This window comes from Echiichthys vipera (genome assembly GCF_963691815.1).
Source record: "Echiichthys vipera genome assembly, chromosome: 20".
NCBI classification, from domain to species: Eukaryota; Metazoa; Chordata; class Actinopteri; order Perciformes; family Trachinidae; genus Echiichthys; species Echiichthys vipera.
In genome coordinates this window covers 20,759,555-20,903,733 of record NC_139845.1, presented here as the reverse complement: position 1 = coordinate 20,903,733, position 144,179 = coordinate 20,759,555, and the positions used below count along the sequence as shown (strand labels likewise).

The following is a 144,179-nucleotide window of genomic DNA, read 5'->3' as shown; positions in this document are numbered from 1 at the left end:
CTTCCCTCATTTTAACAAGAGCCTGAGCACCTGCCAGAACCCACAAAACTGAAAAATGAGTTTCAACTTTGGATTAGAAAGTTCTACCATTTATTAATCAACAAGCTTGGGGTCACATGTAAGATTTTTTTTGCACTCATTTGAAATTTAGGCTAATAGTGATGCATTTCACATTACTATACAGTATTTGGTAATTTGGTAATTTGGTAAAGCTATTCCACCCGAGAATTAAAACACATTTTTAAGAATGAGTAATTGGTCACTTTGCTGTTCTTGTAAAAAGTAAAAAGTAAAGTTTGTCCTGATGGTATTGTTTCGAGATGTGTCAGGAGAGGATTTTGTTGCAATTTGGAAAGGAGCTGTTGAGAATTGTTGGCTCTGAACCAATGTGCTGGATGGATAGGCATTGCTTTCCCAAGAACCCTGTTTCTAAAAAAACACATAAACGAAGGTTCTGCTACTGGCTATTTTGGGCTCAAGTCCATCAAATATATCATCAATTTTTAGCTGACAACAGTTAATGCTATTTTAGCAGTCTATTTTTGTTGTAGTTTTACAGCTTTTGTCATGATCATATGTCAACTTTGACAAGCAAGGCTGAATTACCATCTGGGTCCCAGAAATGCCAGTCTTTAAATGTCCCAAATGGTTTGTGTCCATGTTTTTCAGATTATATTAAAGTAATTATTTTATTGGGGATTGACATTCATCAACAGACCATCCAGAGCTTGTTTAATACATCTGCCACATGGAAGTCATGTGAGATAATAGGTAGCAATAGGAAAGATTCCCAGGTTTACGACTTGAGAACATTTATGTCCTCATGTCAGCTGCCAGTCTTAGGCCCAGTCCTAGGGGTAGGGGTCTCCCAATTCCCTCTGGCTTCCAGGGGGAGGGCCCTCATGCATGTGTTAGTTGCTGGGCAAACTCCAAAACTTTTTTGCAGTCTGTACTACATAACATAAACTGGTTCACCCGCACTCCCAAATGTCCACCAGACATTTTATTTTTCTGACAAGTCTTCACTTTACTGTAGACAAGTGCAAAAGGATGCCGCAAGCGATTATAGCTGAGGACGTCATGTTTTGTAGGGGTAGATTTAGGGGATGTAGGGGAAAGGGGAGGGGTACAAGTGAGAGATGGGATTGGGCCTTGTTGTGGCACTGCCTTTCTGGTGAATCTAACTTCTAAATCCCCTTTTCTCACCAAAATTAGCACGTATGCAGACTTCAAAGTTTTAAAAGTGGGAAAACCTGCTATAGACTCTCTTCCCTTGCTAGTAGATGAGTATTGCTTTCAGGGACTTTTTCTTCTTTTTTTGGTGTGTCACATTCAGTAAAGCGGCATTTAAAATATTACTGTGGTTAATTATTCAGTCTCTCTTTCAAACTCAGAGTTGACTATTTCAGAATGATATTTGAGCGTGACTTGAATCTGTGGCTGAGATGCCAAAGAGTCACAGAAGTCAGAAGACAAGCGTCATAGCACCACGCCGAAAATTAGTGGCCCATCCAGGTGACATGTTTCCATCACTGCTGATCAGAGCTCTGATAATTACCTGTGACTACTGCAGAGTTATTTGACCTGAGAACAAATGCCAGTTGTAACCTTTATCCACTTAAGACAAAAGCCAGATGTTGCTGGATGTTAGTTGTTTTTGGATCAGTGGGAAATGGGCTTTACAGTCTCACTCTGGGCTCTTCTGTTTGACTTATTCGGACCAATTTTAAAGTCACCAATCATAAACTAAAAACATAAACATACAAACATTAGTAATGTTTCTTCTAACAGCCTTCCTCCACTGGCTTCCTGCCGGTTTCAGGACTGATTTTAAGAGTCTGTTGCTTGTTTTTAAGGTTAATTGGGCTGGCGCCACCTTATCTAGCAGAACTCTTGCGTTACCATACTCCAGGCAGAGCACTGAGGTCAGCCAATCACAGTGAATCATCAAAAACAGTGGCGTCCAGCCTTTTGCATCAGCTGCCCCTAATCTCTGGAAAAGTTTACCTGTTCATGTAAAAACCTTGAAGTCACTGCTGAGCACCCACCTCTTCTTATTGGCGTTTGATGGAGTTGGACTTCATCTTCGTTGTATGTCATTATGTTTTATTTTTACTGTAATTAAATTGTTTTTGTCTGTTCTTACTGGCTTTTGCGTCATTTGTGTTGTTGTTTTGTGCTGTGGTTGTTTTAAATGCACTATACAAATTAGTATTGGACAATACGGCTGACACAGTCATCCACCACTGAGCCCAACATCGTGACTCATCGTGCCCACTTAATTTGAGTTTCATCTTCAGTTAAGATGCAGTCGGCAGTGCTCAGCAAGCGATGAATATGAATATCAATTCATACCAAATGTGAATTTGAACACATGATCATAGTATGATCAGTTAAACTTATAGCACTTTTATAAAATTAGGCCATGAGATGACCCCCCCCCCCCCCCCCCCCCCATGATAACCCACCCTCCCCGGGCAACGATGTCCCTGCCATCGTCCATTGTGAAATGACGTACACATAGCTTAACCTTTTACATGTTGTTAACGCAGCAATAGACAATGACAAACTTTAATTTGATCAGTTCATGGAAAAAGATGAGGCTGAGATTGTTTTTGTTTTTATTTGCAAAATGACAAAATTAATCTCCAACCAAGGAGTGTGTAATGTTAGAGAAAAACAGAAAAAGAACTGAAACTTTTAAAGACATGTCTTTCAAGTGTCCTCACAGGGCACCTCCTTTACTCCCTGGAGAGACTGCAGAGGTGATTGGACACTGTGCCCTGCAGAAGAAGAACTAGCTATCTAGTACATTATTATTGATTATTAAAAAAGAGGAAAAAATGATTATGCTAACTAGCTAACTATCTTTCTTGACAACTCGAAATGGGAACTATAGAGTTCTACTCTTTCAACTGAGACATTCAAATGTGTCCTAAGTGAGTTAATCACAGTAGACAAAGTACTGGGTTCTCGGTGAATTCATATCAATGCACCCAGAATCCCGTGGCATGTTTACACAGTCAGACCCAGCTCCTTGCAGAGCAGTGTGTTGCTCTCCTGTCTGTGTTGAGCTTCTCCAGATCCTCACACTCGTGTGTTGTTTTGCTCTCTCCGTGTCTCTTTGTTGCAGCCTGTCGTGTGTTTGGCAACTCTAATCTGGCCAAGCTCGGCGCTATAATGTTTGTTTTTTGGGATTCTCTCTTTTTCGTGCCCTCCTCGCAGCAGAAATCTATTTTTTCCACTCGGCTGCAGGAAGTGTGTGTGTCCTTGTTGTAAGTAGATCTATTGCTTTCTCTGCAGGTCAAGGTGACCTCTGCCCCCCACACATACACACACATATACTCTGACCTGCCAACTGCACACATGGACTCTCTCACCTCACACACACGCACACGTTGCCTTTGTTCACTCATCAGGGATCATGACCCCTCATTTGTGTGTGTGTGTGTGGGGGGGGGGGGGGGGGGGCAGTATTCTAGGCACTGGTGCCTCCATTAAGCCTACAGGGGTGCATTACAGGTTGTTGTCCCAAATTTAACCCTCCCACCTTCTGCCCGAACACTTCAGATCTCCTCCCCCCCCTCCCCTCCTATGAATCACAGGGATATGATGAAGGGCAATTACCTCTGATTTAGTCTTAACACGAAGGAGTAACACCTGCCAAACAAAAGGGGTATATAATAGCAGGATAAAGCAGAGGCAAGGCTCAGTGCACTTTTATTTTACTGGTGGTGCTATAATTAACTGAGAGGAGGCTTTTTCTCAGTCAGCGCCATTTGAGCATGTGTTTGTTGTCAAGGTAATTGGGAAAGCCAAAACTTTAGCTCTTGGTTTTTTCTATTTTATTGTTATTTACAGTTTGTCTAGAACTTTGACCCCTTTGTCTTTTTCAGTTAAAGCATCCATTAGGATGGAGGAGCTGATTTTGTTCTGCTTAATGATGCTGCTATAGGCCTAGTCTGCTGGGGGATAATCCTGTTCCTGATCCTCTGAGCTTCTCTCCTCTCTGTCTGTATCATTCATGTCTCATCAATGCATGTTACTAATTCAACTTCTTCCCCGGAGTTGTTTGTGCTTTGTCATCTCTCAGGTCTCTGCTGATCGTGGTGGTGCCTGCTGCCTTGGTCCTGCATGACGCTTCCTGCAGCTATTATCACAATTAGTCATATAAACTATCATTAGTCTGATAAACTATGGAATTAGTAGCCATGAAAACATCACCACTAATAAATCTCATTGTATCACAGCTGTTACCACCACAACTCATCACTGATCATATTTACCACCATAATTATTATCATTGTCATAATCTATCACCTTAGCTGTGCTTGTTTCTACTATTCTGCTGTATTAACTGCCATAACATATGAGTCACATTCACATTACTGTAGCTATTATTATAGTTACTGTACTGTATAGTTATTTTAGTTACTTTTGTGGTTGCTTGCATCTCTGGAAGTGTGTCTGTCTGTCTTTGTGTCTGTCTTTGTCTCTCTCTGTCCATCTCTCTGTCTTTTCTCTCTTTCTCTCTCCTTTTCTTCCTCCCCAAATGGTGCAGACAGATGTCCGTCCTCCACAGAGCTGGGTCTGTCTGACGTTCCTGCCTGTTATAGGGAAGGTTTTCAACGCCACCGTACTCTAAGGCGGAATTGTTGGTTCTATGTAAATCCTAAATAAGTCATAGAGTGTGGTCTTTACCTACTCTATACATTTTTGTTACTAGTTGGCACTGTAAATAAAATTGAAGTGAATTGAGAGTGGTTCCGTTAAGCTAGCTTTCATTGACAGCAGCACAGGTGGTTAACCAGCTGGGGGGCAAGTTGTCAACTGTTACGTGTCCCATCTGTTATTTGAGCACTGCAAGCGTTACTCCTTCCGTTTTCTCATATGCCCTTTGACACCATGGATGTATAAAGAGAACTGGGTACAGCGTTGGAGGCGGGACCCCATTCATTCCTATGAAAGTGGCTCAGTGGAGCCTGAAGCCCAAAAACGTTTGACTTCTCAAATTACCCAGATCTTGCGTATGTGTGGGGGCCAGAGAGCAAGCAAGATATCACCTCCAAACACCTTGGTCTTGGAGAGGAAGGACAATATTTTTTTGATGTATATATATTTAGATCCAATGATTTAAATAAAGGCTATTCAGGTGCTCTTACTGGGAAGTTGATGTACCTCAAGTTTAAACTAATCTCTTTCACAATATAAGGGCGCACTCACACTGTCCTTCCGCACCGCGACCCGGGCTTTAGGGTACTTGTCCCCCCTACCTCTCCCCCCGCGCCCCAGCCCCGTTTTTACTCACACTGCCAGGGCTGGCCAATGCTTCTTGCTGTCCATACGCTATCACGCCGTAACACGTCACACGCATTGATCGCCTGTGTGTGGCTTTGTTTACAAACTTTCCACAGACCTCGGAGTTTTTGTGCGTCTTGTCGACTGTTTTTGAATATTTTCATCCGACCAAATCTGCAGTAAACACTCCACCTCCGCATCACACCAACATGAACCTTTCACCGCCATTGTTGTTGTTGTTAAATGTCCGCGCATGGTCTGTCCTTCTATTTTCTATGTCCGAACAGGCACACATAACGCTACTGCCGTAGGGTTGGTGCTCGTATACGTGCGCACGCTCATGCTCGTACATGTGCAAACGGCTCCGCTAAAGCCCACGGCCCGCTTGAAAGAGGTTAAAGGTACTAGGCTTTAGCTGAAAAACCGGTTTTGGCCCGGTACAGAACGACAGTGTGAGTGCGCACTAAGTCTACAAGAAAAAGTCATCGTTCGGCTGACATGATGGTGACGGCATGGAGGGACTGGGAGGCCGGGGGTTGTTGTGTGGGTCTCTCTGTCACTCTGTATCCAGTAATATAAAAGTCTACAAGAAATATATATATATTCCAGGGCCATCACATGATGCCATTCGGCCCAAAAGGCTTTTTCTTGTAGACTTTTATATTACCAGATACAGAGTGACAGAGAGACCAACACAACAACTCCCGGCCTCCCAGTCCCTCCATGCCGTCACCATCATGTCAGCCGAACGATGCCCTGAAATAAACCTCAACCACAGTGTTTTGGAGTTTAAAATGTTGGTTACGTTCTGTAACCCCAGATTCGATGAATGTAGGTGTTTTTGCCCAAATATATGAAAACACACATCTCTCCCCATCCCTCTCCATATTGCTCTGTTAGCTACCACGACCCACAAATGGTGAGGTGCCATTTATATGACCGCTGTGGCGAGCTAGTCGCCAAAAGCCTCATTTGATTGGATTATTTTTGTAAACGCTGAGTTCAGGATGAGTCAAACATTTGAATCACTTTTACAAACCAAGAAGAGACATTAATGTGAAAATACTGATCTTTTTTTTTACATATGTTTACCGTATATTGCATCAGTAGATAAACAATTAACACAGTGATACAGGATTAAAACTGGGAAAACGTATTTCTAATTTCACTGGGACTCTTTGTCTCATATCTTGTAGGGCCAGTATGACAGTTTTAAGAAAACGTAGGTTGATCTTATTATTATTATATAATATTAATGGGGACTGATCATGAACGCTGCAGTGAGCATGTAACGTCATGCACTGAAACATTCCAGTTTTTCAGTATTTTTAGTACAGTAAGAGTAACAGCCTGTCTGATCATTATAACATAAGACACAATAAATGAACCGGGAAAACATGGATGCCTCTGGATTCTATGTTCCCATCACATAATAGATCTATTAGTCCTCAGGTCATGACAACCACTCAAAACCTGATGAATGCATTCTAGATTGTAGTAAATATGTGAGCCGTGAACAAGTACCAAGAATAAGAGGCAGAGAATAAACCTGTCTGGATGACAGACGATCCTTGGTGATGTGTTTAAGGGAGACCAGCATGTTTGGCTCATGGGCTGGCTGTCTGCCCTCCACCCCAGCCCCCCGGATCACGTTAACTAAGTGTCAGCTGGAGGTCCCAGGCTGCTGTTACAATAGGCTACTGTCAGACACAGCCCGGAGAACACACCTCAGCCAGAAACGGTCAATGCTGCGGTCGCGTTTGATCCTCGAGCCACGCCGACCTCTAACAGTGCTTAACTCTGTCCCAAAGGGTTCTCTAAACACCCACACACATGCAAGCACATGAGCAGATACAGTAGCTCCATAAGCGACTGCTTACACACACGTACGCACAAAAATGCCTGTCTGGATTACTCCATCCCGTGATTACAGCTCCTCAGTCTGCCAGAGCGTGTCGGACGCCAGGCATTGTTCAGTGCTGCATGAGCTCCGTCTGTCAGAGCGCCAAGCCGCACTTACTGGAGGACCTGAGGGAGGACGATGTCGAGGACGAGGCGTGAGAGGGGAGTGCATTAAACCGTGCTCCATGAGAGCGGATGCACGAGCGATTGTTAGAGCCAACCGACTGGGGTTTTGGCGGATTCCTAGTAGACATTCATTCCGCAGAGCCACGTGTAAAAAAAGATCAGAGAAGAAGAACAGACGAGAGGTTTGGATCACAGTTCAGACTGAGGAAGAAATTTAACTCACTGACTGAAGTTGCTTCCAAGTAGCCAGGGGAGGCGAGAGGTTCTTCAGACAAAACTCTTTTAAGTGAATCGAGCTCAGCAAACCCTATATTTGTTAGGCCTGGGCAAAAGGAGAAATCAAATGCAGTCAGGGAACCATTAATGCAGACTTTATTTCTGACACACTGGGTTTCCTCTTTAGACAGAGCGATAAACAAACAGGCTACAAAACTCTAAACTCATCGGCTCGTCGATAACTACACTGATCTGAAATACTATCTATGAAAAGTTAAACAAAAGAATATCGCTCACAATGAGGAGAAAACAAAAGGCTACAAACAAAAACCCATGCTGCACAGAGCTAAAGAAAGACAAATCAAAAACACTCCAAGAGGAGGAAAAACAAGGGCACGATGGAAATAAACTAGCTACTAAAGCTGACCTAAAAACTTTAAGAAACAAAAAATCACTCTTCTTCAGAGGTGAATGAGGAAGCAGAAATTAGCGAGGTAATACTTGGAGACAAGACAAGGCTGTGGTAATGTCTGGAGGTACACGACGAGACAATATACTCTGGCAACAAGACAGGGGGAGAAGAGGACTATACACACATGAGGGAGGGTGACAGAGGAGGACACAGTCAGGGAATGAAGGAACACAGCAGAGCGGTGACACAGGAGGAAGGGCAATTGACCTGAAACCAGAGGAAGATTAATCTTTCAAAATAAAACAAGAATTTCACAAGACAAAAAAGGCAGGACACCTCTCACCACGGTGTGACAATATTAGTTTGACATTTATTGTTTTGGACATTTTAGGTTTAGTAGTTTACAACAGAGAAGAAATAGGGGGGTGGTATATGGCAGGGCTATTCAATTTGCCTGCGAGGGAATATTTCCTGGCCCTTTAATTAGAAGCCTGAGTGAAAAAGGAATTCATGACCGCTGTCCTTTCTAGTATCCATCTTAGCGCAACTGACTCAGTGCATCAAATACCGGCACGCTGGGAGACTTGCTCCACACGCTCCCTGTAGACTCGCAGCCACAACGCTACTAACTTTCCCGCTACGCTCTTCTTCATGGGTTTCTGAATCCTCTTGGCAGCAGCTCGCCAAGCTCGGCTCTGTTGTTCTTCTTGCAATCGTTTCAGTCTGGATAAATCTGTGGTTAAATCACCTCCGCAATGTCTCTTTCTACTCTGAAAAAGAAAGGTTGACACAGAAAACCATCAGTTCACCAGCGAATGGACAGAGAACTTTTAGTTTCTGTCACTGTGAAGCCTGTGTTTACTCGGCAGCCATATCGGTGTGTAAAGAGGATAAGTTGAGAAGGTATTTTATTAAAAAATCAAGCTAACTTCAACACCACTTTCCCACTGAGCTGTAAAAAATACTTGTTACGTTCATTTTTGTCAGTCCAGTTTTTGATGAATACACTAAGGTTTCATATGTGCTTGTAAGGCTGGTAAAGTAACTAGTTACTGATGTAAACAGATAAATGTAGTCCAAAGCCTCAAACTTGTACTTTAGTCCAATAATGGAGTGAAAACCTCTGGTTCACAGGTTTGTTCATTTAACAAGGATTTGTTTTTGACAAGCTTGTTGCACTTTGAGGCCTATGACTAATATTTACATTGATAAAATAGAGACATCATACTATATGCACTCCTATGTCACTGCATTGTTTTACAATATCCAATAATGTGATGCCCATGTTTTTACAGCCCCGCATTTTGGATCATTTTCATCAACCGGCCCCAGTTCCAAATGAATTGAATAGCCCTGCTATATGGGGATAAAAATGCAATACAGAAAAGCTGCTCCAGGCCATTATGCTTCTTTAATGACGCACGTGCACTGTCTTCACGTATGCAGAGGAGGTTGTGGGTAAGTGTGGTTTAGAGAAGCTGACGTTCACCGCAAAAATCTCAACTGACGCAAGGACCCACACAGAGAAAACCCAAAGACAATTTGTGTACTTGTTTATGTCTCCATGGTTAAAAACAAGATTGTTTTTCTGTATTTCACCATCAATTCTTCTTCTTTTTATTCTTTGTGTGTTTGTGTGTACTTTTGGCTCATGCGACATTGCTACATAGAACACACTTTGACCTTCTTAAGTCTGCCAGGTACACCCATGGGCCTATCTTCACAAGCTCATGTGCAAACAGTTTTCAATCCTACAGAACAACAAAACAATCTCCACTCAATGAAACACGTCCACACTCGTTGGGGAGCTTTTGACCATATCACACTGGACGGAACAAGGAAGGTTTTACTAATCCTGCAAGGGGAAATGATTTTTGTTCACTTCTTCTGTTGTATTCACACAAACACACACACACACACACACACACACACACACACACACACACACACAGATCCAAATACACACATGGGCTAAGCTACTGCTGCCCCCAGAGGAGGCTATGACATGCAACAAAGGTTCCCGGCTCAAATCAAGCAAGGATGCAGTTTTGTGGAATGTGGCAAAAGAAGACGCTCCGCCAAAAGTCCTAAAAGTGAAATCAGAGCCAGATATTTTCCTCAGGAGTTGTTGGAGACCAAAACTGAGCTAAAAACTGAGTGAATTCCAATACGTGGATAGAAATAGGCCTCCAAGGTAATGCTAATTTTACTCCTCTGTGTCTGGATGTGTTAGTTAGCACGTGTTTGCTAACACATTCCGCATATCACCGTTATACCTCTTCCTATTCCTATGTGCCCAAACTGCTAAAATAGAAACTTCACAGAAAAACCTGTTTGTAAATTTAGAGTAAAGTTACTTTAAAATCAAATGATTAAAGATTTTTGCAGGCATGTTTCCATTCGTGTAAGAAATCATGTAGCTGAATTGGCCAAAATATGCAAACCGGGGCAGACCATCGATGCAGGAACATTGTTTTTTGATTTGATTATTGTAGTGCTTTGCAAAAATGTTGATCTGCTGAAACAAATGCATGACACATGTATGGGCAAAGATCAAGTTTCGCTCCTAAAGAGGTTCGCATGACCTGAAATGCCTTCAGAGCCTTCATCTCCTCTACGGTGCACAAATCAGAGTGGACCCTGATGCATTTGGAACAAAGCTGTAATGTTATAAAACTGCACTGACCTTCACTGTGGTTATTAAAGGGCTGTAGCAGCCTAAACAGGCGAGTTTTATAACATTACAGCTTTGTCTTAAGATCAGCTCCATGTACTGTGGCCTGCCTCTCTGCTCTGCGTCTACGCTCTCTCCAGGCTGTCTCTGAAAAAGGTAATTGTTGCCCAGGTATTTTTGGCAGGTCCCAATCAGTGCAACGACAGACAAATGGTACCTCTGGCTCACCTGCTTCAGCTGCTCACAAAGGGAGGATTTTGTGCAAGGAGTTAAGCTCCCTGCTTGGTTTACAGCCTCCAATGGGAATCAGAACAGCGAGGGAGACGGTATGGAGTAATACATCTTATCAGATGGAGCTATAGTACTTTCTGCCTGCCAGGTCGTTACACAACTGGCAAAAACAGATGCACAGAAACTCATCACTCATCAAACTCAACACACTGATTCCCACTGGCTCCTAACGAAAAACAGAATTATCATCTTAATGTCAAACTGAAAAATGAATTTTCCTGTTGGGAAATATAAGATGTAATAATGCTGCAGCTATTGTCCATTTTCTTCCATCTCTCAAGAGCAGGGGTCCTCCGAGTTTTCAGGCTAAAGACCTCTGAGCTGAAAGAGTCCAGGCAGAGACCCCCTGTGTTCATTGTAAAAAAAAATGAGTTGCATATTAAAGTGAGCCTACAATAATGTGTAGGGTGACCTAAAGCCTGTACACACCTTTTTATGTCACATATAATAGTAAGCTATTAAAACTATAATAATAGGCATTCGTATTTCTATACATCATGTTTTAATTCATGTGGAGGACATAGTGAATATTTAGGCTTAAGTGTGTCTGTGGATGGATACTTTACCTATAGGTCAGTAAGCCTATTATCAATGGTTTTTTTGTGTTTTTTAATGAATAGGCTGATTTATGTTAATGTAGGCTATATTTTCAGACATTTTGTAAGCATTTTTTTCATACAGAAGTCTGTTCAAACAAGCCCACAAAGAGTAACAATCAATGTTTGGCAGGACTCTTTGTGCTGTTATGTTTGTATTCCCTTTTGAGAATGGACCCTAGCTTTGCTAACATTAGTGCTTCCCATTCTACATTACTTTTTGCTTATGTTATTAACATCGGTGTTGCCACTGCAAGCTCTCGCAAGCTAAATATTGTTATTTGTCGAACAGTATTCAGAGAATGGTGAGCATTAGTTTTTCTTTCATGAGTTCAGCCCATAGACCATGGACGTAGCCTCTCCATCGAGGTCTGTTCTCTCAACTTGATCCTATCGTCCTCGCCTACGTCCTATTTCCTCTTACCAAAAAAGGGCATTGATGTGACTTTGGGGGCAGGGAGATACGTCTGGCTGACGTTTACCTCTGAGGAGAAGTGAGGGTCAGAGACTAGCTGTCACTCAAGAGGCCCCGCCCCTAATTATTCATAAACTTTAACCTCCAATCAAATAGAAAAATAGCCTGGTACAAAACAAATTCAACCCCCTCAGTGTTGTCATGGAGATATGACCTAAACATACAGACTAGAATGTTTTTTTTGTACCAGACCTTAAACAGGTTTAATGATGCTGTGAAAACAGCCTGTTTAACATGGGGGTCAATGAGAAACTGCTCTATTGTGAAACCTGCCCCTAGTGGACACTCAGAGAACTGCAGAGAACTTTTTTTGGTACTTCCTTATTGGATCAACCAGGAAGTTGCCGTGGTGGGGGCTTGGTTCAGACGTCACGCTGCCAGCTCCGTATACAAAGTCTTTGTAATATGCGACTGAGCCCATGTGTGAATAGAGCTGCTCACTGACAGAGAATTGAATCCACAGCATGTGAGTGGGCATACTGATGACGTTTCTATAAGACAAAAATGTCGAACCAGAGAGATGACGAGATTTGGAAAGTTCTGTTGACGCTGACCGTTGAACATCAAGAGACATGGATGTTTCATAAACCACAAATTGACTACAAAACTGCGGTGTAACCTGCATCATATCCTCCTCCCTGCACTCTCTACCCAGGCAGGCAAAGAACATTTGTGGGTTTTATACATTATCAATTCTCTGGAAGGAAGACATTGTTCTTGCAAACGTCAAAGCACCGAAAGAACCTTGGAAATGGTTGTGTTTTCCTTCCCCTAATGTGCAAAATAAACCAAAACCAAAACCATGCCTCAAAAACAGCAGGAGAAACCATACCGTGGTCTTGAACCGTTGCACCCCTAAAATCTTGCTCGAAAATGTTGAACTTAAATATAAAAATGGGGCATGGAAAAACAAAAGACCTCCTCTGACTTCCAAAATAATCTACCCACCCTTTAGCGAAATGGGAAAAAAAAACTTGTCTGACTCCCTCTAAAAACGTCGGTGAAGCCCCTGATCACAAGGTCGTACGAGACGCATCATCTTGTGAACTCATCATCTTGAAAGTCAGTGTGTCAGTTACAGTAATCCATGTGTGTATGCATTTTTGTGTTTGTGTGTGTGTGTGTGTGTGTGTGTGTGTGTGTGTGTGTGTGTGTGTGTGTGTGTGTGTGTGTGTGTGTGTGTGTGTGTGTGTGTGTGTGTGTGTGTGTGTGTGCATATGTTGCTGTGTTAAACAGTGTATCTGCTGCTGATCTAAGCTCCTTTTCACACTCCTCTCTGTTTTTCTTTCCCTCCAACACTCCCTGTATAAACACAATTTGCACAAATAAGCCTGACGCAGCCCAGTTTAATTGGGCTTTCATTTCCTAAGCAGGTTAACCACACACACACACACACACAAACACACACACACACACACACACACACACACTCTCACACATACACACACACACACAGTACTGGTTCGGGGGTTATTTATATGACCTTGTTTCTAATGCATGCAACAGGCAGGTTTAAAGGCCCTGGCAACTCCACATGGTAAAGTGACTTACAGCAGCCATGAAAAGATTGAGTTTCCTGCTCCTCTGAGAGCTCTAATAGACCCGCGGCTCTTGCAGATCTGGCACATCAAACACACACACACACACACACACACACATACACACATAGACACACACACGCAGTCCTTTCGTCTTGTGCGGTTGTTACGTGCCACACCGCAACCACCGCTGAGAACTTTCTCCTCTTTTCACCAACCGTTTCTTTTTCCAGCCTTAGCTTCCAGTTTAAAAATCCAGCAGCACGTAGCCCCCCCCCCCCCCCCCCCAACCCCTCCTTCCAGTCAGCCCCACAGATGTTCCAGCACCCCTGGGTGTCACGTGCACCAGAGACGGGTGTGTCAACTCCAAATAAAATCTCAAGGATGGACTCTTTGTTTTGTGCCTGTGGCCGGTAATGAAAACACTGTCAAACAACTGTAAGACAAAGTGGATATTATGGACTTTATTTAAGGTGTTGTTGATAAATTCAGCCACATTGGTTGAGGGATTGTACACAGAGCTGTTGCCACTGTGGACTTCCAACTTCATGAGTGTATCCTCGGATTGTGTATTTCAGTTTTAGTTCAGTTATAACAGTTTAATTCATTCGACAAACACATTTTTTGTTATGTGTGAAGTTAATGCAGCAGTTTAGGAGTAAATTTAATGTGAATACTGTTGCTATTTTACATGTCCAGCAGACACAGAGCTACATTAGCATTCATTGTGAGTTGTGCTTGTGTCCATGTGATGAATGTAAACCCACTGTTCTTTCTCTTCGGCCTTGTTGTGGTTAACAGGTGGTGTTAAAGATGCACTCCCTATAGATTTGAGATCCCTTGTTTCTAGCGGCCTCTTTGGCAGTAAGATGTAACTGCAGGCGAGCCTTTTCTTTCAGAGCCTCCATCACTTTCACGGTCACTATGTGTGATGACTTTTTTTTCTTTCTCTTTTGTAAACTTTATTGAAACACATTCACCTCTCTACATCCAGTCCGTACTCTTTATGTTACCCTATTAAATCCATACACACACACATGTTCCTATTACACTTCTGTCCTTACTACAAGTCTGACTCACTTGGCAAGTGATTTCATTAGTGGGTCATATGATCGATCACCATTGTTTTAACTCACTCTTTTTTTTTTTAAAGAATATTTGTTAGGCAGTTTTCAAGCCTTTTATTATACTGGGATGGACAGGAAAAGGGGTGAGGGGGGGGAGGCACATGCAGCAAAGGGCCGCAGGTCGGAGTCAAACCTGTGGCCACTGCCTTGAGGACCTTCAACCTCTTTACATGGGGCGACTGCTCTAACCACTTAGCCACCTCTTTGATAGAAAGTAACTCAAGTTAAATGGAAGAAAATCTTACTGAGTACATCATTAAGGTTGTCAAAAGTAAAGAAACTGCGGTGCTTTTTCAGCTGCAATTTCCCAGCTTGGGATCAATTAAGTATTTCTATTCTGTTCTATGTCATTGAACCAACACAGTAAAGCGCTGTAAAACCAAAACAATGAGTTGAAAGAATATAAACTCCTCCACAGAACTGCAGATTTTGTGATAATCCATCACTATGAATGATCCATTGTTAATATAGTCTAATATAAGTCGATAAATATAGCACCTTTAACCAATTTACAAAATATTACATTACAAAAGCAAAAACTAATTTTGGCCCAAACGTTAATATTGCACTTCTTCTTAAGCCCTGAAAACTAAAATCCTGACAGACTCCTAATTCCAATTTTGTCCACCTTCAGCAGCAGTTGTTCATGTCTGTGTGCTTTCTGCAGCAGAGTTTTTAAACACTGATGTGAAGCTCCAGTCGTAATGTTGAGATGCGGACGGGTCTGAAGCTGCTGTGAAAAGCCTCCTTTGTCTCGCAGCCTCAGCCCTTGTCCAGCATCATGTTTCTAATGGCTTCTCCTGGAAGTCAGTGTGTGGCTGACGTAACAAGTGAAATTAAATGTCTAGCCAAAGCAGATGTTGGACAGAGGCTGGCCGAAAGACATATGTGCGCGTGTGCGTGTGTGCGTGTGTGTGTGTGTGCGTGTGGGTGTGTGTGCGTGTGTGTGTGTGTGTGTGCGTGTGTGTGTGTGTGTGTGTGTGTGTAGCCCGGATCCAGCCACCATTAATCTTAAGCAAGCCCACTTCATAAAGTTATGCAACAATACATGGAGACAAAATGGCGGTAACAGTGAAATTCAAGACGAGCAACAGTCAGATTTAGTTTTATGATGATGTCAGAGGACATAAATAACATAAATGATAGGGACCGTTCAACCTATCGGGTCAAACGGTGGTGTTGGTAAATCATCCGAGAGACAGGGCCATACCCCATGCATCATTGCACATAATTCTCCCAAAAAGTGCTCTCTGTAACTAATTAGCTTTGGAAGGCAGGCTTCTGTATGTGTGTGTGTGTGTGTGTGTAAGGCATTAGGTGCTAGACTCTGGATCAAAGGCACTGGCCAGCAGCGGATCTGTCTGCGTTTTGTCATTGTTTCCGTCCAGACGGCAAAATGTGTAAAGCTGCAGGTGAGGCCTGTCAGACCAGGGAGTCTTCCAAAAGCAATGGGATGCTGGGAAATCCAGGAGGCGGGCAGCTGTTTTCCATCTTTAACGTATGGACACGAGATTGAACTGTGGAAACACCCGACCAGACAGAGTGAGAGGTGTGAGGCCAGGAAGGAAAAAGGAGAAGTGACCCAGCAGGCATCTGATGGAAAGTCACACGCAGGAGAAGTTCAATGTCAACAAAGGCAAGGGATATAAAGGAATTCATGGCCTTTGTGGATCTCCAGCTTGCTCCGCATGACAGAGACGACTTATCTGAAAAATGATGTATGAGTGAGGCAATTCGCTTAACGCTGTGATTTGTCAATAATGGGAGAAATGAGTATTGTGAAAAGTGTCGTTTGTAGTCATAAACTCACTGTGATTCTGCCATTCTATCGGCCGCGTCTTATTGTTTTATGGGACGAAACATTACTCTTTTTGTCCGGTCTCGCCACTGTCATCATGATGGAGACTAGCCTGGCATAAACAAACTAATTACATTTTCAATTTCAAAAGGGCCTTATCAACAATGCAAACCAAAATGACTGGACACAATTAGATAGATCAACAGCCATTCAGACCAATGAAGCAATGTAGAGCTGAGTGACACAAGTTGAGGCGGGGCTTTGTCCCTTTGAAGCAGGAAAAAAATGGCGGGCAGGTCACAAACTTTCTCAAAGTACAGCCAAACAGTACACTAAAAAGTCTTTCTGAAATCCTTTTTGGAAAGGCAATACAGTAACAGAACCCTGATTCATGTGATAGTCTGTGCGTTTCCATGCACACCAGCAACCCGAAAATGGCCTTACCCTGGTTAAGGGAATGATCAGATTATTAAGTCCCCCCAGTATACATGAGCGGGGGTTGAATGGGAAAATGACTGAGTGCAGACCTCGGGTGCAGTAGGTGGTGCTCGGCCATCATACAGCTGATCTGAATCAGGCTTTTCTTTCTGGTTTCCCTTTGACAAAAACACAAGCGTGGTGAAATGGCCGACTTGGACAGAATTACCACAGAAACAGATCATCTCGGTAGTGATGTTAGTTTCCATGGTGAAGGCCTCCCTCGGTATAAAGGTAACACTCTATTGTTGTTGTTTTTTTCAAGTTGTTTTCGGCGCCTTTGCTTCCTGGTTTATTCTAGTTCCCGATGTAAAGCCACCGCCGCGGAGTGAGGAGCATGCGCAGACGAGAAACCCGACAGTAATCCGAGAATGCTGCGCGAATAATCAAGGAACTGAAGGAGTTCCCTAGGTCTGTGAACCGGGATATGAGAACTCCTTTTTACCCGGGGTACAGTGTTGACATGGTGTTTGAGAACCCAGAGTATGCCCTTTTAACTGAATTTAAATGCACTGACCGTATTACAGCATTGATCTTTTACTGACCAGCTGAAAATGAGACCGGGGGAAGAACCTCAAGTGTGTCTACAAAAACTGCAGTGGGTGAAAAGTTTGGGCCCATAGTTAAGATTTGAAAACCAGTGTTGCATTCAGCACTGCCAGAACTTTGCAAAACTGTTTTTCAACAGAAATTGTGGTGCTTTGTAATCTCCTATTTGACCAAATGTTGGCAATCTTTTGGTACAATTTGTGAGTGAGTCAGTGTGTTCTCTTTATATAATTCTCAAAAGAATATTGATAATGACGGTTTAGGCCCATTATGTGCTGCAAAATATACTTTGAAAAGCTTAGATTAGACCTAATTCACAGTAGCTGTACAGAAAGTAGAGGGAAACTGCGTGCTGCTGGGTCTTAAATCAATTTGCACTCAAGATCTGCATGTAATTACTGCTTGATTTATGAAGTAGCAGCTCATTACACAGTCAGCGCTGGGTTTGCCCGCCAGGCATAGAGTAACCACAGCCACTATGTTCCAATCCTCCTAAATCTTCATTTAAATCCTGGTTAAGCGTTACATGGCCGACATTTGGTTTCTATTGCAGCACCTGTGGGTTAATCAGATTGTTACCTGATAAAAGAAACCAATGTGTACATATTACATAACAGCCCTAATGATTAACATGTGATGTGGGATGACATGTGCAAAAGTTATTCAAGCTAGGCCTTATCTTTGTTTTTTTTTAAGGAAAACTTTGCTGCACCACAGTCCATTCTTATGTTACCAGCAGGATGGTGGTAGGTGGCCCGTGATTCATGACTGAAATAGGCTCCATGTGAATGTTTGAATGACATAACACACTTGTTACACCTTTTATCTCAAAAAGAAGGTTTTTGTGATTTATTCCCCTTAGCAACTTAAGTAGTGGTACTAGGTAGGAACACAGCCCATGCACTCAGAGCAGGTAAGGTACTGTTGTGGGGGAGGTGACAGAGTAACAAGGAAAGATGTAGGACAGAGTGGGCCAAGTCAACTGACCCTTCTTTTTATAGGCCTTTCAGACCAAACCCCAGCAGTGAGCTTAGCTCACCAGGTGACTTTGCTCATGGAAGCACCAAACCATTGTGGCACGTCACAAGCCATTGGAAATAATTGGTTCCAGAGCACAGCGGTGCCATTACCGCATTTGGTGAAAGGCCCTTAAGTCTGGCAGCAATAACAGAAACAGGTTTACCATTTCAAATTCTTTTTCTAATGTTTTGAAACAATGGATCCTTGTATTTCAGACAGAGATTGACCAAAGCCGCCACCTTATTAACTGCGGGATCACTACTTTTGAAATGACATGGTGCTACCTGTTGCAGGAGCTAGACAGCTAATTATCATTAGACTGAGTTGAATTGAACTGAATTGAATTGTCTTTATTGTCATGTACCAGTACAACAAAATTCACAGTACAATCCCTTAAAGTGCAGAAAATAATTTAACATTAAAAGCATCAAAAAGAAAAGGCTTCACCTTTAAGAGACAAATTTAAAATGACAAGTTGATACACCAACACGAGTTGGTTGCTTGAAATGCTGTCTTGTGTCTTGTTTCAAAACAAGAGCCATGTGAAGCATCATGATACATGATATGCTAAAAGACTGAGGCTAGAGTTATAGCCTACTGTAGACTGTTACATTACTCGAGCTACCACGCAGTGAGGAAACACACACTCACACACTGACTCCTCTGCTAACCTAAAAACAAATGTACTAAGCTAATGATAGGCCTTGGACATGAAAGAAACACTACCTAAGCATTACTACTAAAGGTATTAAAGTTTTTTGTGTTTTTTTTACCTTTCTGGCATGTTGCACAGCACTTTGAAAAAATTGTAAGCGCCCAAGTGAAAGGGCTAGTTTGATTACGCTACCATTAGCACATAGTCTTACAGAACTATAGTAACTGCCACATCAGTTTTTGGCCGTTCCTTGCTATCTCTCACAGACCACTCGATTTGTAGAGAGGACCACACAAGTGATATTCTCACTGGAGCCTCGAGCACACCACGACAGCATTTGTAGAAATCCAAAGCTTAAAAAAGGGCTAGTTGTGCTGATTGAAGTTATATAGTTATTTAGTTTGCTTGCAGTCTGGTGTTGGGAATTTTTATTGACTTAGTTAGTTAGTTAGTTAGTTAGTTAGTTCGTTAGTTAGTTAGTTAGTTTTATTGACCTTACATTAGTAGAAGCTTTTTTTGAAGAAATCAATGCAAAGAGGCTACAGATAATATCATAGACTGTATATAAAGATGGAGTCAAAACATCTGGATCTGTGGCTGAGTACCGTATACTGTAGGTCATAAATCCCGCCCCCTCCATATTAGTGGATGGGACATGGGCCAAACTAAAAAGTAAGTACACATAAAATACATTTTTCCCAAAGATGGTTTCTGGTATTTTAGGTAGTTTGATAACGCGGACGTTTGTTTCAGTGTTCATTTTTTTTAAAGTTTGTTTTTAAATTAGTTATTTGATGCTATAAAAACAGGAGGAAGTGTCTTGATTGACAGATTGGTCAAGAGGGCGTATGGATGGGATTTCAATGATGCAGCTCCAATGCTTGATCACTACAGCGCCGACTCCAAGAGTTACAAGATGGTGGCACCCGTATCCAGGATATTTTGGCTTCACTTTTGTACAGTGGGAGGAAGTGGAGACATGCATTCATCTTCATGTGCAGTCTATGGTAAATGCACACAAAATATTTTCAAATCGGTATCATAGACACTATATGTAATAGTCACTACAGAGGTTGTCGTATGAGTCTTGATTTGATTATACTTTGCTTTAAACTACATTTATTATTTACTGATTATACTCCGTTATGGTTTTCCAGAAATTCTGGTTGCAGGGGGATTTCTTATTCAAAGTCCTAATTAACTTAGTAAGGACTCCCATGCAAACAGAACAAACAGGACAAAAAACAGTCAGTCAATCAGCGGAATGTCAGTCAGTCATTCCGCTGATTGTGTAATCGTATCTAATCTCCTGTAATAATCATTATAAGCAAAAAACAGACAGCAGAACCCTTCAGTTCAGCCACAACACATCTAATGTGGTGGGTGTGTTACATGAGGTCAACCGCATGTGGAAAAATGTTTCTCTGTCGGATGGGAACAGGTTTAAACGTGTCACTTACATGTATGTCACTTAATTAAATGAACACCCAAACTGTGGAACACTCTTTAATGATATATCATCTGTTGTGTTCTGTCTGTTCCACTGGTTTCCCTTAGCCTTATTGCATAAGTGCTCTCTTACATATCTTGACACATCGGTACGACATGTCTACATTGCCACTTATCTCCAAGCATTAGAAGACTTCTGAACAACAAAAGGCAGCGGATGTCAGCTGCGCTAAGTGTGCAGCTTTCTGACAAGCTGTCAAAACCCTGACACATGCCGGCTTTTTAAGAAGCTGACCTTTGACCTTTGGTTGCATTGCCAAAGAGCCTGAGGACAGCGCACCTGCCTGCCACCCCTGACATACTCCTCCATTTAGGGCGCACACAGACACTGACTTCAAAATATCTCCGTCAACTGCGTGTAAATGAATTACCCTGTAACTGACGTGCTTAAAGGACCCTGAAGAATTTTAAGTGTCTTGTAAAATATTCATAAAGGATTCTCCCTCAGAAAGCTGATACCCGCTAATAAACTCGCAGCGATGTTTAATGCTGCCAGCTGGCAAAGCTTCCTCTGAGCTTGTCTCTCTATTGACACCATTATTTCTGCTGAATCTTTTGGCAGTTTTTCAAGCCTTTATTATATTATACATGCAGCAAAAGGCCACAGGTCAGAGTCAAACCTGCGGTCGCTGCTTCAAGGACCTTCAGACCCTTTACATGGGGTGACTGCTCTAACCACTCAGCCACCAGCTGCCCTGTAGTGACATTTTTCATAGAAATGTATGTGATTTAGATGTAGATCTGTTTTCTCAACACCAAAAGCGATGGATGCGATTAAATCGCCTGGAACGCAAGTATCGCGTCGCTTACTCATATTTGTCACATTTGTCACATCGCTTCATCGCTTCAATCACAAGGTGGCAGCCAAGACGGCTAGCTAACTGAAGCTAGCCCCCGGCTCAGCCTACTGTGCTCTTGTGCTAAATGGGAAGTGATGCTACTGCTAACAGGGATCTGAATGCTTCTAAAAACGAACAGAAATGAGCTCTCAGAGGAAGTGTGTGGCTCTTAAAAGAGCCATTGTGTTTAGTGAGATCAGTTAGTGATTTAACCTCCAAAACCTACAGGTGCTGCCCGATCTCCGCTAGATCAGAATGGGATACGCTTCACTCTTCACTGACGGCTTTCTTCTTCTTCTTCTTCTGGATTTCCAGCAGACTATGAAGGCACGTCCCTGCCATCCACAGTTCATAGTTATATCCATTATATTATATCCACAGAAACAGTCTGGTTTCCTCCAAGGACTACAACAATAGCAGCTTTGGTGAGCCCGGTGAGCCCCTGGATGTTTCACGGAGAACTTTGATGAAGTTTACCGCAATCTCAATGCTGATTGGCTGTCACGGCACAGCTTCATGCAATGTCGCTTGAAAAGTTCAAAATGTTCAACTTCAAGCGACAAACGATGAGGCAATGGATGGGATGGATACTTCATCGCTGATTCCTGAATAGCATCGCACTTATCGCTCAGAGCGCGTCGCCCGAAGCGACACATGTCATCGCGTCATTTACATTGATTCTGAATGGTAGCTTGACGCTTTCATCGCCTCCATGCACGCAAGACATGCACACAGTACTGTATCTTCGCTACACTGGCAGTGCTGGTTGGTCGATGCCAACCCTTTGGATCTAGACTGAAATGTCTTACTACGCTGTGACATTTATCCATTCATTTACAGAGTATGAATCCAATCCCCTTTGATGATCAATTCATTTGTCATCTAGCACTATAAAAGGTCAAAATGTGTCCAGTATTTTGAAAAACTAAGATTTAACTGTAAAAATTCTGTTCAGTTCCTAGCAGTAAATTGTGTTAAGTGTGTAAAATGTGAGCATGTTAAAATGAGCATGGTAAATGTTACACCTGCTAAACATCCCTGTGCTAACGTTGTCATTTTAAGCATGTTAGCATGCTGCCGTTAGCATTTAACATTTGAAAGCACCGCTATTTCCGAGTTTAGCCTCATAACACAGGATTCATTCTGAGGTTTGTGAAAAATTTTAATGAATTTCTTGGAAATCTGCAACAGAAAATGGTAATTAATGTGTGTTTGCATTCAGTGTATGTAGATACATTTTATATATTTCTATTATATAGCTATTTGTTGTTAAAGAAATGCAGATATAATTTCAAGCATTTTCAAGGATATCAAGCACCTGTATGAACCCTACAGGAAATGCTGCTCACCCCATTTTAGTTTGAAACTCTGGGGTCTGCGGACATGAAAAACATGTTTTCACTCTTCTCCCAACTGACTTCTGTCTGCAACTGTGATAAGCAGACGGATCATCCTAACCTGCCAGGTATGTTTGAAAGTGCCTACCCTTTTCCAACACATTCCACTGACGGCTTCTCACACGTTTCTTTTTTACAAACCATCTGGTAAGTCAGGTTACCTGCTGTTGTGCAGTTAAATTCTCCATTATAAAATGCTACTACTGCCTTCATGCACAGGTCATAAACCATCTTTGGATCCATTTGCATGTCCATACATTGACAGCATGTGCATGTCCAGTGTACATGAATGGTCTGTGACATGCATTTTGAGGTATGTAGGTGGACGGAGATTAGTTCTAAAACAGCGCTAAAACTCTTGTGAGGATGGAGAACGTTTTCCTTTTAAGATGAAAAGGTAATTATGTGGATGTAGCCTTAGAGGTGGTTGCATGGAGATAAACAGTTGGTGGCGCTAATCCTCCAGTCAAGTGCTGTTAACCACTGCAGGAGAAGAGGCTGCACTGAGATGAGATCTGCAGTCAAACCTAAAATGGTCTGGCTTATTGGATGTACAATGTGGATATAAGGTACATAAATGTATGTCAGGCATTGTCCTCCCCTTCCGCTATCAATGTTATCTATTATACCGGGGCACCGTCGCTGCATCTGGGGTTTAGCGCCACCCAAGAAAATTGTGACGACCCAGAGCATTTTCCAACATAACAGAGAGTTAACTTGTGCAGCTAGACCATAATGCAGCGCTTACACAGCACTGTGGAAGTCTGGCAATGCAAGACTAAACCTCAAGCTAATGAAAACAATGTGGAAAACATGATGGAAATGTGACCTTTCTATTTGTTTCACATATTAACTTGAGGAACATCAAAGTATTCTCATCTGTCCACAAGGATCTAAAGCAAAGTTTTGTGCTTCTCAAAACACTTTATCATACTAATACATGCACTGACACGCACACACACACTGGTCAGCTTCCTTTTTCATACAATAACAAGGACTTGTTCACACCCTCTCTTCATGTGCCAATTCAGACAGACACACACACACACACACTCCAGCTCTTATTACATATGTCTGCCCTTAGAGTGCTCGGCCCCTCATGGCAGACATTCAGCACGTCCACTTGATGGAAAACTGCAGTCCGTTCACATCGTTATTTCATATTTTGGCTGCAGCGATCCCAATATCTTTCACCGCCGTGACAATTGCCTTAGCAGACGGCCAGCACCGTGCTGCATGGCCACAACGCAAGGATTCCAGACATTACCCAATATCCTGAGAAGGTCCGGGGGGATATATAGTGCTCACTTACAGACATGCTAATACACCGTGTGACTGGTGAACAGGTCTGTGGTTTAAAGGCACAGGGGAGTTTGACACATTGAAAGACATGTCAATATTTGTTCTGTAGAGAGAAATCCAAGTCAAGTAATTTCTATTATTGGATATCATTATTTTGACAGTCATTGCATGCCGGGAACCTATTTTGTGTTTAGTTTTCAGTGCCCAAAAGTACCCTTAGCTGACAACAAAAGAGTGAACTAACACTATTGCCTTCTGATGTTCTGATACTTTCACTGTAAAACAGAAGGTGTCCCCACCAGATTCCTTCCTGGATGATAGTTGGTAAAACAGGGCAGTTCTAGTAAGAAGGAAAAAGCCCTTGCTCTTTTCACAAGAGGCAAATGCACAACAAAACATTACATGATAATTCAAGTTTTTCTGGCCATCATGCCCATTTCTGATAACACTGAACTCTCCAAGTTCTTATCCGTGGAACAACAACATAATCATGTTTCCACATCTCAGCAGTTCCTTCTAAGTACAATGTTATCATATCTGATGGAAATTATGGCAGATTCTACATACCAACTATAATGATTGTGTTATGCACAGATGTGGTGACTTGGATGACATGCAACCTGACAGAAAATGAATGACTTGAGGCTCGACATGGACTAAAAAACTAAAAACATGTGATTTGAATCAAGACATGATGACTCGAATGACTAGTCTGTTCATTTTATGTGTTCAGTTAAAGCATAAATATGAGTAGTACGTGAGGGCACACTGGGAGTGACATTGTCATGATTGGATGACTGCCCTGTCAGTCAAGCTCCTTGCAATGCTACCTGATGGGATCAGTTAAGATCATCATCATGATGCCTGTGCCAAGAATCATCGTTGTTTTCTGATTCAACAGTTTCACATGTGTAGGAAAAAGGTGGACTGCTGAATGCAAGGCCTGCTCATCAGAGATTTCTGGCTGCCAGACTACAGCATCAAACTTTGTCCGTCATTTGAAGTCTCATTTGGATCGTTGAGTGTCAGTGAGGGTTGATGTTAGCTAACGTTAGCCTGATACAATCACTTCTCTCACAGCTCTGGAACTAGCTAACGTGAGCTCGATAACAATTGAAAAAAATGACTTGACTTGTGACTCGACTTTCCTTAACTAAGGATTCGACTTGACTTAACATAACCTGTGGCTTGAGATGATTCTCCCAAGAAAAGATGACTTGGGACTTGGACCAACTGACTTCAGTCACATGTCTGGTGTTACTGGTGTTATGTGAAAGGGGTTTCTAGTGGTGACAAACCCACAGAAAATTTTCACCCAACCCTGCAGGGGGTCATCCCTCTGTTCCCCGGGTCTGATGTTCCCCGATCGCATAAGCCCCTGCCAAAATTCGGCATTTTGTTTGGTTCTAGAGGTTATGGTGAGGGTTAGGGTGATGGGCAGGGTTAGTGGGCAGTGTTAGGGTCTACATAAGCCTATTTGCCTGGGAATTCGGCACTGATTGTGGAAAAAATAACAGACCGGAGAATATAGGACCCTTTCTGTGAAAAGCGAGGAAAAGGTCCGCTGTTCCCTGGTCACATACAAAGTGGGAAACATAGGTGCCGTGAAACATAGGTGGCGTGGAACATAGGTGCGCTCCCCTCTTCATGTCCTTTCAGTTAGCAACTAGCTGCTGAACATAGTGAAGCATCAAGCGGCTAAAGACAGATATCTTTCTCTGGAGTTGGTGGAGACCAAAACAGAGCTAAAATGAGAGTGAATAATGGACTTCAATTCATCAGGTGGACACAAACACAACTCCAAATCAATGTCTGATGGACCTGTAATAGGCATTAGGCTTTTTTGAAAGCCTAATTGAATGAAGGTGGGTTCCAGAAAACTCCCCTTAATGTCAGAGCCAGCTGGCTGACCCTCTCATTCCCTCCACCTCACATTGCTAAACCGGGGCCCTTTCACCTTTACCCCCCTCACACACACACGCACATACACAGGGGAGTCATACTAGAAGTAGGTTAGCATTGGGTAGAGGTGGTGGTGGTGGTAGTGTGGACAGTTTCCAGGAATCACACTCATCCCGTTCCCTGCCCTCTTAATCTTCACTGATTTTCCAGTTTTTACAGCAAGCATGGAAAGTGTGACTAAGAGTTTCCTGTGGAAAACTGTATTTTCAACATAGTAATTTAGCTTCTGCAGCCGTGCTACTGTCAGACGAAAACAGTAGGACAGTGCAGATATGGAGGGGAAAGAAAAATGCTGTATCAACTGTGAGATGGCAGATCTTAATTTATCTTTCCTCTGAGTTTTTATAGAGAGGGGCAGGGGGCAGGTCAGGGTCTCTGCAGCTCAAGGTCCTAGGTCAATGTTGTGAGGATGCTGCACAAGGTCTGCACTTGTTTAAAAAAAAAAGCTATCTATGGAGCCATTAGCCTGAGTGAGGCATTAGCTTACAACTCAAAGACAGGACACATGGGTATGTTAAGGTTAGTCTAGGGTTAACACTAGTAATGTCAGCTCCACATACTATGGACTGACAAAGCACAGACTGCAGATGGCCCAGAGAAGAACAGACAGACTATATATTTAAAGTCCAATTGAACCATTGGGGTTTATTAATGATCTATGGTCACTGACACTTTTCTTTTTACAGTAGTCTCCCTGGACATCAACTAAATGAAAGTTTCAATCTTTTGATTCTTGATCTTTTGGGACCCTTTATTGGTGTCTGAATTACACTGTTTGTATCTCTGTTAAAACTGTTGAAGGAAAGAAGCATAATACAAATATGACAGCTGATTAGAACGTTTTTAATGGCAGTGCATGCAGTGGCTTTAAGTAGCCTAATTTTGGAGAACAAGCTCTAATAGGAAGCAATTGACAGCAGAATAATGTACTATATTTGCTAAAATTCTCCCGAATGAACTAATTTAAGCAGCTGCATGTATTACAAGGTCTCTACAAACCAAACATTTAGCTTCTTCTTGCTGTTAGTGACGCAAACAGACTTTTAAGTGAATGGATGTTTCATACAGAAATGCTAGTATATTGAGTCAACATTTTGAGAAATACACTTAGGCTTGTACCTTTGACTTTCCATGAAATAATCAGACATTCTCTCAAATAGTTGCTCATCTTTTTGTACAATTCAACCAAGAGTTTATGTTGTTCCAAGCCTTTAAAGATCTCGAGCTGTCAGTTAACTAACGTTGTCTATGCAGAAAGTCAACAGGATTTCTACTTCTAGAAACCTGGATAAATTCAGTTACACTTCAATGCAACTCTATTGAAACTGGATGAAAAACATTTCAATATTCTGGACGGTAAAAAAGTTATCCGCACTTCTATCTCTTAGGGCGCACTCACACTGTCCTTCCGTACCGTGCCCAAACACGTTTCACGGCCAAAGTCTAGTTCGTTTGACCAGTGTGAGTGCAACCATACCGCGTCTGGGTGCGGTACGCTTGCCGTCCAAGCCCGTTTGGGAGAGGTGGGCTTTTGTAAAGCACGTTTGCACATGTACGAGCACGAGTGTGGGCACGTGCAGGAGCACGAGGCCTACGTCGGTTCTGACTGTAATTTTATGTGCGCCTGTTGGGACATAGAAAAAAAGAAGGACGGACCATGCGCGGACATTTAAAATAATGGCGGCGAAAGGTTCACGTTGGTGTGATGTGGAGGTGGAGTGTTTACTGCAGATTTGGTCGGATGAAAAGATTCAAAAACAGTCGACAAGACGCACAAAACCTCTGAGGTCTATGGAAAGATTTGTAAACAAAGCGACAATGCGTGTGACGTGTTACGGCGCGATCACGTATAGGCAGCAAGAAGCATTCGCCGAGGCCCAGGTAGTGTGAGTACAAACGGCCTGGGCCGCGGGGGGAGAGGGAGGGGGGACAACTACCCTATAGCCCGGGGCACAGTACGGATGGACAGTGTGAGTGCGCCCTTAGATGAAGAGGAGCTGTGAGTTTCATGCCTCAGTGCCTCCAGAAATGTTCATCACAATCCACCGTGTTTCACCTTATCACCACCCCAAGAGCGCACGAGACAGTAAATGAAGCAGTCTCACCCGCCAACCCAAAATAAAGAGGTTTAGACACGTGAGGGATGAAAGCAGGGCAGGACTGCCACGGGTTAAAACTGTTCACCCCAGCACCTCACAGGCGCCAGGCTGACATCTTCAGGATAATCTCATCTTCCTATAAACTGTTATTACAGTTTAACGAGCTGGAGTGATTTAATGCTGCAGATAAACGCTTTGTTGAATCAACTGTGAATCTTTGTTCTATTGCTTTGATTCCTGACCTCAACTAACCTTCAACTGCACTGGATACACTGGTTTTTGGAGCACGTTACAAAACTGAATTAAGGCACGGCAAGGCATCTTTATTTATATAGCGCATTTCATACCAAGGCAACTCAATGTGCTCAAAAAAACAAAGTTAAAAGCAGGAGCAAGGAAGAATATAAATAGTAAAATAATAGAAAATATATCATGTTTAAAGTTATTAAAAAAGAGCTCAGTTATATGCACATGAAAAGAGAAATGTTTTTAACCTGGATATAAAAGTGCTCACAGTTGTCTAGTTTGAACTCTGTGCTCCACTGACCTGAGTCAGTAGATCTCAGAGATAAAAGGCTGATTTGGTGACTGATTTGATATGGCTGTTGAAGGTCAGATCTGAGTCTATCAGCACGCCAAAGTTTCTGACTTGGTCTTTAGTTTCTAAAGACAGTGACTCGGGGTGTTTACTGACAGCAACCCTCTTCTCTTTATTGCCAAAAACAATGATCTCAGTTTTTAACTAAAGGAAATTTTGGTTCATCCAATTTTTGACTTGCTCTAAACAGTGACTTAATGGCTCTATTGGACTGCAGTCATCTGGAGACAGTGCGAGATATACAGTATATGTGTGTCATCTGCATAACTATGATAGATGACATTAGAATTCTGCATAATTTAACCCAAAGGCAGCAAAATTAAGCTGAACAGAAGAGGTCCAAGGACTGACCCCTGAGGAACTCCACATGTCATTGCCACTGGATCGGATTGATAACTACCATTGGTCACAAAATAACTCCACTCCTCCAAGTAGGACCTGAACCATTTTAGGACTGTCCCGCTGAGTCCTGCCCAGGTTTCCAACCTGTTCAGCAGTATACTGTGATCTACAGTGTCAAAGGCAGCACTGAGATCCAACAGAACCAGAACTGACACCTTGCCTGAGTCAGTGTTCAACCTTATGTCATTTAACACTGTGATAAGAGCTGTGTCTGTGCCATGATGAGGTCGGAAGCCTGATTGAAAACTGTCAAAATGTCCACCACTTTCTCAACAATCTTGGTTATAAAGGGAAGATTCGAGACGGGTCTGTAGTTGGTTAAAATGGTGGTATCCAACGTTCTCTTTTTTAAGAGTGGCTTGATGGCAGCTACTTTTAGGGGTTTAGGAAACGTGCCTGATTGAAGTGAGCAAATTATTATTTGCTGCAGATCCGTTTGGACAGAGCTTATAATAGGTTTTAAAAAGTCAGACGGCATTCTGTCAAGACAATATGTTGATGATTAAAAATGCTGAACTGTTTCTTCGACTGATTTTTTGGTCAAGTGTATTAAAATCTGACATTACAGTTGATTGATTCCAAGGTGATTTTAGGGATTGCATCATTGTGTTATTTTGCTGATTTGTGTGGATATTTAGCCTTATAGATTGGATTTTTTCATTGAAAAGCAAGCGAACTCATTGCATTTTGTGAAACTGTTAAAACAAGTGAAAGAAGGCAAAACTAGTGGGACTTGCTACACTTTTTGAGACATCTTTACATGGGACAAAACTAGTCCGACGCCCCACATCGACAAGGCTGTGGCCTAAGCTGATCTGGTACCCTGAATTTTAGCGAGCACTCACACTGTCCATTCGTACCGTGCCCGGGCTTTAGGGTACTTGTCCCCCCCCCCGCAGCCCAGGCCCGTTTGTACTCACACTACCTGGGCCTCGGCGAATGCTTCTTGCTGCCTATACGTCATCACGCCGTAACATGTCACACGCATTGATTGATGTCATCGCGATGCGTCGCTTTGTTTACAAATCTTTCCATAGACCTCAGAGTTTTTGTGCGTCTTGTCGACTGTTTTTGAAAATTTTCATCCGACCAAATCTGCAGTTAACACTCCACCTCCGCATCACACCAACGTGAACCTTTCCCGCCATTGTTTTAAATGTCCACGCATGGTCCGTCCTTCTATTTCTATGTCCGAACAGGCGCACAGTAAATTACGTCAGAACCGCTATAGGCCTTGTGCTCCTAGGCGCGGTATGGTTTCACTCACACTGGTTAAACAAACTAGACTTTAGCCGTGAAACGTGCTTGGGCACGGTACAGATGGACAGTGTGTATCCACAGCCAATAAACATACAGCACTTTGATTCTACTCTCTATATATGTGTGTTGCCAGCGCCCTTTTCTTTGCTGCTGTGTGTTGGGGCAGCAGCACCAGAGCCAGTGACACCAACAAACTTGATAAAATCATCAAGACGGTTGGCTCTGTACTTGGTCTCAGTTTGGAGTCTTTTGAGTCCGTGGTGGAGAGGAGAACATTGAACAAACTGTTATCCACCATAGACAATGATCAGCACCCTCTCCATCACACAGTGGTCAGACAGCGGAGCACCTTCTCACACAGGCTGCTCCAGTTCTGCTGTCCAAGGGACAGGTACAGGAAATCTTTCCTGCCACATGCCATCACACTGTGCAATAACAGTTCAACTGTTTAGAACTATACAATCAGAAGCACCTTGTGCTTTTTCTCATAATATGTTCACTGCACCTTAGATTATTATATGTCTGCATTTGCACTACAATTAGACCACTTATTTATACATTTTATTTTTAAGTATCTTTTATATTGTATTTTTATATTACTGCTGTTATGTGTCTGTGTGTTATGCTGCTGTTAAACTGCAATTTCCCAGCTCGGGATCTATAAAGTATTTCTATTCTGTTCTTTTCCAATCTATATATTTCACCACCCACTGTGATAAAGTAGGTGATTTGCAATTGGAGCCAACAAGTTAGGTAACTCAGCCTGTATTTGCCAAAATAACTCTCTGTTATTATAAATGAACGCCATGATTCACTTTACGCAAAGCTCAATAAACACTGTGTACAGATTTAAAACATTAATTAAACCATTTACTGAAACCGTGTTTCAGCTGTCTTAACATGCAACTAACCAATCAAAAACGAGGACACAAGCTTCAAACAAGGCCTTATGTAAGATAATGAATGTGTTGCGCCACGTTTGAGGCATTTACAACATGAACACTTCTCCTCCCGTCTGGCTTCCCCACTACTGACACACATCTCTGCTGGCATTGAGAGCAGTGTGACAACATACCTGGTCTCTGTTACAGTCCCGGCCCGTCAGAGGTGATAAAGGTGACTACATGCAGCACATACTGTTCTCTACTGTTCTTTTTCAGCCGGGGGAATGACCCTCCATCATCAAAGCAGGTACAAGGCTGCGTTCAAGTGTTGTTGGAGGTTATGCATTTTGGACACATTAAATGGCTGTGCCAAATGGTATAAATAGTTATTCAATTAATTTCAGTATTACTTTAATGCAGTGATTCTCAGAAATGTTTGGAGAGTGATTCAACTACATTAAACATACATACATACATTTGGTATATGGTATATGTACACATATTGAGTCAGCTGTTAACACTGGATGCTACATGTCGTGACTAAGAGCTAGCTAACAGTGAGGTCTAAGCATACAGCTAAAGTAATGGACAGACAGTTCAAATGTTTAGAAGTAATGGGTAAATGGTTTGCATAGTTAGCTAAAAGTATGGTTGAAATACAGCAGTTACCTAAAACTAAAGGAAGAAGGCTGAAATACTTAGCTGGAAGTTATGAATAGAAGCTTATTATTAGCCAAAAGTAGCCTAATGGATACATTCTGAAATAGCTAGGGTAGGCTAATTATTATACAGTTATAATAATAATAATTAAATAACATGAGCTAAACGTTAAACTGTGAGTGAACCTTTTGCCCCAATACACATACATACATTAGAAGGCGTGGTACCCCTGGCATTATATATGTGTGTATCCATGAATTATATAATTAAAAGTAAAAGACAGAGAAAAAGGCTCAAATAGATTTCTTACGACTACGTTGTAGCAAAAACTGACCGTTCACATATGAAAGCATGACTGCAACATCCACCATTCACTATCATAAGTATTTAATAGCATCTAATTGATCAGTTCAAATGAATGCATATTCCATGCATTGGAATGGGGTTCGAAAAATTGTGTGTAGATTTGTGTTTATGGCCTCAAAATAGAAAAGTACAAGCTAATCAGGTGCATCTAAAGGAAGCATAAGATCCTAGTGCATGCTCAAATCTAAACTTTAGCTCTTTTGTCTTTTGGCCGTCCATATCTATTCATGGATCAACAATTAACTTAAGAACATTCACAACATCTGTGGAACACTGCCTTACATTTTAGTGACATTCTTGGGAGTTTTGAGCGTCAGCTATTTGTTTTTCAGGTTAGTTATGCAACTGAAGCCATAAGCTGCAAAATGAATATTTGTTTGTTGATGTAATGCAGTCTGTTCAGATGCTTGTGTTTTCTCGAGGTGTGCTGAATGCTAAAGGGTTGTAAATCTCACCTTCACATATTCAGTCTTCACAGATTTGAACAGACAGTGACGGCCAGCTAATGTTTTGGAAGACTATGTTCCCTGCTGCTGCTTCCTCAAGGTTTGACGCTACATTTGCTCAGAGGGTTGCAAGTCAGGTCCGTTTATCTTTTGAATGACCGTGGGTTCACCGAGTTTTAAGTTGAGTGTGACGAGCAGGTCAGAGGGTTGACGCTAAAGCCTCAAAACTGACTCAAAGCCTCACTTCTTTAAATGTGTGTTGTGCTAGATGTTTTTTGAGAATCAAGGCTCCATTAAGGACACATTAAAGCCCTGGTTACACTAGAGTAGCACAGTGAAGCTTGTCTCTACGTCTTCACTTAATAAGTGATTCCAGTCCGTTTTGGTCCAGTTTGTCTCAGTTACTTTTTAAAATCTAACTTAATACTTTTTAAGTCCTCAAAAAAGACAATACCCTTTCTACAAACACAACAAATGCACGTAATACGTACGAGTTTTAAATCACTTAATTCCTAGAATCATATACAGTATATATATATGAATGCAGAATCTGTAGGGGACGGGACACGGCATTTGTAATGGAAGCAGTCTGGTCTCTGTTTGTTGCCTGAGTTGTATTGACCAATCTCGTTTGAGCAGGCTTTGGTTGCACGTAGGTAAGCAGTCTGTGTGAGAGCAAAAGTAAGGCGTTGGCCAAAATGCAATCTCGAAACCCATCAGCTATCAACTGATGATGATTTATGTCTCATCATCTCATCTCATCTCATCTCATCTCATCTTATCTCATCTCATCTCATCTCATCTCATCTCATCTTCAACTGCTTATCTGGGGTCGGGTCTCAGGGGCAGCAGCTCCAGTGGGGGACCCCAAACTTCCCTTTCCCGGGCCACATTAACCAGCTCTAACTGGTGGATCCTGAGGCGTTCCCAGGCCAGTGTGGAGATCTAATCTCTCCACCTGGTCCTGGGTCTTCCCCGAGGCCTCCTCCCAGCTGGACGTGCCTGGAACACCTCCCTAGGGAGGCGCCCTGGGTTTATCCTTACTAGATGATCCTGAACCACCTCAACTGGCTCCTTTCAACACAAAGGAGCAGCGGCTCTACTCCGAGTTCCTCATGGATAAGGGAGACTCCAGCCCCCCTCCTGAGGAAACACATTTAAGCCGCTTGTACCCGATGATGATGATTTATATATTTATTTATATTTTATTTTTAGATGTATATATATAATTCTTTTTTTATCTGATGCAGATATCTGTTTATGCAGACGTCGTCTCTTAACTTCAACTCCATTCTCTTGTCTAAGTCCCAGTTGCTACCTGGACGAGACAGAAGTCCTGGTCTGTATGTCCTTTATCCATATATCTGCTGGCTACACCCGAACCCCAGAAATGTTGGCCGTGGCCTCCAGAGACGAAATCATTCAGACTTATAGTCAATGGGTTCTGAGATTGTAAATCACTGAATAAATTACAATATTAGGTCAAAGGTGTATAATAAAATAGGATTTAACTCACTCAAGAACAACTGTAATGTTTAGTTTTAGTTGAGAAAACTTTATTAGTAGTACAGCAGATACACAGAGACACATCAACCTACATAAAATAAGCAGCAGCAATAACAACAATAACACAGCGTTGGCCAATAATAATAATAATAATAATAATAATGTAATTCAAATCAGGAATGAAACAAATAAAATTCCTGAGCTTGTTCCTGTGGATCACTTAGGACTTTCCATACCAGCAAACAATGCAGTAAGGTTCCAGGAGATGCTTAGTTGAGTTGATGATGTTGGTTTTAGTGATGTTTTGTAGCGACTTATCTACAAATGGAGTGAGGGAGCTGTACTCACATGTGTTTTACTTGGAGAAGGGGTTTTAACGGGAACACCTGAGGATCCAGAGGGAGCTGAAAGTAAAGAAAGGGTGAGCAGCAAATGTCGGTCAGTTGGGCTAAGCAGTGTTTCAGCACCCTGCCAGCCATGTTGTCAGGCCCTGGGCTGTTCTGTGCATTAACGCTCTCAAGCACTTGCTGCTGCTGCACCTCCTCTTCTCTGATCATAAGTGTGTGTCCCTCTAAAGATGGTCTTCACCCCGCCTCGAAGGGGGTGAAAACTCAATCAGCTCATTGGCTGAACCCGTCCAGGGGTGCTGGGTTATTCACCACTTAAAGGGAGCATTCAGATGCATTAAGACCAGACACGATTAATTCACGATTAAATCACAAGAAACACGAGTAACATGCCGCTTGATTATATTTGGATCATCGCTCCAATCCCGCGTTTGGAGCGTCGGAAACCAAACGAGGCAAATGAACCAGTTAGCTAGCCGCCTCCTTTAGCGAGCCGGAGGCGGCTAGCTAACTGCAGCTCGACTGGCTCAGCCTGCAGTTATACCCTACTCTGCTGTTGTGCTAAATGGAACCAAACAGAAATGAGCTCTCAGAAGAAGTGTGTGGCTCTTAAAAGAGCCGTTGTGTTGTCGTGAGATCAGGCCGTCACGGATTTAACATCTGAAGCTTTTCAGGATGCGGCCCTGCCTCTTCAGCACACAGCAGGTCTCCTCGTAGACCAGACCAGAGATATGCTCTGCTCCGCAATGTCGGCTTTGGTGATCCCCTGGATGTTATCACGGAGAACTTCACTTTGACGCCTACCACAGTCTCAATGCTGGCTGTTTGTACCTTGGGCACACTGGAGACAGGCGACGTGTAACACGATTAACACACTTCCCCTCTCATAATCGCATCTGTACATTGACTTAATAAGTAATTGCATCGCATCCATTGCGTCCGATCTGAACGCAGCTTTAGCCATGTTCTTGAAACTGGCCCAGATGGATAATGCTCCTGGTACCACTTTGTTGCTGTATTTGAATTGCAACGATTCCAAATCAGTGTTTTCCTCCACCGTTTCCACCTAATACAGGTGTTACTTTCGGTAACAGTCTCACCATATCATCTGTCCAAGCAATTAAACTTCTGGTCTTACTTTTCACCATTGTTGTTCTTCCTCCGGAGTATTTTCTGCCTTTTCTACATATACATCAGTAAATTTTCAACCGCAGGGTAATGTAAGGGCGCGCTCACACTATCCTCCCGGACCGAGACCCGGACTTTAGGGTACTTGTCCCCCCTCCCTCTCCCCCCCGCGCCCCAGCCCTGTTTGTACTCACACTGCCAGGGCCTCGGCCAATGCTTCTTGCTGTCCATACGCCTTCAAGCCGTAACACGTCACACGCATTGATCGCGTGTGTGTGGCTTTGTTTACAAATCTTTCCGTAGACCTCGGAGTTTTTGTGCGTCTTGTCGACTGTTTTTGAATATTTTCATCGACCAAATCTGCAGTAAACACAACGTGAACCTTTCACCACCATTGTTGTTGTTGTTAAATGTCCGCGCATGGTCCGTCCTTCTATTTACATGTCCGAACAGGCGGACATAACGCTACTGCCGTAGGGCTCGTGCTCGTGCGCGTACACGTGCGCACGCTCGTGCTCGTACATGTGCAAACGGCTCCGCTAAAGCCCACCTCTTTCAAGCGGGCCGTGGCGGCCCAGCTGGCCCCAGTTGAGCGCGGAGCGGGTGCGCTCACACTACTTAAAGGTACTAGACTTTAGCTGAAAAACCGGTTTTGGCCGCGGCCAAAAGGATAGTGTGATCACGCTCTAAGACAATATGTTTCCTGTTTACACCAGCACACCCATGCCCAGTGTATGCAAATGGCCATGTGATAAGTGTTTTCACATGTGTTTGTATGGACTGAAATGATTTCTGATACAGAACTAAAATGCTTTTGCGGACGGAGATTGTTTTGGTTTTTAAAAACACCGTTATTTTGAAAGTAGTAGTAGTATTAGTGTGGATGCAGCCTCATTTTTCACCTCCTTTAAGTTTTTGCTGTACCCACACAGAAGTCTATACTGTAGAAACAAATATTTCAGTTTATCAGACATGTCCTCAAAAATCCTCCCCAGCATGCACTCACCGCACCCTCTCCCAGACCTGGAAGCACTTTTGTCTTGGTCGATGGGTCTAAAAAAAGACAGTGTTGTGATCTGAGCTGCTCGAGACTTTTTGGTTCAGAGCCCTAGCATTAGTCATAAGTCTTCTATGTTCAGTTTAGTAGCTTCTGCAGAATGAAAACAACATTTTTTTTAAATCTCCACTTTCATTCAGTCACTCACTTTCCAAATAAAATAGTAATAAGACAAAATAATATTCCACAGAACAGCTGAAAGATGGCCAGTCTTTGTCGCAGTCCAGGCTGTCTAGAACTTCTGTGGAAAACAGAGCGAGCCATCCAGCGGGCGTCACAGCAGCTGAAACAAAGACGGAGAGGGAAAGCGTCTGGGAAGAAAAGTCTGCTGACTGAATTCACACTGGAGCGGCTATATTCGAGATTGGACGACTCCAGGACGGGGGAATCCCTTCAGAAAGTACAACCAGATGGCTCAGTCATCGAGCTGCCTTTGAAGTGTCCCTGCATGTGTGTGTGTGTGTGTGTGTGTGTGTGTGTGTGTGTGTGTGTGTGTGTGTGTGTGTGTGTGTGTGTGTGTGTGTGTGTGTGTGTGTGTGTGTGTGTGTGTGTGTGTGTGTGTGCGTGTGTGTTTGTGTGCGTGTGCGTGTGCTAGAGTGTGTGACCCCGGGCGTTGTCATCCAGACACACACGAATATTATTTTCTCAGACCAAAGCAAAGTCTGTTTTACTGTCAGTGTGGGAGCAGACTAGAGGGTGGAGGCCAGAATCAAACTGGCTGGGAACAATTACGATTGCGGAAAAAAACTGCAGCCACTCAAGAAGTCTTTAATTCACCAGTCGAATGAATAACTGACTAGAATAAGAGTGTTAATCATCTGGGTCTGTTTCCCCCCAGCATCTCTGTTGTGTTTTCTTCAAGTTGTAATTCATAAAATGTGTTTTTCCTGGGTTTGTGTCGTCTCTACCGTGGAAGTATGGTGAAGTCACATCTGTGTCCGACCTCAGACTCTGTGTGTTCCTGATAAGCCTGCGAGAGGTCAGACAGTGTGTCATAGTCTCCAGACTTCTAAGGGCGCACTCCCACTGTCCATCCGTTCCGTGCCCTGTGCTTTAGGGTATTTGCCCCCCCCCCCTCCCTCTCCTCCCACAGGCCAGGCCCGTTCGTACTCACACTACCTGGGCCTTGGTGAATGCTTCTTGCTGTCCATACGTCATCACGCCATAACACGTCACACGCATTGATGACGTCATCCCGATGCGTCGCTTTGTTTACAAAACTTTCCATAGACCTCAGAGTTTTTGTGCGTCTTGTCGACTGTTTTTGAATCTTTTCATCGACCAAATCTGCAGTAAACACTCCACCTCCGCATCACACCAACGTGAACCTTTGGCCGACATTGTTTTAAATGTCCGTGCATGGTCCCTCCTTCTTTTTTCTATGTCCGAACAGGGGCACATAAAATGACGTCAGAACCGACGTAGGCCTCGTGCTCTTGCTCTTGCTCGTGCTCGTGCTCGTGCTCGTGCTCGTGCGCGCGTTCATGCTCGTACATATGCAAACATGCCACCTCTCCCAAACGGGCCGTGACCGGCAACGATACTGCGCCTGTACTCACACTGGTCAAACAAACTAGACTTTAGCCGTGAAACGGGCTTCGGCACGGTACGGATGGACAGTGTGAGTGCGCCCTTAGGCTCTTCATAAATACTTGGAGTGAGTCAATCCTGGACAGTTTACCCAAGAGAATAACCCACAGCACATAGCATTACAATGCTAACATGGGCTTGACATGGGCACACTGCAAAAAAAAATCTCCAAATGTTTAAGATAAATCAAAGTGCCTACTGGATGTTTGACGTCACGTTTGCATTCGATCGTTTGTAAAATCTTCATTGAAAGGCCTGAGGCTGCAAATCATTTCTCACGTTCACTGGGCAAGTTTCAGTTCTGCCAGGGCGTGTGACAGAACTACAGCAGCTGCTGTGTCGGATACTTCCGCTCACGGAGATTCATCTCTCTTCAAAGTGTTCCTCCATTTACACAGGGCTTTCCTCTGCAAAGCAGTGGAATGATCTAATCCTACAGGTCACGGGGCAGAGGCCGCTGTCAGACACGACGTGCAAAATGAAACGCCACCCTTAAAAAACGTGTTAAAAGTGCCTGACGATAGGGAGAAAACGCATCAACCGAAACAAAAAAGAAAGACTTTAACGCTGCTTTTTTTAAAACAGAGAGTTGAAATCAAAGTAGAAAGTGTTTATTCAACCGGAGTTTAACTGCAACAGTTGCCATTGGCAACCATTTTGACAGATTGGCAAACCAATCCTTGGTCTTTGGTCAACCGCTTTTTAACATATGCAAAGTTCGACTAACCTGTCAACATATGCATGTGCTAATTGATTTAACCTTTGTAGTGTATTCTGGTCAAATTGACCTGTTTCAAGTTTGAAAGTGCAAGAAGAAAAATGGTAGGGTGGTATGGTAAGGATATTTTTTTAACCTGAAACTCAACAAAATTCAACTTTAAAACTCTAAAAAAGGAAAAAAATATTTAAAATGACTGACCTAAAAGTCAATGGCCTTAGCTTATTTTATGTGATAAACATGTACAAACAAACAAAAATAATAGAGCACACATGCAACTGTACCCCACACATTTACATCCTTCATATGGTCTTCAGGTCAATTTGACCCAAATACACAAAGACACACAGAGACATGCCCTCACACTCTCTCTCTCTCTCTCTCTCTCACACGCACACACACACACACACACACACACACACACACACACACACACACACACACACACACACACACACACACACACACACACACACACACACACACACACACACACACACACACACACACACAGATAATGCTACATTGTCCCCCACTCTTTCCCCTCTGTCATGTGTCCTCCTCCACCACCACAAAAAACAAACCACACTTCCGTTCTTAACTGTGTTCTAATAGAGACTGGTTGCAATTATTACACATAAACTGTGTGTTATCTCTATTGTTTGAAATTGAGATGAGATGAGACCTCAGACATGAGACCTTTAGATTTAGTTTAGTCTTCCTCCACTCAGGAACTCACACATGCAAACTCCCCCCGGGCGTCAACAACTTTTAATTACACTCCTCTTGATACAGAGATCATTTTACAGTAACACACCTTAGAGAATTTCCATCTGCAGAAAATGATTTTGTGCAGTTCGAGGCATGATTCTTGGACTTTGTTTGGGTTGGTGTTGCTCTAACCAGCTGCAGAATCAGTTAGAATCAGTCTCCCATCTGCAGCTCATTGCAGTGGTGGTTTTCAGACTGCAGTGTCTGATGGGGGGAGCGGACCACTGGACCATCACAGCATCCAGCTCTCTGTTTATCCGACTCTCAAACAAAAAGCCTCCCGGTTCCTGTCTGCTTAGCGCCTCAAATCCACAATCTACTCTCCCCATCTTTTCCCTTCTCTGCTCTTTGACTGCCAAGATGTGATCCCCCGTCTGTTTACTGTGTGAAGAGGAAGATCTATTTTTCATGAGGCCGAGAGAGCCGCGTTTCCTGACAGATGCAAGTGAATCAACAGGGCCGGATTAACTATCCCCACGCTGGAGTCTGACCACAGTTACAGGAGCGTGTTTTCCCTTCGCCCTCTGGGCCCCAACACATGCGGACTCACTGATACCACAAGCGTTTGGTCGACAAATGAATTCTTTATCCACGGCGCGCCCTAGTGGTGAATGAGTGCGACTGAGTATATTGTCGGACACACTACTTTCCTGTCTTCATTTAAACGAAAAACTGACAGCCCCTGCAGTCAGAAAAGGCCCCCTAGTTTGATTTATTCTCAAGTTTTAATCTAAAATTCAATAAAATACAATATACAACAAACAAGGAGCTCGGGGGGGGGGCTGATGCTGCTGAATGTCTCACACTTCACACACTTAAATTATCTATTGTTGCTATGGCTCCATACTAGTTTACTTTACTTTACTAGTTTACTGTTGACTTCTTAAACCCTGTTGACAACAGAATTCTTAAAGCTCATTTCTTTCTTAATTACATTTGAATGGCAAGGTTTTTACAGGATTGTAAGATGTCCTCTGTAAAAACCTTCAGAAAAAAGATAGAGATGTAACTATAAAGTCTGGTGCATGGAAGTGCTGCTGAAGTGCAGATTTCTGGTTCAGAGTGAGAAAAAAACAGCCTTTAAAGATATGGATAGTAAAATTCATACATTGTGAATACACTGTGTGGCCCAAATAAGACTAACTGTAGCTTTAAATGTTACTTAAATCCCTGTAATTCTGTTTTTCTTTAACCAAGAAAAAAGCATTACACTACATACTGATGGGTGGCTAAGGGAGGAGGGCTGTAGGGATATAGCTTAGCTTATTATTCTAAAGTAACACGCTGAAGAATTAAGTCTCAGATCTTTACAAATACGCCTGTCCTTTAAATGACTTATGCTTAAATATACAGTATATCAGTGAGCTTGTAGCATGGTCAAACAGCTTCTTTTATGATTTATGGTCCCACTACTCCCCTGCATGAAGACTGTAAAAAACTATTAGATATGGCTACAATGCAACAGCATAAGCATACATGTAAGCAAAAGACACAAACAGACTAAACACACTCATAAAGAAGGCCGGGTCTGTTGTTGGCTCTAAGCTCGTCACCCTGGAGGAGGTGATGAAGCACAGGATGCAAAACTGCTGGTGATCACGGACGATGTCTCTCATCCCCTTCACCAAACCCTGGACGAGCTTCAGAGCAGCTTCAGCAGCAGACTCCTTCAACCTCGCTGCCTTAAAGAACGGAACAGGAAATCATTCCTACCTGCTGCCATCACACTCTACGACGCTGCACAGCAACGCTCAGGAAACACACTCATCATTCAAGTGACTTATGACTGAAATCTACCACTGTCATTACAAATGCACCTTTATCTTCACAGCAACGCTCAGGAAACACACTCACATCATTCAAGTGACTTATTACTGAAATCTACCACTGCCATTAAAAATGCACCTTTATCTCTTCATCTTGCACCTTAAAATCCACACAGTTCCATTCTGCCCAGTATTTAATATTGATCTGGAACTGCTAAGCATCTTATTGTATATAGTGTTTTAAATTAGCCATACTGTACTCTTATTGTATTCTATATTTTGTATTTCTGATTGTATTGTACCGCTGCTACGATGACCTCATTTTCCCTCGGGGTAAATAAAGTTATCTATCTATCTATAAGTATGACATACAGAAGACAGAGGACTACATCATTACCAGTTACTCTCCCGTTCTGAGTGTGTTTACAAGTACAAGTTGTCAGCATACATGTCTGACAGCCAGATTTATGCAAAAAACATGAGAACAATGAGCATGTGGACAGTAGTTTATTCAATAAATCACCATATTCATCATATTCAGTGCAACACTTCTGTACAGCATTAAGAGATAAATAGTTATGACACATTTTTGTGGGATGATTAGTCTGTTTTTCTGTAGCACCTTAAAGAGATAAATCAGTGTTTTGAACATGACAGCAGATTTAATCTAACTTCGTTCACTTTAATATGACAACGATTAAACGGAGAGAACGGCGAGTGCAGTTCAATTTAAGGAACCAAGAGGAAAGTTTCCAAAACAAAGCAGCCAGCCACTCTGTTTTTCAACCTGAAGTTCAACATTCCTGTTTTAGAGCAATGGTCATTTCTCATATTAGATAACTGGACATTCCCTGCGTGCCTGGCCTACTCTCCCCTGCTTTTTCCAGTCCCTGCTGCTGTTGAGGAGCCGTAAGTGCAAACCCCATCTGTGTCAGGGTGGAATACTTTCAGACTTAAAGGGAAGAAGGAGAGAGCTGTTCTTCAGGATTATTTACAGGCAAAGATTCAAATGCAACAGACTGCATTTTTGGAGCATGACAACTATTCAACATATCTTGTAATAAAGGAATATTGGTTTCTAGGAATTTATATGTTGATTGGACAAACTGTAGCTGGCATGTTTATGGAGTGCAGCGGACAAGCTCCATTCTGAGGCCAGCCTCGTGCAGCCCGCGCACGTTTAGGGAGAGAGCGCTAAATGAGGGGAGTGAATTTGGATGTGGGTCTGAAAACATGAAATATTGCTTTTGAATGCTTTGAAAAGGCCCGTCAGACATATAAGCAAACATGCAGGTGCAAACCTCCAAAACACCAAGAAATCCTGAAGGGTGAACTCGGTAAACGGCACGTGGACCATGTAAGACACATAACTGCTAATGCTCACTGCTTTTTCTGTTTGTTATTCATATTTAGGCCTGGAGCTCAAGAACTATACCAGTACTGTTGCATGTTTAACCCCAATTTACATATTGACATGAACTTTATATCACCGCCAAATATATTGAAAGAACATCTTAAAGAATAACTCCAGTGAAATTGGACCCCATGGTCTTCTTCGGCATGAATATACATCAAATAAGCCATCAAGACAAGACAAGTTTTTTGGGTCATCGCCTATTAGCAGAGTAATCCCGGGCAGCCGCTAACAGCCAGACATAGCTAACACTGAGTAGCTTGACAGCTTATTTGATGTACAGTATATTCATACGGAAAAGGACTGTGGGGTCCAATTTCCCCCGGAGTTACACCTCAAGGTTTGTTCGGACAATGTTTCCACTTATTTTTATATCAGGGGATCTTTGTTCCATATCACACACACTAAACCAATATCAAAGAACTAAAGGCAACTGCTGCGTCAGCTCACATCACCTGTGACTCTGTTAAAAAGTTGCACTTGAACACACCGCAAAGACTACAGCCAATGGCTTAGAGCATTGAGGTTCCGAACCTGCTGAAATGAGGAAAATAACCTAACTGACAGGATGCATTTAAGACAGCAGTTAGCACATTAACAACACGACATAGTGTTCAAAGAACAAATGATATTTACCGTATGTGAGCGAACACAACTAAAAACAAATACGACCCATTCCTGCTAAAGAGTATGAAAATGAGCCCTAAAAAAGAAAGTTTTGGACGTTTGTTTACTTTCCTCACATTCCTTTCTCTTCTCGTGAATCGCTCAAACTGAACCGCCAAACATTACGATTTTTCTCACCCATGGGCTCTGCCACCGAGTCAACATGCTGAACTTCAAACAGCCGTAGATAAGGGACTAATGCCAACGGTGCAGGACACACCATAAAAACTCGTCAACAGGTGCTCACTGTTGGCCCCACATTGGCGCTTGCACCACCATTAGACTACGTTCACACTGCAGGTCTCAATGCACAAATCCGATTTATTGCTCAAATCCGATTTCTTGTTTGGCTGTTCACATCACGTCTTTAAATGTGGCCTGTCTACTGATTGCTGTGTGAACAGCTCACGCTCCTGAAGTGACCCCCATGTGCAGTTGATCATTGATGACATCACGCCACAGCGGTGTTTACAGATGCGAACATGGCAACGGCAACTGTTATTATAGGACTTTAATGCTAAAAACAGTGTGTGGCAGCAGCCGGCAAATTGAAGTAGGAAGAGGAGAAAGAAAATTCGTATTTTAATGATGTTCTATGCAACGAAGTGTCCCCCAAATACTAATGAGGTCTAAAACTTCCCTATCCCTCCACTGCCCGCCTACTTCACTGCTGTCCTCCATGTTTGTTATGATTCTGTTCCTGGCTCCCACCTGTGGCACACTATTTTTTCCCAACGACTTAATTTGTCATTCATTTAAAAAAATGACGTCAAAGTCACATGAAATGCGACCCGGCTGTTCAGATTGCAGTCGCATTAAAAAAAATCTGATCCGTATCCGATTCAGTAGCACATTTAAAAGTGGCCTAGCTCTGATTGGAAAATGTCAGATTGAAGGAGACTTGTGCTGTTCACACTGTCAAAACAAATCAGATATGGGTCACACATGAGCGGAAGAATCAGATCCAGGGCACTTGGAACTGCAGTGTGAACGCAGCCTAAGTGTCCTTTATATTTTAAGGCTTACTGTCCAGCAGCAGCATATCTTACATGTAGAAGGCTCCAACCCGTGCATGAACGCATCACCCCGGGTGACAGTATGGACAAATCATTAATGATAATTAGATCCCGACTGGCTATGAGCTCCCTATAAGCTATTATCAGTATGTCGGCCAAAAGTAACAAGAAATTACAGAAACATATCTGAGGTAGTTTATGAAAAGGGTCTCCATTATATTACAGGTTTCTTTTTATAGTTTGCATTTAAACTTCAGTCATATCAGCTCATATATTATTCAATTCTTTTTTAAAACTTAAATATTATAATTGGTATCAGCATTGGTTGGGTTCTAATGCTTATGTAACTTTCAAAAAACCTAAAATACTCAAGAATAACCCTCAAAGACTGCTTCAACACTGCATTCTGCAATACATGTGAGTAGAAGTGGGAAACACACAATCAATCTAGGAAATGTCACTACAAGAATCCTATGATATGCTTTAGAAAACTGTATTAAGACATATTGACATTAACACCAATAATGTCTAGAGCTTCTCAGTTAGCTCATCTGCACGCTGACGATACAGTATTATTTTTCACAGAAAATGATGCCGCTTTAATATGAGCAGAGTGTCCTGAAACACTTAGAATAAAGTTCACTGTTAGAGACGGAACGTGTGTGTGCAAAGATGTCCTATCTCCTATCTGACGTTAGCTTTATTTTGATTTGATTTATGTTTATTGTTACTCTGATCCTTTTCCACCTTTGTATTGAAACTGTTGCAAAATAATTTCCCTCGGGATAAATAAAGCTTCTTGAATCTTGAATCTTGAAACCTAACCCTAAAGTTAAGATCATCAATCAAAAAGATGAAGAAAATGCAACAAACTCTTTGATTTCTGTCACAGCTGAACTAAAACACACATGACACATTCTGAACGAGCGTGTGTACTCAAACCTCATCCTGTGCCATCCCTGGTCTTCAACTTATCTTCCAGTGTTCTGCTGTCAAGGACCAAATTATGTTCGGCTTCTGACTACATAACATGAAGTGTGTTTGACCTGATTCCACCGCCATTCATAAGATATAAAAAAACTTCCAAAATAGGTCATGTCAACTTAGAAGAGAGCCAATAAAGCAATCCAAAGCACTTCATAAACAACTTCCTGCACCTCCTTCTAAAAATACTAAGACCTCAAAAGAGCTCTCTGGGTCCTCTGTATAAGCAGATTTAGTGGAGCGACAGACACAGAGCTATAAATAAGCAGCCAGCATCCCTGTCTCCTTGAAACTTCAGTGTCTGTATGAAACAAAGGCCGTCGCTAGGCACGGGGTGTGAATCCCAGGAATCTGAGATGAGGCGAAGCAGCATCTGGGCAGTGTCGCTCTGAGTGCTGCTGCGACAGCTTGGTATTCCTCTGGATGTTACAGTTTTTAAAAGAAACAGCCTTTTGTTATGCAGGGAATGTTGACCAAACATGCACGCAATATCTCATTTCACACTAACTGCTACTCAGCATTTACGGTACACCGGTGACTTTAGTGACCCGTATGCATTTCCCCGGCAAATCCAACATTCGAGTTGAGCAAGAAATGACGGCTGATGTTTCCCCCGTTGCTGATGTTTCCCCCGTTGCCAACAACTCGGCCATGTGTCTCCATGTGTCTCCTTGAAAACATGTCTAAACTGATCTTTAATATTATTATATTATCCTCTCTTGTAGTGCAGAATAGGTTTCTACTTATTTAAATGCTAAACATTCAAACACTAACACTTTAAGACTTGTTTAGCTGCAATTTATAGTTAAGATTACACACTGGTGTCTCCATTGGGAACAACCAATGCTAATTAAAATAAATGGAAAAGTCTTCTTCACAGTGTGCTCATGTTTAAAAACCCACACTGATAATTAATATCATATAGGAAACCAAACAACACAAGACAACATATAAACACATCCGTTGTGTACATTCAGGTTGTCAAAAGAATCAGTAATTTGATTTTTTTTTGATTGCCACAGGTTGTTTGTTGTTTTTTCAATAAATAATTTGTTTGCATTTTTTTTCTTTTTGTCCTGATAGCCTTACATCACCAGACTAATTCTCAAATGCGTTTTCCACTTGGCCGATATATGGTGCAGACCAAAATGCCTCTGGGTGAAATTAGATAGACCTACAACAAATCACAGCAAAGAAACAAAGTAGCACTGAGCAACACATGCACGTTGGGACGGTGCTTGGTCCGTTTTGAAGCTGGAAAAAAAATGTTGACCGGGTCAATAAGTGTTTCCAATGACACCAAAATTTGTTTCTGAGAACATTTGAGGTGAGAAATAGTAATAAAGAAACTGAATTTTGATTCATTTTTGATCCTCACTGCCTAGTTTCACAGTTTGATCCTATTAGCTATGACACTCTTGTGTCAGTAATGGTCATAAAGCCGCCCCACGTGAGATAAACGCTTGTGATTGGCTTCCCCCCAGATCTGGCCGGCTGGAAATCAAACTAAGAGAAGGGCCAGACGAAAATGACAGAGCACATGAAACATGAGCTTGGCAGATTCTTCTGGTTCCCAGGTATTATGACAACAGTTGTCACAAGCTTAAGGTACATGTACTATTGGCCCTGCTGTTAAAACACCACTTCACATTAGGTTCAGGTAGTGGTCTTTCTTGTGACATGCCCATCAATCATAGCCTCGTGAGCCCATCCTGATCTGAGCTCCATTGTATTTTACTCTCAGATCATTCTGGTAACGTGTGGCGGAAAAGTTTGACGAAGTGTGACGAACGAGAAGCGACTGTTCAGAGTAAACAACACGGCGGCTTCCATTGATGAGATGAGAGCAGCTATGGAGCAAACTGCTCTTTTTTCTCTGGATCCTTCTGTTGAATATGGACCGGGCTCCTGAAATTGGGCCTTTGATCCGTAAATTCCCGTTAGACAAACGAAAAATATCCTTTACCAACATGTTGTTTACTTTCTGAGTTTTGCCTCTATGCCGTAAGCATGTCATACTCTTCATTGATCTGATTGGTTGATTTGGCCCATATGTTGGTGATAGACAGATGGTTTATCCAATCAGCAACCAGTATTTTTGCCCCTTGTTACTTGGCGTTTGATCTCCAAACCAGAGTTCCCAGATGGATCTGCTGAGCAACTGTTAATCAATCCATCTGGCAGAGTCCGGTTACATCAATCAGAATCCAGCACAAAAACTAATGCTGGAACCACTCTACACTGATATATTTGCCTCTCGACACGGTCACTCTGTCAGATTAGGCGATCATATCAGAAATTCTTGCCAAGAAAAACAAGTTGCCAGACTATACGTCAGACCTCAACCAACGCTAGCTCACCGTCTTTCACAAATTTAGGAAAGACGCGCCAAGAACCGATTTCACCGACAACATCATCCTTCTTCTGCTGAAAGAATGCTCTGTGCTCCGATGGGCACAAAACATGTCTAAAATAGGCAAGAGAATTCTTATTGGGCTGCAGCCCTTAGTCTGCTCCTGGCACAAGGTGGGTACATTCGTTCCATACACTGGCAGGTATGGCAGCTCCAGAAATCAATTGCTTAGTCTCCTTACTGCTTTGCGTGATAGTGAGTAATCCTTTAACCTAGTTTAAAATCAAATCCTAAGTGTGAGTGAGAACATCATGAATGAATTTCATTTGGGTGAATACTTCAACAACTCCAACAGCAGAGCAGGATACTTAGACACACTTTGGAACATGTTGAGGTGAAAGTGCAGCTTTGGAGAGAAGCACTGTGCTTGTCACTAAACTGTGTGTCTACTATTATCCTATCTAACGCAGTGGCTCTTTTTCTGTGTTCTTCTCAGAACTGTGCGGCAGCTCTTTGTGTTTTCTTTCAACACTGCTCCAAGTCCTCCTCCGGGTGACACTCACTGGTAGCAGAGGTAGCCGATTATGAGTTTTGGTATGTTCAGTTGACCTATGACCTTCAGAGCTCTGGTGCCCAGCTTCTTCCTCACTGCCAACCTGCTGAGCTGCTCCAGACTCCTGGGGGTGGCTAAAGAGAAGAAAAAAAGCAGTTAGACCAGTGGTTCTCAAACTTTTCATGCAGCGTACCACGTCAGAAAAATCCAAACCCACTAAGACTGATGTTAAAAACCCAGTAGTGTAGGCCTACAATATACAGCTACAGACAGCTGGCGCAGGAGAAAAGAAGATTATTTTTTGTTGAGCGTCTTCAGCGATGACCACGCTGTACGAAGGGGTAGCATTAGAACTGACACTAACAAGAAAATCTCATTAATAGTTCGTACACGAAAAAAATTGTCTCGATGGCTTATTCGAGGACCAAATTTGCCTAAAAAGACCCTGGGGTGATTTTACACCAGAATTTCACTTTAAGTAGGTACTGGCACATGTGCTCGGTTGATTGTCATTGTTCACTTCAGTTTCAGAAGGACCGCTCTAAATATTCTCCTCCTTATCCGCAGTTGTCTTCATCATGGATGTATGCTCATGATACGTTCATGAACGTGACTACGTAGCTGGCTGACATTGAAACAAAGATATTACAGGGAAGGCTAAACCTATTTTAAATTACATTTCAGGGATCTCAAAGTTTAGGTCTTTTATTTTGAAATGTAGTTTTTAGACCAGGGCTGCCCAACCCTGCTCCTGTAGAGCCACTGTCCTGCGTGTTTTAGGTTTCTCTCTGCTCCAACACACCTGAATCTAATAATGTGCTCGTTATCAAGCAGCTGAAGCTCACCACAGGTTTGAAAATCTTTAGACCCAGGTGTGTTAGAGCAGGGAGAAACCTAAAACATGCAGGACAATGGGCAACTAGGAGCAGGATTGGGCAGCCCTGATTTAGACTATATTATATATATTTAAAGTAATTAACCTTTTTTTTTTTTTTATCTTGGAGATTCCTTTGTGCACCACTAGAGGGGGTTTGCATGCCACAGTTTGAGAACCAGTGAGTTAGATGTGAGAGGATTATGGATTTTAGTATTAAGAGGCTGAAACTTGTCATGTATTCAGAGTGAGATGGGTAACCAAATCATCATTATTATATTGATACAAACATGATGTTTAGCTGTCCTCATCAGTTTGTATGTTCATACTCCACTTTCTATATAAAGCTGTCTGTGGAATGAATCTTCACCTTCTCATATGCGTCCAGTTACTTCTGTATCTAACCTACATGACCAACAGTGTGTATATATATATATACATATATATGTACACATACAGTATATATATATATGAGCATGATGGTAAACAACTGGTGTCATCTGTCTGAGACTTCCTGGAAATGAAATGCGATCCTTTCTTACCATCTGCTGGTGCTACGTTGTCAGTACACTGTTGTACAGGATCAAAGGCAACCACACAAAGTGGGAGATCTACATGGTTTAAATCCTTTGATTCTCCAGTAACTTACTCTCATAAGAGTGTAGGCAGGTTGCACAGGGAGAGCCTGGCGTGGTGTAATCAACAGGTTTCCTGTCTTGTTGATCTCTGGCGTAGACGTTGGCCCCGAACTCCACAAGTATCTCGACCATCTCGACCCGCATGTTTTTGGCAGCATGGTGCAGGGGAGTGTCATGTAGCCTGGCAGCATTCACTTTAGCGCCTTAAAGGAAAAGGACGTTAAAGTCAGGGTTTGAAGGATAAGGCTGTTGTTAGGCTGTCTGAGACAAAACAAACTACAGTGTGTGTGTGTGTGTGTGTGTGTGTGTGTGTGTGTGTGTGTGTGTGTGTGTGTGTGTGTGTGTGTGTATGTGTGTGTGTAATAAAGGAACATGTCACCCAGTGCAGTGTGGCTCATTGATGTGTTCATTTTGGGATAACAATAGAGGTTTTGGATATACCCACAATCATTTGTTTTACATACAGTCACTGTTGGTTTGAGTACTCTTTTTCATGGGATTTATTGGCATGACAAAATCAATGTTGAATATTACCATATATATATATATATATATATATATATATATATATATATATATATATATATATATATATATATATATATATATATATAACTATGCCAAGGTCACATTGCCATTATGGATTAAGAGGAGAGTTGTTTTGAAAGTGAATGCCAAAACCTCTGAAGAGTGAAATTTGGCTGCTGAAAAAAGGGCACAAGTTCTGGCGTCAAGTGTGTTCAATTCAATTCGATTCAATTCAATTTTATTTATAGTGCCAAATCATAACAAAAGTTATCTCAGGACACTTTACAGAGTAGGTATAGACCACACTCTATGACTTATTTATGGTTTACATAGACCCGACAATTCCCCTGTAGAGTACGGTGGCAACAAAAACCTTCCCTATAACAGGCTTGTGCAAGACAAACTGTAGGGGGAGGAATCGAACTGAAATCTAAACCCATTAGAACGTCATTCAGGTAGAACATTTTGGCAATAGCTTGACCTATCTCACACCTGCTACGATGCTTATCAGGGGATACTGAAAAAAACATAAACATAGTGGGTACCTGGAAGGTAGGAAATCCATATAAACAAACTGCTTTGTTAAAAGATGGTTAAGAAAGTATGCACAATTTGTACTTAAGGCTAAAATATTTGTTACTTGGCGTTTGATGCCACAGTTTCAGCCGAGCTAGTCTCGCATTGCCAGATTTATCTCCACAGTGCTGTGTCAGCACTGGAGAAAAGTCTGGCAGCACCCATCTCATTCAGGGATAGAGGGGGAAGAAACACTCTGCCTGGCTGTTAATATTTCTTTTAAACCAATCACAATCATCTTGGGCGGCGCCAAGCCCCATATGCAGCGACAGCACTCCTGGAAAACATATAGGGGAAGGGCAGGGGAACGGCGGCTGAAATAGGCGGCTGATGGCAGGCTTTATGTAGTATCCAGTATCCAGTCTATGTTCAGTGAGTCAGACTACAGCTGAGGAAGCAGGGGGGGGCGTTTTTACAAGCCTCAAATTACACCAGGATCGGAATCAAAAGACCCAAAGTCACGTCTAACTAGATTTAAAATACAATCTCCAAAATCTGACAGTAAATACTCAAATAAGAGGCAACTCTAAAGCCATGCAACATCTGTTTGGTACATTTCCCCATCCAGTGTTGCAGACGCTCACCTGCATTGAGCAACTCTTTAACACAGTCTGTGTGTTCGTTAGCACAAGCCACATGTAGCGGGGTCCCATAGTAAAGGTCGTACGCTTCCAAGCAAGCACCCATGGCAATCAGGAGCTTCACACAGTCGGAGTTTCCTGGAGAAGGACAAGAGAATATTGTGTCAAATAAAAGTTTATTCGTAAAAAAAAATAATGACAGGCTCGATTTCATAGGAACTAAAAAGGCACATGAAGTGGCCGAGGCTCTCACCTCCCATGCAGGCCTCGTGGAGGGGCGAGGCTGTGCGGGAGGTGAGGGCAGGGTTGGCTTTGGCGCCATGATCCAGCAAGAGCCGAACACACTCCACACTACCAGCCGAACAGGCCTCACACAGCGGGGTGCTTCCGTCTACGTTCCTCGCATCCACCTGAGATGCATTACGGAACAAAGGATTATGCAAACAGATGCACTTCAACCTCTTCCTACTGAATCTTATTTCCTCTCCTCATCCACTCAATCCATCTAATCATTTGAGCAAACGCCCTTCTGTGTCTTTCATTAGGTTTTTGCTTTTGTCTACATAATCCTTCTGAAAATAACGGTTCAATATTTGAATGAAATGGAAGAATTGTGTGCGATATAGTTTAAGGATTAAGTTTCTCCATATATCAAAGCGTTTTACAAAATCACCCATGATACAGTGTCCGTGTCCCTGGCTCACCTGGGCCCCAGCGTCCAGCAGCAGCTGGACACACTGGACCTGTCCGCGGAGGCAGGCCTCATGCAGCGGTGTGATGGAGTCCACTGCCACGACGTTGACTGAAGCACCGCTTTGAATGAGATCCTGCAGCTGTGAGGTCTCGCCCAGAGACGCCGCCTTGTGCACCTCTGTTCTCTCTGACCAGCAGCCTGCAGGGTTACAATTCAGCACAGTACAGTGAATAAATATACTTTTCCATTGTGCTGTCTGTTCTCTATTTATTGTAGCTGTGCTGTAATTGTCTCACAGTATTAAAGCTGCGATATAAATGCTGAGTAAAGTAGTAGTAGCCTGCAGTGTATTATTATCATTATTTTTGTCTCTACTGTCACGTTAGAAAAACATTTTTCAGTGGTGGAAGAAGAACGTGGAGCTTTTACTTAAAGCCGTTCTTACCTTTCTGGCATGTCGCTGCGCACTAAGTAAAGAGTTTAACGCCAACAACTCCACCTCCCTCGTCCCCCTGCTTGACCTCTGACGGCAACCGAATGAAATCCTTGGAACCATACGAGAATTGAATATTGATGAGTTTCGACACCTGGTGGATTTCTTTAACATTTAAGTGTGCCACACGCTTGTTTTGGGCATTTTAAGATTACAAAAGAAAAGTGTGAAAATGCCAGAAAGGGAAGAACTGCTTTAAGTAATACTTTGTAGTAATGACACACTGTAGAAATACTCTGTACTATAATAATATAACGAATGTAGTAATAAAGTATTAGCATCACAATGTACTTAAAGTGCAAAAAGTAAATTACTCATTATGCAGAATGGCTCATTCCAGAATATTATATGATGATTATTGATAGATTAATGTAAACACCACTTTAATGTTGCAGCTGATGAGGTGGCTGAATTTAAATTTACTTTCCACTTTATACTTCTGTGTAGCTTAATCTATGGCAATATGTTATTTCATCTGTTGGTAATATTTGGTGTTAATAATCTGTAAAAGTACTAGTAACTAAGGTAACTAAAAACATGTAGTGGAGTAGAGGTCTAACGTAGATTTAAATGGAATACTCCAGTAAAGTACCAGCACCTCAAACTTGTACTTAAGTATAATAAGTAAATGTACTTAGTTACTTCCAATCACTGATTATTCCTAGTAGAATAATTCCTTTATTAGTCCAGCGAATGGGGAAATTCTATTTATTTCACTCTATTATTTTTTCATTTTACACACACACAGGCCCGGAATACACACACATGCACAGTCAGGACCTATATACATGCAACCAATGGAGAGATGTTAGAGCGAGGGGGGTGCCAGTGGCCGGTTGGGGGTTTTGTGCCTTGTTCATCAGCACCTCGGCAGTGCCCAGGAGATGAACTGGCACATCTCCAGCCACCAGTCCACACTCCATTATTTGGTCCACACAGGGATGTAGATGTATCCTATAATACTGTAGATTGAAGAAAGACTAGTAATCCATGATTTATATGATATGATATATAATCTCATCAATAAATCAACTGTGTACAAATGAAAACAGTTGGTCTTCACATGAATAATGTCTACTATTCCTTCTGCTGTTACACAAATGTAAAAAAGGCGGAAGAGAAGCTCATAGCTAATATGAGTAACAAATCCATACAGCTGCTGCTGCTAACAGCTAGTTACTGTTCATCATGCTGTGCACCGCCGCCTGCTAGCACGGTAGCGTTCCTCCTGACAGTCGTGCCAAACACACCGACGTCTAACTGGGTCAAGAGCCGATAAAGCGACAGTCTCGCCGGCCACGTTGTCTTTCTTTCATACTCACCGATGTCTCCAAAGAAGTACGGACGAGCATTTTCTATTTCCATCCTCCGTCTCTTCTCTCCGGGCAGAATTAACGTTTTAGAAGAGTCAGAGACACGAGAGGTTTGTAAACAGCCGCGTCCCAGTGATGTTTACGTGCGGCCGCAGTCACGTGACACACCTGGAACTCGACGCTCATCCTGGGACTTGTAGTTTTTAGAAGAAAGCAACAGATGTGCTACGTTTCTATAGTGGTTCAACATGCCGTCGTTCACTTCCCCTCAGTGTCGTTCGTCTGAATAACCGAGGGTAACTTCAGATGGACCCTCAGAGGGCTGAGTGACCGAGGGAACAACGAGGGTCACTCACTCCAGAGGTGGATGTGTATGGAGAACGACAGCCGGGGCCGGCAGTAGCTCATTCTAAAAGTGTAATTCTGGCTGGGAACCGGAGGGTCGCCGGTTCGAGTCTCCGTGTGGACCATGACTTGGAGCATGGACTGGTGACTGGAGAGGTACCAGTTCATCTCCTGGGCACTGCCAAGGTGCTGTTGAGCATGGCACCGAACCCCCAACTGCTCGGGGCACTGAGCCATTTGCAGCCTACTCGCTCTGACATGTCTCCATTTATTTCATGTATATAGGTCCTGTGTGTGTGTGTGTGTGTCCTGTATAATAACAGAGTGAAACATTTTATTTCCCTTGCAGGATAAATAAAAGGATTCTTCTTGAAAAAGATGTGTCCATGATTAAAAGACTTGTGATTCCAACCATTCATATTCGTAAATAAAAAAGTTGTACACAAAATTCTGCTGTCATACAGCTGGGGTACGAGTAGAAAGAGGCGTCACATAGGTCACAGGGGAAAGGAATCGAACCCCGAATGATGCGTCGAAGCCGAGGATGGCTGACGACAGTGCACCCACTGACACCGCCGCTAACTCAGGGGAAGCATCATCACAGCTGAAGTCAATAACACATCCAACATTTATTCATTTTTATTTAGTAACCTAGCCTGTGACCCATGTGACGTCATTTCAACCCTTTTTCTGCTCGTACCCACAAACTGAATTGGTGTTCACAGGGGATACTAGGTAGTGGTGGAAATTAGAGTTGTACTCACAGCTTTTAGATTCATACTCGCATAAAAACAATCCTAACCCCAACAGTTTCTAAGACTCATGTATGACAGCAGAATTATGTGTACAACTTTTTTATTTACGAATACGAATGATTTGAATCACGGACGAGTCTTTTTATCATGGACACATCTTTTTGACAGCTGTCTTACTCCATAGCTATCACAATGTATTGCAGTTGCATTGCAATACATCCATGGGTGGGTGGCAGTACTATGCTGTGATTACTCACCACTAAAGAAGAACAGAGGCATAAATAAAGTAACTTTTTTATCAGCATTAAAACAACTTCACTGTCTGACATGTTTTGGCTCTTATTATAAGTCTGTGTTCTTAGGCTGTTCACCTGTTTAGCAGAGAGTTTCTGAAGAAAATCTCATTGATGCTTCATATTTAACTGAAAAATGACACGTTGCACTAAAGATTTAGTCTACTTATTTTATCTTTACGTGACTTCTGTGGTTTCTTTTCAACGTTATCGGTAAACGCATGGAATAAATGTTATTTTGCAATATATCATAGCTAATAATAATGATGATAATCGTGACGCAGAGCACAAACAGAAGTTTCTGAATCAAAGACGATGCAGCTGTTTACAAAGTGTAGACATACAATCACCTGTAGAAAACACCTTCATCTCCTTAAAATGAGTCTAATGTATTTGTGATTATTAGTAAGAAGCAGTACAGCACTGAACCTGCAACTGGTGGTGGATCCATGACAGTTTGGGCGCCAAATTTCCCTCTGCTCACCAAGTGGCCTCTGTGTGACGTGTGCTGCTACGTAACGCCAAGGGCTGAGGGGACGTGAAGGAGGCCGTGTTCAACAACTAATGGAACACGGCTATATTGGATATTCATCTATGTCAGAATAAATAATGCGGCATAACACACTATATTAAATTACAATACATCATTTAAACACTAATGATGACGTCAATCCTGAGTCACATGACACACGGAAGGAAGGAAATATGGCAGATAATCTAAAAATACATTTCCAACTATAAGCAGGGAGTATCCACAATGTGTCTTTTAGAGATGCTATATCTCACATCAAACAGCAGTCTCTCATACAGCCTCAGAAATCTGTTCCTGCGTCACTCTGCAGTGATGCGGGACGATCGCAGTACTGCAGGTAGCTGTGGATGCGGTGGGATACATCCAGCTGACCTATGACCTCTGAGGCTCTGGTACCAAGCATCCTCCTCACAGCGATCCTACAGAGCTCCTGCAGGCTCAGAGGATTACCTGTCCGCAAGAAGAGGTTTTTCGTGAGCCGGGTTATTACAATTCGAAAGAAAAACTCTCCGAAGCAGCTCGTGAACGTACTTTCATAAAACAGGAGGCAGGCGTGAGAGGGAGACGCGGGTGTCGTGTAGTCCACAGGCTTTCTTCCCAAGTTGTCGCTGGCGTACACGTTGGCTCCGAACTCCATCAACAGCTCGATCATGTCCACCATGTCGACTCTTGCCGCGTGGTGCAGAGCTACCTCGTGGAACTTGACGGAGTTCACACTGGCACCTGCAGGGAGTTAACATGAGCTCAGGCCCGTTTGTTCGGATGTATAAATTCATTACAGCTGAAATTATCTGGAAGTTTTGGTAGACCAAGTTGCTCACTGCTGTTAACTTTTTTCCAAGTCTTACCATAAGGATTCAAACTGAAGAAAATGTGTTGTTTCTACGTAACATGAACTTTTTTTTCACAACAGTCCCTGCTTCCGCTGCATTACCACTCGATAATGATGGAATGTTTTTGTGTGTGTATTATTCATATTGATGGATTCATTTAAATTATGACAGTTTTCGCAATGGAAGATAAATCACCATGGACACTGTGATCAGGTGTAAAGGTACTGAAGCTGAATTTATTCTTCAAGTGAAATTCCGGTGTAAAAACCTCCCATGGTCTTTTTCGGCACTTGCACACATTAAATAAGCCATTGAGACAGTTTTTTTCGTTTAACAACTGTTAACAGAGAAATACGGTAGAGTCTCTAACAGTGGCTAAGAGCCGGACGTGGCTAACACTGATTAGCTCGGGGCATTAAGGTGAAGGCATTAAAACATCTTTTCATCATCTTTTTTAACCACTAATACTGCTCAAAATAACACCAAACCTCTGCAGCAGCACGAGAAGAGTCCCTACATAGAAAACAAAGCACCAACAACGTAGTTAGTGAACCCAGAGTTTATTAAAAGAGTGTTTTAAAGACTTACCTACTGGCCCCTGTACCAGCTCCTCTCATAGTAAAGTCCATTCAAGTGGAATATCAAAGTCAATCCCAAAGGAAGGAGCCCATTAGTGCTTTGTTTTCTGTGTAGGGACTCTTCTCATGCTACTGCAGAGGTTTCCTGTTATTTTCAACAGGATTAGTGGTTAAAACAGACGTTTTAATGCCTTCACCGTGCTGCCCCGAGCTAATCACTGTTAGCCACGTCCGGCTGTTAGCAACTCTACTGGATTTCTCCGTTAATAGTTGATACAAGAAAAAAATGGTCTCGATGGCTTATCTGATGTGTGTAAGTGCCGAAAAAGACCCCGGGATGATTTTACGCCGGAGTTTCACTTTAAACACGCGTTGTGACCTGCAGCCTTCTTGCTGACCTGCATTGAGCAGCTCCTTGACACAGTCCATGTGTCCTTTGGCACATGCGATGTGGAGTGGTGGACCAAAGTGGACATCATACGCCTCCAGCTGGGCACCGCTGGCTATCATCAACCTCACAACTTCAACATTACCTGGGGGGGAACGTAATTTAACTTACAGCGAAGAGGCCCGATGGGGAATGAGGCTGTGACTCGTTGAACGCTGCGTTACGGCTGCTGAGGGTTTACCTTTGATGCAGGCCTCGTGGAGCGGCGAGGCGGTGAGAGCTGTGAGGGAAGGGTTCACTTTGGCTCCGTACTCCAAAAGCATTTGGGCACACTCTAGGCTTCCAGCAGCACAGGCATTACACAGGGGAGTGCTCCCATGAATGGTCCGCACATCCACCTGGAGCACAGAACAATTCCCATTTAGTTTTTCCATAGTTAGTTGTTGCCAAAAGTTTAGTTGCCACCTTACTTGGAACTATTACGTTATTAATAGTGGGTAGAAATAAAAGTATAGTATATAATTATAAAGAAATAGTTTTTAACTTATTCCTCACTCTTTTGAACATGAACTATATCATTTGAGTCCTGCATTTGTTGCTTGGGATTTGCTTGATTTTCTTTTTTATTTGCATTCTGCTCATTCGTTTATTTAGTTTGTAATATTTTTTAACATGTTCAATTAAGATGACTAATAATAGTAAAAAGATAATGCTGATTTTTATTTGGGTAACTTTTGAAGCTGTAGGTTGCTTCACAAACCTCACAAAGGTACATATTCTGAATAAGATTGCATCACCTCATAATAGAGTTTGCGATAATGTCTCACAATTGTTTTTATTTCTTCATATCTACACAAGGTTTGGGCCTCCGTAGACGGGCGCAGGACCACGGGGGTACACCCACCTGGGCTCCAGCCTCCAGCAGTAGCCGGGCACAGTTGGGATGAGCCTGTATGCAGGCTTCATGGAGCGGAGTGATGTTGTCCACCGTCACCGTGTTAACGGATGCTCCACTTTCTATCAGCTGTTTGAGCTGCAGGGCTCTGCCGTGAGACGCCGCTTCATGCAGGGCGGTCCGGTCGGCCCAGAAGCCTTACACACACAGTAACACATGGACAGTACATGTGCAAATATATCAGTCCAATGGAAGCTGTTCAGTTTCTCTATTTTTGACCCCCCAAGCTTTAAAAGCTCTTTATGAAGCTGTTATGTTGAAGATGCTACACTTGGCGTTCTAGACATTAATATAGCTTAACTAATAACAACAAACAAATATTCATTCATTCATTCATCTTCAGCCTCTTGTCCCTATCAGAGTCGTGGGGGTGCTGGAGCCGATCCCAGCTGACATCGGGCGTGAGGCGGGGTCCACCCTGAACAGGACGCCAGTCTATCACAGGACACATAGAGACAAACAGAGACAGACAACCATTCACACTCACATTCATCATCAATGACACCTGAATGTCATTGGACTGTGGGAGGAAGCCGGAGAACCTGGAGAAAACCCACGCAGACACGGGGAGAACACGCAAACTCCACACAGAAGGGCCCCAGCTGTGATTTGAACCAGGAACCCTTTTGCTGTGAGGCGACAGTGCTAACCACGGCACCATCCAGCAAACAAATACTTGCTATATAAAGATATGGAGGAGTGCTAAATGGAGGAATGTCTTCTTTTAATTCCATGAAGATCTCTGCTATTTTGATTTAAGAAATATCTGCTATAAACTTTGACGCTATAATTTCATGTGCTGTATATTTGTCAAATGAAATCTATATGTTTCATTTCACTTAGAAGTTATGTGCCTATTTTCAACAACTTTTCACAGAAAGTATTGGGAGAAATGTGACTTTGCTGCTACTGAAAATTGGGAACGTCTGGAGGAGGCCCCTGTCTGAGAGATCTTCAACTCACACCTCCGGTGGAGCTTTTCTGGCATCCCTGAGGTTGAGGGCATTGAACCGGAGTGGGCAATGTTCAAAGCTTCCATTGCTGAAGCCGCAGCGGGGAGCTGTGGCCTCAAGGTCTTAGGTGCCTCAAGGGGCGGTAACCCTCGAACACCGTGGTGGACACCGGTGGTCAGGGAAGCTGTCCGACTGCATGTTGTATGTGCATGTTTTCCCTTCTATCCAGATGTGTAATGTTGACCCTTTCAGTGCGGGTCCTTGTTCTTTTCGTGGTGTTTCTCATGTTTGATTCTTTGGTTACAGCCACGGTGGCTCTGCAGACGAGACAAACAGCTCTTTACCTTCAGACACAGATCATCTGCCTCCCACCGCTGCTGAAAGCTCCTGTTCTCCATCTTTCTTTTGGACGTTTTAGGGGAGGGGTGGATTAAGTTTGTCTGCAGAGACTGGTAGCATGGATGCTCATGTTTGTTAACAGAAAAGTAGACGTGTATGTGCTATATACTCACGGGCCAGCTCTCACAGAACCATGATATGATCTTGTGGGCCAAATATAATTACACCGTGGGCCTGAGTTTGACAGCCCTGACATATAGTCAGGCTCAGAAACTAAGAAATACATCAGAATGGACCTGTGTTATGTATTTGGTGTAGTTTAAAGTGATGTCAAACAGCAATATTAGGTTACCCTGGCTCAATGATTGAGTGTCTATGGGATCCAATAACATAATCATGATCCCATAGGCATTTAGGAACCAGGTGTTACACAGTGAATAGGGTGGAGAGGTGCCCTTTTCCAAGCTTTGTCTGCCAGGAAGCCCAGTGTCAGACTGTGGTAACCCCTGCTGTGGATTAAACCACCCAAAAGTATAGACAGGAGTTCAAAATGAGCACAGCCATAAACATCTACAGCAGGAAAATGCAAAATACACAAATAATGTCCCAGTGTGGGATCATTAAAGTAATTCTATTCTATTAATGCAGCAGTAATAGTCCTCCAGAAACATCAGATTTCACGGGAAAACACTGCAGTGAACAAGCAGCTGACATTTTGCTACTACAGCAGGTTTGGAGTGCAGGGATTTTACTTGTTTCCAGTCTGGTATTATTATTATACAACACTGTGTACTGCATATTATTATCTAGAAGAAGAAGAAGAATTCTTTTTATTTATCCTGCAAGGGAAATTCTATTTTTTCACTCTGTTATTATTATTCAGGTTGGAGAGATGTCAGAGCGAGGGGGCTGCCAATGGTTCGGTGCCTTACTCAACAGCACCTCGGCAGTGTCCAGGAGATGAACCGGCACCTCTCCAGCCACCAGTCCACGCTCCATTCAAACAGGGACTCGAACCGGCGACCCTCCGGTTCCCAGCCGAGTCACCTATGAGCTACTGCCGCCCAACACTACACTACTCAGCAACACTGACAGAAACCACTGAGACTTCCTCAAAGGTGTGTTTACCTCGGCTCAGTTGGTCCAGACTAACAGAAATGTTGTATAATGTAATAAGTCTTTTCATGTGGCCTACACTGACGTACTGGTGTCATGATATTAATGTTAATATATTGATATGAATGTGTATGACCATAACAAGTGAGTGTCACGTGACTCGGGCTAACCTGATAAGCTAGACGTGTAAAGCAGCGACCGACACTCCTGCGCAGCTAACATTAGCCGTGTGTAAGCTGCGGTGGACGTTGGTAATGGTGCTCACCGATATCGCAAAGGAACGAGCGTCGCGCTGCTGTCATCTCCATGTTTGTTTACCGGTTCAGCACTCAGGGCTGGAAAACAGGCCCGGAGAGGATTGTGGGAGTCGTAGTTTACTGCGCTGCTACTCACAGATACACACTAGGGAACAAAATTAGAGAACAGATTATACTGATTTATTCTGAACTACTGTTCATTTTTACGGTTCATAATTAGCCCTGCCCTAGCATGTTTTTTTAAATAACCAAGGCACTCCAACAAAAGAAGAAGAATTCCTTAAGAAGAATTGCTTTTATTAATTAGGGAAATTCAATTTTTTCACTCTTTCAATCTTCTCTTCTGACACAGTGGTTACTATTCTCTAATTTTGCTGTTTTCTCACTAAATGTTTGATTGAAGTGCCTTGGTTATTTTAAAAAAACATGGTAGGACAGCAGTGGTATAGCCACAGCACCTAGTCTATCGAATTATGAACAGATCAGATTTTCTTTATTTTTCTGTTGGACTTAAAGTAGAAACTATTTTCAAAGGTGAAGCCAAGATTCACGTTTAAGATTTCAAAAGATGCCTTTCAGCTTTAGCCCAGTGCTGGCTGTGCAAATGTTCTTTTGGGAGGTTACAACACTAACAGCTCAGGAAGTAATATGACATTTCTATGTTTCCAACTGTATATCTGCAGACATCACCTTTCAATTGTTTGTCTTTTGTTGGAGTTTGGCAGAAATCTATATTTATTGTATTGTAAGTTCAAAAACCCAGCAACAGCTTGCAACTCTTGAGTAGGAACAAGCCCCCGCCCTCTCCAGTCTGCATTGGTGGGACAGACATCAACATTGTGCACTCTTACAAGCACCTGGGTGTGGTGCTGGACAATAAACTGGAGTGGACCGCAAACACGCAGGTAGTCTACAAGAAGGGCCTGAGCCAGCTTTACTTCCTGAGGAGGCTCAGGTCCTTCAATGTCTGCAACCGGAGGCTTCGATGTTTTATCAGTCTGTTGTCGCGAGCACCATCTTCTTCCTCTGTGGTGTCCTGGGGTGCGGGCATCAAAGTAAAAGACGCGAACACACTGAACACACTGATAAAGAAGGCAGGGTCTGTTGTTGGCTCTGAGCTTGTCACCCTGGAGGAGGTGATGAAGCACAGGATGCAAAACTGCTGGTGATCATGGACAATGTCTCTCATCCCCTTCACCAAACCCTGGACGAGCTTCAGAGCAGCTTCAGCAGCAGACTCCTTCAACCTCGCTGCCTTAAAGAACGGAACAGGAAACCATTCCTACCTGCTGCCATCACACTCTACAACGCTGCACAACAACGCTCAGGAAACACACTCACATCATTCAAGTGACTTATTACTGAAATCTACCACTGTCATTAAAAATGCACCTTTCTCTCTTCATCTTGCACCTTAAAATCCACATAGTATATTGTAATATAGTGTTTTAAATTCGCTATACTGTACTCTTATTGTAGTTTATATTTCTGATTGTATTGTCCCGCTGCTGCGATGACCTCATTTCCCCTCGGGGATAAATAAAGATATCTATCTATCTAACTCACCTAAGAAGCATCATTTTGAATATCATGATGCAAAGGTGATGCTAGGGTTGGTCTATAATAACCTGAAATCATACAAGTGTCAATGAATCAGCAGTTGTTGTTGTCAGCCTAAAGTTCAGGGACGCCTCACCAGCATCAGTAAAAAGCTGCCGTGAGCAGCAGAAATGTACAGGGGTGTCTCACTCGTGTTGCACACGTTCACTCATCAGTCTGAAATCTGAGAAAAAAAGTTGATCAAACACAGGTTTGCTTTTTGACAAAGTTTTTTTTACTTTGCAGTACAGAAATCATTTGAGCCCAAGATGTTTGTTTTTTTGTTTTTTGTTGTTCAAGACAAAATATACCACAGGGCTCTCATCAATTCAATACTGCTGCAGTACACATTTGGTCCTTCTTAAGCAATTACAGTCAACCACACTTCCCATTGATCTGCTGTTAATGCTCGGGTCTCAACACTTTCCATGATACAGAACTTAATATATCTCTGATGCGTTATAGGAACTCAAGCTGTCGAAAACCGGTTTGGGGAGTTAATGCTGGACTACAGACGCGTCTGTGGCTTGGCCTATAGCATGTGACTGGCTGTGATTGGAGAGGAAAAGGGGGCAAAAAGACACTGGGACATCAAGCCCGCCCACACACCCCTGTCCCGCTTTAAAGGCTGAGGGGCCTCCTCACACTGCCATCTGCTGTTGTGCTGCAGACACGCAAAGCCAAGCCACTTCTCTCTCACCCTGACATAAAAAAAAAATACTTGCAAAGACCAATAACTGATGTATAGATATTATTTATCTTCCATATAATGACAGTTATCCCCATCACCCCACCCTCCCTGACAGTTATGCCCACTCTGTAAGATACTATTGATTATGAATCATCATCTGGATTTGGCATCTTTGGACTATGTATCATCTTAAATGATGAAGCAGAAGAATTTAGGGGCATTACTGTGTATTAGGCGTAACCAGTGTTAAGTGCAACATCCATCTGAATGTGATTTGTTGTTTTTTTAAAAAGCATACCTCCCTCCCTGAACCCTATCCAACAATACTATATCATCTCTCTCTACGGATCATGAATTTCTTCAAGGGGCAAACCATAAAACTGGATGATCAGCCAGCCCATGGTTGTGTACATTTTTGTGTAGCTTTTCTATTTTTTGTAAGATTTCAGTCGTCGGCAGCGGTGTCTTTGCTATCGGGAGTGTTGCGGACGCTTCGCCTCTACTCTACGTCCCCGAAGGTGTCCTGCTTCTTGCGCTCCATCTCGGCAAAGTCAAATTCTGAGCCCGTCATCCTCCGGTAGATGTCTTTGATGTCGTCGCAGGTGGTCTCAAAGTGAGTTGTGGCATCGTACGAACGGGAGATGAAAATCTAGAGGAGAAAACAAACAGTGGTAAAAAGAGGCCTTTTGTTTGAAATATTCTCCCGGTGCACATAGAGATGGATGAACAGTCTAGTTCAGCCTGGACGAAGCTGCCAAGCTCATGTTTCGTTTGCTCTGGCCAGGTACGTGTGGTGCCTCTCCATGATCATGATCATGATCATGTAAACAACCACGACGTGTGGCTGGCAGAGGCCGCTCTGCTTGTGAAGGGTTAAACAGAAACTGATTTTGTTTCTAACAGACGGAAGGAAACAGACCACAGAATTGTTTCTTGCGCAGGACATTTTGCTGACACAACTTTCCCTGTTTGCATTCGCTCACACACGCGCGCATGCACCCACACGAAAGTGTTGCAAAGACAGCGTGTTTTTACATGACAGCAACATGCAAGGCAAATTCATCCGTTACAGCGAGTGGCATTCCTTCCGTAACAAACCAGCAGAATGTTTGTAAACAACAGGCGTCCAGACACTTCCGGGTGGCAGAACACAGGCAGCTTCCACTGACCTGACTGGCTACTGTTAACAGTGTTACGCAGTTAAAAAAGGAAAACGTGTTGTGTTAGTGGTTGGGCCGCCTGATATACAGCAAAAGGTGCAGGGTTTTATCAATTTCCTTCAGAAAAAATGAATGTATCCAGCAGGACCTGTGGAGGAGGAGCCTCTTCTAACGGGCCGACTGGGAACCAAACCTCCATCATCGTGTTTGTGGAGACATTTTCTCACAAAGAAAAGATCTGGGTCACCAGTCGGACAGTTTCTGGCTAAATTCTACCAAACGTTCTGTTAAACCTACAAATATAAATGATGGTGTAATGTTTAGAGGTAATTTAATGGTGTTAAACTGAAGTCTAACTTCTTATCTTTGTACACATGTATCGTTTTAACGGCTTAATTTATCTTTGTGTTTACAGGAGTGGTCAAAACGACGCCAACACCAGTGAATTAGCCCTGTGCTCCTCTCGCCCTAGTCGGACACCCCGATCTCCTCGCAGTACACTGGGAGCTGCTGGTCGTCCATATTAACATCAGTGCTGTCAAAACATCCTGTACCATACTTCAGTCCTTCACAATAAAATGACACACTTTAACAGCTCCAAAATATACCGTAAACTCTTCTTTATGCCTATTTTTAATGTAAACCACCACCTGAGCCTCTAAGGCTGAGCATCGCCCAAACGTTCTGACTGCTTTCACTCATCAGCGTCACTTTTGTTTACTAATTTGACGTCTAAATGCCCATGTACAACTATGAACTTTCCCTTGTAGATTCTTAGAAGTGTGTAAATAAATTCTACGTCCACTTCGGTGCAGATCACCCAGTAATTCAAGCCATTCACTCTGGTTAAATGACACGGTAGTGCTTGTTTATACTAGTGGTGCCATCGGAGAACGCGCCGGCCTTTGCCACACGGAGGAGCGAATATTATTGTTGAGACGTCATGGTGAATTGTCTAATAGATATTTAAATAGCATGCTTACTGGATAACAGTCAACAGTTTCATTTAGTAGTAACTTGCAATCGACACAGCTGATAAAGTAAACCAACGCCAACAGCCTTGATCCTGCCCTTGATTTTCAGGTGGACAAAAGGAGGTCGAAGTGAAAGGGTATTTTATATTGTCAAACCCTGAGTGAGTACACAGTATATGATGTTCAATGTTAAATGTGTTGCATTACTTTTCTCAAACGAGTTCCAAGTCTGGGACACTTCCTTTACCTGAAGTGAGTGGGAATAAATAACTGCTCCAACAGTAGAAAAGCTTCCTACCTGGCTCTCAGTGCCCAAGTCCACAGGTTCATACAGGTCGCTAATGCTGACAAACTTCTGCTCGATGGGCGTCAGTAGGTCCAAGGCTGGCTTGATCTCACTCTCTGGGTCGTTTGTCTCCACCGTGGTGCTGATAATGGCGATGTATTTACCAGCTGCTGCCACGTTGTGAGCAAAGGAGATCATACAGACGTAGATGTCTGGAAACAGAAAAACTGAGGTTAATGTCTGGTGGTTTGCCGCCGTAATTTGAAAGATTATATTATGTTATTTAAGTCAATACACAGGAGATCAATAGAACAGATATTAGAACGACTAATACATACTTGATTTATTCTGATTTAATACTGGGTTTTTTTTAATGTTCAGAATCTGATAGAATATAGGCTGTGGCTATACCACTGCTGTACCAGCATGTTTTTATAAATAATCAAGGCACTTAAACAAAAACCTTTATTTTGTGAAAAAAACAGTGAGTAAAATCAGAGAACAGTAACCATTGTGTCAGAAGTGAAGATTTCAACAATGTTTTCTTCTGTAGGATTCAAAAATGAACAGGAAGTGTAGAGGCCACAGCTTTAAATGACTTCAGCACATCTGCGCCCACAGGACATCACTAGTTTCTCACACTGCTCTGCTTTGATCTTGGTCCATTCAGACTCACTCTCTTCCACACTTCACTAACTGGAGTGGGTTTCTTAAACATTACTTTGTCGCCTAGGATTTTCCAGAGATTCTCTATGGGGTTTAGATCTAGACTCTGGGCTGGCCATTTCACTGTTTCAATATTCTTAGCTTCAAGAGACTGCTTCACCTGTTTTGCAGTGGGACAGGGGACAGTGTCTTGCATGAAAATTGTGGGCTGCTTGGGAGATAGTTGCAGTGGAGGTATTGCATGTATAGCTGAACAAGAGGCCCAACTCCTGCAGCTGCAAACATCCCCCAAACCAGGACACTTCCTCCTCCTAATTTAATAATACATTCATTAACTTGTCCTCTTATTCTGATCACCAGTGTCTATTGCAGCTCTGGGTTGAACCTGACAATATGGAATTAAAACCAGAGGTGTCACATTGGATTTCACATTTACCACCACCTCTGTAGTTTCAGACATTTGCATGAACAGAATAATACCATAAGTGGATAATATATTTAAACAGTTGCCGCATATATGTGTATACGACTTCACTTAATTCTAAACTTCTCTTCCCTTCTGCAATACAATATTTTGCTTTCATCTACAGAGTAATCAGCTATGATAAGGACATAATCTGTTTTCCTTGAAGATCTATTGTACTTACTTTTAATACTATAAAGTCAAGAAAATCTGCTAACTTCCTGTGTGTGCTCACCGTGCTTCCTGTTGACCTGAGTTTGGGGGATGATGATCTGGCAGGAGTTGACATTGCCGGTGTTGTTGATGGGGTGATTCAAGATGCAGATGGCTCTGATCACCTGACCCACTTTATTGACGCGACTCATATCATAGCTGGGGTCGCAGATCAGCTGCTTGCACCTGGCGATCTGTGTTGGGAAAAAGGTGAGAGGTGTAAAGAGGGTAGGTTTGATTCCTGGAGAAGATTACCATGTTTAAATTTATAAATCCAACACATTTAAGAGCAAAATCCTCACCTCTCCCTCAGACTTGACTCCCACCACCTTTCCATTCTCTACCACGATCTCATCGATAGGCTTGTTCAACATATAGGTCCCACCGTAGATAGCACTCAGCCTGGAATGGAAACACAAGGTTGGACCTAATAGTTGAAGAAGAGTGTAATTTGTGTGAACATTTTCATACATACACTTCAATTAGGTTGGGAACCGAACTTCAATACTTTTAGGCACCAACCAAATAGCCTGAATAGTAATGAGTATTGAAAATCCTGTCATCACACAGTTCATTTCTATGCCTCAGCATCAGTGAGCCAATAAACCGGCAGCAGGCTTATACCAAGACCTAATAATGCCGGTGACTGGTTGTTTAACGTTACATGCATGCATGAAAAACACTACATTGGGTACAGTGTGTGTTGTCCTTGTGGGACGTTAAAATGAGTCCCACAGAGTGATACAAATATTACACGTGTGTGTCAAGGGGAGAGTCCCCTACCTGGCAAACCCCTGCGGCAGTTCTCCCAGGCCGTACAGAGGGTAGAGGTATGGGCTCTTGCCATATCTGGCCAGAGACTCACTGTAAAGCTTGATCCTGTTTATCGTTTCGATGCACGGTTGATCCAGGTAACTGAGTGGACAGAGATGTAGAGCATTAAAATCTATAAACTGTGCAATGGTATCACAATCATGTGCAATTCAAGTAATATACAACAATAGAAAGAGCACTGACTCGTCTGTACGGTAGAGGGCGAGGGAGTGGCCGGTAAAGTCCATGACTTCCTGGCCCAGGTTAAACTTTCCAAAAATGTTCCTCATTGATGTCTTTTGGGGGTCGACGCCTTGCAGGCTTTTGGGGTCGTTCTCATCAAAGTTGGCGACGAAATGGAGGAAGTTTCTGAAGCGCCGTTTCTCAAAAAGCCCCATCAGACCTTTAGGAGAACAAAGAGTTAAGACTTTGAATGGGCCCAAGTCAAAAGCAGTAACCAGCAGCTGAGAGTAAAGGCTTGGACCCAAACAACATTACTACTTAAAAACAACAACTTTTCAAAAGGACGTATAGAAAGAGACACATGCAGCATATACCAAAAACTTGAAATGTACAGTGCTGTGATAAAGCCTGACACGCAGTGTGTATGTCCTCCCCTTCCGCTATGTATTTAGCAAGGGAATCATTGTTGCATCCGGAGCTAAGTGCGTCCAAGACGACTGTGATTGGTTGAAAGAAATGCAAACAAGCTAGCTAGACTAGTTGTGGTAGTCGGGGTTAAAAGTGTAACCAGTCTTACATGGTGCCTTGATATACCTGACTACATTTCTTGCCCACAGCATTGCTTTCCTAAAGTCAAACAAAAACCCATATAGTTAACTTCTGCGTTTCAGTGCCCATGTGAAAGTCAGTGTGTTTACAGTCACATCACTAAGCCGAAAAAGGCCTAATCAGATTATTGAAGTTCCCCACGTATACACGAGAGGGGGCTGAATGGGAAAATCACAAGAGTTACCCTTCTCTGGTACAGGAGGTGGCGCTCCACCATCATACAGCTGGTCATAATACGGCTTTTTCCCCGGTTCACCGTTGTGAAAATCACAAGCGAGGTGAACGAAAAGGTTTACCACCGCCATGGAGGGGGGAGTTCTAACCCCTGCACATGTGCAGACGAGAAACCCGATTACAATCCGGGTAAAGCGTTTACATGCAAGAGAACTCCGGTTACTAAAGGACTTATCTAATTATGACAATTCTGATTTTACCCAGGGTATGTTGTTTACATGGTGTTTGAGAAACCAGAGAATAAGCTTAACCCGATTATAATCAGGTTTTTAAACTGCATGTAAACGCTTGGTGCAGCAGCAGATTACCAGGAGCCAGATTTCCCTTCACATGAGGAAACGGTGACGATGATGGAGGATTTGGTGAAGTGAAGTGCCAATCATTTACTGGTATATCATTTGTATTTATACGGTTTATAATAGATTTTGTTTTCTTGTCAGATTCACTCAAGAGTAAACAGAACAGAAACTAGACTATGACCACGAAGCTCTGAACTGTTTTGTTTAGTTAAGATCATATTTAATACAGTCTAATTCAATTGAATTTTATTTATAGTGCCAAATCATAACAAAGGTTATCTCAGGACACTTTACAGACATGTTTTAGGTTTCTCCCTGCTCCGAGACACTTGAGTCTAGAGATTTCAAATCCTGTGACAAGCATCAGCTGCTTGATAACGAGCAGAGCATTAGACTCAGGTGTGTTCGAGCAGAGAGAAACCTAAAACATGCAGGACAGTGGCCCTCTAGGAGCAGGGTTGGGCAGCACTGGTCTATGGTTAGCATAAGAGCTGAAGGGAAGTGTGCCGTGCTTTGGAGCATTTCCGTCGCCTGTCTCAACCCAGCAGTGACCACAACGGGTCGCGCAGCAAACGCTCAACCAGATAGCCGGAGAGGCCAGACACACAGCTGTGTTTGAGGTGAAATCTGTAACTCTGGTGTTGTCAACAGTTCATTAAGCGGTGGGGAAATTACTTCACCACGGCATTCAAATGCCTGACTACTTTATCCGCAAACAACTTACTCGATGACAGGGCCTCAGCCTCGGTAGAGGGGACTTTATAGATTTTGTTCGACTTGTAAACGAAGCTGCCCTCAACCACTTTGAAATCCAGGTACTGAGTCACCTTTGTGATGAGCAGCATGCGCACCAGCTGACCTGGGGGAAGAAGATGCAAACATCAGCGTTAAACTACAAAAACACTAAATAAAGCTATTGCTAATTAATACAAAATAAAAATAAAAATATTTATCAAATAACATCCAAATAATTTTAAACCCTTTCCTTAGATTTCAGCCACATTAAAGTGTTACTCGTGGTTTGTGGTGCTACTTAAAAAAGGCTTCAAATATCAATCAGTGTTTGAACCATGACACCTACAGCACTAATAAGCTAATGCTCACAGCTCTGCCACAAACAAAAATGAAATGTGAGCAAGAACATTAAAAGGGACATATTGAAGATATTTGACTGCAGGGACTAAAGGTCAGAGAGAAGTCCAAGATTAGCTGTTAGTAAAACACAGGTGAGTGATCTAAATTATACCGTTGGCCATTAGGAATTTAGGGATGAGGTCCACGTTCCAATCCCGGCTTTTCCCCATTGACTCAGAAGGTTTGCCTGGAAAGTTGAAGCGCTTGTAGAGCTGTAAGGAGATACAGAACCAGACTTGATTCACAGAGGCGCAATTCAACAAACAACGAAAACATTCAAAGGGGAACTCCCGTGATTTTACACATCCAGGTCTGCAAAAGGTATCTCTGGTCCTGTGGCGTCTACGTTGAACCTATTTTTGTCATTACCTGTACTCAGGAAAGAGTATTTTCACAAAAACGTTTGTCTTTCAGAACAAGGTCAGAGGGGCTACTTTTGGGGCTGAGAACCTGATCATCATAGTGAGAGGGGTAATAATGGCTACTGAAAATTAAAAAAAGATTATTTCTTTAGGGTGCTTGTCCTTTTTTTGATAGCGGATGGTGTAGAACAGAGGGTCCCAATCCACGAGCAGCGGATTAGTACCATCCTTAGAACCGGCGAGGAAGATGTGATTAGAATTGCCGGAAAGAAATAATCAATCAATTAATTAATGTAATCAAAGGGTGTGTATATCGGTAGACAGCAAACATCTTAATTGGTAAAGTAACGAGTAACTTAAGTTATAAGAAATGTAGTGGAGTAAAAAGTAGAATATTTCCAGCTGAATTGGGGTAGAAGTAGCATGAAAATACTCAAAATCATAAGAACAAGAGCCTCAAACATGTACTTCATTACAGTAATTCAGAAGCATTTATATAGAAATGTAGATATCATCATAAATCATTATACCGTGATATAATACTGTTAGCGTCTATGCTTCACATTATACCGTGATACACAGTATATTTTAGACCATACCGTACAGCCCTATCTAATCATGTCTAATTATATAACTTATAGCTTATTATATCCTCCTTTGGGTAATTCATTACTCATTACATTGCAATCCACAATACAGGTTATCTTTTTTTAAGCAAAGTGACTCACAAGTACGTCTTCACCACCTTTCAGTAGTGTGTGGATGCTGCCTGAGTGATGTTACGGAGTCTTGTGTGTTTCTTTTTTATTTAATGAGCAACTACAGAAAACAGAGCAGTTTGAGTTTTGGCTGCTGTTTTTACGCTTGCCCCCATCTCTTAATGGATACAATGTGCACTCTTTTCTCTGTCTCTCTGGCATTTTCTAACTCAATATCCAGACTCTGAGAGGATAAATACAACTTCCACTAATTTTGTGCATTCGTGAAGTGAACATCAGCGTTAGATTGTTGGCTTAAGAACATTTAGGTATAAAGTCTGGCACTGGAGAACCCCTGGTCTGACCAACAACTTTTTCAGTCCCTCTGTTTCTCCTGTTAATTCCAACCACAGTCTGCTGTTGTTGCCTTCTTATGTCTTCAACGTAAAAAAACTTGACTTCCCTGGTGTCAAAGAGGTGGTCAGTGATCAACTTACATCCTCAATAGGCGTGATGGAGGCACTCTCAGCTCCGTAGTAGGAGTTGCGGTCCATGTGCAGAACCTTCTTCCCCTTCACAGACATGATGCCAGATAAAATGCATTCCTGTCGGGTGAAAAAAAACAGAAGTAGAATTAGACCAAGACCAAAAGGATGCAGAGAAAATCCACAGACATGGCAAATCCTAATGTTACGGCACGTTGGTTGATGCTATTTGTTTAGTTGTTGCAAATTATCCTACAGTAAGGTACGCTCACGTAGCCTAATGGTTTGGGCAAACCAGATAACCGCAACATCCCTGGGTCAATTCCAGTCTCTCTCTCCTTGCTTCCTTTCGTAGCTCTGTCAAGGCATAAGGCAAAAATGGATTCATTTATGAAGGGATTTACTATGTACGTGATTGCCCTTTGTGTTCTTATTGCTCGCATTAACTGTCTTTTAATCATTCTGTAATATAGAGTGAAGGATTGGCTGTTATAAATCCTGCTCAAGTCATTTCAGGTTGATTTGACAGAAAACCAGTTGTGTGAAGGCTCATTCAGATTTTCACTCACGATTAATATAAATTGATGTAAATTGAGTCAATGTTAAAAGATGTTAACAGAACCAAGATTATGACCAGACATCGCTGTGACCAAGAATTCTGTTTTCCGACACGCCCAATTCCAACATAATGTCTGTCATGCTTCTATGGAGCCGAGGCAATGATTACAGCTTTCACATGGCTTTAAGTCTCAGACCCTGGGCTACGATGAGAGGAAACGGGCCTGTTTGTCAGAGCCTGGAATTCACAAAGACCAAAGGCCATAATGCGATTACTGCGTGCATCATGTGATTGTGTGGACTTTACTCTGAAAACCAGTTTTACTATCCAATGACGGCTTATAATATGGCGGTGCATGGTATAACCTGTTTCTCACATGACCAAAAAACAAACAATGCATTATGTCTTCTACTGAGTGATGTCACCCTCACCCCCTGAGAATGCGGCCTGTAATGACACAGGAAGTGTCACAGTTCAAACCAGTTGTTTCTTTCAATAGGGATGAACTCGTATCACTCCTTAGAGGCCAAAACTATGCTCCGCACTTAATTACTTGATTATGGTAAATAAAGGCTCACCATGCATTCACACCAAAAGCAAGGGAGGCGGTTAAATTGCGTTGTTTTCTCACATTTGTCACATTTTTGATCATCGTTTTAATCTCATGTAGCAGCCGAGGCGGCTAGCTAAGTGAAGCTAACCCCCGGCTCAGCCTACTCTGCTGTTGTGCTAAATGGGAAGTGATGCTACTGCTAAACAAAAGTTTAATGCTTCTAAAAGAACAGAAATGAGCTCTCAGAGGAAGTGTGTGGCTCTTAAACAAGCTGTTGTGTTGTAGTGAGATCAGGCCGTCAGTGATTTAACCCCTGAAGCCGTACTTTCCGCTAGATCAGACCGGGATACGCTTCACTCTGCTTCTTCTTCTGGATTTCTGGCAGACTAGATGCCTGAATCCACAGTTCATAGTTATATGCATTATATTATAAACATAGGAACAGTCTGGTTTCCCCCAAGGACTGCAACAATGGCGGCTTTGGTGAGCCTGGTGAGCCCCTGGATGTTTCACAGCTTCAGGCGATGTTGCTTGAAAAGTTTACATTTTTCAACATAAAGCAACAAACGATGAGGCGATCGATGCTTCATCGCATTGCTCTTATTGCTCAGAACGCGCCGCCCAAGGCGACATCGTGTATCATTTACATTGATTTTGAATGGCAGCTTGACGCTTTCATCCACTCCGTCGCTTTTGGTGTGAATGCACGGTAACATTAACGATAAAGATAAAGTAGCGAGTCGAATACTATGACACCTCTAACCGCAAATTCTTCTTCACAAAACCTTAATTTGCTCAATTTGTCTATTTGGTACATCTTCAGAACAAGTACAGCTCTCACTTTAACATTAACCATAGCAGGATGCTCGATTATACGCGTGTAGTTTTTACATTTTATCCATGAAGAAGAGAAAAGGAATGTTACTGGTACATCCATTAAAAGGATTGGCTGAGACTTCAGGGACACATGCTCTAACTAGAAAAACAAAAGCTGACAATTATGAGAGAAGGTGGTGAATCTTTAGTCATCAGAAACTGTTGGTGGTCCTAGGTTGTACTATGACGAAAGTGCACCAATGGGGAATTAAGAGGTTCAGTGATCAGGCAAGCAGTAGATTTGGGGCCATTTCTGGTTTTGCCAATATGACAGCGTAATTAACATCATATTCTGCTTGTGTATGAACAGACCAAAAGAGTTAATTGACAGGCGATGCGCAATTTACTGCTGGGCCGAGGCCAGTAACATGGAGGCAGATGCTTTAGGGCGCGCTCACACTACTTAAAGGTACTAGACTTTAGCTGAAAAACTGGTTTTGGCCGCAGCCAAAAGGATAGTGTGATCACGCTCTTAGGGCGTGATCACACTGTCCTCCCGGACCGAGACCCGGGCTTTAGGGTACTTGTCCCCCCTCCCTCTCCCCCCCGCGCCCCAGCCCCGTTTGTACTCACACTACCTGGGCCTCGGCCAATGCTTCTTGCTGTCCATACGCCATCACGCCGTAACACGTCACACGCATTGATCGCGTGTGTGGCTTTGTTTACAAATCTTTCCATAGACCTCTGAGTTTTTGTGCGTCTTGTCGACTGTTTTTGAATATTTTCATCGACCAAATCTGCAGTAAACACTCCACCTCCGCATCACACCAACATGAACCTTTCACCGCCATTGTTGTTGTTGTTAAATGTCCGCGCATGGTCCGTCCTTCTATTTACATGTCCGAACAGGCGGACATAACGCTACTGCCGTAGGGCTCGTGCTCGTGCGCGTACACGTGCGCACGCTCGTGCTCGTACATGTGCAAACGGCTCCGCTAAAGCCCACCTATTTCAAGCGGGCCGTGGACGGTCCGCTGGCCCCAGTTGAGTGCGGAGCGGGTGCGCTCACACTACTTAAAGGTACTAGACTTTAGCTGAAAAACCGGTTTTGGCCGCGGCCAAAAGCACAGTGTGATCACGCTGTAAGTTACTAGATCCCTAACTACCAGCTACTGGTTTCCAGTGGATGCATTGCTTTATGTCATTTCGTAAAGTGAGATTGTGACTTGAAAAAAATTCTAATATTAATAAAATATTATTATTTTTACATTTTATACTTTATCGCTGTGATCACCGTAGCCTACACAACAGCAAACACAAGTACTATGCAAACACACCTCAGCACCACCAGAAGCTCTCTGCTTAAATCAACCCCCCTGTAAAGAAAATATTGACATTTTAAAATAGTGTTAAAATGTCTCGTTCTCATAGACTCAACATCGTATATCCTCTCGTTACACCCCTTATTCTGTATGTATGGTATATTTTTTAATATTGTACAGTCATGACAGCGATGGTGCTGTCGGTTTGCCTTTTATGTTGCATCTTCAAAACAGCACAATAAAAATGTGACACCTAATTTGAAACAGCACATTGCAATTTCTCCATCCGTTATTGACTTACGGTGTGTGCCTCCAAAACTTCTGGTTGCGCCCCTAAAATGTTCAGTTTTGGGCCACAGTGCTCCTAGTGAAAAAAGTTGGAGCCTTGCATTTAATTAGTCTTTTTTTTTAACTAGCTAGTGAAACTAGTGTAGTGTGGGTGTGTATTTAAATTAACCCATAGAATGGTAATGCCAAGTGCCTACTACCCAACTTTATCCCTAATTTTTCCATTCACAGAAAGCAAATTGCTGCTGACAAAAGCCACAGATCAGAGGGAAATCAGGGTTGGCTGAGAGCTCGCCGGTCAGAGCTTGAGTGTGAACTTACATCGCACACTCATTCCAGACATCCAGCAGGCCTAATATCTGGAGTTTTCGGGGACTCCATGAGCCAATGAGCGTGCAAGACAGGGGCTGAGGGGAAACCAGGGAAAGGGTTGCCTGTAACACTAGAAACTTTACTGTATGTGCGGCTGCAGACAGACCCTGCTGCTCTGGGGACCAACGGAGCAGCAAGGCGAAGCTCAGCTCCGGGCTGGAGGAAAAGCCAGCTGCATTGTCGCAGCATTTGATCGGCATATGATACCGATAGACTCATCTGGCTTTCAACTGAAAACCCATCCGTGGCGATATTACATATCAGAGCAAGTGCTCAAGTTGGGAGACCAGACCCACACTTTAGGGATTTTTCCTGGTGAAAGATCTTGTAGCTGGTGACTTGTTACTGGTCAGTGCAACTTGTATAGTTTGAAAAGTACAGCAAACTGAAGACTTTGAGTGCCTTGTAGGAATAATTTGGCATAACGTGCAATTAATTTGTAGGATTATCACATGGTATTTTACGCCTTAATCTGTAACCTTTGTCAATAAATTTGTCTAAACACTTAAGATACTGTCTCCTGGATAGGATGACTAATGAGTTGGAAGTAAACCCTCCATATTTCCTGTGCGACCATGAGTGGTGATACTGTCCAAAAAGACTGGAACTGTCAGGAATACTGAACGTGTGATCAACCTAAATTTACTTCTACATCCAATCTCCCCTTTGTTACCTCAGTGAAATACCTACTTCTCTGCATCCTGCAACATCCAAGCTAGCTTCTGCATAGGTGCTCTTCCAAACCAACACATGCCTCAGTGAAATCTGCTAACTTCTGTATGCGTCTGGGTGTCATCCATTGTATGATCTTGCAATGCAAACATTCAGGTACATAAATCTCTGGGGAACAAAGAGCAGTCGTGATGCGCCAGTCACTCTTTTCGGGTGACAGGTAACTGAACCAAAGCCAATTTGCTGCTGCGTATATAAATACAGGCTTTGACACAGAACCGGAAGCAGCCTCGGTCATCACCACCTCAGCCTGATAGTAGCGGTGGCCATTCTGACGGATAGGAAAGCACACTGATCCAGTGTACGGTCAGGCAGAAAATAAAGCCTGCATAAAGCATTCCAAAGGCAAAGTTTCAGTTCAATTTTTAACACGCAAGACGCAAGAGAGAGAAAATGGGTGAGAGGCAGCAAAGTCCAACATCGAAGACAAGAGCTGTAAGTGAGAGAGGATGTGTCTCCGCAGTTCAAAAATGCAATCACATGACGTTACTATCACAGGAGGAGTACTAGCTTTGATTCTATGACACCGGACACATTTCCAACACACTTCCAAGTGTTTCAAGTCTGAAGTCTGAAGAATCTGCTGGACTTTGATTTTTCATCTCTGTGTTAAACAGCAGATTAAAGTTCTACAGACAAAGCATGTGATGAGCCTATAAAATTAAAAAGTGTCAGCTTCAGAGGAGTTTTTTTCATTTATTTAAAGACCATAATTTTGTCACAATACAGTTTGGTATCTTTATGTAGACAACATACTGCATAATAATGTAAATCTCTGTTGTTAGTGACCGTGTACTTATCACTTGATTGCCCAGTGAATGCAACCATTGTGTCCATTTCCTTTCCTTTTTCATATCACTTCCTCCTTTTGATGGTCACAAAGATAGCAGCAACTGTATATTTATTAGTGGAGAGTGCAAAACTAATCTAGTACTGTAAAAGGAATTTGTCATTTTACTTCATATGGTTTGGGATATTTAGCTTTAGTGCTGTAAATAACATAATAATCTGCATTATGGTGTAATGTACTACTAATTTCCTGTATGAATTGTTGTTTGAAACTAAAAAGTGTTTTTACTGTCGATTTTTGATCAATTGTTTGGTCTATAAAATGTAAGTAAATTGTTAAGTACTAGAATTTCCTAAAGCCTAGTGTGGTGTACTTAAATGTCTTGTTTTGTCTGATCAACAGTCTAAAACGCAGATAATAAGTTTACTTTTAAATAAAGAGTAAGGAGTGCGAGAAATCCTCATGTATAAGAAACTGAAATCAGAGAATGTTTGCTTTTGTTACTGGAAAACTGATTCCTCAAATAGTTTCAGAGTTTTAGAGGGATAACTTTATTCCACTGCACTATTGTTAGTTTGTTCCTGGTAAGTAAATAGTTGTCCCATCACTAATATTTCCCCACTACCACTGGTGGTTTTCCATCAGTCCTTTGTGACGTATTGAATGATGTAAAACCATCACTGCAGCCTCTGTTTAGTCCTCAGCCCACAACCACTGAAATGCCGCCCTATTCACTCTTCTCGTCTTCAGGCAACAAGCTGATTATTCGGGATCACCAAGAGCATCAGAATGTGAACCAGACTTTGTTTAAGTACAGTTTCATATCTTGTGCCAAGCCACTCCCCTGGTGTCATTAGAAGTGACAGATGGGAAACCCCACCCCCCAGTCGCTTAACCCTATGACATAAAAAAGGTGCCACTGGTGGAAGAACTCTATTGAGAATGCAAAACTAGTGCATAACTAGTATACTGGTCAATTATAATGTGGTTTAACTTGTTAGTAAGTAGTCAGAGAAGCGCTAATGTCAGTGTGTAACATAAAAGGGTAATCTGTCAGATATATAGAAGTAAAGTCCCTTCTTTGCATAAGGGAACTGAAATCACTACACTGTTGCAGTGGTCTGCAGCGCTTTGTAGGCTGGCTTGCAGTCAGTCTAGCTCTTGGTTTACTCATCTTACAGAGTCCTTACAGTGTACTTTCGGTTCCTCACTCTTGATGGAACCACACCCAAATGTGAGCTACATCAACACCCTGCCCACACACACAAAAAAAATTTAGCCACCCCCCTTTTGCTTGGCAGCTAGTGCCCTGCTACATCTGCCAGCTCTGAGCCTAAAGCAAAACACGCTGCGATTCAGTGTTCGCTGAAATACATAAATATGAATATACAGAAACTTCAAAAGGCTGTCCTGAGCCGTAGATAATACAAGAATCAATGCTATGTCACTAGTGTTCTCCAGGTTAGGTCCAGAAACGTCTCCAACATCAGCTCCTGGAGGACAGGACGCTGCTTACCCATTGGTGTTTGGGTATTTCCACGTCAGGCTTCAGTCGTGGAAAATCGACAGAAAGTCAAGCGGCCTGTGCAGGAAGTATACGTTTGTCTGTAAGGCTATGGCATGTCGAGGCTGACAGAAAGTCAAATACACGGGGAAACCACCACCCTTTGGGCCAAGCTCATAAACTACCACCTCACATCTTACTGGATCATTTTCCTCCTGGCTTATTTAGTGTGTAGGCTAAAGCAAGAAGTTCAATTTCAAGTTAACATGTAGGTTAACAACAGGATGCCACAGCCTTTTGAACAGTTAAGGTCCAAAGTAAGCGTTTCTGGATAAACAGTCTGTTCGTCTTCACAGAATACCTTCTCGTGTAAGTCATTGTGCCGAGGCTTCGTTAACTTTGTGCCCATTATTCAGCTTGTACGGTTTCACTCCGCAGCCTGTTGAGCCCACGGAAAGAGCACAGCGGAAACTTCGGGTAGCTTGAATATGTGCTACTTTACTGCGTTATTACTTATTCCGCCAGTTAAGCGGATGGCTTCGATAACCTTATACTGTTAAATAAAGTCAACAGCCGCTGACGGGCACCGTGCACGACGGATTAATGCGTGAAGCTGACACGTCGTTATTCTGTTGTTAGCAGGCTAACGTTAATTAGTTAGCTTCATTTAGGTCGGCTAATGTTAGCAGACTAATCATCCGCGTATAATCTTGACTGACGCCCCATTTCCAAATACCCGGTTAAATTACTAGGCTCATTACAGTCGACATAATACTTTATACACACAGCAAGGGAGTGATAGCTGAACGTGTCTTGTGTAAGTTAACATTTAGGCATCGCTAATCTTCCCGGACATTGAGCATTTGCAGATATCGGAGTGCTAACAGTTAGCTACAGTGCTCAGTTTCCATTAACTAACAGTAAGCTAGCTACTTAGCGCTAGCGCCGCTGATTAGGCCTAGTTAGCTCAGAGCCAGGCTGTCAGGCGCTAACTGCGTCGGTAACAGGTTGCAAATCACTTCCACGCCGTGGGCCGCGTCGTTTGAGCCTTTCTCACCGTGAGTCCGGTGCCCAGGACGATAACGTCGTATTCTTCATTCATTTTTTCAACTCTTTACTCCTCTTCTCCGGAATAACGGGAAAGAAGAAAATGGAGATCTGCGGGACTGGAAGTGAGAAGGGGCTGCGGTTCAGCGTCAGGCGCCTCCAGGGGCGGGGCTTCTCAGCTGTCAATCACTTGAGGTTTAAAAGCGTCTGCTGGAAAACTAGGTACCTTAGGGGAAATACGTGTTAATGTTACAATAAACCACACTTTATCTTAAGTTGTCACCATTACCCTCTTACTAGGTTGAATGGGCTGTGCATTTCTTATGGATCAGGTTGTGCATCCACAGGTAGCCTACTAGTATAATACCATAACCCTTATATTCTGTGTTTACTCCCACCCTGCATGTTAAATAAATGGTCACGCATTCAATTATATGTTGATAGGAACTTATTATCATCTCATATGAGGAATCCACAAATGAATCCAGTGCAATGGTGTACTATAATGCAATGTAGTCTCAGTCCAATACATGCCACAGTGGACTCGATTCATTGTTGACACACCTGTTTAGTAAACCCAGTGACGTTCATGAAGGCAGCCTCTGCATTACTCATCCAAGTCAGTCCTCATTCAGCCAACAGGGCATTTGAAGAACTCTAAATATAATATTACACCATTCAGGAGCTTAAGACTACATTCAATACATTGATTTCATACACATTTACATGGACACACCCATTTTTCCAAACAGTACTTTCACAGAGAGTAATACACCAGCCAGCCAAAAAAGACTGGAATTACCGCAGGTGGTTAATACTAGGTTTTGTTTTGAGTCTGATGTCACAGCTACTGTACTAGCAAGCTAGAGATTTGAGATGATGAGCAGGTGAGCATGTCTTTAGCATGTCCAATCATGTCTAGACCTCAGTGCACAGCATCTCTAAACAAGAGACACTACCCCGTGCAGCAGTGGCTGGCCGCTTGGCACATAATGGTCCTGGCAAGTCATTTTTGGAGACACATTCAAAATGTCATGTCACTAGCACAACAACACGTCTGATGTACACATAAGAGAATAAAGCAGGACTTTAAAGAAAGTCACGTGACTTAGGTAAGCAAGAAGAATAGAATAGAATAGAATAGACTTTATTGATCCCACAGCGGGGAAATTCACGTGAGCAGAAGCTTACAACACAGACGCAGACAACACAGACCCTTAGTTTACATAAGGTAAACAAAGATAATTAAAAATAAAATAGAAGATAAAAATAAAAAATAAGAATAGAAAATATACTATATACAATATACAACAATTTACACTATGTGTCATAAATATGAAGTGGAAAAACTACAGTGGATGGAAATACTAAGTACAGATGTTACAAATATGCATTACAAAAGTGACTTGTGATGATGTGGAAGTGTAATTGCACATGGGTGAATTGACAAAATAAACATAACAATCATTACAAATTATTATTGTGCAGTCTGACTGCGGTCGGGATGAACGACCTGCGGAAGCGTTCTTTTTTGCATCTCGGATGCAGCAGTCTGTGGCTGAAGGAGCTGCTTAAGGCTCCCACAGTGTCATGGAGGGGGTGAGAGGTGTTGTCCATGATCGATGTTAGTTTGGATAACATCCTCCTCTCACCCACCTCCTCAATGGAATCCAGGGAACAGTCTAGGACTGAGCCAGCTCTTCTGATCAGTCTGTTTAGTCTCTTCCTGTCCCTCTCTGAGCTTCCACAGCCCCAGCAGACCACCGCATAAAAAATAACAGACGCTACCACAGAGTCATAGAAGGTCCTCAGAAGTGCCCTGCACACTCCAAAAGACCTCAGTCGCCTCAGTAGATGGAGGCGACTCTGGCCCTTCTTGTACAGGGCGTCGGTGTTGTGGGACCAGTCCAGTTTATTATTGAGGTGAACACCCAGGTATTTGTACTGCTCCACCTTCTCAATGTCCAAACCCTGGATGTTCACCGGTGCTGTTGTGGGAGCCTTCCTGCTGAAGTCTATCACCACCTCCTTCGTCTTGCTGGCGTTGATGAGCAGATGGTTTGCCTCACACCAGGCGACGAAGTTGGCGATGACGTCTCGATACTCCAGGTCGTCCCCCTCGGACACCCGACCAACGATGGCTGTGTCGTCGGAGAACTTCTGGAGGTGGCAGCTGTTGGTGTTGTGGCTGAAGTCTGAGGTGTACAGTGTGAAAAGGAAGGGAGCGAGCACCGTACCCTGCGGGGCCCCTGTGCTGCAGACTACCACATCAGACACACAGTCTCGAAGCCTCACGTACTGCGGTCTGTTGGTGAGGTAGTCGATGGTCCATGCAGCCAGGTGACGGTCGACTCCCGCCCCTTCCAGCTTCCCCCTGAGCAGCGCTGGCTGGATTGTGTTGAAAGCACTGGAGAAGTTGAAGAACATGACTCTCACAGAGCTTCCGGCACTCTCCAGATGTGTCAGGGACCTGTGCAGCAGGTAGATGACAGCGTCATCCACACCGATGCCAGGCCGGTATGCGAACTGCAGGGGGTCCATCTCACTGTCCACAAGGTGACGCAGGTGGGAGAGTACGATCCTCTCCATGGTCTTCATCAGGTGGGAGGTGAGGGCTACTGGCCTGAAGTGGTTCGGCTCCCTGGGGTGATGCTGTCATTCGAGAGTACACTACACAGGACAAGTAGAGATTTGTTGTTATCTTCACAACCTAAGCTGATTGACTTTAATCACCTTAAAAGGTGCTGTAATTGGAATACTAAACACAATTTCCTCCACACAGATCTCACCAGAGTTTGATTTGTGTTCAGCATCTGTAGCGTGGACTGTATATTCAGTAGTGCACTCCGAGCACCAGCACAGAAAGGAGCCAAACGCTGTTCACTTGTTCATGTGAACCTTTGCTGTTCATCTCCAACAGTGAAGGTCTGCTCTGCATAAAAAACCTCTCCCTTTAAACAGCAAAACTCAAATCTGTAGTCGTAAACTTGATAGAGGAAGCCGTAAACAACATTGCAGCAGTAAACAGCAGCTCTACTACTTACTGTGTATAGAATGCAATTCATATTTTCCTTAATGATGTCTTATTTGAACCGCTGTTAATCAGAGTGTTATTTTTTCACCAGCCGATCGACTGAGGTACCCATGGACATAACCGCAATCCATGCATCACTTGTAGGTCATAAACCCTGACCCTCTATGTTAGCACGTAGGACATGGGTCAAACTTAAAAATCAAAGAGGCTTTTTGTCATTTTGAGGTTTTTAATCACGCTGAGTGTTCATTTCTCTGATAGGTTTTGTTTAAATTAGTAACTTGATGCTATAAAAATGGGTTGAAACATCACGATTGAAAGCCATGGTCTACTTTGTCGGGCAGGCGTATGGATGGGACTTTGATGACGTGGCTCCACCGCCCAGTCACTACTGCACAGACTCTGGCTCCAAAATTACAACATGTTGGCGCCCGTATCTAGGATATTAAGGCTTCACCTTTGTACAGTGGGAGGAAGTGAGACGTGTCGTCCATCTTTATATAAATAGTCTATGGTTCTCTGCCGCTGGAGCCCCTTTTCAAGCAGCATGCAGTGCAATGCAGCTGCAACCAGCCAGCCAGCGGGACATGAACACAAAGGAAGGGGAAACACTTTCAAAGGGAGGGACAGCACTCAGATGCCTGCACGGCCGGACCGGCAATCAAAACAAACCACAGAGAAGCTCAGATTACAACCCACACAGAGTATCATTCTCTTCTCAGGACATTACACCAGGAAAATAGCTGTTTGTTGCTATATTAATGTTCTGAAGTATAGTCCCTTTAAATGTTTCCGGATCTTTTCTTTAGCTAAATGAAGGTAACAGAACCAGTTCAGATCTGTGTTCTGTGTCACTGTGCTAGTGTTTATGATGGGTCTGGTGAGCCACATTCCAACACTCGCACTAGGTCTGGTTTCCTGGCATACTGTCGCGCCCTTGTGCCACATGCGTCCTCTGAATCTTTGAGTCCAAGCTGCAGGAGCGTCCTGGCAGCCTCTGCATGCTGCCCGATGCAGGCCATGTGAAGGGCTGGGAAGAGAAGAGAACACGACAGACTATTTTTGCATGTTTTAGACAAAGCATGCCTCAAGTTTTCAGATTGATTTCCACCTTCCAGAAAGCCACAGGTTTCGTTTTTCTAACAATATTTGATGCAGTTCCTCATTTGCTGTCACTACTGTAGGATATTCTTTACCTGGTCCACACATAAATAACGCAGTGCATCGTTTAGCCTGTATTTATTTGGGATATATGGAAATATCACTTTTTATAATGTGGGACCTTTAATCGTGCTTTTCTAAACTTAAAGTTTTAAAGCTGTTTAATTAGCCATGAATATTAATGTTACATAGATAAGACTTGAAACCACATTTTCAAAGGCTTTAAGTTTGTTAAAAACAAAAATGTTTCACAAGCTCACCATTTCAGCCGAATTGCAAGACACACACAGAAATGGAGTGTGATACACTGCTTACCAGTTCTTCGCTTTTTGTCCCGAACATAAAGATCTGCCCCCAACTCTAGCAGTGTTTTTATAGTGGATGTGTGGCCCTCCTGAAAAACAGAAGTTGAAATGTTTAACTGCAACGGGAGTCTACAGTCTAGTACCTGAGGAGGTTAAACTGCTCACAACATACAAGGCCTTCACAAAAAAACTGTGAAAACAAAATGTGGCTTATCAACACTTACAGCTGCCAACACTCAAAGATGAGTGTGTTGTGATGTTATGATGTTATGATAAAATGTTATGTTGTGATGTTGTATTTTTTCTTAGTTGTATAGTAAGTGTTTGCATATGTATTCTGTATTATATTGAACATGTGTTGTGTGCTTTTTTCTCTTTTCTTCTCTTCTTTTTTAAATTGTGATCTTTATTGCTTTTTCACATCATGTTCAAAGGACTACAGATGAAGGGCGCACTCACACTGTCCTTCCCCACCAGTGTGAGTGCAACCGCTCTGCGCCTAGCTGCGGCCAGCTGGCCATCCACAGCCTGTCTGAGAGAGGTGGGCTTTAGTAAAGCATGTTTGCACATGTACGAGCACGAGCGTGCGCACGTGTACGAGCACGAGCACGAGGCCTACGGCGGCTCTGACATCATTTCATGTGCGCCTGTTCTGACATAGAAAAAAGAAGGAGGGACCATGCGCGGACATTTAAAACAATGGCGGGGAAAGGTTCACGTTGGTGTGATGTGGAGGTGGAGTGTTTACTGCAGATTTGGTCGATGAAAATATTCAAAAACAGTCGACAAGACGCACAAAAACTCTGAGGTCTATGGAAAGATTTGTAAACAAAGCCACGCATCGCCATGACGTCAATCAATGTGTGTGACATGTTACGGCGTGATGACGTATAGGCAGCAAGAAGCATTGGCCGGCCCTGGCAGTGTGAGTACAAACGGGCCTGGGGCGCAGGGGGAGAGGGAGGGGGGACAAGTACCCTAAAGCACGGGGCACGGTACGGAAGGACAGTGTGAGTGCGCCCGAAAACTAGCCTTCTGGCTAATCCTGGCTTTTTTAACCATGTGTAATCATGTGTTCTATGAAATTGCACTGTCCCCTTTGAAATAAACTACTACTACTACTAATAATAATAATAATAATAATAGTACGATTGCCACTCTGAAGAATTCTCAGTTCATCAGTGGAGTGTGTGAAGTGTGCTGCAGGCTGAAGACTCTGGTAACAGGAACAGAGTGACAGCTGTCTCAAATAGACCTCCAGAGGGTGAATGCACATCAGTAGATCCACGCTCATATGAAATGGCTGTACTCTCACTGTCCTGCATTATGATTTATTAGTATTAATAAATACAGTAGTTCTGTGTAGTTCACTGGGTAGTTTCAGTTGCTGCCTCAACACATAGTCTGTTGGTGTTCAAATTTGCTGTCAGTTGTAGTGTAAAAATTTATATATATATAGAAGCGCTCTAAGACACAAGTGCTCTGGTTGAAAGTCACTGATCTCACCTTTGCAGCGTAATGTAGGGCAGTGAGCTGGCTGTCAGCCACCCTCTGATTCACGTCTACTTTGAGCTCCCGCACCAGGAACCGCAGCGCCTCCTCCTGGCCGGTGACAGCGACCTGGTGCACCGGCTGAGCCCCGAGTACGTCAGCTGCTGTTGGAGAAGCCTGCAGCACACACACACACACAAGTCAGGTCGTGTAAAACGACACCATGTCAACATCTACAGGCTGAAGCTCTAGTGAAGTGAAATGCTCGTTCTACCTGGTGCTCCTCTAAAAGCAGCCTGGCCAAAGAAATGTGTCCGCTCCTGACGGCATCCATGAAAGGAGTGACTCCACAGCTGTCAGTGATGTCCGAGGTGTAGCCGCAGCTGGAAGAAGAGCGGTGAAGGTGAGGGTCAGTCAGACAAGGTTACCTGTGAGCACCAGATCATCGCGAAGCTCTCTAAGTCTCACCTACAATTAAAAGTGTGGACAGCTGCAGTGGTTGTTTCATCAGTCTACAAACAGGACTGTAAGCATCAGTCACCATATGTATATGATGCAGATTAACACCTTTAAAGCTGATTATTGACCTTATTATCAAACATAAGGTACTATACTATTATATACTTACTACTATAGTTACTGTACATTTTGAACAAAATTAATCTAATCTAGTACGTTTTCATTTTTAAACTTTGTCTGAAGGCTCAAAAACATTTAAGTAAGTGGACCTTGTACTTTTGTAAGCCATTTGTAAGTGTTCTGATTAATCAGTGTGCCACATCAACATAAAGCCTGCCATCGTCTGCCGAACCCACCCTGGCAGTGCACCAGTGTATGGTGGAATGTCTTTATTCATGTAAAGGAAAACACAGGTGACAATTTAAAATTAAAAAAGATAATATAAATTGAAACAACCTTTTCTATCATGACTATTACAATCTTTTTTTTTTTAAATATAATGTGATTTAATTCTCATAATCTCAGATTACTATATCTATAACAGTGGCCCTGATACTCAATCACAGTTGACAGACTAGAATTATGCTTTTAGTCATTATTGTCGCTCTAATTTGTAAGGCCAGTTTATTTGTACAGCACAATTCAACAACAAGGTAATTCAAAGTCTTGTATAATTCAAAATAACTCTGGGGACACAGAGCAGACCTGTCCCATGTTTAGTCCTGACTCTGGGGACACGGAGCAGACCTGTCCCATGTTTAGTCCTGACTCTGGGGACACAGAGCAGATCTGTCCCATGTTTAGTCCTGACTCTGGGGACACAGAGCAGACCTGTCCCATGTTTAGTCCTGACTCTGGGGACACAGAGCAGACCTGTCCCATGTTTAGTCCTGACTCTGGGGACACAGAGCAGACCTGTCCCATGTCTAGTCCTGACTCTGGGGACACAGAGCCGACCTGTCCCATGTTTAGTCCTGACTCTGGGGACACAGAGCAGACCTGTCCCATGTTTAGTCCTGACTCTGGGGATACAGAGCAGACCTGTCCCATGTTTAGTCCTGACTTTTGGGACACAGAGCAGACCTGTCCCATGTTTAGTCCTGACTCTGGGGACACAGAGCAGACCTGTCCCATGTTTAGTCCTGACTCTGGGGACACAGAGCAGACCTGTCCCATGTTTAGTCCTGACTCTGGGGACACAGAGCAGATCTGTCCCATGTTTAGTCCTGACTCTGGGGACACAGAGCAGACCTGTCCCATGTTTAGTCCTGACTCTGGGGACACAGAGCAGACCTGTCCCATGTTTAGTCCTGACTCTGGGGATACAGAGCAGACCTGTCCCATGTTTAGTCCTGACTTTTGGGACACAGAGCAGACCTGTCCCATGTTTAGTCCTGATTCTGGGGACACAAAGCAGACCTGTCCCATGTTTAGTCCTGACTCTGGGGACACAGAGCAGACCTGTCCCATGTTTAGTCCTGACTCTGGGGACACAGAGCAGACCTGTCCCATGTTTAGTCCTGACTCTGGGGACACAGAGCAGACCTGTCCCATGTTTAGTCCTGACTCTGGGGACACAGAGCAGACCTGTCCCATGTTTAGTCCTGACTCTGGGGATACAGAGCAGACCTGTCCCATGTTTAGTCCTGACTTTTGGGACACAGAGCAGACCTGTCCCATGTTTAGTCCTGACTCTGGGGACACAGAGCAGACCTGTCCCATGTTTAGTCTTGACTCTAGGGACACGGAGCAGACCTGTCCCATGTTTAGTCCTGACTCTGGGGACACAGAGCAGACCTGTCCCATGTTTAGTCCTGACTCTGGGGACAAAGAGTAGACCTGTCCCATGTTTAGTCCTGACTCTGGGGACACAGAGCAGACCTGTCCCATGTTTAGTCCTGACTCTGGGGACACAGAGCAGACCTGTCCCATGTTTAGTCCTGACTCTGGGGACATAGAGCAGACCTGTCCCATGTTTAGTCCTGACTCTGGGGACACGGAGCAGACCTGTCCCATGTTTAGTCCTGACTCTGGGGACACAGAGCAGACCTGTCCCATGTTTAGTCCTGACTCTGGGGACACAGAGCAGACCTGTCCCATGTTTAGTCCTGACTCTGGGGACACAGAGCAGACCTGTCCCATGTTTAGTCCTGACTCTGGGGACACGGAGCAGACCTGTCCCATGTTTAGTCCTGACTCTGGGGACACAGAGCAGACCTGTCCCATGTTTAGTCCTGACTCTGGGGACACAGAGCAGACCTGTCCCATGTTTAGTCCTGACTCTGGGGACACGGAGCAGACCTGTCCCATGTTTAGTCCTAACTCTGGGGACACAGAGCAGACCTGTCCCATGTTTAGTCCTGACTCTGAGGAGACAGAGCAGACCTGCCCCAGTGGATCTGGGAGGTCTGGATGATTCGTAGCTGAGCAGACGATCTGAAATGTATGAACCATTTAGTGCTTTGTAAACCAACAGAAGTATGCAACCAAACTGCTTCTGAGGTAGCATTTCACACCCAACTTTACCGGAGGCATTGTTGCGTCTTTGAGTTTTGCCCCCCGTCACCCCTCTGCCATATATACAGTAGATGTACAGTAGTGAATGGAGTCACTCTCCCTCTGTGTGTGTAATCCTAGTCAAAGTGTTCTCTGTCTGGTTGCACGTGCATGTTAGTGCCTTGGGCGTCTGTATCAGACACAAAGGGCCGTGACAAAGCGCTCAGGATTTTATGAGCTGAGGAAAGGTTAGTGAGAGTTGCGTGGAGCCAATTCCAGTCCACTTTTTTTCTATTTCAAGTACAGCACTTTTAATGGCACTGGCATTGGGTCACAATTATCTTCATCTAAATTCGAAGAAAAAGGGTCTTGGGATACATACACCAAAAAAAAAAATCACATGGAAATTTGTTTTTGGGGGATAAATTCAACATTTCAACCTACCTCTCCAGCAGGATCTTAACAACCTCCTCACAGCCGTGCATCGCTGGGTGATGAACAGAGAGAGTATTAGTTATAATCTGACAATTAGCAGAAGGTCCATTATGTAACAGGAACGAAACAATATTTATTTTGTAATCTCACACACACACACACACACACACACACACACACACAAACACACACACACACACACACACACTTGGTGATTGGGCCACAAGAGAAGAGCACACACTTAGAGATTCTGGGAAGATGAGCCAGCCTGAAGTCTGGAAATGCGTTCGTAGGCTTTACCTGCGGTGTGTAGTGGTGTCCTGCGCGTCTTGCTCTCCGTTCTCCAGACGTCTGGAGCAACAAGCAGCAGGTGTCGTATGACCAGAGGATCCCCCTCCCTGCAGGCAATGTGGAAGGAGTTCCAGCCGTCCTTGTTTTTCAGCGAAGGGTCTGCACCATGGCACAGCAGCTCCTGGATCACCTCGAGGTTCCTCCGGGTGCAGGCCATCATCAGTGGGGTCCTGAGAGACAAGGGGCAACACTGACACCTGCTGATGCTAATCAACTGTGCTATTTAAAAAAAAAAACTGTTTTCTGGGAAATATAGTAAATATATAAACTTTTTAAAAAGATCAAACATTACATGAGGGAAAACATTATTCAAATAGAAGAAATCCAACTTGTAAATAGTTCACATTAAATTATCAAATATTTAATCTTTAATCTTTAAATAAACTATTAGACTAGACACCATCAAAGTGTAACTTGTACACCTTTTGTGTGACTTTGACATGGCTAATAGAATTTCTAAATGATGCAAGTGTATTTGATCTAATGATAAGAGATTAGAACCAGTATGTTTCTCTCATGTATAGATTCAACTCTTCTTTGCCCTTTTTTTATAACACAGTAGAAATATTTTGTTATCTTTGAGAGAAATAGAGCTTATCTCTGTGACTGTGAATGTAACCCTTATGACAAACGGGGACAATAATAACCGGATGTTTCGCCTTGTATGGTAAAATTTCGTTAACATTTGGTAAAACACGTGTTTTATTAATTAATTAATTAATAAAACATCTCCTTCGAGCCGGATTTGAACCAGCGACCTAAGGATTTCAGCATTCAGCCACTACAGTCCTCCGCTCTACCAACTGAGCTATCGAAGGGAGATGGTTCTCGACCCCAACAGTTCCAATTTAAGGCCAAATGAGGGCGCTACATGTATCAGTGATATGTATTTATATTTACTATTTATATACTTTTGTGACCAGTATAATATTGTCATCTTTACCAGTCGGCTTTCTTCAGACTGTCCACCTTGGCTCCTTCCCGGAGCAGGTAGCTAACACATGCCTGGTGGCCCATGGACGCAGCTTCGTGGAGCGGCCTCTTGTAGTCGTTGTTGTACACCTCCACGTCCATGCCCACCCGCTTTATGAGATACTCCGCGATGTCGAGGTGTCCTTTCCTGGCGGCGTAGTGCAGCAGGGTGTCCCCCGACCGACCCAGGTGTTTGCTGCGGACAGTCTGAACCGCCGCCGAGCCGCCCAATGTTATGCGTTTCTCCAGAGGGCTCAACTCCCCGTCCTGAGTGAGTTTCACCAGCAGTTTCCAAGTGTTTTCGTCCATGCTGAGTGGAGGTTACAGGCTGCCGCGGGAACACGGAGTCACTTTATGGGTAAATGAGAGAGAGCAGTTAAGCTGGGCTCCTCGGAGACACGCTGAACACAAGTGTTTACGGTTTACGTAGTGTAGCGAAACATGCATTGGCCAACCATGACCTTTCCCTGTAACTATCGCCGTACACAAGGCAAAGCATCTTTCTTCCATTATTAAGACAATATTATTACATATTACATATTGTTACATGTTTTATATATATGATATAATAAGTTGAATGTATAAGAGTGTTGACAGATTCTTGTTTTAAATGTTGAAATTATATTAGGCTATGTTTTAATCGTTCAATCTTAAATTAAAAACCCGTAATAAGCTTTAAAAATGGATTCTCGTGTGTTGTACTTTTATGTGCCTACGAATTATAAAAGACTGATTCAAACACAGCCTGCGACATATCCCACTTATCAGGAAAACCGGTATGAATGAGGAGAAAGGCAAAGAACCGTGTAACAAACACATAATTCATATTTGTATTGAAAAACCCAAACGTTATGAATGACCAGCGAATCCTTTACAAACCAATATAAACACAAATGTGACCAGGGACGCAAAACCAAACTGTTGAAAAGGGATAAACTTCGGTTGTCCTTTCCAGCAGAGCGGCGCCCAGGGCATTGTGGGAAATGTAGTTTTTAAAAACATGCTGCTTGGCTTGCTAAAAAAAATGTATTTCTGCCAGGATTAAAACTTTTACTAAAATGTTGATGATAATAAAACACCTAAACCACAATGTCTGTTGCACCCTGTCATACTTAATAGTTAATTGTTTGATTTATTTTACGTTAGCTTTATTTTAATTTGATTATGTTAGCTTATTGTTACTCTGATCCTTTCCCATCTTTGTATTGAAACTGTTGCACAATAATTTCCTTGGGGATAAAAAAAGCTTCTTGAATCTTGAATTGAATCTTGAACCCTGTGTGCTGGTGAAGAGTCATTGTCGTGTGGCTAAAGTGACTGGACTGGAGCAGACTTTTGAAATAAAACCAAACAATGACAGAGCAGAAATGAATTTTTCAGTGTCACTGTTGATTCCATGTAATGATCTCGTTTCTTGGCTCAATGACAGCGGGGAATCAGAGCGCTGGTGAACAAGATGAGTCCCATCTGGAGGGAAGAAGGAGGGGAAAAAAGGTGGGAGAGGAGAAAAGTGGGCTTGTTGGTGAGTCAGTCATCAGAGGTTTGAGCCTGCAACATGGACCACGGACATCAGGAATTACACTGACCGTATTTACCAACCCCCTGTTTCTGGTAAGTACATGTTAAACGTTTGAAATGTGCTTTAAATTGTGTTAGATGACTGATACTATCAAGCCAACAGGGACACACCCCCTTTCATCTCTGTCTTCTAAAGTGGATAGGTCCCTAAATGCACTTCTGCACCTTTATGTCTGTGGCACACTGTCAGATATGTTGTATACATATACGTAAACAGCGTATCTGTGTATTTTGAGCTAAATGTGCAAGCCTGGTGTGTTTGTAGGACAGGAGAACTTTTTGTCCTGCCACACTGAAAGAAATGTCTAGCCTCAAAAACGTGTTGAGGTAACTTCTGACTTTAATAGCAAACGGAGAGTCTGTAAATGCATAATGCATGGTAATGTTTTTCCATTGTGCCGATGCAATTTAAGACCTTTCTGGGATTAAGAATCAGGGTTGCTGTGTTTGTGTTTGTTTGTTGTTGAGACGGTGGTCCTTGGGGGAAGTGACTGACCTCTTTTAAGCTCCTTTCAAACTTTTTTTTTTGAGAAAATACCCCAAAACTGTTTAACTCCAGAGCAAATCAATGAGAAGTTACAGACCTTTTTTTGTTGTGAGTTAACTATAGCTCAAAAAAAGTTAACTACTCTATCCAAGTTAGGGATTTTTTGCAGTGTGATGACCTAAGTGGGTTGGTTTGAACCCCCAACCCCCATCCACACACACACTGAAAAGACACAGTTCCATGCAAACATTTAGGGACTACTGCAGCTGCTTGCTACGTAATACTGTTATGAAGGAGCCATTTATTAACTTCAAGACAGGGGGAGCACCTCCCATCTTAATATTTAGTATCCTTTATTTGACATCCATTGTCATCTTCAGAGTTTTGAACAGACAACCAAGTGTTTGAATGAAGACAAGACAGAGTTTGGTAGGCGCCTCAGTGTGTGTGTAGCTGATCAGGTCCAGATGTTTTTGGCTGTAAACTGTGACAAACAAAAACCAGAAACAAATGCATGACACAAACCGCACGTCCTGTCCTAGACCAGTTCATTCAGATTGAGTTAAAGAGTTAATGAGAGCGAAGGTTTACATGAAACATGAAAAGCAGACAGACTACTGAAGCTGATGAGCCGTTTAAAGTGTGCTGTTTCCTGCCAGGGGTCCGCCAGTGAAGCCCACTTGGTGATTGTAAGAGGAGGGGAGAGTGACGGAGCAAAATCCGAGGAGGATTTTTAAGCCGTGGGAGAGTTGACATGTGCGTTTTGTCATTTCTTTTGTTTAAGCATCTCTGTTGCGTAATTGTATAAATGGTTAAAGGGCTCGACGGCATACAGATTCCTTGATGGAGCCCTGGCATCAGGGAGGAAGGAAGTGGAAGGTTCTGGACAACTACAGCCACATGTGTTGTCCAGCGCCTCATGGCTTTGGGCCTCAGTGAGTTTACACTGGCACTTTGTCACAGTCACACACATGAGTTTATGCAAGTCAAGTCAATTTGAATTATAGAACCCAAATGTTTATATGGATTCATCTTTCTAGGAGAATGCACCGGCAGGTCAGAGCGCAGTGGCAACTCCACAAATGGCCCGACATCACAAATTTGCCTCAGGGGGCTTTAAAATCTGTACGGCATATGATACTCCTGTCCTAAAACCATCGCTTCAGTTCAGGAAAAGTCCTAAAAAAACTTCAAACAGGGAAGAAACGTAATTTTCTTCAGCTCCTTTCCACCCCGTAACCTGGAAAGAGGACAGACTTCACAGACACAAGAAACAAAATTGAAGTCAACATTCACACACATCGTCGAATAAAACGCACACATGTGACACACCTGCAAAATATGCGTCACAAAACGTATTTCTGAAATGGATCTGATTTTTCTTTATGTTGAGTTTTGCTGTGACAATAAACTCTCTCCAACAAGTCCTAATCAGATCCGTCCAAACGAGGGCCCTGCTGTGCTGACGGGTGTTCTATCCTTTAAAGTCCCCTCCAGTCAAATATTTTCTTCTCTTTCTGCAGAATGGTGTTTGCACAGAGTTAAACAGGAGGAAGCTGCTGTCACATTTATCTGCAGGAAGTGGAACGTTTCTATGTTCTCGTTGAAAATCTGATCTGAAGGGGAGGCCCACGAGGGGGGTTTGTGACATCACAACTAGTTTGGAAGTCATTCCTGGTCCGATATTTACGCACTCATCACTCATCTTCAACCTCTTATCCGGGGTCAGGTCTCGGGGGCAGCAGCTCTGGCAGGGGACCCCAAACTTCCCTTTCCCGGGCCACATTAACCAGCTCTAACTGGGGGATCCCGACACGTTCCCAGGCCAGTGTAGAGATGTAATCTCTCCACCTGTTTGACGTACTCTGGTGGTGACTCGGTTCACATGGACAGTAAAGGCATGAACCATCTGGCTATGAAAGCTCAGCTGGACATTCTAAATATCCTCTTTATTTATTTCTGCTCAAGGAGGTTTGTTTCCACTTGCCATCCACAATGTAGCAAGAATGCAGGCATTGTGGACAAATGCTTTCCCAACAAAAAGAAGTAGGTTCAATAGAGAGCATGTGAGGTATTCCTGGTTTGAGAGAAACTTTTAGCTGAGGAAGAAGTTCCTTTGCCAAAGAACATAAAATATACCAAAAAAGTACTTTTTATATGACTGTTAGCTCCTTTGTGCCGTTAGTCCTTTTTTGCACCAAATTTGTAAAAAATTGTAGTTGTGTTGTAGTAATTGTGTTAAGGATTATAAATGTGTTCTATGCGGCCATCAGGTAAAGTTCAATCAAATGGTTCAATCAAAGCATTGACAGCTGAGAGATACAACATTTGTAACATAGTAATAAGTTAGTTAGTAAGTAGCAACGTAGTGATTTGATTCTTTATTCATTTATTCATCAGGGACAGTGCACTTTAATCAACACTGCTGCAAATGGGCCAGTGTCAGCCAAAAGGCTCATCTTTAACTGTGCCGGTTAGTTCAGCATTCACAGTAACGATTTCCTATTTGAGGTCACGGGTCGAAGAAAAAGCTGCTTGTCACAGTTAAATGTCTGCAGGAGAAACTTGATTTTTCCATTCTTCAGCCGGGTTTACTCTCAGCCACGTTCTCTCCTCTACATTTGTGCAAAAACAAACGAGGCCTGTCATCTTGTTAAATATCAAATACACTATATGTCACTTTCAGCTGTGTTGCCAGGTTTCATCGGTAATACTCCACTGAAGGAATTGCCAGATCCTTCAATACATCATTATTAGGGCCAAGGGATATTTCATCAACTTCTCTTGAGTGACTTAATACTTCTGTCTGTGTGTGTGTGTGTGTGTGTGCATGTGTGTGTGTGTGTGTGTGTGTGTGTGTGTGTGTGTGTGTGTGTGTGTGTGTGTGTGTGTGTGTGTGTGTGTGTGTGTGTGTGTGTGTGTGTGTGTGTGTGTGTGTGTGTGTGTGTGTGTGTGTGTGTGTGTGTGTGTGTGTGTGTGTGTGTGTGTGTGCGTGTGCGTGTCCGCGTGTGTGTGTATGCCTCTGTTTGCAGATGTCATTGGAAGCAATCAGGAAATATGGCTCTCCTGAGAAAAAGTAAGTGATCAAGTCTCTAAATTTCCATGAAACAAAGAGTAAATGTCTTCCCTTCCTGTTGATGGACGGTAACACTGAACAGATTCATATCATTAATAATATCAGCTTTCCTTTGAGCGGACGAAGGCTGCTAAAAAGGACCTTCACATTTCAGACCAGGGAAGCGTTCAGCTTCCATGCACGTGCACTAAGTGTGTGTGTGTGTGTGTGTGTGTGTGTGTGTGTGTGTGTGTGTGTGTGTGTGTGTGTGTGTGTGTGTGTGTGTGTGTGTGTGTGTGTGTGTGTGTGTGTGTGTGTGTGTGTGTGTGTGTGTGTGTGTGTGTGTGTGTGTGTGTGTGTGTGTGTGTGTGCGTGTGTGCGTGCGTGTGTGCGTGCGTGCGTGCGTGTGTGTGTGTGTGATGAGGTAACCAGATGACGGGCTGTAAAGAGTTAACTTTCCTTCTAACTGTTCTGGATTCGATCCAGTGTGTGAACAGCAGTTTGGACTGAATGCAAAACACTTGTGTTTCCTTCCAAAATAAAGTTTAAAGTAAAGTAAAGTTTACGTATGCTATAAATGTGTACGTAATTTAAACGTCAAAACAAAAACTGTAACAAATGTTGTTCTTTTTTCAGGTTCGAGTCTTGCAGATTTGGGTTTAGAGGAATAATTGGAATACCAGCTCTGTATCATGGCAGTGTGGGAAGCGTGTGCAGATGGACAGGGTTTGGCCTCCCTCTGTCCCCAAAGAGTAAAGCGTAGGACTGCCAGATTTTGGCAGATTATGATGGTGCAAAACGACAACACTTGGCGGACCACCCATGCTCCACGGAGGAAAGCCAAACAGTGTTCATCTGCACACACTGCACACACTGCACACACCGCCATGATACAATCCTTGTATAAAATCAGCAAAGTATCTCTAATGTTTTAGACGTTTTACTTTAAGTGAGAAAAAAACACCTTGAAACTGGATCCTCAGTGAAGAATTCTCATAAAAATGTCTGAGTAAGCAGTCCTGCATATGTGCAATCCTTGAACTGGCTCATAAGTGCTGAACTGCTGCTCAGACTGTGCAGAAGTAGTTACGGCACCTGAGTGAGCAGCCAGAAGTGATAAAAGTGTTTGCGTACCGGTTGCAGATGGGTATTTGATAGTCCTCTCTCTCAGGACTACCTGACAGCAGCCAGAGAAGAGAGTACAACTTTAGAGATGAAACCGCTGCTATGAGAAGAAAACGTAAAAACATAGATTTAGGCCGGTGTGACGATAATGACGAAATTGTTTAAAGGAATGGCTTGACATAATCTTCTTGCTGCGAGTTTAAGAAAATCACATAGTTTCATGCTGCTCATTAGAGAGGAACTGCACACTTAAACATGTTTTTTAAACTGTAAACTAAAAGATATGACTACGGTGGTGAAACACATCAAGGCTGGTGTTAATATTGACATTTCTCATCATAGATTAGGGTTCAACGCGAAGGGCAATAATGAGGTAGAGAAGAGCAGTTGGGACCATAGACTGTATAAAAGGTTGGGACGTCTCTATGTCATCAAATTTAAAAATGTTAATGCTCTCTAATCTATCTGACCCCCTCTGAGCCCCTTGCACACTGTTGCATTTTTCAAAAGTTGCAGTAGGCGGAGTTATGCTCAGACGAGGGGGTGAAGTTAAGCACGGTGGCTAGAGCAAGAGGCAATTAGCCTAGCTTAGCATAAAGACTGGCAGGAAATGGCTAGCCTTGCGCTCAGAGTTCAGAAATACACATATGCGCACATCTAAAGTAGCTTCATGAGTCCATCCTGATCCCTGGGCTCCATTGTGTTTTACTCTCAGATCAGTCTGGTATCGTGTGGCGGAGAAAATATGGAGTTTGCCAAGCGACGTCCAATCAGCGTTGGTTTTGCAGTTCTAAGTTTGACGCAACGCATGCAAATCCGACCTGATCTAGACACATTTTCAGACAGCGGTATCCCTTAGTCTGGTAGCTTTTTTGCTTTTTTCTCTAGGATCCTTCTGTTGAATATGGACTGGGCACCTGAAATTGTGCCTTTTATCCGTAAATTCGCGTTACACAAACGACAAATATCCTATCTTTCTGAGCTTTGATCTGACAGATGGTCTATCCAATCAGCAACCAGTATTTTCACCCCTTCCCAAAAAATCTCCAAACAAGAGTTTCCAGATGGATATGCTGAGAAAATGAGAATCAATCCATCTGGCGGAGTCAGGTTAAATCTAAAGCCCACTAATTAACACATTCTCATTTGTTTCAGGGAGTTCATTACATGCTGAACTACGTCTCAGCTAGGCTAGCTGTTTCCCCCTGTTTTTGCTGTTTGATAATTGATTTAAGAAACATAATACAACTTATTAACTAGTGCGATTAAGACATGTTGGTGGATGTATTTTTACCTTTGGTGCTGTTTCCCTCTGCTTCAATGCTATGCTAAGCTAAGCTAATCACCTGCTGGCTCCATCTTCACACATAAACAGACCTGAGAGTGTTATCTATCTTCTCAGCAGGAAAGCAAAAGGGTTTTTCCCAAAATGCCAAACTATTCCTTTACTTCATTTTGGTTTCTTGGTCAGACATATCAAGCATCAGCTTGGGCTTTAATTGTGGCTTGATAATATGCATTTTATAGATTGGATATAAGATTTTTTTATGCATGTCAAACACTGACTGACTGATCTGTGCCTTTCCCAGTTAACCGGATCCTCCTGGTGCTGCTGGTGCTTATGTTATGTGTTCTCCTGCACAGTACACTGCTCAGAGCCTCCACTCGGCCCAAACTCTCAGGTACATCCACACAAGCTTAGTTTTAAATCGTTGCAGAGCAAATTCACTTGTGTCAAAGTTATACTCCGTACTCCCTATAAGTTACTTTCTATCTCTCTACTTTCTAAAGAGTGACTTAAAACAAATTGTAAAACTAAGTTTGCACTACACCTATAAACTTTGTATTACAGTGCTCATCTTTGTTCCTTATTGAACTCGCTACTTCAGGCTGCGGCCGACAGTAACGTTACACGCCGCCTAAAGTATTGTTAGTTGGTGGAAATCTTGTTACTGATTTGGGGAAAATGACATGGCAGGATAGCTAGCCTGACTTGTTGTTTAACATACTGTCAAATTATATTTACCATTTATCAACCCTACCCATGTTATTGACTTTGAATCTTGCTAGCCTAGCGTTAGCATTAGCTGTGTGGCTAACAGCTGGGCCAAAGGGTTCTATGAGCTGAGCGAGCTAGAAATATCACCTGTTGCCAAGTCGCTGAGCTGTTGCTAAGGTCCATCCTATTTACTGGACAGGTGAACGTTTCCATTGCATAAGAACCTTACTGGATGGGAGTGATTTTTCCAGTTATCAGGTGATGCCTCCTCTGATTTAATTCAGCATTTTGTTAGGGTTAGAGTTTACAGTTAGGGTCTGGGTTAGGGGTACTGTTAGGGTCTACATAAGCCTATTTGCCAGGGAATTTGGCTCTGATTGTGTAAAAAATAACAGACGTAGGACTCTTTTTTGGGAAAAGCGTGGAACATTGGACCTTTGTTTCAAGAAAGGGTCCGATGTTCCCCGGTCACATACAAAGTGGGGATCAAGGACCCGGGGAACATAGGTACGCTCCCAGTGATACAAGGGAGACAGAGTTGTTTGAAAAAAAAAAAAAAATGAATGGTCTTAGTTTAGTTTTTCTTCGAAAAGAAACCATGGTGTAAGCGGGTTAATGCCCTTCGAGGAGTCCATAATCTAATCTAATTTCCTGTCCCTTACTTGTTCCTTCAATACTATGCACACACACACAGTTTAGTTTGTTTTGAGTCCCTCGTACACCGTCCTGCTGCCAGAAATACTCACTTTAGTAACAAATGTCATTTTTCTTCTTAATCAGTCACTGAAAAAATGTCCCTGTTGTTGTTCTTCTGTTTGAGTAATGTTTCTGGGGATTACTGATCATTTTCTGGGGGGGGGGGGGGTCTCTCAGATCATTGGAAGAGCCTCAGAAGTCCAGCACGAGTTCCGGCAGCGAAAGTGTCAGAGGCGGATAATGTTGTCCCCGTCGTCATATGTGCATCGGAGGAGCGCGTCGGTGCAGCCATGGCGACCATCAACAGCATCTATAGCAACACAGACGCCAGCGTCTTCTTCTATATTGTCACTCTTCGTGACGCCGTGAAACTGATAAGGTTCGTCACTTAAATATTGGTGTTTTCTGTCTATCCTGATGACTCTCATGTTTATTCATCTAAGCTTGCTTTTTTTGCATCTTCCCAGACGGTACATAATGAAGACTAAACTGAAAGGTATCACATATAAGATATTGGAGTTTAACCCCATGGTTCTTAAAGGAAAGGTGAAGCCAGATTCCTCTCGACCTGATCTGTTACATCCAGTGAGTTCTGGCTGTGCCTTTTTTCATGTACCCATACATACTGTATACATGCCCCAATGAAGTGTTCTACCCCACTGTCTAAATGTAAAGTTTTAAAGAGGTATAAGACATTTGCTTTTGTTTTGCAGCTCAACTTTGTGCGCTTCTACTTACCTCTGCTTGACATCAACCATAAGAGGGTGATATACTTAGACGATGATGTCATCGTGCAGGGTATGTATGTGACCATTGTTGAAAGGAATCCATATGAAAATCATTCATGCTGTTTCCTTCAGATTCAACTGTTTTAAGGCAAATGTAACTTTTCCATCTGTTACTACCATTTTAAGAATAACATATAATGGAAGAAAATGAATCTGTTTATTTTAATTATAGATCATAATAGATAGATCCTGTTTTAAAGAAGTTCAAAGTTGTAAATCATGTATAGAAATAAGAAAAATGTAATGCATTATAATGCACCAGTAATATTTTTGTGCCTAGAAATACCGTCCCCAATAACAATATTATAAATTTCATTAAGTGCATAATATTACAAATGTACAGTATATGTAATATTCATACACTATGAAGTTTCATTAACCTTGAGACCTTGCCAAGTCAGGAACAACAACAACACAAACATCAACAACAACAACAACAACAACAACAACAAATTATGACAACTAAAATACAAACCCCTAGTCCAGGGAAGTTGTGTAAAACGTCATTGAAAACAGAATACGATTATGTGAAGAATAAGGGAAGTATTTACTGCTGCAGTTTCTTCAGTTAACTAACAAACATCTTACTTTTACTCGTCTTGTGATTGCACCATTTTATGTAAAGTATTTTGGAATGAAGTTGGGACGTTGTGTAAAACATAAATTGAACAGAACACAATGATTTGCAAATCCTTTTAAACCTATATTCAATTGAATACACTACAGAGACAAGATGTTTAATGTTCAAACTGACCAACTTTCTTGTTTAAAAAAAGAAAGAAAGAAATCTGAAGTTGATATCTGCAATCTGACTTATTGGTTTAAATGCAATCAAATCTTGCACCTTAATAGTTTGGATTAAGATTGAGAATTTCTCACATATTGATAATCATCAAAACCACACACAGGTTTCAAGTTATAGATAAAAGTATTAATAATGTCTTTTTATTGAAAAGAATGAATTAAACAATGTCAGTATTTTGAGTATGTGTATATTTTATCACTTTTTGATCACATCACTTTTATCATGCTTTTTTGTGCTTTTCAGGCAACATCGAGGATCTGTTTAATATCAAACTGAAGCCAGGTCATGCTGCTGCTTTCTCCACTGACTGTGACCTGCCATCCACACATGAGATGGTGCGCAGCATCGGCATGCAGGTGGATTCTTATTTTTAACAAAATATATTGTATTTACTTTTATATTTGTTTTAACCTGCCAGTGTGTAGAGGAAATACAACTGCTGTTTGTCTGAAAATCAAAGAACACAGTATTCAGTCATCTGCAAAAATGATTGTGGACCAGCTCCCTTTTTACCTTTAGCTATGTGTCTGTAAATAGAAGTGTGCCGTACATATGCATGCCTTTTTTCATTCATGTGCATTCATGTAAATGTATAATTAAAGCTGCGGTAGGCAGTTCATTTTGAGTGTTGTTGGACAAAAATTCCTTAAATCATATTGTAATCCAAGTGAGAGGAAAGTAGACGTCTGCACCTCCTCTGGGCTCTGTTTTCTTCAGGCTTTAGAAAGTCAAGCATGTGACTAGAGACTTTGGCCAATCACAGTTCATTTCAGAGAGAGAGCTTTCCTATTGGCTGTTGTACAAGCACTGATGCATGTGCACATCCTTTCTGACTGTGGAATTAAGTCTGATCCAGTACTGGACAATCCTGAGGCTAAAAGTCTTCAAGGCAGCGACCGGGGTTCGACTCCGGCCTGCGGCCCTTTGCGGCATGTCATCCTCTCTCTCTCTTTCTCTCTCTCTCTATCTCTCTCTCTCTCTCTCTCTCTATCAGTGTTGCAGAGAGTCAGAAAATGTTGCTATTTAGCCTTTTGCTATAAGTTAGTCGCTAGGCCACGACCATGAGCTAGCTGCACTCCCGTGTCAATATCAGTGAAGCATTTCATAGATAGAACGAAAATGTCGCTACTAGTTTTAGCCCTCTGTTAACCCTTGACAGGACTTCACGTCATCTGCGGCTAAACTCACAACTGCAGTTAGAAGAAGGCTAGTCTTGCATAGCTAGACGCTTCACCGACACATTTTATGCATAAACATGTAGCTAGCTAGTGCCTTGAATCGCAATATGTTATTTCAAAGGGCTTTAAAGGCCCATAAATTTGCAAACACAAGGACAGTAATTCCCATAGAATTGCAGCTATATAACTGCAGCTGAGCAGCTGCAGTGAGCTCATGGCTACCGTAAACCAAACGCTTCTAAAATGTCTTTGGCTAAACTATTAGCAACATTTTCTCTCCATCTCTCTAATAGTTTAGCCTTCTGCTAACCAACTATAGTCAAAGGCTCATGGCTACGGCCAAGCCTAATGCTGCGAGTAAGCAAAAGGCTAAACATAAGTAAACAACAGAAGCAACATTTTCATCTGAAGGGTTTCACAGGTTCACGAGTTTGCAAAGAAAGCTTCTCACCTAACTGACATTTGTTGTAAACTGCAGGGTATTCACTTTGGACCCCGTTAGAGGAATTGATGTGTTATATTCCTTTGTAAAGACACTTTGGTTATTGAAATATGGCGTCCTCTCCTCTGAGCTTGTCCCCTAGACAACCTACATGGGCTTCCTGGACTATAGGAAAAAGGAAGTTAGAGACCTGGGCATCAACCCCAGAGATTGCTCTTTCAACCCAGGAGTGTTTGTGGCAGATGTCAGCGAATGGAAGAAGCAGAAGATCACCAAACAGCTGGAGAAATGGATGGAGGAGAATTTCAGGTGCGCACAGTGACAAGCAGTTTCTGGAAACCATCGATTTACATTTAGACCCATATCCAGTTCAAAGATAAAGCTCTGATTGATTTCAAAACAATTCTTTGCAATGACTTCGTCTTGTACAAAAACAATGTGTTCATTTTATCGGTAAAGTAGAACTATATGAAAACAACGGAACATTTTCTTGCGTACAAAATTATATTCATCAGCAGTTCCTGTTTCAAAATAGTAGGCTAGTCTGTGTTTTACAAAGAAAATTTCTGACGGCCTCCTTCACCCGGGTCTCTACTGTAGTTCGATGACTCACAAGTACAGCAGAGAATTGGATTCTGCCACAGGAGTGTTTGAGAGCTTTGCTATGAAAACCTCTTAACAATTGAGTCCATTGTAACCAACATGACTCAACTGGCCGTCTACTCTTTCTTAAGGAGAATTTCTGTATTTTTAACCCTATTTCCCTACGTATTTGTATCTAAATGATTAATGGGAGGAACAAGTTTTGAAACCGGGCCAGTATTAAGTACAAGCGCTACAACCCAGCAGCTGTGAACCAGGCCGCCCATGGACATCAACTAAAAGAGCTTGTTTTTGCCTCTGACAGGCTCAGATTGTTATTCCAAGTGTCTGGTTGTATCAAGAAAGATGGAGAGTTGCCGTTAACCTGCTATGCTTTCGTGTGCAGCTTCGGATGTAGGTGAACAGCTAGCTCTCGATTCTTGCAAACAGCGTTTTTCGTCAGTAAAGGCACTAGTCGTCCCAATGGTCTGCAAGGTTAGGATCCATTTGTAGCACAACAACTGTAGCCTAACTTCAGCTTGTCTGCATCCAACAGAAATGTTAGTCTATGGGGCAGTCTGACGTGTACCTCCACATTTTGTTGGCACTACGGAAATGCACAAACACAAACCATTGTTTTTATTTTAAAACTTTTGGATAGCTATGCTTCACAACAAACTCTCCCCGTCGGCACTCCTCTCTCTCACTCAAGTTCCACACCACTGTCTTCTTGCTAAAAGTACCTTTGTGTGATTTCCGAATAAGACTTCACTATCTTTCCACAATACAATCAGACACTTCTAATTACAATCTGAGCCTGTCAGTGGCAAAATCAAGAACTTTTATTTGATGTACTTTATATTGTTGGTGTGTTCGATTACGTTGTACCCCGGTTCACGGTGGCCATTCTGCAGAGGTCTCACTCGATACTGGTTGAAGATCCCCAAAATTCAATTTAAGACCAAAACCAACAGTCTTCAAGCCAGGGGACTAAAGGCCCCTACACATGATATTCGGTAAAACTCTTTGCACCGGCCGTTCTATTTATTTCCTATGGAGGAGGTGGCAGCGCCCAATGTAGCGGCGCGCACTGCTTAGATTTGTCTCTCTGCTGCTGCGCTCAAAGTTCAAATCAGTTGAACTTCGACCTAGTTTCTGCTGACCTTTCAAAAGCAAAACCAATGAGATATAAGCTTAGAGTGTGACATTTACGTTTCCTAGACAACTAGAGAGCGACATCAAGTCGGTTAGAAATATGGAATAAAAACTTATTGTGAGTCTGAGTTTCCCAAACTATTTAACATTACATTAAAATCGTTTCACGATGATTACAGAAAACGTAATGCCTGGAGGTTTATAAGCAGGCACACCAGGTTTGTTAATTGGCAGTTTACAAGATAACGGTTGTTATAATACTAGCTTTGATTTAGCCGTTTACTGGGTCTCTGCGCCCCCACCTCACTGTGAGCCCAGCGCAAAAAGCTTATCATGTCAAGGCCCTTTAAGGAAAGTGTGAGGTAAAACACTGAAAAGAGAGAGTCTTTCTCCAGGTTTGGCTTCAGAGGACTGGCTCTCTGTAGCTTTTTTGTACCTGTGAATGTAAATCTCTACATTATGATCCGTGAAAACCTTGACACATATTGCAGATTTAGTTGCAGTCCACTTGCTGTGTGCTGGCTTCTAGTTTCTAATAGCCCCAACTCTCCACAGCTCTGTGTCAGTGCTGCAGTATGATCTGGCTATACCAGCTTATCATTCTGGTATAGGGCTGATAAGTCCCGCCCCTGTAATACGGTAAGTGTGATGACGTGACCTCAGATTGGCGTCATGAAATATAGTCATTCTCATTAGGCTTTTTCCAGAGCCTTTCACTGAACAATCTTACAATAAACTGTCAAACTCTTACATGAAAAAATGATCATTTAATTCCACAAACAACATATGTGTAATCCAGGACAGATAATGACTGGGACCAGGAAATAACTGTTCCATTTCAATAGACACTAATGTCAATTTTTCAGGAGCTGAGGTCCCATGGGGTCTACCTGAAGCTGTATTACAGGGGTGGGACTTACCAGCTCTATAGGGGGAACAAATCACAGTCTCAGTCTTTGGAGGATGCAGCATCAGTGCCATTGTAAAAATAGAAAGCGGAGATGTCAGGCTTTATCCCAGCACTGTATATCCAGTAAACCAGACTAGCTGGCTTGTGACATGAGTACACTCCTTTATTGTAATATTAATATATTTCTTATATTGTATAGACTGTTGTTTAAATTGTAAGCACTTTGAACTGTATTTCATGCATGTAGGATTTAACATATGTTTTGTCTAGTTGTGGAGCAGAAGAAGCATCTGCCTGATCATAAACCCTCTTCCTCCTCTCCACCAGGCAGAACATATACAGCAGTGCCATGGCAGGAGGTGTGGCCACTCCACCAATGCTAATAGTGTTTCATGATAAGTACACAGCACTGGACCCACTGTGGCACGTCAGGCACCTGGGTAAGATCTTCACCCTTTTCACACCATAGACTCAAGCCCCCACCACGACGACTTCCTGGTTGATCCAATCAGGAAGTGCCAAAAACTGCAGTTCTCCGAGTGTCCAGTAGTGGTAGTTTGCATAATAGAGCAGTTTCTCATTGACCCCCATGTTAAACATGCCGTTTTTACAGCATAATTAAACCTACTTAGGACTTGTTTACAAAAAAACATTCTCGTCTGTATGTTTAGTGCATATCTCCATGACAACTCTTAGGAGGGTGAATATTTTTGTACCAGGCTAGTTTTAATTTTATTGGATGTTAAAGTTAATGAATAATTTGGAGGCTAGTTGTCAGGATTAGCATTATTAGCATGCTAACTCCGTCATCTCGACCTGGACTGCGGCCATTCGTGTGGTGGTGTTTCCATAAGTGACAGATGGTTTAGGAACACACCGCGTTAACGTTAGCTCCTTTAAGCTAATTAAATAGCCGCAGTTGCACCATGACCTGCGGTACAACCTACTATCTCTGGCACATACTGTACACTAGATGCTGATCTGGAGCACCGGGAGGATTCGGGCTGTGAGGGTCTGTGTTTTACAGTCTATGGGCATGGGACTGTGTTGAATATCAGTTTAAATCATAGATCATAAATGCTGCCTGCACTTCACTCCCAGAGCAGCTGTCAAAGTCAAAGCCGATTCCCAGAGGCGAATATGATTGGAGCAAGTAGAGAGAACAGATTTTGACGGAGATGCTACATACTTTTTTTTTTTGGAGATGTCTGCCCTAAGTTATACCAAAATTCTCTCCGTACATTTGACCTGAATGGGGAAATTAGCTATAAGACCAAAACTGTTTTTTGTAACAGACTGTAAACGTATCTTTACTGCTGTAAACTTCGCCATTTTAACATGAGGGTCTATGGAGATTGACTCATTTCTGCGTTGACATCAGTTTTCAGCACCAAAGGTTATTTTTAGCCTCAGAAGAATTTAAGTATTAGTCCATAAAGGCCCAATTGAATGCTCATTTTAGCATAGAAAGAAAAAACTATTTTAACAATATGAATAAAGTTCTTAGAGTATTTTAACAGAGCTTATCACAAATCAACCTACCAAGGGGACTGGATACACTGAGGAAGGGCTCAGAGGGAGACCAATGATAACACCTAATAATCAATATTATAGGAACATATTAAAATTCAGAATTGATTCATAATAGATTAGATTAATAATAATTAAATAGAGAAGCATGGAGGTAAAGTGAAATCATTAACTACATAAAGAAACATAAAGAAACCTGAACTATCGTAGCACCACCTTTTCAAAAAGCTCTCCTTTGTTTGCAGGCTGGAGTCCAGATGCCCGTTATTCAGAAAGCTTCCTGCAAGAGGCGCAGCTGCTGCACTGGAATGGTCCCTTTAAACCATGGAATTACCCTGCTGTTCACCTGGATATGTGGGAGAGGTGGTTTATCCCTGACCCCTCCAGAAGGTTCTCCCTGGTACGAGCTGAGAGCGACAGCTAAGTCTGTCAGGTCTGAGCCGCGGGTGGACGTGAAGCATGGGAGGTTCAGGACTTACTCCGACATTAGCAGAATGTGTCACAGCAAACATACAGTGAATGTAATGTTCTAGAAAACGGGACGTTGTTGCTCTATGTCGGTATACTAAATACACAAAAATGTGACAAATCTGTTGTCAACAGCAAGTGACAGATGCCTGTGAATATAGTAGAGTAGTACTTGTAAGAAAATGTTCAAAGTGAAAGTGAGAAACTTAAAACTGTGACAGATTTTTTTTAAAGATTGTGTTCAGCAAGAAATAATGTATTAGCATAATCCATGTAAACCTGAAATACATTTTCAGAATTCAAATTTTCACAATCTTAACTGTTTTTGGTTTTTTTGCTTCAAATATGACATTGAAATCAGTAAACAGAATATTTATCTTACTTACTGATCCCAATAGTGGTCCCAATAAGGGCCAACTGTAAATAGGTAATACAAAAAGAAATATGACCAGTTCCTGGTCCATTTCATGACATTCCCTTCAGCCTCAGCTGCAGTTTATGTTTCACGCTAATTAAGCAATAAGCATTTTTAATTATGCTTGTTGATATTGCAACTATGTCAAAATATTACAACATTTTGAAAGAATGAGATCTATTTTTTGAAATCAACTATTTAAAAAGGCAAACATTGACATAAAAGAATAATTGGGATTTTGATTTTGCGAAGAAAGAATTCTATATGATTCTGATTTTAATAATTTATGAAAACAAATAAAAGCCAATCTTGTTGGGATGTATGTGAGAAGTTTCTGTTTTCATGCTTCAGTTATTCATGCCTGAATTAGAGCGCGCCCATTCCACACTGACGACGATGAGAGGAAGCCATTGTTGCCATAAGCTGAACACCTCCTGAACATCTTCTCAAAGGACCTGATGAGCTGATTGTAAAATAAAAGATCCTTTTCAGTTGCTTGTTACAGAGCAGCAGCACAGTTTCATCTGTCCTTTAGGACATGAAGTGCTTTTTCAGCCCATATTTACATGTGAAATGTATGAATGCCAATTTGCCTTTTTCACACATCAGCCTGTCATAACCTCTTGAACCCTGATTTTTCCCTAATGTCATCACTCACACTGTCCTTCAAAGTACAATTTTACCACCCACAGTGTTTCTGTTAAATGACCATAATACTTATTTACAAAACTGACTTTTAGTGGTTGTACTAGTGGCATACTACAAAATAGCCCAACTTCACAATGATCTGCCTCATACTGTATCTGCAGTAAAAGCAACACTGAGCTGGATCCTCCAAACCTGAAAGGTCCCCAGCTGGCCTGCATGAAGAGGTGGGGCAACACTTGGAGCATAGTTTCACACAGTCACATGTATTACTGTAAAAGAAACTGAAAGTATCTCAACTAAACAACACCACTGCATTCCACACACATCTCTCTGTAACCAAACAACTTCAGTCCTTCAGGTCGACATTACAACGGAGCCTGAGTGCAAACAGTGAGTACAGCTGTTAATGTTCTTTGTATTTTAAACAATCAAAATCAAACCACAAGGATTACGATGACTGAAACGTCTGACATGCTACTTTTTCCTGTCAGGGCATTGAGAGGTGTATAGGCCCCATTCAGATCTTTAACATCTGTCCTGAGTGATATGATCACAAGTGGGCAGCTCTCATCAGAGCCTGTTTACATTCAGTCGGGAGATCCGATCTAAGTGATCCGAACACAAGTGGACATCTGTTCACACCTGCAGCAAAATCTTGTCTCCACATGCTCTTGAGAGACAACTTGTGATTGGATCTTACTTCCCCGCCCTAAATGCAATTAAGCAAGTATTTATTACCACATGCAAATACAAAAATGTGTCATGTGTATACATTTCAGTTGTTACTTTCACATAAATCGTTACAAAACATCAGGTCTTCATACCTACAGTTGCTATAGAAAGTCATGGTACACTTTTGAAAAAGTCACTTTTATTGTTTTACAGCCTGAAATGATAATACATTAAAAATAAATAAAAATCCAGTGGATACCTGCATACTATCTAATCTAATCTGGATACCCACATACCATTTTATCTAATCTGGATACCCACATACCATCTAATCTAGTCTGGATACCCACATACCATCTAATCTAACCATTTACACCACACTCCCATGCACAGCACAGGGAGCATTTCGGGGGCCAGTGCCAAGGAAACTTCAACATGCGTAGGAGCGGGGATCAAACAACCGATCTATCGAATTGAGGACGACCCGCTCTACCTCTGAGCCATAACTGCTCTGATCCGATCTCTCAGAACAGATGTTAATGCCAGGTCTTAATGGGGTCCTACATTGGTTGTCTTCTGAGACATAGCATGCTATTTCCGTCTCACTTGATGTCCTAAATGGGTGTACTGAAGCGCTGCATGCATCTCATGTCACAAGTCGTGTGTTAAGGTCAGTCAGGTGATCTGTGGTTCAAAGCAATGTACAAAAAAACGGAACTAAAACACAGTTAAATGTTTGAGAGATGTGCAACATAGCTATTTGTTTCCACATGACTTTTGCTTTTGTTTTGATGCTGTAAAGTGTCTAGAGTGCTTTTATTTCACACTTTCACTTTTGTTCTTAGACATGGCAGCAGCCGCAGCCAGCAGTCGCCTCACTGAATACCAGTTTCTCTGCTCCATCTGTCTGGATGTGTTCACTGATCCAGTCACCATACCATGTGGGCACAACTTCTGCAAGAACTGCATCACACAACACTGGAATATTAATGTCCAGAGTCAGTGTCCCATGTGTAAAGAGCTTTTTGACAGAAGACCTGAACTGCGCGTCAACACTTTCATATCTGAGATGGCTGCTAGCTTCAGGCAGTCATATGTAAAGGAAGTCAGCAGCAGCTCAGAGCAGCAACCAGCCAAACCAGGAGAGGTTCTCTGTGATTTCTGCGCTGACACCAAACTGAAAGCCCTGAAGTTCTGCCTGGTGTGTTTGGCCTCCTACTGTGAGACTCACCTTGAGCCTCATCAGAGAATCACAGACCTGAAAAGACATAAGCTGATTGATCTTGTGGAGAATCTGGAAAGCAGAGTGTGTAAAAGGCATGAAAGACCTCCGGGGCTCTTCTGTAAGACAGACCAGACATGTGTGTGTCAGTTCTACACTGAGTCGAGTTACAAGACACACGTTTCTTTAAAAGATGAATATGTAGGAAAGAAAGCTTATCTGGGAAAGTCAGAGGCTGACGTTCAGCACATGATCCAGCAGAGACGACTGAAGATTCAGGAGCTCAAACAGTCAGTGAAGCTCAGCAGGGACAATGCAGACAGAGAGACGGCAGTCAGTGTGCAGGTCTTAACTGCTCTGATCCATTCTGTTGAGAGAAGTCTGGCTGAGCTCATCAACATAATTAAAAAGAAGCACGCAACAACAGAGAAACAGGCTGAAGGTTTCATCGAAGAGCTGGAAAGAGAAATCTCTGACCTGATGAAGAGAAGCTCTGAGCTGGAGCAGCTCTCACGTACTGGAGACCACCTCCGGCTCCTCCAAAGCTCGACCTTTAACCCTGCCAAGGACTGGTCAAAGGTCAAAGTCCACTCATCTAAGGGGAGTGTCAAGCAAGCTGTGGCTCAGCTGGAGGAGAAACTCCGTCAAAAGGTTAAAAACCTGTATGGTGACGTTGAGATGAAGATGGTCCAGCAGTGTGCAGTGGATGTGACTCTTGATCAGGAAACAGCAAATCAATATATCATCCTGTCTGATGATGGAAAACAAGTCCGTCATGGTGACATAAAGCAGAACCTTCCAGACAACCCAAAGAGGTTTTCCTTATTTTGTGTCTTAGCAAAGCAGAGCTTCTCTACAGGAAGATTTTACTTTGAAGTTCAGGTTAAAGGGAAGACTGCCTGGATTTTAGGAGTGGCCAGGGAGTCTGTCAACAGGAAGAACACATTCTCGATAACGTCCCCTACTAACGGCTTCTGGACTGTGTGCTTGACTGATAGAAAAAAGTATCAAGCTCTTGCCGGCCTTTCAATTGCTCTCAGTCTGAAGTCGAAGCCTCAAAAGGTGGGGGTGTTTGTGGATTACGAAGATGGTCTGGTCTCCTTCTATGACGTAGATGCTGCAGATCTCATCTACTCCTTTATCGGCTGTAAGTTCACTGAGAAACTCTACCCATATTTCAATCCCTGTAGTAATAGAGGTGGTAAAAACTCCACTCCCCTAATCATTTGTTCCACCACTGATCACTGATTAGACTCATCCTAACAGGTAACAGGAGTCACTGGTGTGTAAATGAACTGAAGTACTTTCCGATTTTGTTGAGATTGTATGTTGTATATGTCTAATTTGATCTCATCAGTGCAGATATTCAACGATTCACCCATCCATGTAAACGTTTTTCAGTGGGTTCTCCAAACTGCAAAAAAAAAACAACTAAAGTCTAAAGTAAACACTGATTTCTTAGAAACTGTCATTTTGTAGACTGTAAAACTCCACAGAATCCCTAAAGGAGTTCTTCCAATGGTTCGTGCACCGTCGGTGCTGCTCCACTAGGAGGTGCCAGAGAAATAGTTAAGAGTGGATTCATCAGTGCACTTTAAGTTCCAAAAGAGTTTTTACTGGATTTGCAGAAAACAATTTTCCCTGTTCAGAGTCGGAAACTCATTACTGTGAGTTATTATTCTCTAATTCCGACATGGAAATTAGACAGTTAGAAAGTGGCATTATGAAAGTAAATGCCAAAAGGGACAAAAGCACTGTTTGAAATTAAATAAAAACTTTTCAAAAGGGGCTTTTCACCCAAAAATGGCAAAAAATAACATGAAAAAATATATATTGAATATATATTGATATATGTATAAATATAATATGTATGTATATATATATAAATGTGTGAATAATATGTAAATATACATATACAGAGTATAATATATATTATATTCATATTTATATCAATATGTATTCATTATGTGTGTGTGTTTAAATTAATATATATATATGTATATATGTATATATATATATACCAATATATAGTCAATAAGTAATTTGTGCGTGTGTGTGTGTGTGTGTGTGTGTGTGTGTGTGTGTGTGTGTGTGTGTGTGTGTGTGTGTGTGTGTGTGTGTGTGTGTGTGTGTGTGTGGGTGTGTGTGTGTGTGTGTGTGTGTGTGTGTGTGTGTGTGTGTGTGTGTGTGTGTCTGTGTGTGTGTGTGTGTGTGTGTGTGTGTTTAAATGAATATATATATATATATATATAAATGTATATATATGCTGCCGGAATAGATATATATAGATATATAAATATATCTATATATATATATTATAATTCCATATTTGACTTTGTATTATATTTTCTATATATTTTGTTGTGTTCTTTCATGTATTTTTATTTTAAAAACAATTCCATTATGATGATACATTTGTATTTATTTGATATGGTTTCTCATTTCTTTGTTATTTTCTCTGTATTTCACTGGTTATTCATTTGGGATCATTTAAAAATATTTACTTAATTTTCTTTATTGTCATTTGTTTATGAATCCGACTGAAATCAAAGTCATTTTTATGACCTGTTTTTTGTGATGTAACATTTTGTTGTTTACTTTACTTACTTTACTTTTTTGATGAAATAATTGTATTCATGTTAATTGTCAAATATACTGTACAGCATAAAATCCCCTTCATCATCAATGGAAATGAGTGAAGTGAGTGATATTATGTTGTTGACCTGTAGGCCTACCTGTGAGAGCAATCATTGCTAGAGTATAGAGATACGTATAGTTGTATAGTAGTTGAGCACAGCTAGTTTAAATTTGAATGAAGGGGAAATACCTCTGAAACTCAAGCAAACACTGTGGGAGTGTGTACAGTCTGCCTGCAGACATTCTTTCTTCTCTGACGTCATAGATTAGGGTTTTAAATCTCAGCCACAAATTCATTTTGAGTGTTTTGCCAACATTATTCTTTTGCCATCATTTCTAAAAAAAGTGGTTAATTGACATGCAAGAAAGTCATTTTATAAACTATTCATAAATCAAAAAACTACCACCCTTCCGTGTGTGCATCCTTTGACTGTGTAGACAGTATTTGATCCTTCCAGTTGTGAATGTAAATGCCGTTTGTTGTTGTTCACCTGCCTGGAACCTGAGGGTTAGACTGAGCTTTTGGCTTCATCTCTGTGTAATGCATCAGATTTCATTCATTGAAATGTATGTTTATTGGGTGCCGTCCTGTCAAATAAACTTAAAAATGAAAAAAATAAATGTCATTTCTATTCCAAATATGCAAAATGCTGTGTATGCAGTGCTAGGAGTGGCATGTGCACAGAGCTATAAATCATATGTATATTTTCTACAGTATTCCTAATTTACAGTTTTTCTCGATTGCTAAGACACATTTCTTGAAAGCTTCTCTCCTTTTCTCTAAACTTTAAACACAAACCCCAATTTTCAAGCTACATTCACAAAACCTCAGACTCTTCTTGCAAAACCAAACTTTCACCTCCAAACAGCTCAATCTGTGCCCAAAACTGAACTTTGTTGTAAAAACACTACTGAGCCGTCACTAAACACTACATAGAAAAATAGAAAGCACAATGCTCAGGACATGAAGCTGAATGCATGCTGCAAAACAAAAAAACTTGCATTTAGCACTTTACAAAAAGACAAAAAACAGAAATCTTGTGCATTTACACGCAGCACTTGTACAAAACAAACAGAAATCGTATGCATTTGTCACTTGTGTACATGTGCCACCTGTCCTCCCACCCCCATGTGGCAGTCTTTCAATTCTACTAAAAGAGAACATGCAGTTACAAAAAATATACATGGAATACTAGGCCTACAGACAGTTAGACTAACCCTCCATTACAATACTACAGTACATTGGCACAGTGATGTACTGAAACATATATTTACTTACAGTATACTGTGGTACAGTATATACTGTAATATGTCATACAGTAATTTGCTCTCAACATTTACATACTGTACTATAATGTCAAAAAAGATAATTACCTGTTCTCTTCTCTAAATCTTTGGATTATGGTGGACACAGTGAATCTACCGATGTTTGGTTGTACTCTTTGTCCGGCCTCCCTCATGCTCATACCATGGACAAGAACATGGTCAATCACAGTAGCTCTGATTTCGTCAGATATTACTGTTCTTTGTCTTCGCTGACCACCTTGACCACCTCGACCTCCTCTCACACAAACTCTTCCTCTTAGATTTCTATCCATTGTAGTGCCTCACAAATCAGTGCTCTCTGAACTGGCTTTATATATTCCCTCACATCATTAGCCACAAGTGTGATCAATTTTGAGTTGTTGTGTTCAAGTAGTGACAACCTTGCTTTAATTGTGTTTGACTTTTGCCACCTGTGCTCACCATTATGCAGCACAGGTGCATCACAATGAAAATGTGTTGGTAAGTTGTGTCTAAACAGGTGAAAAGTGCTCATGGTTTTGTCAAAAGGGTGATTGATTCAATCAGTGGGTTCAGGCAACAGAGAAATTGGTTCAGACAACAGGGTTTAGTGTTTTAGCAATTGAGAAAAACTGTAAAACAGTATTGCTTATTAGCTATGGATGTTCTCTCTTATTGTTTTCTGTTGTTTCAGGAATGTTATTCAAGTGCAGCGTCATCGTGCTGGTTTGAACATCAAACATCCATCTACTGTAGCAATCTAGGCTGTAGGTCCCAGGTACTAAGCTGTGTGTGCGTGTGTGTGCGTGTGTGTGTGTGTGCGTGGGCGTGTGCGTGTGTGCGTGTGTGCGTGTGTGCGTGTGTGTGTGTGTGTTGAAAGCATCACTCCCCTTCACTGCTCCCGGCTACGTCGTTGGAGCTGGCACTGGATGTATCAGAGGTGGCGACGTGTGGCGTTTGGCGTCACTGGGACGTCAGAGTTCCGGTTGTTGTGGAGTTGTTGGATGCTTGCACACTGCTTTGGCAGAACGCCAGAGTCTGAAGGTTATGCAGCATCCCAAAGGAAATGAATGGGACACTTAGTTGAACATCTGCACGGGGACTGTCAAAAGATAAAATTTTAAAAAATGAATGGAAAAAAGGACATTTAGGGATTTTTTTACTGTCTGAGTCACACCACAAAATGACTGCGCAATATCTGCTGATAGGACTGATCAATATCCCACAACTGACTCCATGTTTACTTTACCAGTTCCTGAAATTTCAAGCTCTCATCTTGCTGCTGTTCAAAGCAAACTTCCCAGCGCTGAGGCAATCAAATGAGGCTCAGTTGGTCTTAAGGGTCTTAATGTGTGCCAAGAGATTTAATGAAAATGATTCATCGTCACTCTGTAGTACAGTAAAACAAATGATCAGATATGCTGTTTTTATAAAGCCTATGGAAATGTCCCAGCAGGACGACTTTATATACTGTAGCTTTTATTACTTATTCATATTTGGTTGCTATATTTAGCGTGGCCATTCAGAATGGTAAATGGACTTGCACTTATATAGGGCCTTTCTTGTCTTCTGACTACTCAAGGCGCTTTCACACTACTTGTCACATTCACAGCAAGTCAGGGTTCAGTGTCTTGCCCAAGGACACTTCGATATGTGGACGGGCGGAGGTGGGGATCGAACCGCCAATCTCTCGAATGGTGGACAACCCACTCCACCACTGAGCCACAGAATGAATACGCAGCGATGCCACACTCGAGACTGAACTCGCTCGGGTCCTCAGCAATAGACCCCCAAGCATGAAGCCGATTGGGTGAACGGTTCTTGAGCTATGCCAAGGACAGTCACACATGCATACACAGACAAGCAGAGATTCCTTCCTTTATGGTTAGATGATGCTGCTACAGCGCTACCTATTAGCCAAATAGCTACTCATTATATCCTCACATGTCCTTTAAATGTGGTTGCATTCAGCAGATATGACAGGTTTTTGCCCTGACCTCAGCATTTGAGCACATTTCGGTGCCCTGCCGTAGCAAAACTCTATGGAACATAAAAGTCACTTTTTCCCACTTGATCCGGAGATGTTCTGAACCAAAGTTGGTGACGATTGCTCAAACTTTGCAGGGGGAGTAGCGAAAAAAACAGTTTTGGACACAATTACAAATGGTGGAAAATCTAGCTTGATGCAGATGAGCGTGGCTTTTGTGAAAAGATTCAAAGGGACCCACAGAATCTGAGCCTAGTTTTTCAGTTTCTGGTTAAGGTTTTACTTCCTTTACACCTCTTTGAGTGTCCTCACTATATGTTGGATATACTTAACTGCAAAATGTAGTAAAATCAGTACAAGTCGCCTGTATTCTGTGGATTGCAGCCATGTGATTTATTGCACGGATGATTAGGTTACACGGGCAGGTTGACTAAATCTTGTGACTGCACCAGCATCACTAATGGGTGTGGTCCTTAATGTGCTCTGCTGCACCTTTAACCACACCTTACAGCAGGGGTAGGCAATTGCGGTCCTGGCGAGCCACTGTCCTGCATGTTTTAGGTTTCTCTCTGCTTTAACACACCTGATTCTAACAATGATCGAACTGTGACAAGCATCAGCTGCTTGAGAACAAGCAGAGCATTAGAGTCAGGTGTGTTAGAGCAGAGAGAAACCTAAAACATGCAGGACAGTGGCTCGCCAGGACCGCAATTGCCCACCCCTGCCTTACAGTGAAATCAGAGGATATAGAGAACAGCCTGAGTTGAGTTTGCTGACTACCTCTGTTGTTTTTTGCTGAGTGCCACAAGTTTGCATTTTAAAAAATAATGAAAATGAAAGAGAAAAGTGAAGTGAAGTGCATTAACAATAAAAAAAAATGCTTTTCTAATAACTTTTACACGTTAGCAGAGAGACATAGCAGAGAATTCAGTCATCCAGGCAATGTTGGGTGAATAACCAATGTGGGGAAAAGGCGGCAGTCAGTGAGGAGACTATGTGTGAGACTGCACGTATGCTGTTCACAGCTGGCAGACAGAGCAGGAGTGTGTGTGTGTGTGTGTGTGTGTGTGTGTGTGTGGGGGGGGGGTGATATATTAGTTGCATTTTAGAGGGTTATAGTCTATAAAACTTAATTGTAACGCTATAACTCATAGATGATAGTGTCACAATCAAGCGCTAAAGAACCCTGCAGTGTGTGTTTGTGTGTATGTGTGTGCGTGTAGGTGGGTAAGGATATGGGTGTGTGCATGTGGAGCATGGTGTAGAGTCACGTTCACTTTTGCGTTATGGAGACTGCAGATTGTGTGATGTCACTGCCCGCGTGACAGGTTTTCAACAGATTAGTTTTCGTCTGCTTGACCAAAATGCCCACTCTGAAGTCACATACACACACACACACACACACACACACACACACACACACACACACACACACACACACACACACACACACACACACACACACGTTTTAAAGGAGAAGTCTATCTTCCTTTATTTTTTAGCAAAACTGATGAAGTATCTAAAACCAGCTGTGGATGTATCTACTTGTTGCTTTTGACTGAAATTGCTTTGGGGATAACGATGACCTGGACAGATGAGAACATTCACAGTTGCACAAAAGTATATTGTGTGCAATGTCTAACGTTAGAGAAGTTAAGGTTTTCCCAGAGGGATCTTTGACAGTATTCCACCAAACCTGGGACCCACTGCTGCTTTTATTAGCAGTAGAATCACTGTTATTCCTGATGATGCTGAGGACACTTCCTAGTGCTGGAAGGAGAGAGACCCCCCCCCCCCTATTTTTTTTTTGTGTTGTCTTTCTCTCTTTTAAAATACGTTAGTTATTTTTGCTATAAGTTTTAGTGTGGTTCTTTTTACACACACCCCGTTTTTTCCTCTTTTACTTTATTTTTACTTTTGTTTTTTTTTATTGTGACAGTGCCTGACGTGGGCTGTTGGGAGGGATAGTGGGATTCATGTTGGGGTTTTTCGGGTTTTTTTCACCTGCAAAAAGCAATAAAAAAATGTGTTCAAAAAAAAGTATTGTGTGTGTGTATTAAAGCTTTGTTGCCAAAAGCAAAAAGACAAAATGTCACCATTGCCTGCGGGAGTAAACAGAACAGGTGAGAGAAAACCCAGAGAATCTCTAAGGGAGTGGAACTGGCTAGCGCAAGCCCAGCCGGCTAGCTATAGCAACTAGTCCCACGGGTACTGCTACAAACCCAAGCTTCTAGAGCAAAATATTTCACAAATAAGCACAAAGACTTTGCATGACCATGCCTTTAAAGTTTAACCCATGATGGATTTTATGTTTGCTAACTTTGCTAAGCCACAAAATACTGACATGCTAAGGTGGCTAAGATGGCTACAGTTTGTAGATCACCAGTGTCACCACTGACGAACAAAATGAAACTACCGTATTTTCGGGACTATAATTCACTCTTTAGTATAAATCGCACCAGCTAAAAAATGCATAATGAAGAAGAAAAAAACATATTTAAGTGGCACCGGACTAAAAGTCGCATGTTTTGGGTCTGTGCTCTAATAGAGAGGCGGTTGCGTTGCATGAAGTGGTAACACCAAGAAGGTCCTCTTGCAAAAACACTTACTGTATATTCATCGCCTTGGCAACTACCTGGGCGTGGAGATGTAATTGCACCGTTGACTCTACAGCAGCACGTTGTTGAAGCACCTATTTGTGAACTTTTTCGTCTAGCTGTGGCTATCTAGCATTTAGCCCTGATTAGCTTTTTTTTAGTATCCTCCGCTTTCCCCCAGTCCCGAACAAGTTTCTCGCTCACTCCAAACTTTCCTTCTGCTGCTCGATTACCAATTTCCTTTTTAATGAACATGTGAAATTATATATTTTAATATATAAGTCGCACCTGAGTATAAATCACAGGACCAGCCAAACCATGAAAAATAGTGTGACTTATAGTCCGAAAAATACGGTATATATTTGTTACCCATTTTTAAAGATTCATGTTTTCAAAATGATCTAATTTGTGCTATACAGTTAAGGGTGGAAAGTTCAAAAGTATAGAGTAAGTATATAAGTAATTATATATATTGCCGACTAAAATAAGAAAAATGTAGAATAAGACCAGCCTCATTCTTTAAACATGATTGTTTTACACGCTTCTACAGATTTGCACGTACAAGTAGTTTAAAGAAATGCTCTTCCTTATATTGCCATGTCTTTCCCCCAAATACATTCTCTTATGGCTTCACTATTACGTGTTATGCAATGGAGCTATTTCGACAGCCCGGAATATATGACCTCCGAATGCTGTGATCCTTTTGACCCCGAAAACCTGCGAACCTACAGACACCACACTATTACAGTCAGTTGCTGTATACAGCTGCAGAGATGTGGGTCACGCGGTTACCTCCTCTCAGAACATGCTGCATTTGTTTGACAGAACGTGTGATTACAGTGTCATGTCGAAGAAACGTATGGCTCGTTTCCCATGTTTGTTTCCAACCACACCACTAACTTTCTCACTAGAGGTAAATGATGTTAAACTGATCTTCCTCCTGTGATGCTGTATGTGCCAACCACAGGCTCTTCACTGTGTACATTCGAGGTAAATGAAAAATGACAACGGGAATCCTTTTGTGCGGCCGTTTGTGTGTCCTTTTGCTCATATTGTCTACACTGAGTCTACACGTAGCCAATTCTCCTCAGTACTTTTTTCCGTCTGAGATCTCTGTGGGTGTGGGAGACTTTGCATGGATCACTATGATTGGGCTGTGGTTTCTCAAGGACCTCTTCAAATCCCTGCCCAGCCCTGGCTGCCCTGCTAGGGTACAGCAACACATTCTTGCTCAAGCCAATGACTCACTGCCATATTCTTGTCTCAGCAAAAACCACCTGACACAAGGTAACTACAGAACGTGATTCATGAAGGCAGACTCAGAGTTTAACTGGGCCAGACTTGTTGGGGTCAAAACTAGAAACATAGTATTATTATTCTCTTATGCCCTGTACCCCCATTTTGGGAATTACACTCTGGCTATTTGCTGTCTTGCCAAGATTGATTCCACTTTTATCCCGTACCTTAAAGTGACTCCAGCGTACATCCCATGGTCTTTTTCAACACTTGCACTCATCAAATAAGCCACCGAGACAGTTTTTTTTTCATTTATAAACTATTAAATACTACCGAGAAATCCCAGAAAGCCGCTAACAGTCACTAACAGCTGGCTGTGGCTAACAGTGATTAGCTCGGGGCAGTACAGTGAAGGTATTTAAACGTCTTTTTTAACCACTAACACCAAACCTCTGCAGTAGCATGAGAAGAGTCCCTACACATGAAACGAAGCACCAACAACATAGTTAGTGAAGCCAGAGTTTATTAAGAGTGTTTTAAAGACTTCCTACTGGCCCCTGTACCAGCTCCTCTCATAGTAAAGTGGTGTCTTCACCGTACTGCCCCGAGCTAATCAGTGTTAGCCACATTCGGCTGTTAGTGACTCTTCTTGATTTCTCCTTTAATAGATCATACACCAAAAAACTGTCTGGATGGCTTATTTGATGAGTGCAAAAGACCACAGGATGATTTTACGCTGGAATTACACTTTAATGACATTGTTGTTGCAAATAAAACTCAAACTGTCTGCATTGTTACATTCTATTTTTAGGTAAATGTAAATATGCGTTTCTAATAGGTGGATCCTTGATGAAATGTATTCTGTCTTCTCTGACAGAATCCCACGGTGAGGAAAATCCTTTATTATTATTATCGTTATTTGATTTCAGCAGATAAATGGTGCAGCATGGACAAAGTGACATCTATACCCTTCTGAAAAAAAGGCTCCGATATTCCCCGGTCAAATAGAAAGCAGGGAACATAGGACCTGGGGAACATAGCTACGCTCCCGTTTCCTAAACCGCTGCAATGGAGTCAGATAGCAGACATTTTTAGCTTTCCAAAGTGTTCATGTAAACACTGTCAGCCTGTTGGAATCAAGCAGCCAGAGCTTTGGTTGGACTCAGATCTGATGCTTATACAGCTTAGAAAGAGCAGATCAACCCAAAAGCCTTGAAACCAATCTCTAGTTCTACATCCTTTAGCTCTTTGTTAACAGTTATCAGCTAACAGATAACTAATGTGCACACTGTTCTGAGTTATCTACACTGACAAGTCATCTGATATTTGTGTACAGACAATGTATCAAATCATACAAGCTACAGTCTTATCCATTTGGATCATTCAATCCTAGTCAAAACAGCTCACTGCTCGCTGCACAGTCAACCTCTTATCCAGGCGGCCCTGCTGATGTAGCTAGTGTAGAGATCACACAGTGTACTACACGCACTGCTGAATTTACCACGCAACCTTTGTTCTCTTTTCAGATTTTGGAAATCCCGATAAATACATTTCATGTGCGACTCTAAGCTAGGCTGGTGGAGCATTCAAGAAAGAGGTGCAACAGAGATGAGTCGCACTTAAATCGCACACACAGTGACTTGAGACTCGAGATTAAGGACTTGTGAACAGTCTTTTATTTTTTTTTATTATATTATTGACAAATTTACATCAGGACTGTTTTTTTTCCATTGCAATAGCCTGTTATCTGTTATCATACTGTATACCATCAACTAATCAATGCTGATACTGTTATATGCCTTGAATTTCTTAGGTATACCTACACTGTGTTCAGTTCACGGTTAATTGATAGGGACAGATGCTACCACATAGACACAGCATTTATAGCTATTGCTAATTTCCAATGCCAGTCCCTAGAAGGTCTTTTTAAAAATATGAAACATAGCCACATTAATACATATTAAAAACATGCTTGGCACATACACCACTACCACCCCTCTTTGCAAGATTCAATTATTTATATATAGGCTAAAGAGTATCGGTCCTACGATCGATCCCTGAGGGATCCCTGTTTTACACTTTGAAAATGACGGTTTTATATTGTTGATGACGACACAATTCATAAGGTATGATATAAACCAAGATAGAGTTTCATCAGAGAAATTGTACTTTGAAAGTTTGGAACTAAAATATTGTGATTAACTGTGTCAAAGACGGCTCCCACCAAGTTTCCCTTGTCTATGTAAGTTTGGATTATTTTCCAGCAGATAACAATGTGCACTCTCTAGTGAGAATTTAGGTCTGGATTCAAATGACAATGGGTGAAGATAATCATTTATTTATTTATTTATAGGTGATTCATTGGTTGTTTTGTCACAATCTTTTGCAAAATCTTTGAAAAAACAGGAAGGATACTAATTGGCAGGTAATTGCCCACCTGATCATCTGCCCCAGACTTAAAATGTGGCAGGATTCTTGCTTGTTTCCACATTTCTGTGAACTTTCCATTAGTCATGGAGGTGTTGATCAGGTGAGTTTATGGTTCAGCCAGTGTATCACAATCCCCTTTCAAAAAAAAAAAAGCCTAGATGTAAAGCTGTTTAGAGTGTACAGTAGACGAGCCAGGCAGATTTGGAGTTCATGTACATCTCTTTTATCAATGTCCTCGGTTTCAAGCAAGCTCTTAATTTGTTTCAAGATTAAGGAACGATTGCCTTTGCTTCAGTTATCATGTCGATGTAATATTCAATAGGCTTTTGCTCTCCACATATCTTTAGTTACACGATTTCAGAGCCATTTGTAACATTTGTGTTCTAAGCAGACTGGATGGCGTGCAACAGATGATAACTCATAACAAGCACAAGAGACTTGAAGCTTGACTTGGACTCGTGACCAAAGACTTCACACTTGACGTATATGTGGGTTGTTATAAGAGGCTTGCAGCTCTACGGCCGTTTTTTGTGAGGACAATCAGTTTTTCTTTTGAGCCTACTTTAGCAAAGACAACTGCCACTTGGCTTCTGTACGTCCGTTAGGCCTGGTGCTCGTTTAGTGAAGCTGACAGAGCCATGTTCCACTTCTGGCGAGTCACTCTCATAAGAATGTCAGCTGCATTCCAGCATGTCGAATGTACATACATGACCTTAACAGGTGTTTCGGTCCAAAGTATGTGCCTGGGCGTAGAGGCACAGTTTATCAGTGTTTGTTACATAAAGGTTGGCCCTGAGTCATGTCGTGTGTCGGAATGTAAATGTTATGACAGTGAAAGGGGTCAGTGTGGATCCAGAGGCCTCTGCGGACAGGTGAGGAGTGTCTGCCTTCTGTCTGTTTACCACGCTCACATGATTGTACAGTGCGATTATCCATTCCATTAAAAGAAAATGTTTGTTCATGGCTGATTAGCCTTTTTAGGAAAGAGTGGATAAATAGGCCTGCAAGGGCCTAATGGAAGAAATTCATAAAAACAGAGTGACATCATGTGGTTTCCCCTGAGTCCTCCAAGCACCAACTCCAAAGCTCTTGCTAATTGCTTTTGCTTGTTTGCTTGGCCCACAAATTCCACTCTCATCAACCCTCATTTCCAGCATAAAACCATTGACCCCTGTCAGCTGCACACCACCAAACAACAGACAAAAGTGATTGACTATCTGCAGACTCTGGCCATAGCTGCTGTGGATCCAAATGTTTTTCTCCGGAGTTGGAAGACCAAACCATAGCTAGAGGGAGGAAACTTAAAAAGTCATCAAATGGACAGAATTAGTCAGAAACTGATGCTGCTCCATGTCTGCTGGATGTGTTAAAGTAGGCAACTGCTTGCTAATACATTAGCTATAAAAACTTTATAAAGTTATAATATGTTAGTAGTTAAGGTTTCAATAGTTTTGGTGGCTGTAAATACAAAACTGACATCTAATCCCCTTATGAAGTAGCTTTATTCAGCATGTTAGCAAACAATTGCCCTTTATCCAGCAGACACAGAGCTACAGTATCGTTCTTTAATCATTAGGAGTAATTTGTGTCCACCTGATGCAGCTCTAATATCCACTCTCCTTTTATGCCTATTTCACACTACATAACTTTAATCCTGCAGTTTTTCGAGCTCCCAGACAAAAGCCCTAGATTAGAGGCTAAACGATGTTCGAGCACTTTGTAAACTGTTCAAAGAACCGAGAAGCTCGCTGGTGCCTCACAGATCCATTCCAGATATCTAGCAGGCTAGATATCTGGGGCCTCATGTACTAAGAATTGCGTGGCTTTCTTACTAAAACATGGCGTACGCTAGAATCCAGAAACTGGCGTAAGCACAAAAAAATTCAGATGTATCAAAGTGTGCGTACGCATGGATCCAAGCACTTTTCCTTTGTACATCCCAATCAACGTGGAATTGAGCGCACATGCAGAAGTGCTGAACTCCTCCCTGTCCACGCCCCCATTTAAATATGCAAATCAATGTAAATAGGGCCTGCACCGGGGATTCCCTCTCTGCACTATCAGATTTAAACGATGAGTAAAGGTAAGAAGCGCAACTTCAACGAGTCTAAGCTCGAAATTTTATTAAATGAAGTGGAGACCGAAGAGCGGTTTTATTTGGTAGCCTCTTTTCAGGGATAAACACAAAGAAAAAGACATTTCTGGGGAGTGTGTGTGTGAGGCAGTGAACGCTGTTGGGTCGGAGCAGCGCACAACCACTGAAATAAAAAAAAAAATGGTCCGACGTGAAGCGGAGGATTTCGGCCCACCGCCGAAGTATCACCGCAACGGGCGGGGTGACAGGAGGGGAGGAACTGACCCCCTTTGACCAGAGAGTGGCGGCTATTGTGGAGGGAACAGCTCTAAGCGGAGTTGTGGGGGGCCATGAAGGCGACACAGATCATCCTCAAGGTAAATGTGTTAAACTCAGAAATGTCATTATACTAGGCTGCTCACATTACACATGCTCGTGCGTTAAGTTGCCAGGATATAAACACATTGACTCATGTTTAATTACTTCATTTTTTTTAATTATTATTTCTCAATAGACGATGAGACAGGAGAGGGCTCCTCCCTCTGCACCGTGCGCCCTGGCGTCTCCCGGCACCTCCAGCACCACGCGCCCCGGCGACCCCACGCCAGCTGACGTCCGCCCGACTGGCCGTGTCCTTTCACAAGCTGTGCTGGAATCACAGGAGGAAATATTGAGAGCCATCCGTGGCGTCAGTGATCTTCTAGATCAAATTGTCAATGCACTGGGAGATATTTATCATGCAATAAATGCACGTACAAAGTAAATCGTGTCCTTGCCTCTTTACATCATTGAAATCAGACGCTGCTGGGCCCGTATCGCTTTGCGGGGTGGGTCGAGGTTGACGGGTCCGGCATCCGGTTCCTCCGGTGGGGGGATGTGCTCTGGCAGTGGTATGCAATGGCGGTGTGCCAAGTTGTGCAGGACACCATAGGCCAGCACGATGCGGCACACCTTCTCAGGTGTGTACAGCAGCACCCCGCCCGACCTGTCTAGACAGCGCCAGCGCCCCTTCAATAGGTCAATTGCCCTCTCCACCACTGCCCGAGTTCGGGAATGGCGGTCGTTGTATCTCCCCTCTTGGTCGGTGCCGGGGTTAGTGAGAGGGGTCAACAGCCACGTTCTCAGGGGGTAACTATATATATATATATATATATATATATATATATATATATATATATATAAATCACACTACTGTTCGCGGGAAAACAAACAGGACAAAATAACTGCATTACAAGGATTGACAAGACTGATCACACTTATTTTAATGACTGCAGAGGTTCCAACTTTACGCACGCGTTTATTGAGACGAATAATGAACACAAGGAGACATTCTTTTTTCACCAGGGAAAAAAACAAATACACATATTTGAATGCGCGTGTCCAAACGGGCATTGTGCTGGTTTAAATTCGGGGCGCATTAAACGGATAAATGATTTACTCACCGAGAAGCCACCCATCGCGCACCGTGCCAGCCTCCAACCTGTTACCAACCATGCTATTGTTTAGATTGAACGAGTCATGCGTTGCCAGAAATCCCAGAGTGGTCAGCACCTGTGTGGGAATGGACAACCCCTGGCTCCTGGCTGTGTGTCGTTCTAAGTCTGGCCGCGGCTCCGCGCACAGCTCCAGTAACACTGGCCTCGGCAACATGAAACGACTCATGAGCCAGTTGTCGTCATTTGCAAACAGATCTTCCCGCTCTCTAAACACCCTCTCACGGCTGATAAAACCATTTGCGATGTCTTCTAACAAGGCCAAGGCTGCCATTGTTAATGCCATTTTTCATTAAATTGCGCACGCTTTTATATCCTTATCATTATTTTATATCCTTATGATTGCAAACACGTGTGTGTTAATTGTCCATTAATGTGTCTCTGATGCGCAAATTACACTGAGGATGAATTGTTTTCACATAACTAACAGTTTCCCAGCATCACCTCTAAGTGTCGCCAACGAAACAATAGCTGTAGAAACGTGCGTACGCCAGCCATGAAGTTTGCGTGGCACACCGCACATTTCCACGGTCATTTCACTTTTGATACATCCGAACGTTGGCGTGGAAAATGGCGTACGCAACATTGATACAGCAGGCAGAAATGTCTTTTTCTTTGTGTTTATCCCTGAAAAGAGGCTACCAAATAAAACCGCTCTTCGGTCTCCACTTCATTTAATAAAATTTCGAGCTTAGACTGGTTGAAGTTGCGCTTCTTACCTTTACTCATCGTTTAAATCTGATGGGGCAGAGAGGGAATCCCCGGTGCAGGCCCTATTTACATTGATTTGCATATTTAAATGGGGGCGTGGACAGGGAGGAGTTCAGCACTTCTACATGTGCGCTCAATTCCACGTTGATTGGGATGTACAAAGGAAAAGTGCTTGGATCCATGCGTACGCACACATTGATACATCTGAATTTTTTTGTGCTTACGCCAGTTTCTGGATTCTAGCGTACGCCATGTTTTAGTAAGAAAGCCACGCAATTCTTAGTACATGAGGCCCCAGGTCTTGTAGTGTGGGGAGCGTACCTTGTTCGCCGGGTCTTATGTTCCCCGCTTTGTATGTGACCGGGGGACATAGGACCCTTTCTGTGAAAAGCTGGGAAATAACAGATCTGGGAACATCTGACCCTTTTCTTAAAAAAGGGTTCGATGTTCCCAGATCTGTTATTTTTTCCGCAATCAGTGCCAAAATCCACAGCAAATTGGCGTACATAGATCCTAAACGTACCCCCTAACCGTAAACCCTAACCCTGACAAAATTCTAAATTAAATCAGCACTATGACACCATAGTGTGAACTTAGCTGTTAAATGCACTACTTTGTTCACCAGCTAGTCTGACGTTCCCACTACAAGACCTCAAAGGTGTCCGTTGTTGTCTTGTTTGCACACTACCCTACTGATAGGGTCACACACTAACAACTGCCACCCCCTCTCATCCAGCCAGGAGCAGTGCTTGGACATCGCTTCTCCACTGGTCCCCAGGGCAGCAAGGTCTATCAGTGGCCACACATAGAGTAAAGTTCCTATAGTTACAGGCGCCCACTCTCCCTGGTGTCCTCTCAGCCCTTGTCTTTCGACTTCATTGGCTCTTGGATTCCCCGACAGCTCCAGATATTAAGCCTGCTAGATATCGAGGCACCAGTGAGCTGCCCAGCTCACAAACCCGATTTGCCCCCAACCGCTTTTGTAGGGAAGTTCCAACAACAGTCAACGAGTGGAAAATCAGGGCTTAAGTCCTGTAGTGGGTACTGGCCATTATTGCGTCTGTCTGCGGGTTGCAGCTGAGCAGGTAGTGTTTTGTGGATTTATCAGAACTGTTTTACTGAAAACAGCTGCCTGTTGAAGCTGGGAGCAACACACCGATAAGAGCAGTGAGAGAACCAAAACAGTAAAGTCTTGGCCTGTAAAACCAAAACAACTATCATCAAAATATTCACATCACATCAGTTGTTTAAATTATTTTTGAGCAAAAATGCTTCAAACTGTTCTCAAACTGTAAACGCACTGGTCTTACGTTATAATAAATGAAATACTTTGAGGGTTCAGACTCAACACACAGAACATGACATCATACATCTGGTGACGTTGGATATTGTGACATTAGGATATTGCGATATATTGGGACATTTTTTAACTTTTTTCTCATCACATCTCATCTCATCTTCAGCCTCTTATCCGGGGTCAGGTCGCGGGGGCAGCAGCTTTAGCAGGGGACCCCAAACTTCCCTTTCCCGGGCCACATTAACCAGCTCTAACTGGGGAATCCCGAGGTGTTCCCAGGCCAGTGTGGAGATCTAATCTCTCCACCTAGTCCTGGGTCTTCCCCAAGGCCTCCTTCTAGCTGGACGTGCCTGGAACACCTCCCTAGGGAGGCGCCCAGGGCTCATCCTTACTAGATGATCCTGAACCACCTCAACTGGCTCCTTTCAACACAAAGGAGCAGTGGCTCTACTCTGAGTTCCTCACGGATACATTTTTTCTTTTAAAAAACGAATACATTCATCGAAAAAATAATGAGTTTAATTGATAACAATGATCGTTAGTTAGCAGCCTTACATTTACTTTACCATTTTGGCAAGAGCAGGTGATGACCTCCTTCTACAAAATCTCACCCAAAGACCTCCCAGCATGCACTGGTGAAGTGCACATGACGAAGCAGCCCCAGGGCTTGGACTTACATCCCCTCTCTGTCTGTGTCTTCTTCCACTTCTCCCTCTTCTGTTCGTGTCAGATCTCTGATTTACCATCTGTCTGTAGGATTGCATTCCACTAAATGCTGTGTAACATTTTTCTGCTTTGATGTGAATTGCCAAGTTTACACTGTTTTTTTTCCGCTCTTTTCCATTAGCAAAACATGAACCAGATCTGTGACTTTCCACTTGGTTAGAAATCACTGCAATAAGTCACCTATCTCCAGTGACGTGGCCTGACATACTCTTTAGTTGGGGGTTAGTTCACACACGATAACAGGATCTGCTTCTTGGTGGTTGTGGTATGTGACGCATTTTCTGCTGGCAGACATACATCAGCTGCAGGCAGGACGTTACGACATCATTTGTGCTGCTGGATTTTTTGGTACTTGAATTGACATGGTGATAAAAACCTAAGAGGAGATTGATAGCTGAAAGGCGCGGGGATAAAATATAAAGACGGAGAAGGAATGTGTATTTCTAGTTTTAGAGAAATGCCTTATAAAACCATTTTGAGGGTGCCCTTCACTTCCTCTGCCCCTTCAGTTTGGGGTACTCCAGTGATTTAGAAATGCACTTCCATTAATCTGAGAGACTCATAGACAGATATCTGGTACTTTAGCTGCTAAATGCTACAGCTAGTGTCGAAGTCAAAACATATACCTGCTCACCATCATTGGAAACAGTTTGAAAAGGGCAGGCACTTTCAAAACATACCTAGCAGGGGATGAGATGAACCACGTGTCTATCACAAGCTGCCAAAGTCTGTTGAGAAAAGAGTAAAACATCTTTTCCATGGAGAAAAGCCTTCAGTGCTGTTCCTTTCTCTTCTTTTAATGAAGAAATGGATAGAACTGATACTATTGTAGCATTTATGCTAACCCCTCTTAGAGCCACAATTGAGGTTTTGAACAAACAGTCGTCTCTCTGTGTTGTGAGAAGGGTGGTTTACTTTATTACACTTTATTTATTATTTTATAGAGTTTGAACGTACGCCGTATTGGATGGATTCTGATTGGCTGTCAGTGTTTCGTATTGATCAAATCGCTCTGAAAGTGATCCCAAGGATATTGTTCGCCACCGAAGTTACCGTTGTGGTGTTGATTTTTAAAACTACATATACCATATATAGTTATCGTTATAGTTAAAGTTCTTTGTGAGGACGGCCCTTAAAGTTGCACTCCATAAGATTTTCATCTATTTAATTGTCTTTTAAGTTTCTATCTATCAAAGACAAAACAATGGTGACTGATGACCCACTAATGAAAGCAGCGGTTGGTCTGCCGGAGGTGTAATAGGAACATGTGTGTGTGTGTGTGTGTTTGGATTGAAAAGGGTAACATATGGGCAACAAACTGGAAGTAGAGAGGTTTACCTACTCTGTTGAGTGTCCTGGGATAACTTTTGATATGATTTGGCACTATAAATAAAATTTAATTGAAAATTGAAAATTGAATTGAATTGTGAATGTATTTCAATAAAGTTTACAAAAGAGCAAAAAATAAATAAATAAACGAACATCCAGCTGTTAAGACGTGACGTGACGTAACGCCCTCTCAAAATATGATTTACGGGTCCAAGCTTTGGTCCAAGCTTTGGACCCGTAAATGGTGCCGTGTTCCCCATTGTTTGAACAGATCTGAGTTTTAAAAAAACAATGCAATTGTCATGAACGATACTAATAACAACACAGAGAACTGGACCCAAATGCAGAGACGGAAACAGACTCAGGTTAAATAAGTATTTAATCAAGTGGCTAAATACTAAAGTTTCCAGGTAATGGGGGAAAAAGGCGTGAGGTCCAGGTGAAGGTGAAGCTCTCCAGAGAGAGTCCAGTGACGGGTAGGAAACAAACGAACACGAGGTGATCACGGGAAAAATACGAACGGGGGTAGGCAAACTGACGGGGATGCAGACAGGGAAACAGGATCACGGGTAGCTAAAACAAAAAGAAACAAAGAAAAAATGAGAACCGACAACATGAAACAAACAAACTTCTTCTTCACGCACAAAATGAAGCCAATGAACGAAACGTGATGCCACGTAGATGATGAGACGATGTGGCGCCTGACGTGTCCAACATCCGGCTTCTTATACCGTTGGGGAGGTGATTAGTGGAATGCAAAACAGGTGGTCCAGAATCACACCTCCCATCTCCAAACAGTCAAACACAGAGGTGAGACACAAACAGGAAAAACACAGACAGAGGGAGATAAACACAAGCACAAAGGGAAAGGGACAGGCTGCCAGAACAGGAATCCTGACAGTAATTGTCATTTTACCTCTTTCTTATGGATGAAAAAGACGTGTAACTGACCAAAGAGGTGATTGTGATTGTTCCCATGTTCAGCCGTTTGGACCTGGAAATCGTCTTTTGAAAGTTACGTCAGACTCAACAGCCGGATAGCGACCTTGAAGGTGACAAGATGGAGGCTCTGAAAGAACAGGCTCGCCTGCAGTTACATCTTACTGCCACAGAGGGCGCTAGAAACAAGGGATCTCAAGTTTCACGGATTAGGACTGGGGCGGTTTTCAAAATACTTGAAAAAGTGGGCTCGGGTTGCTTCCACACAGCTCCATAAACCGTATGTGGAGCAAACATCCATAAAACATCCTCCTCTTAAAAGTTTGAAACCTTTTTTTTTTTTACGAGGCCCCACCTCATGGCACAAAGTTAAATCCACAGGAATTAATTTTATATTCCAGTCGAGTTCCAGCCAAGTTTCCAAAACATTATATCATTTCAGCTCTAAGATCTTGAACCTTTCATTTGATGCAACCGACCTGCCAAAAACACTCTTAGATGAAAGTACAGTAAGTGTTTCACTGTCTAATTTAGATACTTCATAAAAAAATTATAAATTTTCTCTAAGAAATGTGCTGATATTTGAATACCTCCTGTCCTCCCTCTCTCCTCTCCCACCACATGTGAAATGGACCAGTAGCTTGTCTGCTGTTGACCAAACCTCCTGTCACTCATTAACTCTGTCCAGTCATACGACCTTGCCCGCTAATGTGTCTGCTGACAACATGACTCGTGTTTTTTGTTTGATTCGATCCCATTTTAATAATGATGTCAAGTCATCACTGAAGTTATCTCAGGACACTTTTCAGGACGCAGGTCTAGACCCCACTCTCCAGGCTGTCCTCAGTCCATGCCACACATTTGCACACAATCTCAAACGCAACATTTACAAGAGCAACCTTGCCCAACGCAAGTTCATTACAATGAGTGAGATCAAGTTGTGAGAAACTACGGAGTGTTAAAGTGCTTTCCTTTACAGTTGAAAATCTACCTGGATCTAACAAAACTAGCAGACAATTTGCACTCTGCACTCATTCCTCTTTGCACTGAAAGCTGTAGGTGTTTCTACAGGGAGGTATTAGCGGCCGTGCACAGTTTGCTCACACAACTTAACATGACGCAACTCCTGATGAAGTCAAATCATCACTGAAGTTGTCTCAGGACACTCCTCAGGGTGCAGGTCTAGACCCCACTCTTCAGGCTGTCCTCAGTCCGTGCTCGTACAAATACCCACGAAAAAGCAATGCACTGCACTTCATGTGTAATCCACATATTCATTACAGGAGAAATGACGTCTGGAGCACAGAAAGCAATCAGGTGATGTAGTCTAAGAGCGCCACAATCTGTAGGGAGGTGCTGGATATGTCCCAAAACACAGGACTTTCACCCGGGGGACTGGTGTTAGATAGTGTTTTTTTTTATTTTTTTTTATTAATGTGACGTTCTTCTGTTCTAGTGTTGTTTAACCTGCTTCCTGTTTGATTGTCTATTTTATTTTTTATGTGTAAAGCATCTTTGAGTACTGAGAAAAGCGCTTTATAAAATTGATCTATCATTATTGTTATTATTATTATTATTATTATTATTATAATTATTATGATAATAATAATAATAATTATTATTATTATTATTGTTATTATTATTATTATTATTATTAAGCCAAACCAAGACCTTTTTATTCCTAATCCTTAACCCTAAACCCAACCTTTTGTTGCCTAAACTTAACCCACACGGTCACCGTTTCATGGCATTATGAATAGAATTTCATAAGATATCGTACCCACTGTTGTGCATATGTATGTTTCTATAAGATATTATATGACCATATTAATGGGAAAATGTATTTTACAGATACGATTCTCCCATGAAAAAGCAGGACAGTGAGGAAAAACCCCTTGTGCTGGTGTGGTTGGGTACTACTGAAAGTTTGTCATGTTTCCTTAATATAGATATTAAACCAAAAATGGGTCATAGTATTGTAGCACCGGCTCTTCAGTGTAGTGTATCACCTCAATGAATTGGAAGCACTGTAAACCAGATTGTTTCAGCAAGGTGAACTGGCCTAAGGACTCTATACACCTGTTATCAATGGAACAGGCTGCTCTAGAGCACCGTGGGGCTGTTATGTGTGACGTAACACCCTTTCAAAATACCATTTCCTGGTCCAAACGGTCCATCGGACAAGACAAACAACAACGGCCGAACCTGTGAACAATTACGATCCCTTCTTTCTTCAGTGAGACACCTTTAAGGGATAGGACAGAGAATGACAATAACCTTGTTTTTAATCAGATATGTTCTGAACACAGCACGGCGGCGTTGTAGAAATATGAGCCTTGGACCAGCTCGGGGCTGGAAATCTTATTTTGAAAGGGCGTTACGTCACATTGGTCCTAGTGGACCCTGGAACTTTATGGCCTGGACTTTCCAGTCTTGAGAAAACTCGAACAGATTCTATATTCCATTATTGTTATATTATTCTCCCCCAACCAGAACCCTCAAATGTTTAATTTATGTATTTATCGTTTTATTATTGTGGCATTTTTTGTTATTAAAATGTATTAATAAAAAAGAACCAGGCTCTAGGTGGGCGTAGAGAGAGAGGGGGGGTGGGGGTGGAGAGAGACAGACAGTTGATTGTCTTGCCATGCAGTGACTTGTAATGATTGACTTCTTTGGGGATAACTGGGTCACAACAGTTTGGTCAAGGGCACAGTAACATGGAGGAGGGTGGAACCGATTAAAGAGTCAATTAAAATATACACTCAATCACACAGTTTGCATCTTAGTGAATATTTAGAACCAGTGGGTGCATTCAAAGCCTTTATCTGTCGTTTAGGAATGCACACACGCACACACTCTGAAATCATACTCCATACCCCATCACATGACAGTAAAGTTCTTTATTTTACAGAGTGAAGGACATTAACAAACAGTAACACTGTAACTACAGTTAAGACTTTGTACCATTAGGTCATGTTTAAGGAGCGGTGGAAAAGTTGAGATAAATAGTCTTTGGTGACATACATATAATAACATATAAATATACTTAAATACATAGCTTTATTTAAATAGTTTTACTAACGTATTCACAGGTGCACTTGACGCTCACAGTCATCCTGACGCCACACGGAGTGCACTGACGTCTACAAACACATTTGCACACAATCTCAAACGCAACATTTACAAGAGCAACCTTGCCCAATGCAAGTTCATTACAATGAGTGAGATCAAGTTGTGAGAAACTACGGACACAGGTGTTAAAGTGCTTTCCTGTGACCCTACAGTTGAAAATCTACCTGGATCTAACAACACTAGCAGACAAGTTACACTCTGCACTCATTCCTCTTTGCACTGAAAGCTGTAGGTGTTTCTACAGGGAGGTATTAGTGGCCGTTTGCTCAAACAACTTAACATGACGCAACTGCTGATGTCACAAAAACAAACTACGCAAAAAAGAAAAAAAAGACTGGGAGCACAATGGTCCAGAGCACAGATCAAACACGGGAAATAAGTGTCCTGATAGGCTACAGCAGCGCAACGCATAGGTACACACGTGTGGAGAAATAGGACATTTGAAAAAGTAGAGAGATCCACCAGGATTTTGAAGCGTTTGAAAAGCCTTTTAATGATCCGTCACGAGACATTGATTAGCTCCATTACAGCAAAGAGAATGGCATGTTTGACCTCAGCAAGCCTTTGAACAGATTAGATTTAAGACTAAGGAACCACTCATTATTACCCTGTGACCTCCATGATTACAGACAGAAGAGAAAATGAGAGCCGGGGTGAGGCTGAGAGGTGAAATGTAAAGTGAAACTGTCGATGAAGAACAAAGACACAAGGTCAAATCAGAAGACACAGATTCCATTATTATAGGATGTAGATCACATGTAAAATCATTCGATTTGTCAAGTATAACCAGGTATTTGGTGAGTTTAAACTAATGCTCCTAGGAATACCTCACTTTTATTTTTGTAAAATTATATGCATAACATACTTTAAATGACTGTTCGCATACATCAGAAGGTGGTTTGATTACTATGAAATACTCTCTGCAGATTAACTCCAGAAGTACCATAGTAAAGTCTTGGAATAGAAGTTCAGGAATATATAAATAATATGAAGTAGAATTACATTTATTGACAAAAATGTGGGTTTAGACATGGAAAGTTTAAGGCCTGTGAAAGAACTTGACCTGAGTTATTCTCAGTCCGTCGCCCGCCCACCATTTGGGAGACCAACGTACAGAGACAAGGAAATGTCAGGGCATGTATTTTTGATGGGGCTTTGCTATTTTGTGTAGGCATGAAATTGGGCACACCTAACATTTTGGTCGCTGTGGTCTCATAAGAAACCCAAGATGTAACAGTAGAGCTTTTAGCCGTTTTCTCTGGACTAGTTTAAACCCATATAACACACTACATGTAACCAACAACAGCGCCTGTTGCTGCCAACAGAATGGCGTGTTGTCAAGTATAGCCTATAGGAAATGTAAGGAACATTCTTCTGCAACATTACTGTTGGACTTACTATTCGTGCTCGCCAACTAGAAGTTTCTACGTCCACCCCAATACATGGGGCATTGAAATAGCTTCCAGAATAAGAATTCTACCCTGGAAAAATATACTGCAAAGTAAGGGGAAATGCTTCTTTGTTTTGTATTTTTGATCCACTGACTACTTCTAGGCTGCATGTGCCCATGGGGGGCTGAGGGCCCCCGCCCTCCTGCTGTGGCAGTACTATGCCTGAAGTGATTAGGTCAGTTTTATTTAACAGCTGTCAACCCAAAGTCCTGACCTGCAAAGGGAACTTATGAATCACGTGGAAAAGCTAATATTTCAGACAAAATGCCAGCAGTGGTGCGAAGGCTCACCTATTGTGTTGACCAGCAGGCTAGTATAATGCAACGTGGAACCTGATCCTTTGGAAATTGAGTTTCTGTGTAGAGTTCTTCCAAGGCACTGGATACGGACCATCTTCTGTGTCATTTTAAAGGTGAAGTTTATGTGGTCAAGTCCTGACTCTTAACTCGGGGTTAACCCGAGTGCTGTGGCTGCTTTCAAACGTAAACTTTGGTCCTGAAACATAAAGTCCTGCTGAGTGACAAATTCCCAGTTCAACTGAAAGCTCGTCTATATTTTCTAAGGATCAGGTCAGTGTTTATATTGTCATTGTATGCAGTTGTGAAACCAATCAAAAAGGGAGGCTAAAAAAAGAGGTAAAAGGGTTCATTGGGGCATTTATGGGTTTTTTGGAAATACATTGGTTTTGACAGGGCTCCAGCTCTGAGTGCAGGTTGAAATCCACATTAGGGGCTTAAGTGTTTGATCAATGAGCCGCAGAATAACCACCACTGAGAAGGTCAGTTGGCAGACAGGACCGGGCCACTGGATTGTGTTGAGGACAAGCCTTCATTCTAATAGTAACAAGATTAAGACATCAAACTGAGGCCTCTTGGGAGGGCAAACCAACGAAAAAGACTTAAATGTCCTTCAAAAGGCAAACGTTCTCAGGATGGTGGGAGATGGTGGGTGTTTCCAAAATGATTCAGCCAGTCATGATCTTGAATATGAATCTTCAAATCTCCAATCAGCACAAAAAGTAGAAAGGCACAGCAGTCATTTACGGGTTGTCATTTTGAAATAGATCGACAAACGTTATGGACTACATCAAGCTCTAATGCAAAAACTACCAGTAATACATTAAGAGATAAATAAACGGATATATAGCTCGACTTGCTGTGGATGTTTGGGGGTATCAACTAGCTCATCCATAACTATGTGGGCTCTTGGGGTTGATGGGGGATGAGTCATCTTTGCCGCTCTGACCAATGAGCTGATAGAGCCGGTGGCTGAGGTTCTGCACTTGGCAGGTTCCCAGGACGCAACCCACTCTCATCAGCTGGGCGTGGGGGTAGTGGTGACTGCTTCGCGATCCCGAGTGGGCATGACGACGAGCTCTCAGTGCCCTGCCCTCAATCTGTGAAACTTCAGTGGGTTGTGCCCACGCCAGGCTCGGCAGGGCAGTTCTCACTCCTGAAGCCGGTTGGTGTCTCAGAAAACCAGGCAGCCATTTTGGTGATTGGCTAGGCGCTGAAGAGGGGACGGCGATGTGAGTCTGGCTCTCTGACGCTGAGGCTCTATCCTCTCTCTGGTCGGTGAGCTCGTTGAGGAGGTCCAACCTGAGGGGAGGACAGACATCAGGTGAGAAACTGTCCTGGAGGTGTGCAAGTATCATTCACATCATAATATGTTGCAATATGGAGCATGGACCAATGACGAGGCTCAATTCCTCATGTCTACTTGCTGCCATGCTAGCAGCTTAAAGTTCAATTCCGACGTAAAATCATCCAAGGGTGTTTTTCGGCAATTACACTCATCAAATAAGCCATCAAGACAATTTTTTCCATGTAACAACTATTAACGACGATATACCAGAGAGTCGCTAACAGTGGTTAACAGCCGAACAAGGCTAACACTGATTAGCTAAGGGCAGCACGGTGAACGCATTAAAACGTCTTTTTTAACCACCAATGATGCTCATGATAAAAGCAAACCTCTGCAGTAGCATGAGAAGAGGTATTAATGCATTCACCGTACTTCCCCATGCTAATAAATGTAAGCCGCATTCAGCTGTCCAGGATATCGTCATCAATAATGAGTGGGAAGATTTTACGCCGGAATTTCACTTAAAAATGTCGACCAATCAATATTGCTATTCCTAGCTAGCATGATTGGTAAAAATACAAATGGGGATGGAAAAAGTTCAGACATAAAACCTTTTTAAAAAGACCTTGAGTCATGCATGCACCTGCCAGCATTGTTACTATAACAACTAATGTTGCAAAGGCACAGGTAATTCTGCAGAAATCCGATTAGCCGCACAAAGCAGCTTTGATAAACAAATCATTTTAGCCTGCTGTCTGAACACAGTGACGCTCATCTCATCACCCCTCATGTATAACATTAAAGTTAATGGCTTTTCACATGTTGCCTAACACAACAGGTGGTCTGGGTCTGCCTCGCCTATTTGTTACATTATCCAATCAAAACCTGCGCCTCGCTGCATTTTAATGCCCAGCTGGGTTTCAGCAAATGGTAACTATGGGAGATTTAGCCTGGCCAGCCATGTCTCAGTGGTGCTGAAGGACTCAACACTGAAATCTCAGTAGAGAGATGGAGTTACATCAGCTTGCTTTATGTACCTGGTGAAACTGTAGACATCTCCTACCCAATAGACACATTTAAGGGTCTTTTCATCCAAATTACAAAATGACATAGTTTCTCACCAACTCCTAGTAGTATCTAGCTATACAGACAGTTTTGGGACATATGCTTTTGAAACGTTTCATACAATGGAGCTGAAGCTCATTTCAATTGTGTTGTGCATGTCAGTATTTCTGCTAAAAACTGCTCACACTAAGGTCTGTGGATTTTCCAGAGCAAATAGGCTATTGTTGCCAGACAGTTAAGATGCTTATGAGTTGTTCAAATGTAATTTTTCAGTGCTTGGGCAACACTGATGGAATTCAATTTAGCTCCACTGAAATGGAGCAGAGACAGAAACCTCAAACATTTCTCACAGAATCTTAAAACCTGGCCAAATAAAACCAAACCGAGTCTTAACCAGAGCTAAATGGACAGATGTGGGTTTTTTTTGTAGTTTGTGTGAATAAACCCTTTACGACAGGCTCTGCAGTGCAGTGGACCAACAGGTTCAGCAAACACAGTGCCGACCAACTCGCCATCTGTCCATTGTTTGACGAGACAGTCACTTCTCGCAACTTGACCCTGCAGTCTCTTATGGAACTGTCCCCGCTGTGTTTGAACAGCACAGTGTGACTCAAGTTCCTGAGTGTTAACCCATCACCACCGCTGGAGGTCGAGGAGAAGTAAATAGCAAAGTGCTGTTGTACCTGGCATAGATCTGCTGTTTGCTTCAGTGTCAGAGGAAAAAATATTCCACTGCATCAGGTTTGGCCCTATTTTCTCATGTTCAGAGAGGCAGAAGCCACAGCTGATCTAATTATAAAAAGTGAGTTCCATTTGTGAAATGCTGACTTGTGTTATTTTGCGATAAAGACTAAGTCTTTACTCATGGTGAGAGGTTTAGATATGAGACATCACAGCAGATGGCCTGTCTTGCAGTCAGTGCTGTGGTGGGTTTGGGATTTCTCAGTGAAACGTGAAGCTTTTGCTTTATTCAGCCAGTTCTGCTGCTTGCTCACTGCTGGCAGATCTGGTAGCCTGGAGGTGACCTGCTGTGGAACAGTGGCAGTGGCTGAATAAAGAGTTGTGTAAGGCCAGACCGCAGACGGAGGCGAGCACTATTTCCAGGACAGGCCTAATGTGCCATGGTGCCACATCACCAAGTTACACCCACCTGGTCCGCAGAGGGAAAGTCACATTTGACTGCACAGGAAAGCTTTTCCCAAGGCAGTTGCACCAAATCGTACCAAATTCCAATTCTTACTTTATTCCTCAATAGCAGACAAAACTATAATCTTCTTTTATTTTTGTCACATGTTTGCAAGAGCAAAAGAAACCGACCCTGTCTGAAGTGGAAACACTTTATACCCAAAGTCGGATTAAGCCAATATGAAGTTCTGGTGTGACCTGAGGGCCCCTGTTGTCCCGTTCTCCCAACTGGTAATAATATACAAGTCTCCTTAAAGGGAGAGGCCCCTATCATTTCAGTTTATAGCGTTCTTTAGTGGTACTGGGGTAGTTGCCCACTTTGCCTAGTTGGTAATCCATATTTGAAATACTGGAGAGGGGATTAAGTTGAAAATCCTACTGTAACATAAGTAAAGCTGTTAGTTTAGTATCCATGACGCCAATGCTTTGACCTCTCTAGAGTACCTGGGAAACGTGGAGCACCATGGCGCTTTAAGCCCGCCCTAAAAAAAGTTACATTTGCCTTCTGGAGGTGTATATTTATTTATTTATTTATGTTTTTATCAATTTCCCTGCTGCTATTCTCTTGTGTTGAGTATTCTGTCGTATATTATGTCTGAATTATGTAATCATGTTGAAACAGCTATGCAATGGAACTGTATGTATTGTATGTCCAGTGGATGTATGGGTTTTATCTGGTGGCAAAGTGGTTTCCCCTGGGGGATTAATAAAGTTCTAATCTTATCTGAGCATATGAGACTAAAAATACGTGTCAAGGATCTAGGTTTGCATTTTGTTCTTGAGAAAATACTTTGTGGAAGAATAAGGATAAATGAGGCGGATGATTGTTGGTCTTTATATAATCTAATACAAGGTTTAATGTGTTTGTGTGTCTGAGGTATTTGGTCACTAGAGGTCTTCAAGCCTTGTTGCTAATCTCACTTGAAGACTGGTATCTGTCAGTTTAATTCAAAGATGTAACATAACAGTACTTTTTGAGTACTCCTCTAATAGTATAAAGGCAAATTTTCATATTTTGAGTCAACAGCTGTGTAGAGCAAAGCCAAGGCCAACCTCCTCTTCAAAAAGGCTTAATACTGTGATGCTTTTTCTTCCAGAAGTTAAAAGAATCTTGAGGTAGAGAGCTCTTTCACTCTGTCACATTTGATCTCACAAGACTAAAGGCTAATTTGGCTATTGAGAGCCTAATCTCACCACTCCACAGTGAGGACGATCAAAGATATCCAAGCTACTTTGCCTTTGACTGTTCAGTCCGCTGTGGTTCCTGAAGGGCTGACTTCTTAGCTGAAAGGCTTCAAACTAAAATTCCTTTTGAATGAGGATGATTTCTAAGGATCTCACAGTTTGATAAAAGGCCAAGCCGATCCCTTTGTGCTGCCTTGTTTGGTTCTTCTTCTGTACCTCACAGCATAGCTGCGTTTAAGGTGAAGAATCAAAGCTTGAGTCTCTCCATGTTGGTGGCAAGCTTCAGTTATTACCCCTGACCCAGCAGAGGGTAGCCCTCCTTAACCATAAAGGGGCCTTCACATGGTAAGATTTTTGAGCTGGGCTCACCACGAGGTTGGGCGCAGAGACCTAGTAAACGGCTAAATCAACGTTAATATTTAAAAAAAAGCCAAAAGCTCATAAACTGCCTTTTAACAAACCTGGTGTGCCTGCTTATAAACCTCCAGGCATTACGTTTTCTTCAGAGATCGTGATACGACTTTAATGTAACATTAAATATTTTGGGAAACTCGGACACAAGTTTTTCCTCCATCTTTCTAACCGACTTGATGTCGCTCTCTGTTGCCTAGGGAACGTAATCGTCACACTCAAAGCTTCTATCTCATTGGTTGCGCGTTTGTAAGGTCAGTGGAAACGAGGTCAAAGTTCAACTGATTTGAACTTTGAGCGCAGCGGCAGAGAGGCAAATCTGAGCGGTGCACGATGCTAACCTGGGCGCTGACGCTACATTGGGCGCTAACGCCTCTTCCATAGGAAATGAATGGAACGGCTGGAGCAAAGCGTTTTTACCGCATATCATGCGTAGGGGCCTCAAGGACAGGGTATTGCTTGGAAAAAAATGTTATCTGACAACATCTGAAGTGGCAAAAGTGTTGGTGAGTGTTCTAAACATCCACACTTTAGTCATTAGTTGGTTTTGAGAAGTTACAGAACTTGTGGGACAAATTTTATACACGTTATACACACGCTATAACTTTTAACTTAAATTTGGACACAGCCAGGAAATTCTAAATGCTGGAGAGGTGTACGAGCAGGGGTCTCTGAAGCCATTCCAACAGTACATCTGATGATGTACGTGTTAGTATTATCCCCTAACCCATAACTCCAACCCTAATAAGAAACCCTAATTAATCCTAACCCTTAGCCCAGTACCATAAATATATGGTACATTCATTGGTAATATCTCACTACGTAACAGTGGGAGATTGATGTTAGCTAGAAGCAGGACAAAAAGGAAGGGAGGGGATTTATTTCACACCAAACACTGGTCCTATTTGTCCAGAAGCAGTTCTGCTTTCATAACCTCCAGAGTAGGTTGTGATTTACTTTATGCCAGCAAAACTGAACATTAAGCACTTACTACAGCCGGTAAATTACACAGATAGACGGGATGAAGGAGGACCAAGTTAAAAAACTATATGTCTGCTCTGAAACCACATCATGCAATATGAGTAGACAAAACCCACACAATCACTGCCCTCAGAAGCCGCCTTTGTTTCTTAAGCCTTTTGATCGACACTCCCACTATAAGCTACCCCTCATACTGTATAAAGTATACACGCACATTCATGTGGCTTTCTGCAGGGAACGGAAACCTGCTCTTTGCGGATGTGGATGGTGGGATTTAGGTATTAGCCATTAATCCACAGTGGAATTCTCCGCCTGCTTGGTCGCTGCTTTCACCTTCCTCAACTTCAGCCTGGGTTTAGTCAGATTGACCCCCATGGAGCCATACAACTGTTTATACCGTTCGTATATCGCAGCAGTCCACGCCCAAATTCCTGTTTACAAGACATACGAGAAGAGGCATGTCTTGAGATGGTTTACAGCAGAGGCAATCCTGGTTTCAATCTTTCTGCAAGCATAAAAGTGGCTTTCCAAGAATGTATACAGGATAAAGAGAGAGTAATGCTCTTGGTGTTCCTTGATAAGATGTAAACATGTCAGAATACGTAGATATCAAATCAAGAGGAAAAACCCAAAGCCAACTGCATGTGCAGAGTGGCTCAACAAGCATCAACACTACAGGAACTCACCCTGTGTGAGATGAATACAGTCTGTTTCTCAGGTAATGTGAAGAGTATCTACGTTGGACCCGCTCAAGTCCACGCTTACGAGAATGGGTTAATGATTTAGCAACTGCTTTGGAGAAAAACACGAGTTTATTTGGCCTTGACAAAGTTCAAACTGACTTGTGACCACCATACAACACAACACATACATACACACAAACTGACTTGTCATGTCATTGCACCCTGGTCCAGACGGCGCAGAGGCACAGTGGCTCTATATAACAAAAGCTTGGCCGCAAATCAGCTTTACACGTCATTGCGTCTAGAAGCAATGAGCCTCTTCCCACTGCTGGGCTCTGAACTGTAAAGCCACTTCGCTGCTAAAGCCATATTTAACTTGTTTGGCTGTGGCTATTTTTCCTTGCAAAAAAAACTCAAGACGTTATGTAAAACGACAATGAAGGGTATGCGTTGCATGTGATCCCAGAAACATGCAATTTCTCCTTGTTTGGGTAGCACCCAGCAGGCACTGTTACAGCGTCTTGGTGGGATTTTGTTGTGTCCTTATCAGGACACATAGGGACAACATGGACACAAAGACAGAACAGGGAAGGAATGATAGACATCTGAGCTCAGACAGTGTCAGTGTCCAACAGGAGGAAGAAATTTAGATTGGTCATG

The 144,179-nt window shown here is 42.5% G+C and overlaps 7 protein-coding genes across 7 annotated transcripts in view; 2 read left to right on the top strand and 5 right to left on the bottom strand.

Annotated features, from left to right (window-relative positions):
* Positions 1-46,971: 46,971 nt before the first annotated feature.
* Positions 46,972-54,496, bottom strand: asb13a.2 (ankyrin repeat and SOCS box containing 13a, tandem duplicate 2; the record flags this gene model as incomplete). Its single annotated transcript, XM_083935209.1, has 6 exons — positions 46,972-48,881; positions 50,271-50,462; positions 51,948-52,082; positions 52,198-52,354; positions 52,649-52,836; positions 54,454-54,496. 6 exons carry the CDS (start codon positions 54,494-54,496, stop codon positions 48,754-48,756), a joined length of 843 nt encoding a protein of 280 aa, XP_083791335.1. The 3' UTR covers positions 46,972-48,753.
* A 1,498-nt stretch (positions 54,497-55,994) lies between these two features.
* Positions 55,995-61,868, bottom strand: asb13a.1 (ankyrin repeat and SOCS box containing 13a, tandem duplicate 1). The gene is made up of 6 exons (XM_083935208.1): positions 61,797-61,868; positions 59,073-59,260; positions 58,410-58,566; positions 58,179-58,313; positions 56,901-57,092; positions 55,995-56,819 (listed from the first exon to the last, which is right to left on the bottom strand). Exons 1-6 carry the CDS (start codon positions 61,837-61,839, stop codon positions 56,650-56,652), a joined length of 885 nt encoding a protein of 294 aa, XP_083791334.1. The 5' UTR covers positions 61,840-61,868; the 3' UTR covers positions 55,995-56,649.
* A 1,737-nt stretch (positions 61,869-63,605) lies between these two features.
* Positions 63,606-80,790, bottom strand: gdi2 (GDP dissociation inhibitor 2). The gene is made up of 10 exons (XM_083934712.1): positions 80,651-80,790; positions 72,670-72,777; positions 71,225-71,324; positions 70,703-70,837; positions 68,858-69,056; positions 68,624-68,755; positions 68,143-68,242; positions 67,863-68,034; positions 66,511-66,710; positions 63,606-64,727 (listed from the first exon to the last, which is right to left on the bottom strand). The coding sequence occupies exons 1-10, from the start codon at positions 80,693-80,695 to the stop codon at positions 64,578-64,580; spliced, it is 1,341 nt and encodes a 446-aa protein (XP_083790838.1). The 5' UTR covers positions 80,696-80,790; the 3' UTR covers positions 63,606-64,577.
* A 3,127-nt stretch (positions 80,791-83,917) lies between these two features.
* Positions 83,918-91,704, bottom strand: ankrd16 (ankyrin repeat domain 16). Its single transcript, XM_083934924.1, has 7 exons — positions 91,316-91,704; positions 90,322-90,542; positions 90,031-90,073; positions 86,906-87,014; positions 86,647-86,808; positions 85,151-85,229; positions 83,918-84,704 (listed from the first exon to the last, which is right to left on the bottom strand). Exons 1-7 carry the CDS (start codon positions 91,651-91,653, stop codon positions 84,541-84,543), a joined length of 1,116 nt encoding a protein of 371 aa, XP_083791050.1. The 5' UTR covers positions 91,654-91,704; the 3' UTR covers positions 83,918-84,540.
* Positions 91,705-92,890: 1,186 nt separating this feature from the next.
* glt8d2 (glycosyltransferase 8 domain containing 2) lies at positions 92,891-108,783 on the top strand. Its single transcript, XM_083934731.1, has 10 exons — positions 92,891-92,955; positions 96,442-96,485; positions 99,179-99,271; positions 100,462-100,663; positions 100,752-100,869; positions 100,998-101,082; positions 102,121-102,233; positions 103,640-103,806; positions 106,472-106,584; positions 107,920-108,783. The coding sequence occupies exons 2-10, from the start codon at positions 96,467-96,469 to the stop codon at positions 108,096-108,098; spliced, it is 1,089 nt and encodes a 362-aa protein (XP_083790857.1). The 5' UTR covers positions 92,891-92,955; positions 96,442-96,466; the 3' UTR covers positions 108,099-108,783.
* A 1,941-nt stretch (positions 108,784-110,724) lies between these two features.
* On the top strand, positions 110,725-112,347 carry LOC310962608 (E3 ubiquitin-protein ligase TRIM21-like; the record flags this gene model as incomplete). The annotated part of the gene is made up of 1 exon (XM_083935113.1): positions 110,725-112,347. One exon carries the CDS (start codon positions 110,725-110,727, stop codon positions 112,345-112,347), a length of 1,623 nt encoding a protein of 540 aa, XP_083791239.1.
* Positions 112,348-137,308: 24,961 nt separating this feature from the next.
* adm2a (adrenomedullin 2a) overlaps positions 137,309-144,179 on the bottom strand; it is a gene marked incomplete at its 5' end in the record, with an annotated part of 11,476 nt that continues 4,605 nt past the window's right edge. Inside the window, one exon of the mRNA XM_083935162.1 lies at positions 137,309-138,023. Within this exon, the coding sequence (XP_083791288.1) occupies positions 137,609-138,023 (415 nt within the window). The 3' untranslated portion in view covers positions 137,309-137,608. The remainder of the gene's footprint in view (positions 138,024-144,179) is intronic.

Coding starts and splice junctions, on each gene's coding strand:
- asb13a.1 (XM_083935208.1), bottom strand. CDS start 61,839: ATGGAGATGACAGCAGCGCGACGCTCGTTCCTTTGCGATATCG. Junction 59,261..61,796: donor CTCGTTCCTTTGCGATATCG/GTGAGCACCATT, acceptor TGTGTGTGTAAG/GCTTCTGGGCCGACCGGACC. Junction 56,820..56,900: donor CTGCCTCCTGTTTTATGAAA/GTACGTTCACGA, acceptor TCTTGCGGACAG/GTAATCCTCTGAGCCTGCAG.
- glt8d2 (XM_083934731.1), top strand. Junction 100,870..100,997: donor GACCTGATCTGTTACATCCA/GTGAGTTCTGGC, acceptor TTTGTTTTGCAG/CTCAACTTTGTGCGCTTCTA. Junction 101,083..102,120: donor CGATGATGTCATCGTGCAGG/GTATGTATGTGA, acceptor TGTGCTTTTCAG/GCAACATCGAGGATCTGTTT.
- gdi2 (XM_083934712.1), bottom strand. CDS start 80,695: ATGAATGAAGAATACGACGTTATCGTCCTGGGCACCGGACTCACG. Junction 72,778..80,650: donor TCCTGGGCACCGGACTCACG/GTGAGAAAGGCT, acceptor TTCACCCGACAG/GAATGCATTTTATCTGGCAT. Junction 66,711..67,862: donor TCAGGTCAACAGGAAGCACG/GTGAGCACACAC, acceptor TTCTGTTTCCAG/ACATCTACGTCTGTATGATC.
- ankrd16 (XM_083934924.1), bottom strand. CDS start 91,653: ATGGACGAAAACACTTGGAAACTGCTGGTGAAACTCACTCAGGACGGG. Junction 87,015..90,030: donor GTTAAGATCCTGCTGGAGAG/GTAGGTTGAAAT, acceptor CTCTTCTTCCAG/CTGCGGCTACACCTCGGACA. Junction 84,705..85,150: donor GGACAAAAAGCGAAGAACTG/GTAAGCAGTGTA, acceptor TTCTCTTCCCAG/CCCTTCACATGGCCTGCATC.